The 143,927-nt window shown below is 40.1% G+C and overlaps 2 protein-coding genes across 9 annotated transcripts; both read right to left on the bottom strand.

Moving 5' to 3' along the window:
• Window positions 1-35,783: 35,783 nt before the first annotated feature.
• On the bottom strand, window positions 35,784-65,380 carry mkxa (mohawk homeobox a). Of its 3 annotated transcripts, XR_004896519.1 has the most exons (8): window positions 65,191-65,346; window positions 63,523-63,804; window positions 60,719-60,878; window positions 57,484-57,637; window positions 54,581-54,961; window positions 38,602-38,635; window positions 37,327-38,463; window positions 35,784-37,229 (listed from the first exon to the last, which is right to left on the bottom strand). XR_004896519.1 is itself a non-coding variant. In XM_031320260.2 (7 exons), the coding sequence occupies exons 2-7, from the start codon at window positions 63,696-63,698 to the stop codon at window positions 38,256-38,258; spliced, it is 1,113 nt and encodes a 370-aa protein (XP_031176120.1). In that variant the 5' UTR covers window positions 63,699-63,804; window positions 65,191-65,346; the 3' UTR covers window positions 35,784-38,255. The 3 variants fall into 3 exon arrangements, 2 of the variants coding, with proteins under 2 accessions (XP_031176120.1, XP_035854171.1); XM_031320260.2 differs by having other exon boundaries at window positions 35,784-38,463; XM_035998278.1 differs by lacking the exon at window positions 63,523-63,804 and having other exon boundaries at window positions 35,784-38,463; window positions 65,191-65,380.
• An 18,159-nt stretch (window positions 65,381-83,539) lies between these two features.
• armc4 (armadillo repeat containing 4) lies at window positions 83,540-142,078 on the bottom strand. 6 transcript variants are annotated; one of them, XM_031320273.2, is made up of 22 exons: window positions 141,945-142,078; window positions 140,725-140,972; window positions 140,243-140,400; window positions 139,646-139,853; window positions 139,328-139,434; window positions 138,626-138,762; window positions 136,092-136,208; window positions 131,848-132,065; window positions 131,137-131,283; window positions 129,044-129,190; window positions 127,763-127,916; window positions 110,159-110,305; window positions 109,569-109,778; window positions 108,262-108,495; window positions 107,109-107,219; window positions 103,720-103,874; window positions 96,655-96,835; window positions 96,489-96,550; window positions 93,961-94,075; window positions 89,829-90,017; window positions 89,343-89,564; window positions 83,683-83,799 (listed from the first exon to the last, which is right to left on the bottom strand). In XM_031320273.2, the coding sequence occupies exons 2-22, from the start codon at window positions 140,946-140,948 to the stop codon at window positions 83,683-83,685; spliced, it is 3,360 nt and encodes a 1,119-aa protein (XP_031176133.1). In that variant the 5' UTR covers window positions 140,949-140,972; window positions 141,945-142,078. The 6 variants fall into 6 exon arrangements, with proteins under 6 accessions (XP_031176149.1, XP_035854147.1, XP_035854146.1 ...); XM_031320281.2 differs by having other exon boundaries at window positions 140,725-140,966; XM_031320289.2 differs by lacking the exon at window positions 129,044-129,190 and having other exon boundaries at window positions 83,540-83,799.
• Between the last annotated feature and the right edge of the window lie 1,849 nt (window positions 142,079-143,927).

The following is a 143,927-nucleotide window of genomic DNA, read 5'->3' as shown; positions in this document are numbered from 1 at the left end:
CCAGTCAAAGGCTTGGATCATGTGTCTCTGTTTACCACAAAACTGCCTCTTTTCTTCAAAATATAATAGAGTTACCAACTGTCTGGAATGACGTTTTACTACTTTTATTGACTTGGACTTCAAACTTTTGGTGTGTTTTGAAGAGTGCATAAATCAAAGAGATTGGCACCAGCAAGCTTTCCACTGGGTGCCGAAGAAGAGGGAACCTCTTAAAATTGCACGCCTTTGTTGTAACGAGTTGCTTTAATGGAGTGCGACCTACTGGCACTCCCTCACTCAGACAGATAATATCAGTAATAACACTAGCACTACCATGGGTTTTCATATAGATCCCTTTGACTGGACCGAGACAAAGGAAAAGTGTTCAATATTAGACAGGGAAGTGAGTCATAAGGGTGTTTCCACTGAATTTGGAAAATCAAAGCAAAAGCTGTGTGCTCCACATTGCTGATGGATTTAACAGTAGTCCTATCTCTGTGTTTGTATCTGAGAAGCAGTTAAAAATGTACTGCACCCCTGACCTCTGACCATGTTTGTAGTGTTCAAGTGCTAGTGTGTGTTCAAAAAGATATTCTGGGAAATGTAGTTCTGAGAGTTTGATCTCGTAAAAGGGATGGTGAAAACGACATGGATTCAAGCATGTCTTATCACAAATGGATTTTTTTTTTTATCTCTTTTTAATTGCATGGGAAACTCTGCGTGCCATTTATTTGTTTGTTTGTCCAGTGAATGGCCTTCAGAGGCTATTTACTATAAACACTAATTCATATTTAGCTGGAAAAAAACAAACATTGCATACCATTTGAATATAATGGTATAATTAAACAAAAAGGAAGTAGGCTTTGACTTATTTAACTGGTAGAGCTGTCTTTTTCTGTCTTCAGAAATATGTTGAAACATGTATACCTTGTAAATTGTGTATTTTAGGAATTTGGTGGGAGAATTTCCTAAATGAATTGTAAAGCTGAATGTATACATATTTCACAAACCGCCCTATGTATTAAACTAAATAAAACTCAATTTTTTTTTAAGTGAAGTCATGTTGATGTTTTATGCTATTCCAAGCTCTAACTCAAAGAGCCAGAATGTATAATGATGAAGATGAAGCCTTCCAAGTCTTCAGCAGAGATGACCAATAGCTTTGCTGTCACGGTTGCCGTGCTGGAAATGTCACTGTTAGGTGATGGGTTTTTCACTTTGCGCCCTTCACATTCCTCTGTCCTCAGAATAAAGACTTGTGTTTAAACGGTGTCCGAAGAACCCCCAGAGCCCAGACGTGTGATCTATCTAAATCATCTTTTTGGCAGACTTCTCAGGAAACACCACCACAGCCATAACTCACTCTACCAGTGCTTTAACTGGGATGTGCATAATTCCTGGGTGATTATGAAAGGGTCGGGGTTGGCAACAAGAGCGAGTACTCTTCCCTTGTAGCATATCCTTCGTGTCCTGCCGCAGTCCAGGCAGCCGTCTGGAAATATGTCTCAGTCAAACAACAACGGAGGCATACAGCGTAATAATGCCTTCATGTGGTCCAACCATGTGCTGAGCTGTAGCGCTGCTGTTTCCCCATGACTACACTGGAAAAACAACAGCTACTCAACGGGCTGACGGATTCTATGTTTTCTGAGAATAATCTACAGAGTTGGTCGATTCACATTTCTTTTACAGCCACGTCATGTGAAGTAGGGCAGCGTGTGGTAGAGCCTCCTAAAAGCCTCCTTCAACTGAACAATGCTTCTTTTTTGGTGCACTGGAAATGTCAAAAGTGTAATTTGTTGCAGAATTGACTCTTCAATTATAGGCTGCAACTAGGTCATTTTTTGTCTAAAAAAAAAAAAATAGCAGAAAAGCCTCTTCAAATTGTTTGATTTCTGACAGTCCCAAACTTTTACATACTAATTTACAATCACATAAAACATAAAGGAAGGAAATCATCACATTTGAGAAGCTGGGAATTTTTCCTCGATCAGTTTAAATGATTTACCAGTTTTCAAATTGTTGAAGATGCTGTACAATTTTTGTTAAAGCCACCCCCACCCCTCCCCCGCGCAGATACTAGTAGCCAAGGAGGACATGATGGACTCTTCAGAAGAGGTAATTATCTTTACTCGAGTTTCTGCGCAAAAGTCACCGGACACCAATTTCTAAACATAGCCATACTGAGAAATACAGAGAGAGTTGTGTGGAGCTGATAGTCTTAATTAGCTTTGTAACAACTCATTTGGCAATGGCTTGAATGTAACGGACGTTCATTATTATAAAAAAAGTCATGCACTAAAGCTTTAAAGTGCTCATATTATGCTCATTTTCAGGTTCGTAATTGTATTTAGAAGTTGTACCAGAATAGGTTTCCATATTTTTGTTGTACTGCACATTGCTGCAGCTCCTCTTTTCACCCTGTGTGTTGAGCTCTCTGTTTTAGCTACAGAGTGAGGCATCCCTAATCTACAAAATAAATTGTATAGAACTACTTACATGTCCCTGTTCTGCAGGTATTCCACACAAAGTTGGAAGTGCACCCTCGTTTAAAAAAAGTCTCCCGGCTAATCCTGCCTTGTACTGACCGAAGTTGGAGAAACAGCTAGCTGATGTGGTATTAGCTAAAGTGGTTAGCACACACCAAATGTTTCGGCCGATGATGTAAAAAGCCCTGCCGATTTTGAACAGCTCACCCGGAGACTGAAGGCAGGATACATTCAGAAACCCGTATCTCACCCAAAACAGCATTGATGGTTTTTTTTCCAAGTTTGTATGCGTGTGGAAGCACCAGAGACACAAATAACACCCCAAATCCCAGAAAAAGTGTTTTTTTCATAATATGGGCACTTTAAACAATTAATTACCTACTCCTTTTCATAATTTTCTTGTTTTTCTTGACAAAGTTCTTTGTCTAAATCGGTGGGGGGTATTTTCTTGGCACACTTTGGACCCCTAAGTACCTATTGAGCATCGTTAAAATGCCACAGCCTACCTAAGTATTGTTGCTGACCCTGCCCATTACTTTATGACCACCGTCTACCCATCTTTTAATTGCTACTTCTAGTATTACGACGCGCCATTTCACAAAGCTCAAATCATCTCAAACTGGTTTCTTGAACATGACAATGAATTCACTGTACTCAAGTAGCCTCTACAGTCACCAGATCTCAATCCAGTGGAGCACCTTTGCAAAAATCGCATTTCATGTTGTTTTTTTGCTGTCCAGATTTCTAAATTCAATGTGGATATGCCAAAAAAACAGATTTGGACTCGCTGTCTGAAGACTTCAGACTAACCCTGGCTGCACAACAACAACCACAAAAACTGCAAGGGACTAAACTAACTAAACACTCTTTTGCACATCCAGACTTACATATCAAACTCGTCCTGCCCCAACTCAGAAGCCTCTGAGCAGCTCTGCAGGGGCAGCGTGATGGACTGCGTTCTGTCTTGCTGTCTGTGTCTGAGCATTCAGCCAGGCGCTAAGCTAACAGAGCAGATCTGGCTCTCATTAACAGAGTCTTGTCTGCCTGCTCCTCCTCTGCCTGTCGCAGCGGTGGGCCGTATGGATTAACGCTCTGACGAGCCCCTCAGGAGAGCAGTCATGCTGTCATGTGTAAAAATGTTACGAGACGTCGGGCATCGTTTCATAAGGTGTTGGGTTCCCAGACGTCACTCACTTTGTCATGCTCATAGCCGGTTTGCTATCAGGTAATTGTTTTGCCATGCTGGCTTAGAAAGAGCAAATAAGAGAGTGAGAGAATGATTGGAAAGATCATCCTCTGCCACAACCACCTGAATTGTATATTGTCGTGAGGAACTGATATGTTCCCCATAAGGTCAGCTCTGTGATAATGAGAATGTGATAGGTGTGGGTGACACTGAGGTACAGCAGGCCTTCTCAGAGTTCACTTTAACAGAGTTCTTGGGCCCTCAGCTTATAGGGTTGAACCTTTACAAACATGATCAAACCTCTCTTTCCTTTCTCTCCGGACGACCTTCCTTGTTCTGGGCAAAAGGACTCCGAGGCATCTGTAGGTCTGCAGGCTTTTACTGTTTACGTTCTGAGGTGAGGTAGAGGAAAAAGACCCCTTTGCTCCTGCTCTTTCCTTCCTCCAAAGTCAGCCAAAGCCAACCTCTGGCCTCTCTTAGGTTACCCTCTGAGCACCACAAGACTGTGAAGTAATGACCCGCATGCCCAGAACTGATGGCTCTGTCACTACAGGTGGAAACACTGATTATGTGAACCTTGTGTTTACAACTGTTGCACCAATTTACATTTAGACCCTTTGACATTTCATTAGGCAACAGGAGGACTCTGATCTGTTTTGAGCTGTGTGACCTGCAGTAGGCCTTTGGGTTACAGAGAAGTCAGTCAACAACCCTTCTCTTGACTCACAATGACAATCCTTGAACCTTCTTGTGTGGGCCTGGCTGATAAAATATTTTTATATTAAACAATAGTTCAGCGAAAGAGACTACCTGAATGGTCATAGTGTTAAATGTACGGAGTAAAAACATCTTAGGGAGGAAGTCCTATTAGGAATTCAAATGGATTCTGTCAACACATGGGCTTACATATATCCTCAGAAGCAGCGGGCCTGTATGTGTACCCATCAATCACACCAGACCCCCATAACTTAATAAGAACAGGCCCCGGGTAAGCAGGAAATCTCTATCCTTGTTTGGTGTGAACCTCTGGCCTCCGATCCATGTAAGTCAATTCAGCTAGTAATAGAGCTGAAATTGAGTTTCCTCATATTTGATACTCTGTCAATCTAATTTGAATCTAAATGATTGTATTGTAACCCACTCTTGTTATTTTCCAAAACACAGTGCCCTGTGTACAGGCCCTAAAGAAAGCAGGAGACAGGGACTCCTCACCCTAGAAGAGAAAACGGCTCTCACTGTGGGGGTTGCTTTCATCTTGGCCTCAGGCTACTGTGGAAATAAGCACAAGGGCCGCAAACAGACCGTCAGCTGGGGCACTGCTGCCCTGTAGAAACAAAATAGAAGGACGAGTAACTTCACTCATCATCCCACCAGCCATAACTCCCCTTGTTCACTGTGCTCCCATCCCGTGTGGCATGTCTCTGGCCACACGCCGCCTCTCCTTCTCCGATTCCGCGGCCCTGTCGTCATTCACTGTGTCAGGACGCCCGGCCGGATCTCACTCATGCTACCGCTACAACATGGAAGCAAATACCCATGTACTCAGGCCATCGGCTTCTATAATAAACTAATCACTTTGTATCAACATGGAATGGGTGTAAGCTTTCCACATGCCTCAAACACTTCCATGGACTAGACACATGCTTCTACTGCAGTGCTGTGCTCACAGTGAAAGAAAATCCATATTAATAAACTCCTTTTTGGGTGAGATGATTGGCATGTATAGAAACAAATTCATTATTTTGTATAAATAAGCTAGTCCCAGTGTTGTAATTGCGCTGCTTATTTTTCTTTGCCACGCTGATCTCAATTTTGGGGTTGGACCAGAGCATGTGTTGTAAACCATACAAGTCTAAAGACCCCAATTTCCCAGTCTTTGAAGAGACAAGGAGGTCTGGAAGGCCCTGGAAGATCTGCTGTTTCTTCATAGAAGCTGGTTTTTTTTTCACCATGCCAGACCTCAGCCTTTAGTTTAGGGATAGAGTTCAGAGGATGAACTTGTTGGCACTTTCTTTAGGTCTTGCAGGGTCTTGTAGCTTGAGGCCTTAACCTTATTACACGTCCACATCACTGTGTTTTTTTTCCTGACCATTTGCAGTCCTCGGATGTAACCTGAGTTTAGGTTTATTACTGCAAACCACAGGAAACTCTGGCTCTTTGACTGTATAGTGGACAATTGAATTTGAAAACACAAAGCCAACCTCTACCTCTCCCACTCTCCCAACAGCAAGCTAAAGTCAAATAAATCTCTCTCCAAGGAAATCATACCAAGGACACACAAACACAAGACACTTCACACGTGCGTGGATTTCATTTAATTCAGACAGTGTATCCACTATCCATTTTGTTGCAGGATTCCCTTTCAATCAGATTATGTGGAATAACAGAGGCGTGACAAGTGTTTTGTAATGCAAGAGTCATTTAGTGGGGTTCAAGCACAGGTACTTCTGTCTGTCTAATGGCCTAAAGAGGACAGGATCTCTGGTTACTCAAAACTACTTAAAGATCAAGAAATGAGGAAGCAGGACTTTAGGTGATTTGTCGTCCTTGTCAGCATAGCCCAAAGTGCACAGCAGTTCAGCTTTGTTGCCATGTGCTGAAGAGATGAAAAATGGCAAAATCACAAAGAAACTACAAATCTGGGCTGACTGATGAAAAAACTAAGAGCTTTTACAAACTTGAATTTTCCACAGGCATTTCAATCATGATAACATTTGTTGTATCCTTTATATAATTCTGCAGCTCAATGCTCAGCCCTACAAAGACATATGTATGAGAAGCCACCTAGGCCAAAATTTAATACATGACTTATACATACATACATACCGGTACTAAGCACTTGCACATATGTGCATACTTGAATTGTACATTGAGCACTTGCACATACAGCATACATATACTGTATACACGCATATACATACTGAAGTATACATGCATGCATACATAATGTGTATGAGGATAAAGGAGGGTCTGGCTAGTCCACACAGCATTCCAGGATGGGAGAAAAACATGCTCTGGTTTATTGGCATTTCTTTAAACCAATCACAATCGTCATGGGCGGCGCTAAGCGCCGGACAGAGCCACGGTGCCGCTGGAAAATAGAACTTGTTTTGGTGCAACGTGTAAGTTCAGAAGTTGTTTTAGTCGTGCAACAGAAAACTCAGATTGGACAGATAGTCTAGCTAGCTGTCTGGATTTACCCTGCAGAGATCTGAGGAGCAGTTAACCATAGTTCTCAGAAATCCTCCAGAGTTTAAAATTCCAACACAAAGAAAGAAGAAGGTACCGGACATCCAGCTGAAAAGAGTGAAATCCAACGGAATTTCCATCGGCAACGGAGCAATCCCGGAAGTGGAATGCTGTGGATATAGACTACCTCCATCATGATAGGGTTAGCTACTGCCTCATTTATGTGACATACCACACTGATTTACTGATGTCAGATAATCAAAATAGATTTTTATTAATCACAGGATTAATCACAGGTAGGAAAGGTAGGTATATTTAGCTGTAGTTAAGGCTATCTGAGGTCATCTCACCAGCTAGCTTAACAGAGTTCTTGGACAATGGTTCAGGACCCTCAGGCCTTGGTGTTGAACAAGTTCTCTTGTTTTAGTTGTCTGGTGAGTTTTTTACTACACATTTCTGGCATAATCATTTGTATATGGTAAAACAAATACCAAAAGATTCTGGTTGTAACTCAATTTGGACCTAATACGCAAATGTATTTATGGAGCGCTTTTCACAGATAAACATCACAAAGTGCTTTACATGAAACACACAATATTATACATATTAAAACACAGTATTAAAATTAAAGAGTAATACATACAAAATAAAGTGCAGACAGGTCAACCAAATGCCTGTTTAAAAAGATGGGTCTTTAACTGATTTTATAGGGGCAATGCTGTTCTTGGAATTTAGGTAAGAACTGTTTTTGATTGTTTGTTTCAGAGGTAGATGTCGGAGGAAACTGACACCTTCATGCCTCAGACTTGCTAACCAGATGTGCATGCATGTGGGCATTCCTTTATGCCCGCCTGCATGCGATGTCTTTGTGACGGTGTCTGTGTGTGAAAGTAGTGGGGTGTAATGGTATCTACAGTAAATGGGGCAGCTATTTTGTCTACACCTCACCCCCTCTAGTTGCAGCATGGCTCATGTTATTACCCTGCTGCGCTCCAGATTGTCTTAATGCCGAGCAGCACAGACTATAGAGCTTTCTCTTGCTTTACATCAGCTTTCACAAACACTGTGCCCAGAGTGGGCTTGTAATAAAAGACCAACCCCCACCTCCACCCCATTGCTGCCTTGTGCCCTCCTGGGGCTCTGGACAGATAATGTAACAGTGGTGTGTGGGTGTAGCATGATTCTGCTTCCCCACATTTCCAACCTTGGCCTCGCTCACAGGGCCCGGAGCGGCTCCCAAATTCACTTATGGTGCTGGAAGCCAGGGTTCGGCCTCCCAGCAGGCAGCAGTGCTGCGCTCAAATATTTATATCCATCCAATCAAGCAGCAGACAGTAGCACATATATATTTCAGTGAGGTCATGAGCTGCCATCAATTACCACCTCCACTGTGTGGAGATCAAGGACTAGCTCCTGTCTCCAGAATGGACCTGATTTAAAGGTGAAGACTAGTGCTGTCAAATGATTAAAATATTTAATCGCAATTAATCGCATTCATGTCATAGTTTAATCGCAATTAATCGCACATTTTTATCTATTCTAAATGTCCCTAGATTTCTTTTTGTCCAATTATTTTTTCTCATTATAATGCTCTTATCAACATGGAAAAGTGGATCGGCTTGCTTTGTGCTTTTGTTGCCTGGCTTTGACGAGGGGGCGGAGAAGTCGCATCAGCTGTGTGCTTGGCCATGAAGTGGTATTTCAGACTGGACGTGCTCAGTTCACAACGACAAAACACACAGATCACTTTGGTCTTGTCAATGGAACCATTTGGCAACTTTTTAAAAGTAAACTTTCCATTCAGAATCTTATTGGCATCCATTTCGGCGTCTCGCCATCCACTCAAAACTTAACGTTAGCCTACTGCTCTTTGGCCGGCTCGCAAGCTTTTGTTTCTGGTCTAGCTAGATCCGGTGTGGTGTTGTAGTTTTTCTAACGTTACTAGTTGTTGCAACAGCATGTGAAAAAAACTACAAAGTTTGCTATGCCAAAAAGAACGTTAATCTCGCGATAAAAAAATTGACGCCGTTAAAATGGGTTTGCGTTAACGCCGTTAATAACGCGTTTAACTGACAGCACTAGTGAAGACTGTTGAGAATGTTCCTCTGCTGTTGCTTTTCCTTTCTGGTCCGACGTTAACTCCGCTAGAGTTCCTGCTGTGCTCTAAAATGGAGAACTACACTTGTTCACTTTCTTGCAGAGTTTCTGTAGAATATATATATAGCTTAGCATAAAGACTGGGAAAATGGGGAAACAGCTAGCTTTGCTTTTGTCTAAAGGTTACACAGTTCGCCTGCCAGCACCTCTAAAGCTCACTAATTAACATGTTATATCTTTTTTTTTTAATCCGTGCAAAAACAACAGCCTGTGGTTTTAAGGGGGTTTTGTGCTAGGCTTGCTGTGTCTTCATTTCAATATTTACGCTAAGCTAAGCTAAGCGGCTGCTGGCTTTAGCCTTATATTTTTTTTTAAGCATATATGACAGCGTTGAAATGTAACGAAGTATTTGTACTTACTAGCAAGCAGAATTTTCACGTATCTGTACTTTACTTTGTTATTTATATTTCTGGAAACTTTTACTTTTACTCCACTACATTTCCCCTAAGCATCTTCGTTACTCGTTACTTGCAGGAAATGTTTTCGTACGTTCGAGTGAAAGATTCTTTCTCACAACAAAATCTAAATTCTGTTTCTGTTTTTCTCTTTGTTGATGTCAGACTTTGAATTTGATGTTTAAGAAGGTGTAAAACCCTGAATATTATGCTTCACTACAAGGAAGCAACAATAAAGTTCATAATAAAAGTTTTTTTTTTTTTTTACTTTAACTTATAGTTAAGTATATTTAATATCATAAACTTACTTTTGATACTGTACAGAAGTACAGTAAATATCACATACTTTAAGACTTTTTCTCAAGTAATATTCTAAAAGGTAACTAACTTAGTCAAGTCATTTTCTGGTCCGATTCTTGTTCTTTTCCTCAAGTATTGCTTTCAAGTACTTTATACAAGACTGCATATATGACCGTGTGGTATCAATCTTCTTATCTGTCAGCAAAAAAGCAAATAAGCTCCCCAAAAAGTTGGTACTAATCCTTTAAATCAGATATCTGATGCAATAGCTCATAACAATTTGACCTGAATCAGAAAGTCAGAGAAGAATTAGAAGACGGCACATGTGCTTGGTGTACTCCCTCTCATGTACTGTTGTTTCAGTACATGAGTTCTGACTGAACTGATTTGTCTCCTTAACTACAAACCAAATGGACCATTAGGCTTTCTTTCAGTTGCTATGTTTGGTCTCCATACTAACTCTGGCTCAGCCAAGCTGCCGCGGGTGCAAAAATTATGACAGTTGTCTCAGGTGAATAGTGCAATATTTTCTTTCTGTCATGGCAACACTGACAAGTTCTAAGTTGCATGTACTGTGATCTGCTACCACTGGAACAAAACACAACTCACATGTGAGGGAGAAATCAGACTTATGGACACTTTCGGCTGTAGTATGAATACAACCTAACTTGCCATCTCTGTGTGTCCCTCTGTTAGTAATGCTGATTCACAGAATAGCTTCTAACAGCCCTGAGAAGAAGCCCACAATGGTCACAGCCAGGTGACTCTGAATAAAAAGGATACTATATGTGACCATATATGTCCTCATGAGGTGTTCCCACAGCCATCTGCACCCAAAAATGGTATAAAGTGTGATGATTGAATTTAGAGGAAGAATTCAGAATGTTGCACAGTGTGTGCTCTGTAGTCAGTGAGAGGAGCATATTTTCCAAAGGCCTCGGGAGGTCTTGTGCGGTCCTTGCCAAATGGTGCTAAAGTCACGCAGTGGGCTATAAAGCGCTACTGTACACATTGCTGAGGGTCTTCTCCGCGGCAGATGAACCATGGCTGAAGATGAGGCTGCTGCGTCTCAAACAAGAGGAAGCAATGCAGAAGGTCCACTCTAAAAAAATTGGACTTCGAAGTGTGTGGTTTGGCCAGTGAGCATCAGATACGTCCAGGATTTGAGAGGAACTGATTAAATTGTCTATATAAGGTTGCTGCCAAAACATCCAATAAAAAAGCAACTCCAGAAACCTCAACAGGCTGAAGTCTGTGTAATGTCATTTTGAATGGTTTCTTCTGCTTGGTTCTCCATCCAATTAAAACCTGAAAAAGTGTTCGTTGTGATAAAAACTATAAAAGTATTAGTTTAGTTTATTATAGGATCCCCATTAGCTGTGCCCTTAAGCACAGCTACTCTTCCTGGGGTCCACATTTAAAATATATATATTAAACATTACAGTCCACATAGCTCCATACATGTATGAACATACATGAAACATTACTCAACATCTAAAACATACATGTAACATTACAGTCAACATCACTCAACACATTTAAAACATACATTAGTCTAAATGAAAAGATAAACAAAGATTCCCAAAATGCCTGGCAGTCTACAAATATGATGCTCCAAGATTGTTTTTTATTTAATCTTTACATATTCATCTCTTTAATAATTTAGTCAATAACAATGGTAAAGAATTCCATATATTTATCGATCTATAGATCACGGTACGCTTTAAGAAATTTGTATTTGCCCTGGGGAGTAAAAAACGGCCTTCTGTTGCCTGTCTGGTGGCCGGTTAGAAATGTAGCCATTAGCCTATGCGTCTTATTTTTCACGTACCTTTGAAGTCAGTTTTTTAACAGTCATTTCCTACATTGTTCATTTATTATAGACTTTATAATGGTCTTATATTTAGTTTCAGGTAGCATTAAAGAGGGGGCTTAAGAGGGTGAGAGCCAAAATTTCAATTCCAGATATTGTTGTCAAGGGAGAAAGATTTGCTTGGGTAACCCAACAATCTTAATTGTAAAAAAAAGATATCCTCCAAACAGTCTTAAAGGGGAACTATGCAGTTTCTTTATCTTAATTTAATTAATTTACTGAACAGCTTCGGAGTCATTGGAATGGTTATATGACTTTTTTTTTAGTTGAATGGTGGTCGTCTCGCTTCCCCCTAGCGCCTGTGAGCGGAAAAAACAACCTTGCAACTTTTTGGCTGACAAGCCGCACTGCACACATACCTGCCGCTACACGCCCCCATCCAGGAACCGCCCAGCTAGCTATAAGAACAAGGTAGCGATGTCATGGCTGAGCCGGCAAAAAAGAAAGCAGAAAGCTAGGAAAGCATTGTCGGAGGAACAGAGAAAGAGGAAACGGCAGACTGACCGAGAGAGGAGTCAGACACAAGTAAACATAGGAGCTGCCAAATATCTATTCTGAAGCTGTAGGGGGAGCTCTATAGAGAAACCTGCGAGCAAAATGTGAGAAAACAGCGAAGAAATGGCCAAAACTGTATAGCACCCCTTTAAAAAGTGTTTTTGAAACCTGCAGAGTCCACTACTAATAAGAGCATAGATAAACAACATACTGGTAGAGGCTGCTCAGAACATGAATATTGCAGCAAACAAATATTTTCTGTAGAAAGATACAGTGGAGTAATGGTGTCATGAGCAGAGAATGAGGTCACACTCTCTCTATGTGTGTGTTAAAATTTGAGTTTCTCTGTTCTTCATTTTGATAGCCGCATGCATGTTAGTTCACGTGGCCATGAAAAAATGTAGGTATTTCACCTATTGGAGACGGTTCTGTGAGAGCCGTGTAGAGACATTCTAATAATTTTAATTACAGCCCCTTTAAGTTGAAGTAGCAGTGTAACAATGCTAAATATTAAAATTCCTCCATTCAACATTTACTTAAGTAAAAGTACAAAGTTATTATCAGCAAAGTGTGCCGAAAAGTCCTAATCCTAGGTGCAATAATATATATATATATATATATATATATATATATATATATATATATATATATATATATATATATATATATATTCACTTCACTCCGAAGCTGTTCAGTAAATTCATTAAATTAAGATAAAGAAACTGCATAGTTCCCCTTTAAGACTGTTTGGAGGATATCTTTTTTTTCCTATTAAGATTGTTGGGTTACCCAAGCAAATCTTTCTCCCTTGACAACAATATCTGGAATTGAAATTTTGGCTCTCACCATCTTAAGCCCCCTCTTTAATGCTACCTGTAACTAAATATAAGACCATTATAAAGTCTATAATAAATGAACAATGTAGGAAATGACTGTTAAAAAACTGACTTCAGTGAAGTGAATGAAGTGAATGAAGTGAATGAATATATATATATATATTCACTTCACTCACTTCACTTTATACAAGGTATGTTTCCAGTGCAATATTGTTGTGCAATATGTTTTCTGTGTGCATCTCAGGACCAATAATATCAATAATATCTATTCACAAGTAGTTTTTATACAGTGTATATACAATTTTAACTTTCTTTATTTTTCAGCTGTTTTGTCTTTGTATTGTTCTTCTACTTTATATGCTGTATATATATTGACATGGCTTTATATTTTCATTGTATTTTTCTATTGTATTTCATCTTATATTTTTTGTTGTAAAACTGACTCTAAGAGCAACGCACCAAAATTCCAAAGCACCTGTACCTGTGCAAATGGCGATAACTATCTGTTCTATTCTGGTCCAACTAGAGCTAACTTTACTTACTTTATGTACTGTTGACTAGTTTATTCCACACCAATGCATTATATTGTATTTATTGATCATATGTTTAGTGTGTAAAATCCTAATTCACAAAGTAGCTCGTAACTGCGACTGTCAAGTGTGGTGGTGTAAAAAGTGCAATATTCCCCTCTCAAATGTATTGGTAAAAGTAAAGTGACATAACAAAATACCTCAAAATTGTTCACAAGTAGAATACTGGAGTAAATGTAGCCAACCAGAAATATGCTATACTAATAAAGCTGCCTTGCCATGACTTGAATACATTTTTTTAAGAGAATGATTTAATCCGGAGAGAGGGGGTTTGGTGTACATACAATAAAACATGCATCACAAATATGCTTTCTGTTACTTCCCCTTGTATATTTATCACCAAATCAGAAATGTCACAAAAAGGGTTTGACAGTAAACACACCGTCAGTATTAAACACTAACAGCTGACTCAGCTGGTGATCGATACCAGCTGCTTTCCATTATGGTTTACACACTGTGAAAACACAACACTATTCTGATTACAGATGGCTTAAAAATGTGACCAATAGTTCACTCCAACAGAATTTAAAAGTGTGGAAATTTGGTTCATAAAGATAAATACCTTATATGGAGGCAGCATAAATAAAGATGAGACAGTCCGATCATATTTCTAAAGTGTGGTATTTCAGTAGAGGCATAAATTGAGACAAATAATCACTCCTCCCAACATGAGCTGTTAGCTGTAATGTATGTGAAGAAAGATGAGGTGTTTGATGCAGCAGGGAGTCGAACCAACCCTCCTGAGTTATCTTTACCCAGCAGCCTTATACCCTCACTCTCTGGACATGATTAGATGGCTGATAAATGTCCGTCCACTAAAGCAAAATGGTTGCAGTGAGTAAAATCGTAACCTGACTTCATCAAACTGCGAATTACCCATGACGAGATCGTGAATCCAGACAGCACCACTCCGTGATTTTACGCATAACATGTGTATATATTTATCTGATGTGGGAGAGGGAAAAAAAAATAAAAAATAAAGAGTTCCATAACTAACATCTGGAGGAATGGGCTCCTGCGTTGGCCGAGTGTGCCCATTCGATTCCAGATTTATGGTAACATTACAGTTTTGGCTCCGGCTGTATGCTTGAGCAATGTGAGGCCTATTTATTTGCTGGCCTTCAAAACTGGCTGCCACACTCATGCCATGCTGCCTGCCAGGTCTAGAGCCACTCACTCTGTCTCTATGTTTCTCTGCCTCCGCCTCCCCGTATGTTTAAATATCACAATATGCTCTTATAAAATGTTTTTTTTTTTTTTTTTTAAAAGTGTGTGCGTACATCTGTGTTTAATACCTTTTTAATACCACTCTGACTGTTCTGTAATGCCATCCTTTTAAAATATGTCCTGGGAGTTTCACTAGGTTTGGACACCTGGAAGCTGCTTTGTGTGGGATTTTTCCATATGTCTATGAAGGAGAATGGACCCACCACCCTGTCCTTTTCACACACATACAGTATATATACACACACACACACACACACACACACACACACTCACACACATGACACAGGCAGACATGCGATTGAATCCCGCTCAGTCCATCACAATGTATCTTTGTGTTTCCAAACACAAAGTGTTAACGTGAGAGGACCTTCCAGTCTCTCTCCAGGCCTCGCTCGCTGCCAAACCGCATTCCTCCGGCAGCTGCCATTTCTTACATCTGCTGCATTGACGTGGTTTCACTTGACTGCAGTGAGGAATTTATTTAGCTTTTCTGTGATGAAATATTACACAGAGACACCAGGCCCTGCTCTCCTCTATGTCTTATTTGTGATCCCCCGGCTGTCATTATGTTATGAGTGCTTGTGGCTTCTGTTTAACTCTGCTGTCTACCCACTGCTGCTGCTGCTGCTGCTACAACTCATGACGGTTGGTGGAAATACTCTCTGCCCTCATAAGACTTCCAACAGCGTCCTGGTGTGGACATTGGCTCCAAAGTACTGTATAAAAGCAGATTGATCAGAGAGACCCCAAAAATGTAAACAGCCCACTTTAACCCCCAATATAAGCATTTATAGGTGGTTAAGTTAAGTAAGATTTATTCATACGGCAGTTTTAAATAAAATATTAGGATACATATTGATTTAAAACTACGATAATTAGACACAAAACTAAACAGGCAGGATAGTTACAGGCATAAGAACAACAAAACCAACAGATTGAACATAAGTTAAAGCTGCATTTATTTATATTTAAATACAAAAGGACTACATGTATTGTGAAAGTAGTTGTTTGATGACAGTGCTGGAGTGGGGTAAAAAATCAGCCCTGGACTTTTGAGACCCAGACCAGCCCACCACAATCGGCCGGACACCACCCGTCCCTGCACTCCCCTTCAAAACATGTACAATGCATACCGGCCCTTAGTCTTGCTTTGCCAAGGTCTGGCTAGTCCACAGCATTCTGGGATGGGAGAAAAACGTGCTCTGGTTTATCGACATTTCTTTAAACCAATCACAATCGTCTTGGGCGGCGCAAAGCTCCGCACGGAGCAACGGCCTTTCTAGCTTTTGGCGGGCCCTATGCAAGATGTTGTTTGGGGGCCCCTATTTTGTCAAACTACGACGGGGGGATTCAAACCTTTAAGATGATCCGTGGAGATGCATCAATCTGTTACACTTGAGGAGGAAAACAGGCTAGATTCGTAAAAACCTCTCAAATTCAAATTAAACATCTCAAGTTGATCCAAACAATTTAAACCTACAGAAAATGATAATAAAAAAGTTAACAATGAGGCTCCTCTACGTCAATAAATGCAACAGATGCAGGATTTTCCTCAAACAGGTTTATTTTAAAATGTTTAGAACAAAGAAGGCTACTTTCTAGTGGCTACAAATAAAGACAGGTAATTTAATTTTAAATATGCGGATGCATAGTCCGCCTAGGAAGAAAGGGCTCTGCCCGGAGCCACCATGCCACAGCAAAATAGCCTCGGGAAGGAACTTGTTTTGGTGGGTCGTGTGTACGTTCAAAAGTTGTTTTATTCGTGCAACAGAAAACTCAGATTGGACAGATAGTCTAGCTAGCTGTCTGGATTTACCCTGCAGAGAAAGGATGTGAATGGCCGATGTGAATGGCCTGTGTTCACATGAAAGGGCCAACCATATTGTCTCTTTATGGGCCGATCAAAAAATGCAGCACATGCAGCCCACACAAATAGACTGGTTTGATGAGCATGCTTGCCCAACTCTGCAGTTCCCCTCAGCCATAAGGAGTGCATTAGCTTCTTTAAGCTCATTGTTTTGGTTTTGTGGCCCACAACTTATAATTTACTTAATATTTTGGTTCAGTCTCACCACTCTCATCAGTGTCATTTGCAGTCACAGCAGGCAGCTGTTCTCTGTGAAAATTCCCTGATAATCCTACTGTACAGTACCTGCCCAGCGTCACACTGAGGACAAAGTTAACAAATAGTGATATTTTTCTCAGGAGTTGGTAGAGACCAAAACAAAGCTAACATTTAATTAAATACTGGATTTACATCATCAAGGGCTAGGAACACAACTCCAAATGAATCCTTATGTTGCTCCCTGTCTGCTGGGTGTGTAAATAGCCAGCCATTTGCTAACACGTTAGCCATATAAACTGATATGATATTTATTTGTTGCGTTTAGAGTTAGTTGCGCTGCCCCTAATTGACCAAGGCAAATGCAGGATTTAGTCAAACATGAATTACTATTGAATTAGATGATAACATAAGGTAAAAAATAGAACAGAGATAGGCCCTTGTGCTATCCATCCATTCATTATCTGTAACCGCTTATCCTTTACAGCAGTGATACTCAACCTACAGAGTGCCATTTTCTAAGTCACAAAAATACGGTGCCAGAGTGCATACAAAAGCATTAAAATAGAGCATGTTTATCAAATAAAAGTGCCCGGAAAAGAGCCCCCCCGGACAGCTGTACTATTTTCACTTGATTATTCACTTTGACAGAAATAAAGCATGTATTACCGGTAATAGTTTACACCACTTACATGTGCTTAAGGGGTTTTAATGGTTTAAAAGTGTATGAAAAAACAATGAAGAATGTGCTTATATGTGTGTACAAGCAGGTACATGATACTGATATAATCATGATACATAAGATGCAGTTGAAAGCTGCAAAAAAGCTAGTAAGTGGACCTTGAGTTGAGATTATTTTGTCACACACTCTAAATGATCTTCCATGCTCAAGTACTATGTAGGTAATGGTATAATTGCCTGTTATTGCCACTTATAAATACTCCATGGGAAGGTTAAAGTAAGACTCATTTCTTATGTAGAAATACAAGAATTTCTTCAACTTCAACTGGGCCTGAGGGATGACACCAGCCACCTCAATGAGACACTGTCTGCGCAAACTGCACTCTTTTCAAGATTCCACTTTCCTTAACAGCCCAAGCCATCAGGCTAAAACCAACATTTCAGTGCCTGGTTGAGGGCAAACCCAACACGGAATGGGCAGTTCTATCTACTTTGGAGGATGAACTTTGGAGGGCAAAGTGGCTCTGCTGGTGACACCACAGAATGCGAAAACAACAATCATGCAATCATGGCATACGGTGCTGCCATGAGGGTTATTTTGGACTTATGCTGCCTCAATTGCTGGCAACACCCAAAGTTCATTCACAGGAACTGAAATAAGACTGCAATGAGAGGTTTCCTCTGAGGCAAAAAAATAATACCTCTTTGGACTAATATGTTTTAAGCATTATGACTATGATGTCGTCTAGAACAGTTGATCCTCAGTTTTCCAATATGACCTATGCTATGCTAAGGCCTTGACTGGTGGTTCCCAAACATTCTGACTTAAAGCAACAGATTCTTCTGACTCCTCATCACAGGTTATAGCCCTAAGGCCGTCACACACCACATGATCGCCTGCGAATATTTTGCATCAAAACTATTCATTTTATCATAATTTGTGACAGTTTTCAATAAAAGTAAAATATATATATATATATATGTTGCTTTATCGCCGCACAATATTCGTGTTCTGTGTGAAAGTACTCACGACAAAAACAAATTAATCGCACAAATAAAACCATCCCAGGTGTGTAAAGTACTTTAGCAGAATTTGTAGAATTTGTGTTTGTAGGTCTTTTTAAAGGACTGTAAAAAGAAAAAAAAAAGAAAAACAGAGAGAAAGAAAGAAATTCACATTATTTTGTCATCATTTTTGCTCTTTATTGAAGAAATAAATATAATGAATGAGGGAGAGCAGAATGACGTGCAACCATGTGTCTTAACCACTCAGCCACCTGTACGCCCCAAATAAACATCTCTTTGATTAAATATTCTTAACTCAAGGTCCACTTACTTTGCATTTTCAGAGCTTTCGACCGTTTTCATTTTGTCTTTAATTAATATTTTGTCGTAACCATCTCGACTGTCACATAACCAAAGTTCTCAAAGTGCTTCCACTGAGCAAACCATGAGATGTGGTCGAACCCTAAGTGCTCCTTGAGTTGTAATTATTTCATTTTTTTTTCACACTCAAAACATATCTTTGTAACATAATAGTTTTATTTTTTATCCTTTTAATCATCTTGTGACCTCTTAGATTTGACCCCCAAGTTGAAAAACCACCACCTGGCTTAGACCAACAGCAATGTGTCAGGGTGTGACAAATTGAATATGTTGACCTACCATGGCAGGCTAGAGGCAAAACATTGTTTGATTGCCTACCAATCGGAAGGTTGGTGGTTCGATCCCTGGCCCTCCAGTCCCATGTTGAAGTGTCCTTGGGCAAGACACTGGACCCCGAATTGCTCCCGATGCTGCACCATCGGTGTGTGAATGTTTATCTGATGAGCAGGTGGAACCTTGTACGGCAGCCTCAGCCATCAGTGCCTGAGTGTGTGTGAATGGTTCCTGTACTATGTAAAAGCGCTTTAAGTAGTCGTTAAGACTAGAAAAGATTTACATTTAGTGCTGTAATTGGCGAATGTGACAAATTGGGGGGGGGAGCCAAGCATGCTCAGATCTGAGGTAGCATTTCAAATCTTAAGCATTGACTTTCCTTGGCCCACGTTGTGACCTAACATGAGATAAATGCGTTGGCTTTTATCTTTTTCTTTTTTTTTTTTTCTTTTTTTTTTTACCTCTTACCACCAGTCCTGGGACAGTGGATTTAAAAAAGCTTCCAGGCTGGCACATTTTACTTTTATGTATTATTAGTGTGCATTCTCCCTGATAAATAAACCTGAAATAATTAAAGCCAGCAATGTGTTCTTTGAGTTCCAAACAATGACTGTGAATGAGCTTATGTCTAACTGAGGAGTTAAAAACTTTCTCAGGGTAATTGCGAGCACTGAAATACCGACTATCATCAGGAGATTTCATGTGTATATGAAAATAGATATGTCATCTTAACTTTGTTTGCACCAACAGAAGAGAAAGTACCAGTTCCCACCCCACAGCTTGCATATCATTCTGATGTCCACAGGTTCTTCTGCTTCGTCTTGATCCTATGTTGGCAGCGTAAACTGGCTAAGGCCCATGGCTCCCCTGGAAGGGGTCTCATTGTTTGCAGCAGCTGTTTAGTCGGTCTGTCTCAAGAGCTCAGAGAATGGCCAATTACCAGGATTTAGGCTGTTAGGGAACAGCTGAGGTGTAGGCAGCTAAACCGCCTGTTTGTCCAGCTCTTTTACCCTGTGTGCGAGTGACTCTTGGATGGACAAGGGATGCAGGGAGGAAATTCACAGGCATTATCCTCCAATAAACAAACAGGGAGATCTGCTGCATGTGGCTGTGCATGGTGGGCCTGTTTGGATGTTGGAGGCAAATGGAAAAGGATTGGACTAACCTCTGAACAATACACTGAACCTGAAACCTGTTGTGTTGCAGGGCTCTGCGGTGAGCCTGTGACTGGGATTATGTCAGTTTACAGCAAGGAGGAAGAAATGTTTTGCGTGGTTGGAGTTTGTGTAAGCGCTGTCTCGCCGACAACATGGCGTGGCACGTGTACTAGCAACTGCGGCCGATGAAATCATGAAAACTTGACACCAGGTATCAACGTAGCGATTTCCTGCATTCCCTCACCCCCAAAGACCAATTCCTGTTCCATTTCATTAAAAGTGTGTCTCCCTTTCTGTGAGAGCAGTTTACTGTGGCAACTGAGTTTCAACTCAGTATTTCTTAACCATCTACGTCTATCCATTTCCCAATGTGCACAGGTCAGAACAATGTGCATGCCTCCACAGTCTGTTCTTATAAGAGCAATTGACCCTTTTTTGTTTAAAACTGGCATGTGTCACATTTTTCCACCCGTTTCAGACCCAGACTCTCACAAAACAAAATAGAGATGATGTCCACCTGAAATAACACCCGGCATGTCCCCATTTGGCCAAATGCAGCGTTTACTTGCGGTTCCGTGTAAGCACAGCTCTCTCCCTCTTCTTCCTGGTGGTTTCTGAAGAAGTTTATTATGAGAAATGAAGACAGGAAATATTTTTCAACTGCCATAGGTCAGCGCAACACAGAAGAGACTTAGAAAACGCCTCGCAACAGCGCTGGAAAACTATCTCCAGCAGTTGAAAAATGTTTTCAATACAATAATGGAATCAAGACCAATACGGAACATAGTGCTCATTTTAAAATAAATGATTTGATTTGAGGAAATGATAAATCAAGGAATAGACTATAAGTCATGTCTGACACAAAAATTGTAATCTAGAAGAAAAGCGTGGGGATCTAATTTTTACTTGATCAACAGGTTTTTTCCATTCTGAACATATGTATGAGAAAATATTTAAAAGAATATTAAATGTTTGCAGGAAATCCAGAAATCAGAACTAACACTGAAATAACACATTGTTTCCAGCGCATACCTCCTTCATTAAAGTAATTCATTTAGTCAGTAATCGGTGTAAGCACCGTGCAGTGTAATTCCACTTCAGAGTTAGCTAATGTTTCTTTGAATCATCCATTGCAAGTTCACAGTATCATGCAAACTCAAACAATCTACAGACGCGCCCTTTGGGAAAATATGTTAATTTCAGGGGTGTAATTTGTCTGCAAAGTAATAATGCTTTTCTGACCCTTTGTCTCTTTGTGTGATTAGCTCTGGTTCACACAGTGTCCATAATCTGAGCAGTGGCCTGCATGCAGCACCTCCTCAAACATCCATGACGTTACAGCTGATCCAAAACAGCCCCGGTCCCAAAATGATTGCAAGGCTGGACCAAGTTTTTAATCAGTCAATTCTTTCAGGAATCTAACAATTAGGCCCAGCAATTTTTCTAATATTTGTGTCCAAGGGCAGTAACTGGATGTAATGAACAAAAGCTCCTTGGAGCATCCTTCACAGCAAGGTAACTAATTACTTCAGCATGCCACAGGAGTCATATTTCCTCATCAAATGGGAAATGATTTTCAGGACGTCTGCGTTCTTGGATTTCATTCCGTGCGGTTTTTGCCCGCTGTCGGTGAAGTTGAGTTTCTGGCGGACTAAATGGCCAAGGTGAAGTCTGGAGTCTGTCAAGTCGTGGGCCGCGCCAAGCGAGAATCTCCACTTGTCCGTCTCCTGCGCCGAGATAACCGTGCAGTTCCACGACTCCTTTCAAATCTGTCAGCAGCACAAAGAGGAGGCATGGATAAAAAAATGAAGGGAGAAGCTATAGGCAGCATGGAATATCACTTAGTTTTTTCAATGGAAAATGTGTCTCAGTGAAGGTGGGGTTTGGCTGGTTCAGTGCAGTCAGGGAAGAGAGGTCAACAAATCTGATAGGATTATTTCAGGAAGTGTCCCGGGTGAGCCTTCTCACAGAGCCACGCCGAGGTCCAGAGGCAGCCCATCCACAGGAAAACCAGCGGGGCATCTCCACAGGCTGCGTCCTGATTGGTTCTGACTGACAATGGAATAGTACAGTGGCACTCATATGTTTATGAACCCATAAAAAGAGGAATAAAAAAATCATCTTTTGGAAATTGATCTTGATGCCTTAAATAAAAAAATGAGGAAAAATCCAACCTTTAAAGACACCAATTTTCTTTGTGAATGAATAATGTATCGTACATAAATAAATGTTCTTCCTTAAAATACAGGGAGCATAAGTAAGGACACCCCTATGTTAAATTCCCATAAAGACAGGCAGATTTTTATGTATGTAAATATTATAGTATGTACATATTTGTATGTCGAAAAAATCTTAAAAAGGTCATTGTATAGTATGTCGAAAAATGTCATGTTATTGTATGTCGAATTAAACATAAAAGGTCATAGTATAGCATGTCGAAAAAATCTTAAAAAAGTCATAGTGTACTATGACGAAAAAAGTAATATATATGAAAAAAGTCATAAAAAGGTCATAGTATAGTATGTCGAAAAAAGTCATGGTATGGTATGTCGAAAAACTCATAAAAAGGTCATTGTATACTATGTCAAAAAACGACATATTATTGTATGTCGAATTGAAATAAACGGCCATAGTATAGTATGTTGAAAAAAGTTTCCAAAAGATGATTTTTTTATTCCTCTTTTTAGTCAAATTTAGCATGGCTTCATAAACTTATGAGTGCCACTGTATGTCGAAAAAGAGTTAAAAAAAAAAGGCACAGTATAGTATGTCGAAAAAATCATAAAAAAGTCATAGTATAGTATGTCGAAAAAAGTAAATAAAAGTCATATTTTATGAAAAAAGTCATAGTATAGTATGTCGAACAAAGTGAAAAAAGTCAGTAAAGTATGTAGAAAAAAGTCATAGTGTAGTATGTCGAAAAAATCATATTAGGTCATAGTATAGTATGTCGAAAAAAGTCATAGTAAATCATGTCATTAAAAGTCATATTATAATAGGGTGTTGAAAAAATTCATAAAAAGTGTAATATCAAAAAAACTTAATAGTATAGTATGTCGAAAAAAGTCACAGTATAGTATGTTGAAAAAAGTCATAGCATGTCGAAAAACTCATAGTATAGCATGTTATATTGTATATATATGTATATATATACATATATATATATATGTATATATATATATGTTATATATATTATTGTATGTCGAATTAAACATAAAAAGGTCATAGTATAGCATGTCGAAAAAATCTTAAAAAAGTCATAGTGTACTATGACGAATAAAGTCATATATATGAAAAAACTCATAAAAAGGTCATAGTATAGTATGTTGAAAAACGTCATAGTATAGTATGTCGAAAAAAGTAAATAAAAGTCATATTTTATGAAAAAAGTCATAGTATAGTATGTCGAACAAAGTCATAGCGTAGTATGTCGGAAAAATCATATTAGGTCATAGTATAGTATGTCGAAAAAATTCATAGTAAATCATGTCAAAAAAGTCATTAAAAGTCAGATTATAATAGGGTGTTGACAAAATTCATAAAAAGTCATAGTATAGTATGTCGAAAAAAGTCAAATAAGGTAATTGTATAGTATGTTGAAAAAAGTGATATTATTGTATGTCGAATAAAACATAAAAGGTCATCAAAAATCTTAAAAAAGTCATAGATTATGACGAAAAAAGTCATATATATGAAAAAAATCATAAAAAAGTCACAGTATAGTATGTCGTAAAAAAGTCATATTATAGCATGTCAAAAAAAGTCATAGTATAGTATGTCGAAAAAAGTCGTAGTATAATATGTCGAAAAAATCATTAAAAGGTTAGTGTATAGTATGTCGTAAACAGTCATATTATAGTATGTCGAAAAAATCATAAAAAAGTCATAATATAGCCTGTCCAAAAAAGTCACAGTATAGTGTGTCGAAAAAAATCATAAAAAGTTCATTGTAGGATAGGATAGACTTTATCAATCCCGCGCTAGGGAAATTCCTTTGCTACAGCAGTTCAAATGAAGAAATGTACACACATCAGTATAACACAAATACACATTAAGTGGACATAGGCGAAAACATATACGTTAAGTATAAGAAATAGAAAAAATTGAATTAGTTATAATAATAATAGTAATAAATCAAACATATTTACACAATAAACATCCTTCTATCAACAGACAGTATATAAACACAGATGTACAGATGAGTAAGGTGCAGATGAATGGAAATGAAATATTGCACAGTTGGAGTTGACACAGAGTAATAAATAATAAAGCATAGTGCAGAATATTGTCCAGTGATGGCTCATATTCCAGAAACAGCTAGCAGTGCTACATTAGTATAGCATGTCGAAAAAGTCTTAGTAAAGTATGTCGAAAAAAGTCATAGTGTAGTATGTCGAACAAATCACATTAGGTCATAATATAGTATGTCGAAAACATTCATAATAAATCATGTAAAACAAAGTCATTAAAAGTCATAATATAATAGTCATTAAAAAAAAGTCATAGTATAGTATGTCGAAAAAAATCATAAAAAGGTCATTGTATAGTATTTTGAAAAAAAATAATATTATTATATGTCGAATTAAACATAAAAGGTCATAGTATAGTATTTCGAAAAAAGTCACAGGGTTAGTATGTTGAAAATAGTCATAGTAAAAGTCATAGTATAGTATATTGAAAAAATCATAAAAAATTCCTATGACTTTTTTATGATTATACTATGTTATACATTATATACTATGTTGAAAAAAGTAAAAAAAAGTCATATTATACTATGTTGAAAAAAGTCATAAAAAGGTCATAGTATAGTATGACGAAAATTATAAAAAAGTAATATTATTGTATGTCAAATTAAACATAAAAGGTCATAGTATAATATGTCAAAATAATTCATAGTAATCATGTCAAAAAAAGTCATATTATAATAGGATGTTGAAAAAAGTAAAAAAAAAAAAAAAAAGTCATAGTGTTGTATGTCAAAAAAAGTCATTGTATAGTATGTCGAAAATAATCATAAAGCAGTTATTATGTATGTATTGTATGTCGAATTAAACATAAAAGGTCATAGTATAGTATGTCGAAAAAATGTCAAAAACAGTCATGGTATAGTATGTTGAAAAAAGTAAAAAAGTCATATTATACTATGTTGAAAAAAGTCATAGTATAGTATGTCGTAAAAAAGTCAAATTATAGCATGTCGAAAAAAGTCATAGTATAGTATGTCGAAAAACGTCATAGTATAATATGTCGAAAGAAATTATAAAAAGGTCATAATATAGCATGTCCAAAAAAGTCAATAAAAACTCATAGTGTAGTCTGTCGAAAAAATCATAAAAAGGTCATAATATAGCATGTCCAAAAAAGTCATAGTATAACGTTGATAAAAGTAAAAAAAAGTCATAGTATAGTATGTCAACAAAAAAAGTCATACCATAGTCCATCCATCCATCCATCTTCGTCCGCTTATCCGGTAACGGGTCGCGGGGGTAGCAGCTCCAGCAGGGGACCCCAAACTTCCCTTTCCCGAGCCACATTAACCAACTCCGACTGGGGGATCCCGAGGCGTTCCCAGGCCAGGTTGGAGATATAATCCCTCCACCTAGTCCTGGGTCTTCCCCGAGGCCTCCTCCCAGCTGGACGTGCCTGGAACACCTCCCTAGGGAGGCGCCCAGGGGGCATCCTTACCAGATGCCCGAACCACCTCAACTGGCTCCTTTCGACGCGAAGAAGCAGCGGCTCTACTCCGAGCTCCTCACGGATGACTGAGCTTCTCACCCTATCTCTAAGGGAGACGCCAGCCACCCTCCTGAGGAAACCCATTTCGGCCGCTTGTACCCTGGATCTCGTTCTTTCGGTCATGACCCAGCCTTCATGACCATAGGTGAGGGTAGGAACGAAAACTGACCGGTAGATCGAGAGCTTTGCCTTCTGGCTCAGCTCTCTTTTCGTCACAACGGTGCGATAAATTGAATGTAATACCGCACCCGCTGCGCCGATTCTCCGACCAATCTCCCGCTCCATTGTCCCCTCACTCGCGAACAAGACCCCAAGGTACTTGAACTCCTTCACTTGGGGTAAGGACTCATTCCCTACCTGGAGAAGGCACTCCATCGGTTTCCTGCTGAGAACCATGTCCTCCGATTTAGAGGTGCTGATCCTCATCCCAGCCGCTTCACACTTGGCTGCGAACCGATCCAGTGAGTGCTGAAGGTCACAGGCCGATGATGCCATCAGGACCACATCATCCGCAAAAAGCAGCGATGAGATCCCCAGCTCACCGAACTGCAACCCCTCTCCACCCCGACTACGCCTCGATATCCTGTCCATAAATACTACAAACAGGATTGGTGACAAAGCGCAGCCCTGGCGGAGGCCAACCCTCACCTGAAACGAGTCCGACTTACTGCCGAGAACCCGGACCCGGTCATACGCCTTCTCCAGATCCACAAAACACATGTAGACCGGTTGGGCATACTCCCAGGCTCCCTCCAGGATCCTTGCAAGAGTAAAGATCTGGTCCGTTGTTCCACGACCAGGACGGAATCCGCATTGTTCCTCTTCAACCTGAGGTTCGACTATCGACCGAACCCTCCTTTCCAGCACCTTGGAGTAGACTTTACCGGGGAGGCTGAGAAGTGTGATACCATAGTATGTAGAAATAATCATAAAAAGTCATTGAATAGCATGTCAAAAAAAGTCATATTAATCCTATAATATGACTTTTTCCTAGTTCAAAAAACTCAGAAAGTCATACTATAGCATATCGAAAAAAGTCATACTACAGTATGTCGAAAAAAAGTCCAAGTATAGTATGTTGAAAAAAGTAATAGTGTAGTATGTCGAAAAAATCATAAAAAGGTCATAGTGTAGTATGTCGTAAAAAAGTCATATTATTGTATGTCGAAAAAAGTCATAGTATAGTATGCCATAAAAAATCATAGTATAGTATGTTGAAAAAATCATAAAAATTAATAATATAGCATGTCCAAAAAAGTCATAGTATAACGTTGATAAAAGTAAAAAAAGTCATAGTATAGTACGTCAACAAAAAAAGTAATTCTATAGTATGTAGAAATAATAAAAAAAGTCACTGAATAGCATGCCGAAAAAAGTCATATTATAGGATGTTAAAAAAACTCAAAAAGTCATAGTGTAGTATGTCTAAAAAAACCTAGTAAATCATGTCAAAAAAGGCATAAAAAGTCATATTATAATAGGGTGTCGAAAAAAGTAAAAAAAAAATCATAGTACAGTATATCGTAAAAAAGTGATATTATATTACGTCAAAAAAATCATAAAAAGGTCATAATATCAAAAAAGTCAATAAAAACTCATAGTAAAGTATGTCGAAAAAAGTCATAATATAGTATGTCGAAAAAAAGTCATAGTGTACTATGTCGAAAAAATCATATTAGGTCATAGTATAGTATGTCGTAAAAAAGTCATAACAGGGTCATAATATAGCGTGTCCAAAAAAGTCCTAGTATAGTATGTCAAAAAAAGTTAAAAAAAAAAAAGTCATAGTAAAGAATGTTGAAAAAAGTCATAGTATAGTGTCAAAAAAATCATATTAGGTCATAATATAGTAAGTCAAAAAAATTCACAGTAAATCATGTAAAGAAAAGTCATTAAAAGTCATATTATAGTTGGATGTTGAAAAAATTCATAAAAAGTCATAGTATATTATGTTAAAAAAGTAAAACAAAAGTCATAGTATAGTATGTTTAATTCGACATACAATAATATTACTTTTTTCGACATACTATACAATTACCTTTATATGATTTTTTTTCGACATACATACTATGACTTTTTTTGACATACTATAACTATAAATGTTTTTGGATGTGCTTTATTATGACCTTTTTATGATTTTTTCGACATACTATACTGTGACTTTTTTCAATGTACTATACAATGACCTTTTCTGTTTAATTCGATATACAATAATATGACTTTTTTCAACACCCTATTATATGACTTTTTATGACTTTTTTTGACATGATTAACTATGATTTCTTTCGACATACTACACTATGACCTAATATGATTTTTTCGACATACTACACTATGACTTTTTTTCGAAATACTTTTTGACATGCAATACTATGACTATTTTACTTTTTTTAACATCCTATAATATGACTTTTTTCGGCATGCTATTCAATGACTATTTTATGATTATTTCAACATAGTATAGAATGACTTTTTTTTTGACTTACTATACAATTACTTTTTTATGAGTATTTTGACATACTATACTATGACTTTTTTTAATTTTATCGACATAATACTATAACTTTTTTAGACATGCTATATTATGACCTTTTTATGATTTTTTTCAACATACTATATTATGACTTTTTTCAACATAGTATAATATTACTTTTTTTTACTTTTTTCGACATATCAAACTATGACTTTTTTATGATTTTTTTGACATGCTATACTATGACTTTTTTGACATACTATACTATGACCTTTTATGTTTAATTCGACAAACAATAATATGACGTTTTTCGACATACTATACAATGACCTTTTCATGATTTTTTCGACATACTATACTATGACTTTTTTCAACATACTATAGTATGACTTTTTAATGACATACTATAATATGACCTTTTTATGATTTATTCAACATACTATATTATGACTTTTTTCAACATACTTTACCATGACTTTTTTTACTTTGTTCGACATACTATACCAGGGGTGGCCAACCAGTTAGGTATAAAGAGCCACAAAAAAAAACTCACCATAGCAAAAAGCCACACAACACATGCACGTCCACACTACAACAGCAACAGTGTCTTCCAGATCTAATGACAGTCATAATACATAGCAGTTTTCATAGTTTTTTTTCTCACTTAGATTGACTCAGTGGGAAACCTGACAGTCTTTGTTATCCACAATCCTTTTCAGGTCTTGCTTGAACTCGGTTGTGGCCACTCGAAGCAACTCTCTCACTCATTTGTCACTAAAGGGGCTTTCAAACAATCGGATTCAGCAGTGAAAGGGTTAACGAGGAAGGTGATCTGTGGCCGCTGTTTTTCCTCAGGTTGCAGAATCTGTCCTCAAAACTCTGCTGCATTATTTTCCATTTTAAAATAATTGGCAGTATTGGCAGATGCATTCAAATGTGTTTTTTTTTTACTTATCTGAAATACTGTATGTTTCAGAAAAGTTAAAAACAACAATCAACCAATGACACAGCCCCCAGCCACACAGTAAGAGCCTCACAGGAGCAGGCAAAGAGCCGCATACGGCTCAAGAGCCACAGGTTCGCCACCCCTGTACTATACTATGAATTTTTTATGATTGTTTCGACATGCTGTACTACGACCTTTTATGTTTAGTTTGACATAGAATAACATGACTTTTTTCAACATACTATACAATGACCTTTTTATGATTTTTTTATTATACATGACATTTTTTGTCATATTATACTATGACCTTTTTTTTCTTTCTTTTTTTTATTTTTTCGACATACTATATTATGCCTTTTTTACTTTTTTCGACATACTACACTATGACTTTTTTCAACATACTATACTGTGACTTTTTCAACATACTATACTATGACCTTTTATGTTTAATTCGACATACAATAATATGACTTTTTTCGACAGGTCATCCTGCACATCTTCAACCTGAGCCTGATTCTGGAGCGAGTTCCAGTCCTATGGAAGTCTTCGTGTGTGGTCCCAGTACCTAAAACTGCGCATCCCAGGGAGCCCAACCACTTTAGACCGGTAGCCTTAACTTCTCACCTGATGAAGACCTTGGAGAGGATTGTAGTGCGACACCTGAGAACCCTGGTGAACTCAGAAGTGGACCCCCTACAGTTCGCTTACCAACCAGGTGGAGGATGCCATTATCTATCTATCACACAGATCACTGTCACACCTGAAGAACACTGGGAGCATTGTGAGGGTCATGTTTTTTGATTAATCCAGTGCTTTCAATACAATCCAACCATCACTGCTATGGGAGAAGCTATTGGGAGCTGGTGTTGACCCCCACCTATCGGCATGGACCATCAATTACCTCACTGAGAGACCACAGTATGTGAGGCTCCAGGACTGGGTGTCTGATGTGGTGATGAGCATTACAGGAACACCACAGGGTACCGTGCTCGCTCCTTTTCTCTTCACCCTGTATACAGCGGACTTCATGTACATCACAAGCAGCTGTCACATGCAGAAGTTCTCTGATGATACTGCCATTGTTGGGAGGGTATCAGAGGAGAATGATCAGGAATACCGGGAGGTCATCTGGAACTTTGGTGTGTGCAGGACTCTGTTAAATACATTCTATGACTCTGTGGTTGCATCTGCAATCTTTTATGCAGTAGCCTACTGGGGAGCTGGGAGCACAGAGAGGGACAGGAAGAGGCTAAACAGACTGGTGAAGAGGGCTAGCTCTGTTCTGGTCTGCCCTCTGGACACCATAGAGGAGGTGGGTGAGAGGAGGATGTTAACCAGGCTGGCATCAATCATGGGCAACACCTCTCACCCCCTACATGAGACTGTGAGTTCCCTGAGCAGCTCCTTCAGCAGCAGACTGCTGCACCCTCAGTGCAAGAAGGAGCGCTGCCGCAGGTCCTTCATTCCAGCAGCAGTCAGACTCTTTAATACAAGCACTGCTAGCTGTTTCTGCAATATGAGCCATCACTGGACAATATTCTGCACTACGCTTTATTATTTATTACTCTGTGTCACCTCCAACTGTGCAATATTTCATTTCTATTCATCTGTACATCTGTGTTTATATACTGTCTGTTTATAGAAGGATGTTTATTGTGTAAATATGTTTGATTTATTACTATTATTATTATTATTATTATAACTAATTCAATTTTTTCTATTTCTTATGATTAATGTATATTTTTCGCCTATGTCCACTTAATGTGTATTTGTGTTATACTGATGTGTGTACATTTCTTCATTTGAACTGCTGTAGCAAAGGAATTTCCCCAGCGCAGGATTAATAAAGTCTATCCTATCCTACAATGAACTTTTTATGACTTTTTTACGACATACTATACTATGACTTTTTTATGATTTTTTCGAGATACTATAATATGACTGTTTACGACATACTATACAATGACCTTTTAATGATTTTTTCGACATATTATACTACGACTTTTTTCGACATACTATACTATGACCTTTTTATGATTTTTTCGACATACTACACTATGACTATTTTCAACATAGTATAATACGACTTTTTTTTACTTTTTTCAACGTACTATAACATGACTGTTTTCGACATACTATACTATGCCTTTTTTTTTACTTTTATTCAACATACTATACTATGACTTCTTTCAAGAGTATAATGTGACTTTTTTTTAAACTTTTTTCAGTATACTATACTATGACTTTTTTTTAAAATTTTTTCAACATACTATACTGTGACTTGTTTGACATACTATACTATGACCTTTTATGTTTAATTCGACATACAATAATATGACTTTTTTCGACATACTATACTAAGACCTAATATTACCCAACCCAGCCACACTATACTATGAATTTTTTCTAAATACTTTACTATGACTTTTTTGACATACTATACCATGACTGTTATCGACATACTATTCTATGACTTTTTTATGTTTTTTTCGTTATACTATACTATGCCTTTTTTAAAACTTTTTTTCAACATACTATACTGTGACTTTTTTTCGACATACTATACTATGACCTTTTTATGATTTTTTTCAACATACTATATTATGACTTTTTTTTATTTTTTTGACATACTATACAATGACATTTTTATGGGTTTTTTTCAACACCCTATTATAATGACTTATTTTTTGACATGATTTACTATGAATTTTTTCGACATACTATACTATGACTTTTTTACTTTGTTCGACATACTATACTATGACTTTTTTATGATTTTTTCGACATGCTATACTATGAGTTTTTCGACATGCTATGACTTTTTTCAACATACTATACTGTGGCTTTTTTCGACATACTATGCAATGACCTTTTATGATTTTTTTCATATATATGACTTTTTTCGTCATACTATACTATTACGTTTTTATGATTTTTTCGACATACCATACCATGACTTTTTTCGACATACTATACTATGACCGTTTATTTCAATTCGACATACAATAATATGTTGTTTTTCAACATAGTATACAATGACCTTTTTATGACTTTTTCGGCATACCATACCATGACTTTTTTCGACATACTATACTATGACCTTTTTATGACTTTTTTCATATATATTACTTTTTTCGTCATAGTACACTATGACTTTTTTAAGATTTTTTCGAGATGCTATACTATGACCTTTTATGTTTAATTCGACATACAATAATATGACATTTTTCGACATACTATACAATGACCTTTTTAAGATTTTTTCAACATACTATACTATGACTTTTTTTAAACTTTTTTTCAACATACTATACTATGACTTTTTTTAAACTTTTTTTCAACATACTATACTATGACTTTTTTCGAAATATTATACTATGACTTTTTATGAATTTTTTCAACACCCTATTATAATATGACTTTTAATTACTTTTTTGACATGATTTACTATGAATTTTTTCGACATACTATACTATGACCTAATATGATTTTTTCGACATACTACACTATGACTTTTTTCTACATACTTTACTGACTTTTTTCACTTTGTTCGACATACTATACTATGACTTTTTTCATAAAATATGACTTTTATTTACTTTTTTCGACATACTATACTATGACTTTTTTCAACATACTATACTATGACTTTTTTCAACATACTATACTATGACTTTTTATGATTTTTTCGACATACTATACCATGACTTTTTTCGACATACTATACTATGACCTTTTTGTGAGTTTTTTTACGACTTTATTTGTCATAGTACACTATGACTTTTTTATGTTTTATTCGACATACAATAATATGACATTTTTCGACATACTATACAATGACTTTTTAAAAACTTTTTTTCAACATACTATACTATGACTTTTTTCGACATGCTATACTATGACCTTTTATGTTTTATTCGACATACAATAATATCACTTTTTTCAACATACTATACAATTACCTTTTTTTGACTTTTTTCAACATACTATACTATGACTTTTTATGAATTTTTTCAACACCCTATTGTAATATGACTTTTAATGACTTTTTTGACATGATTTACTATGACTTTTTTCAGCATACTATACTATGACGTAATATGATTTTTTCGACATACTACGCTATGAATTTTTTCTACATACTTTATGACCTTTTTATGATTTATTTGACATACTATACTATGACTTCTTTGTGATTTTTTTCTACATGCTATACTATGACTTACTGTGACTTTTTCGACAAAGTCAATAAAAAGTCAATATGATACAATAGCATAGTATGTCGAAAAAAATCATAAAAAGGTCATTGTATAGTATGTCGAAAAAAGTCACAGTATAGTATGTTGAAAAAAGTAATAGTATAGTATGTTGATAAAATCATAAAAAAAACTCATAGTATAGTATGTTGAAAAAACAAAAAAAGTCATATTATACTATGTTGAAAAACATCATAGTATAGTACGTCGAAAAAAAGTCATATGCATGGCGGAGCAACACTGGGCTGCATTTACAGTTTGTGGAATTGGCTGCTACCAGCTTGAGAACAGCTGCTCTCAGCATCTTTATTCCTGTCTCTCAAATCACTTCTTGCAATCTTGTTTTCTCCTTCACTATCTTTCCTCTTTCCCGACGTAAGATGGGTCAGCTCTGTGGCAGAGCTCAGGCTCAGGACGAGCGGTGGCATGGTAGAGCCATTAATATACAGGAAAGAGAAGGGAGACTGAGCCCTGAGAAAAGGGACACACCTAGGAAGTATGAGACATAAATTCAGCCTTCCCCTGGCCTCCCGAGATGCCTTCAGACTCAGACACTGCACAAAGGCTCAGTTGTCTATTGACGCTATCATACTTGATCTAAAATACCACAAGAGTTCAAATCATGTGTACAGACTTTCCTAGGTGTCCACATCACATCAGCGGATATAGAAAAGCCAAACTTTATTTTATTTTATTTTATTTAAAGCCATTTATATCTTGCTGCTGCCCTCTTGAACTCCTGGGAGACAGATTTTGATCTGATCCTGGGTCAAACAAATAAAGTGAAATGCCCAACATCCTTCTACAGTAAAGGTAGCAAAAATACACAGGAGATAGCGAACGCTGGGGCCCAAACCACTAATGTGTGGTGTGTGGTTGACGCAGATCACGGCTGTATACATTCAGCTCTTCCAATGGTTTGTCATGATTAGTTTGTTTAGCTCTTAAAAACCACCCCGCCTTGTGTGTCATAAACAAACATCTCCTATATTGTGATCAGTGTCGAGCGGTGGCCCATGGTTAGAATTAAGACTTTAGCCTGGTGACATCAACAAAAGAAAACTAAAACTGCCTCAACGGGCCAGAATTCATATTTGTCTTTTGCGATTTATTTCTTTCCCTCTTTTCAAATGATAAACACACTCGATACCCTACATATAATCTGAGGCTTTTTAGAGAAGATTAATGATTAAGTCAAATTTGTATCACTGCACCATTTGATATTTTTTATGTTAAAAATAAATCAAATAACTAAATGTATTGTGAAAGAGGTTGCCTTATAGTAATGGACCCAAAGATAATGATCTCCTGAAGCTGCAGTTTTCAGCTCTACAGTGTTTTAACATCCTATGCTAATTGTTTTGATGTACGGTATGAAAATGTACTGTTTTGGGGTTCAGTCTCACAACTCAGTGGCAGTAGTTTAGTCCATAGGGAGTTGGGACCATACGGACCGAAGTACGGAGTGTGGACTGGTAGCTGGAGAGGTGCCAGTTCACCTCCTGGGCACTGCCAAGGTGCTCTTGAGCAAGGCACCGAACACTGCTCGGGGCGCCTGTCAAGCAGTCGCAGCCCCCTCACTCTGACATCTCTCCATTTGTGCATGTATAGGTACTGAGCATGTGTGTGTATTTCAGGCCTGTGTGTAGTGTGTTCTAACAACAGAGTGAAAAAATTGTAATTTCCCCACTGGGGATCAATAAAAAGTATTAATTAAATGAATTAAATTATTCCAGCAGGCAGCAGTTTTCAGTGTAAAAGTTCAAGTGTACACTACCTTTTCCAGGACCAAACTGCAGACAAAGTTAGCAACTAGTTAACATAGTGGAGCATTAAACAGTTAAAGAGCCAGATATTTTTCTAAGTAGTTGATGGAGATGAAAACAGAGCAAAAGTGGAGTCAAGTGGACACAAACATGACTCCAAATAAATGCTAATATTGCTCCATATCTAACAGGTTAGCCATTTATAAGGTTATGATATGTCAAAGTTGTTTACAGCTTCCTTCACTGCCTCCATGCAGCCCATGCAATAAATAAATGAAGCAGGAAAATCTTGTGAAAATGAACATCAACAAATGAACAAACATGACATGTTTTTTATTCAGAGGTTTATTCATTCATTATTTGCTTTGACCAACTGTTGTTATAAAAGAAATTTTACATGAGAGCAACTCGGACAATACATGGAGATATGCATTTGGTCATTGGATTGAAAATCCAGTCTCTATCAAAACAAACAAAACAAAAATCTCAATTTATATAACTTAACAATAAAAAACAAACTATGGTCACCACTTTGTTTTTACAAAGTCTGCAATAATAATTTATAGGCTTTAATACATACCACTGCTTTCCATTTGTCAGCATGGTTGTGGAAGTAGGGCTTGTGCTGGAAAAAAAGGCATGTACAGTACCAAAGTCTTGGCCGTGGAAACCCCTTTTGTTAGAACTGGCGTCGTCGTTGTGGAGTGACTGTAGGTAAAGGGACAACAAAGGCTGCTCTGTTGTCTCTAAAGCCTCCTAACCTCGCTCTTTCTCTTCCCAGCGAGCGGGTATCATGTGAGGTGTGAGGGTTGTGGTCCAGAGGTTCAGAGGTGCGATTAGAAACACAAGGAGCGGGCCCGACACTGCCCCGCAGCTACCCTGCCTGGATCAGGTGTATAAAAAACACATGTGGGAGCCCACAACCCCCACTGCATAAGCAAATAGTGCCTGGGGATTGGCTAGTGCGATAGATTTCATTATACCTCCATAGGAACGCTAACAGGAATAACATAGGCTTGTACTTCATTTCTTTTACTGCTCGTCACCTTTATGTAAATACACCATCAATGGAGGCTGTGTGTTTTCTGACTGAAAACCAATAACTGTAAGTGCAACTTTCTTTCTTTTTACAGTTTGCACATTCAAGACATAAAAAAAGGTCAAAAAGTCACTTTGTGCAACTTCACTCCCTCTCAAAGTCTTTGACCATAAACGCAGTATGTGTTTGTCAAAGAAATAAAAAACTGCACAATGTATGAAGGAGTGTACATTTTGGCACACATAAACAGTACCTTAAAGGCATACATCAAATTAAAAAGTCAGCATAGAGAGACAACTTGAGTTTCTCCCGTAAGTCCAACTCGATTTCCCCCAGTTTGTGAACTTGGCATCGTTTGCCGCAAACGTTTATAACATATGCACCGTACATAAGTCCTTTCTAGAAAAGAGATTCTTTCCATTGGATGACAAAAGAAGCTCTTAATGCGGTACGGTTTAGTGAAACCAAGTACAAAGTTCTGATCAAAAACAAAACAGCCACACATATAGAGACAGACAATAAGAAATACTTTGAACACTTGCTTGGCCGACAAATAGATAATACTGAAAGTATTTTTGAAGTAAAAAAGAAAGCGAGAGTGGAAAGTCAATTTTTGAGTCCATCCTCTGGCTTCTTGTAAACAGCAATTTGAATGTAATGCTAAACAGCTGAGAGGGCTGAGGATCAAAAGATGGTGGTGGCTTTTTTTTTTTTTCATTCACTCCAGACCATCTTGTTCTGAGCACAAACATGTAAAAAAAAAAAAAAGGTAACAATGTGCACATAAAACACTGATAATGCAAAGCAAAAACATCCCTTTTAGGACATGGCATACTTCTGTTGGAACAGATAGGGCATACTTCTCCTTAAAGCATGCCTGTAGATCTACGTACTTCTGTCACTGCGTGGGTGAACGTGACTTCATTTGGGTCCAGCTGAGCGTTTGGGCACGTTTCAGCAACTAATAGCCCCGATAAGAAAGGAATCCTTCGCTGGGTAATGAAATCCAAGGCCGACATGTGGACAAGGCGGAGACTGCTTGTAGATCTGCTGCTCACGTTAGGGCAGCTTATCTACTGTACATATCCAACAGTTATTGTTGAGCTGCCGGCAACGAGAGGCTGACTGAGACAAAACAGCCTTCGGTTTACAGTCAAAATGAAGACTCCAGCCAAAATAAGCACAATGCCTTCAGGGAATTACTGCTGGGTGTATTCTAAGAGAGTGTGTATGTGTGTGTGTGCTATTTGAGTTCATCAGTGCCTCAGATGGTGAGCTCATTCAGTCCTTAAGGCACAGGCTGTTATGGTTTTCATTCACAAAACAAATCCCGAAGAGTGAGAGGCACCTCAGTATCCGTACTTTGCATTGACCAAAGTCGGGGAGTTATTTGTCTAAATAACAAAGGCACTTTTGGCAAAATACAAATTTCCGTAGCATAAAAAAAGGAAATAAAAAAATCTGACTCATCCAAAAATAAGTTAACGTTACAAAAGTGTCTTGTTTTAGGAAATACTGCAGTGAAACTCATCAACAGTTGTCTGTCAACCCAGCAAAGAAAATGATGGTCATGGCCTCGTTCACACTTTTTAAGACACCAATAACAACCAAACCTCCCCCCCCCCCCACACCTCCCCCACCCCCACCCTCCCTAAACAACAGTTCTCTTTTCACTGCTGCCAGAGTTTATATGGACTCTGGCGAGTTTGCTGAAACAGGAATGTTTGCTGGTTTGCATAAAGAGATGGGAGGACGATGTCAGGGCTAATATTTCTGCATTAGAGGCACTTTAACAGTCTTGATCTCTGCTATGTGGGAGGACTTCTGGATGATGCAGCTCGTGGTCCCGGAGGTGCTGTCCTTCCCTTGCGCCAAGTTGGTCAAGGCCATAGCGGCGTTGATCTCTCTCCAGTATGTCTCGTCTTTGCCCTTCACCCTCTCCTTTTGCGCAGTTCCGACGCCACCGCTGCCACTGATGTTCAGAGGAAAACGCAAACATGCACAGGAAAGAACAAAACAAAGAGCGGGGAGTTAGAGGTCAAGTTCAGCTTGTAATGAATGAAAATAGAGGATTTGATCTCGGCAGCAAGGTGAAAGAAAGTCCACTCACTTGTCACATTTACTTGAGCCATGGTCTGTGGTTTCTGAAAGTAGAAGAAGAAAATAAAAAGGTTAGCTTTGCAGAGTTCTGAGGGGTCAATGAGGATTTATTGAAATCTAGCTGAACGGACAGGCGCAGGAGGTGAGTGTGTGTGCGCGCGCATGGTTCTGTGTGAGGTCTGTACTGTAAGTGTACACCGTGTCCTGTGCAAACATGTGTTGCTCTGTTTTCTCTCTTTACTCAGATGCTGGACAAAAAGGACATTTTGCAAGAAGCCGTCAAGAAACAAGGTGACTAATAGGATCGAGTTGAAAGATGTTTCTTATGACTCATAAACTCCATTCCCTAATATTTTGTTCGAAAACAAATGGGCCCCGGCCAACGTAATTGAGTTGTCTGAGGAAATCAGATCGAAAATGACTGAGCGTAAAAGATTTGAGTGGGAATGAAAAGGCAGCAAGTGAGTCAGTGAGAGAAAGATGGATGTCTGCTCTCTCTTTTTCTCTTCAAATGGGAGCAATCTCTATCTCATATGTAAAACATTAGCGAGGAATAGTAGAGTCATTAAACAATGAAACCAAACTTTTCTTCAGGGCAACCAGTGTGTTTACTTCAGCATGCTACAGAGAGAAAGACCATGTGCGCGTGTGTGTGTGTGTGTGTGTGTGTGTGTGTGTGTGTGGGGAGGGGGGGGAGGTGTAATTTGCAAGTGTGTTTGCGCTGAACCTGTCTTCTGTCTTGGGTCTAGCTCTAGTTACGTTTTGCCCAGCAGTGAATATGATGATACAGGCTTGGTGTTTCATGAGGCATTAAAAGAGAGCAGAGCATCTGGATTTCCTAGCCGTGCAGCCTCCAGGCGCTCTCTTTAAGCAAACTAAAGAAACAGCTAAGGCCCTGTGAGCTTTTAAGAAGCTAAATCGTGACCAGGTATAGATGACTGGTCGACTTAAGAACATTTAAAAGAAGGCAAATTCTCCTAAAACGTCCATGTAGCCCAAAGGTACCAATGAGTTTGTCTTAACTAGGTCCTTCTTCACCCTCCCAGATGTCCCAGCAGGGACAATTAGTCTCTTGCACCCTCCATGCCACATTTCCCAGTAAAGCAAATGTCTAAACCTGAGCTGCCATTTTAACGAGCCCTTCCTTGCGCCACCGCAACACAACAGTCGAAGGGCGTTCCTGAGCGTTTTCTACTGCTAATGAAAATCTGCACCCTTCATTTTCGCTGGTATTTCATTCCCATGATTGTTATACTGGAAAAGGTTGCGCAGGGACACTGTGTTTGAGGTTTAGCATCGTCGCAGACAGCCACAGAGCTGGAGTGCCAAAACTCCAAACTCCTCCGGCGTCGGAGAAAACACACAAGATTTCACCGTTTTGCTTTGTCACCTCTAACCTCGCCAAAGCCCTTTATAGACTTTCCAAAGATCTGGATCCAGTGTTCAGGATTTTGCAAGCTGTCATAAGCGCCTAATTATTCCCAACACCATTACTCTGTTCCTCCTTTGTTTTCCTGAAGTTTTCCCATGTAGCGTGACCCACACTGACAGTACTGGGTTTGCAGGGCCCCGGGCTAATATGGGCCTGATTATGAAATTTCCTGTAGTTTTCCTGTTCGCTCTGTAATAGGTGTGTTCCACAGAGAGAGACGGACTTCACTCTCAGCTATTTCCTTCTGTTGATGATTCTTAGACAGGAGAGAAATGTGTGTGCATGTGTGAGAGGGAGATGAGGACATGATGACCCAGAAGTACAAACCACAAAATGAGATTTTAGGTTTTAGTGCGCCACAACTCCCTGCTGACCTTTCCCTCGTTCTTTATCTTACTTTATCAGCGAGTCCCTTTTCCTTCATTGATATTCCTCAGGTCTTTCTTTCTATGTCCTCCAGTCATTCAGCCCTTGCTGCAGCGATTTGCTGTACTACCCCATGATACAGGTACTCGGGGACTGACCATTCTCATGCAGCCCAGCCAAAACAAATGCAATGTTTCCCGTCTATGTTTATATAAGGGGTGACTGTGCTATGTCAAGAATAAGCACTTCTTCCATATTTCCAAAAACTGTTTTTGAAAGCTCTTAATGTTATCCATCTCTTCTTTATCTCCTATGTTTTCATACTCTCAATTTGTGTGTTTTAGCCTAAATTGTGGATATCAGATAGGACTGATCAGGACTTGAAGACTGTGAACTCAACTTTATTTACTGTATATAACCCCATTCCTGAAAGCATACAGCCCAATGTGCTTCACAGAACATAATTTCCTAAGCTTCCCTAGTCAGAGTCCCGAAGCAGTCCGAGGATTTGAGGACCGGGGGTGAGATCACTTGGAGACAGCTCTTCTTGCGGTTTTTCTAACCACCACTTCGGGCCAAGCGGCCTGTGAGTTCGGGGTCAAGCAGGAAGATGGTCTTGATCGCGGCTATCGTTTTAGTCTGAACAGAGGCAGTGTCAATGAAACTGGACAAGAGAACATCCTTCTCTTATCGGTCATCTGATAGTCTTTGATTGTTGCCAGTGCTCAGAAGCAGATTGGTCCTGAGTAATAATATGTACCATTCTGCATAATCACAGCTCTGCAATTACAGACCAATTACACTGTTTTCATGTGTTGATGATGTTCCCCCAAAATATATTAGCTTGGTGTTTACTGCTGCGGGGCTCACCATATTGATTGGTTTGTGACAGCAGCAAAAAGATCAATAGCAGCGACACCTAAGACAAACAACATGCAGAAGACAGTGTGTTGTGTGTTTTGAAGTCACTGTGGGCTGTGAAGTACAGCGTGCGTGAGTCTTTCCATCCACAGCTTTAAGTGTTTCCAGTGTGTGTGAGGCAGCCACCGTCCAGATGCTCCTTTCAGAACATACAAAACAATGTTTTCTGCGGCCACCCTGACTCCCAGGACCTCCCCTTAGACTAGGCTCCAGTCCCTGCCCATGGAAGCCCCCGACCCCAGGATCTGGAAATGCACCACTGCGTACAAAAACTCGATTTCCAAAGCTCTGTGCCTAAAACATTTAAAACTCAGATTTTTTAAAACAAGAGCAATGCCAAAGACTCAAGAAATCGGCAATAAATCATGGAGGACTTTTTATTACTTTATTCTTTTTTTCTTCTTGTTTTTTTTTCAATCTTTTTTTTTTTTTTTTTCTTTACTACTTTGCTACCGAACACTCAGTCCACATGCTGTTGCCTTTGGGCTCCACTGACAGTGGGGTTTCATGGACCGCCAAAGGGGAAAGCTAAGAAGTTTGATGGTTTCTGGCGTCATGGTGGAAGTCCAAAAATACTAGCTCACTTAACATCACCGCGGGGTAATGGAGGGAGAGCAAAAAGAGGGCAAACAAGAAAAAAAATTGACTAGTTTTAACACAACTTGGTGAAAATGAGAGAAAACAAGAACATCAGAAAGTGAATGAGGTTACACCTGTTAAGAAGATGAACTGAGGAGAGTGGTTGACTATCATCATTACCATCTGGTGCTGTTGTTAGCAACATACAACAATAAACAAGGCAGCCCCTGCTGCACCAACCAAGGGCTGGGCTGAATTAGGCAGACAAATAAACACACACACACACACACACACACACACACACGTTTTATATGACATTGACGTTTTAGGCTTTTAGTTGGTGGTCTTTTCCAAAGAGACTTAGAATAAGCGTCAAGTCTTAGGTTGCCAAAAATAAGTCTGCAATGGCTTTACAATGTTCCCATGACCATAAAACAAAAGAGTAATGTGTTTAAAAAAACCAGAGCAGATAAGAGGAAGGACAGGATTTTGAAGGAATAGTCTGACAGTTAAATGAGAAGATTGGTACCACTGTCATATGAGACTGGCATCGATCTTCTCATCTAACTGTCAGCGAGAAAGCAAATAAGCGTATATTCCAAAATGTGAATGTGAAAGTTTGTTTTGATAGTAGTTTGTGTGATTCATGTGTGCCATTTTTGTTGTTGTACCCACATGGTTCAACGCACTTATCGGAAGTTGTTTTGGATAAAAGCGTCAGCTAAATACATGTAATGTAAATGTAATGTTTGACAAGATTATCTCAACTCAAGGTCCACTTACTAGCTTTTTTCTGGAGCTCTACGACCGTATGAGCAACTACAGCCCCGAGAAGACCAAAGTTCCAAACTCAGACTCTATGTGCTGATGAAGACCATGACATCTAGAAAGAGGGCCTTGAGTTAAGATTATTTTGTCAAATCTTTAAAGAGGAATTTAAAATGTAAAGAAGAAAAGTTGGTACCAGTTTCTCATAAGGTACCCTTCATGAAGAGTTTGTAACTTATGGCTATACCGTATTAATGGTTAATAACTCATTTATTGTGCCTTATGGATCAGATGTAATCTATTCATAATGTAACTTCTGGGTTGCCAGGCTGTAGAAAAAAATCAGTTTTGCTGGTGAGTAAAGTTTGCAGTTCAAAATGTTAATGTCATTAATAATAAACTATTAAGTCTGCATTTACTCATGTTAGTAAATTTAAAAAGCATAATGAGTTTCTCACTTTCTAAAGAGTCATCGGAAAAAAACGTCATCAGCTAGATCAGCTAAAAAGATGAAAGCAAGAGAGCCTTGCAACTCAAAATTTGTTCTCAAAAATAACTTAAATAACTGATCTAGAAGGTATCAATAAAATATGTACTGACAATAGGGGTGTAAGAAAAAAAACGATACACTTGAGTATCGCGATATTTTATTTTGCAATACTGTATTGATTTTCAAAAATGCAATATCGGGTTTTTTTAAGTTTACGTGCAAAAATATTCATGTAAGACAGTGGTTCACCTTTATGTTGTGTTTAAACCCCCTACCACTAGATGGCTATGCTGAGACACACCACTAGTGTCCTTACCTAACAGTGTCTAACAGTGCCTGACTTTTTGCTAGAAGCTAACAATGTAGCTATGGCTGAACTTTGGCCTACATGTAGCATATAAACATTAGCTCACTGAGAACCTGTGAACCACAATCCCAAACTGGCAGTTTGATTTTTCTGTGTACTGAATTATTTACCTAAAGTAAACTTCTTTGACTTTTATGCACATCATGTCTTTTTTTAAATATTAGTTTTTCTAAAATGATACTTAAAAAAAATCCCAATATATCGCCTTAAGCACAGTATCTAAATATGTTGCAATATATTAAATCGTGACCCATGTATCGTGATATGTATCGTATCGCCAGATTCTTGCCAATACACAGCCCTACTTGACAATTAATAAAGCTATTATTTTAACTAATAACCCTTTAGAAAGGATGACTGATTAAAAGTGGAATCAAAAAGGTTTATGTTGCTGGGCAGAAAGTAAAATGTGTTTGCTTTGATCGGAATGAGAAGATTATTCCACCGCAGGAGAAAGACAGATAGTTGGAAACACACACATACACACACACATCCAAACTCAATTGTTGAAGTAAGGAAATGAGCTAAGCCGATTTCCTCTACAGCACCTGATGAGAACCAGAGTGGCGTTGCAGACTGGACAATCTGCTGGCCGCTGACCTGTACAACCACAGGTCGTTACGCGGCTCCTTTGATTTTTCAGGCAGCCAGTCGAGGTCTGATGAGTCATAGCTCTTCACTGGACAGAAAATGTTTCACCCTGCAGGCACACTTTACCTCCAGCAACGCCTATGTCATGACACTCAAATTACTGAATGTGCAGACATGTGACTGCATGGACCGCTTACTTTTAGCCAAGTGTTTTTGGTTCTGACCAAAATGGAAATGCCGAACGCTTCAGGCAACGTCTGTTGATGCTATCTTTGATTTGACACCAACCCAAGCCACAGAGTCACCGAGCAATCACTTACTGCTTTTGGGCTTCCAGGTCTATTTTTTTATATATATTTCTTTAATGATCTGTGCTTTTTATAATATCAAGAGGAGTCTGTAAATGAAGTTAGAGATGCCTTGGCACTCCACTGCCATGCGCTCTGCCAGTGCTACTTTCATATTACCTCTCCTAGTAGTTTCTCTCTGTCTCCTTCGGTCTCTGTGGGTGGTGAAGAAGTCTGAGTCTGAGGTTCCGAAAAACCAAACTGTCAATTCCACTCAGTTAGCCAAAGACATCATACACGGCGTGAATTTAATGCCTTCTCCTTTTGCCCTGACAACACTTTCATCACTTAAAAATATTGAATAATTAGCTCTTACACTATTAAATAGAACATACACACAGTGACAGAGCCAGACAGATACTGAACCGCTGCCAACAAATTACTCTCCCATCCGCTGCCTTTCTTTTTCTGTGTTGCTTTTTTTTCCCCATGTCTGCCCGGCAAATGACACACTGGTGTGTGTGTGTGTGTGTGTGTGTGTGTGTGTGTGTGTGTGTGTGTGTGTGTGTGTGTGTATGTGTGTGGCTGCGGTCGGGGCAGATAACCAAGATCCTGCAATGAGGATTACGCTTTGTGTCTTCTTGCTAGATGGAGAAATAATAACAGTGTTTCAGATGTTTAAGCACTGCCAGGTTGTCATTGTGTTTACGAGTGCCAGTAAACAGAGTGTAATCAGGGCCCCCATAAATCAGCCAAAATAAGAAGAGTGTCTCGACGAAGAAGTAAATACGTTGCCATGGCGAATGTGTGTGTGTGTGTGTGTGTGTGTGTGTGTGTGTGTGTGTGTGCGTGTGTGTGTGTTTGTGTGTGTGCTTGTGCGTGTGTGCGTGTGCGTGTGCGCGCACGTGGACTGCCAGGGTGTCATGGACAAACGGAACCAACTGGCTCATCACGAGCAGAGAGCCAGAATTAGGATTTGGCGTGACAACAGATGATCGCTTGAAAATGATCATCACAAAAGATTGAAAAAGACAGTGATAGCATCTGAGGATCAGTGGGCTCATACTTCAAATGCTGACTTCATGACAACAGGGACACATCTCTGGAGTGAAGACGCCGCTGATGATGAACAGATGAGCCTGTCCTCACTGCTTTGACACAACAGGTACAAAAGAGACAAAACAGGGCTGACTCTTCCCCGTCGAGCCATTCCATCACAGGTTTCCCCAGTAACATCCTCTGGGAAGTACAGTTGTTGTTTACGGCGCACAAAACACACACATTAGGGAAAACCACAAGTAAACATTATTCGGATTTGTAAGTGTTTTCATGTGCCCAAAAATATCCTTTTTTTTTGGGAGCTGGAGGCCAAATGATATGTTTGCGCTGCACTCACTGCATCATTATGTTGCAATTCTTCACAGTGGTAGGTTGAATTGCCCTCTCACACTCTTGGGGGATTTCTGTGAGTGAGTGTGTCCCATCTCCTCACTACGTCACACCTCTTCTCTCTTATAAAACCTCTCTCTGCTCTCCTCTATCCCGTGTTAACACAATGGCAGCCTATTATTCTAGACGCGGCTCGGCTTTGAAAATGGAAACAATTTGTGTTTTATTCAGACCGGGGCAGTGCGGCACGGTTTCCCTGACTAGGCAGGCAGCTGTGTTTTCTGAATATGATGACCCGATTGTGTGACTGTCTGTGCGTGTGCCTAAAAGCCTTGATGATTTAAAAACGATCAGGTTGAGAGGCCTCATTATTTCGCACTCTTCCAGTTCTATGTTAGGGAGTTGCGTATAAACAGTGTCTGTTCCGATGTTTGTCTGTTACCACTTCTCCGCAGGATGACGGCTAGAATGAACACTGTCTCAGTCTGGTGCTGTCTTCTTTTTGTTTGCCTCGCACCCAGCCTCTGTTTAGTGGTCGGAGGCCAATATCCCATCTTCCAGTGACAGAGGATTACCATTTGGGTTTTTTTTCTTCCTCTCTCTCTCTCTTTCTCTCTCTCGCGCTCCCCCTCTCTGTGTTTTTATCCACCTTTCCATTCGCATGAAGCTGCACCACAGCTTAATGCCAGGATTATACCTCACCTCTGCCAACTCCCAGTCTTTCCCACCATTGGACCAGCCACACCCTGCTGGACACTTTACAGCATTGATATACATCACTGAGGACTCCACATTGTGGAGACAAAGTGCAAAATGAATTAAGAGTATATTATGTGAAATAACACATAAGCATGCATTGACCAGGGTGGTAACATCTGTGCACATATGTATCGGGGTATGTGTAATATGTTTCTAATGCTACACTTGTTAGGGGGGGTTTAACTTATTGTATAATCCTTACCTTTTGTGCATTATCTGCAATATACGGTAAGTCGTCATTCTAAACTGGCTTTAAAGGGTCAGTTAACACAAATTTCACAACAACACATTTTTCAACATACCCCTAGCGATATGTTGCCACTCAGCTAGTTTAGATTACCGGCCTCTCACATTTCCTTCTCCACCCTAATATCCCAACACCCTTATAGGTAAGTCGAATTTCATTCATGGTGCTACTTACACAGAAAAAAACGTACTTGTCTTTTTGGAAACAATGTCCCTTAATCCTGTTACTAAGGGTGCCACAAGATTGTTTTACAGTACATTTCAATAGCGTTTCACTACATTTTTATGACATTTTCAATGTAAAGTAACAAGCAGCAAACAAATATGATAAATATGCCGGAATGTGTGCCTTTTTTGTCCTTGAACAACAAAATTCTAGCCAATTCACTGTGAACAAAATGGAAGAAATACATTTAACCATTTACCATACCTTTTTTTTCATTCATGGTTTATTTAAGTTCAAAATGAATCTGCAAATCTGCACATAAAACTACTGACTTTGATTTTTCAATATAATTGAGAATAATCCATTTGAATTTAAGATTTAAGAAGTTGGCAGACAGGTCTCTGGGTAATCCATCGTAATAGGGACACTGTTTTTGGAAAGACACCCTACTGTTGAGTATTACAAATAAACATTTAAAAATACTCAAATCATCTCGATTGCAGTGACAGAAGTTTCAGAGGTGGATATTCAAACAAAAATGATTTACATGGCCAGGCACCACTAGGGGTAAGTGCAAAAATATAAATAAAATGTGAAAAATATGAATGTGAACTTTACCCTCGCCTCAGCCTGACACCTAGTCAACTGTCCTCACTATGACAGATTTTCCTCTTCTCCCTATCTTTATGCACATGCACACTCTCATTTCTTCCGACCACCATCTCTGTGTCTCTTAGCCACCGCCACCATGCTGTCTTTATTCTCCTAACAGGCCACTGCTGGATAAACTCAACTCTAGATCTGGATGGAACAAGTGCCTCCCTCTCCCTCCTCTCATCCCTTTCACAATCATTCCTAAAGCCCAACCTGAACTCAGTAAGTCTTGGCAAAAGCTGCTGCCTTGGAACAACATTCCCAAGCCCCTCCTCTCTCTGTCTTCCCTTTTGCCTTTCCTATGAAACTGTGGAAAGAGCAAATCGTAGCCAGTCTATCCACATCTCTGGATTCCTAAGATGAGGAGTCCTCATCTATCACTGTCCGGGAGTGGCTCATTGTCACCAAGCAGCCTCGCGTTAAGCATTGTCTTTCCTGTTGCTTTATGGCCTACAGTAAATCACACCGTCGTTCATCAGTCAGCGAACGTGCCATTTGAGTCCTCAATCAGACACAACAGCCACCATCCCTCAACAACGCTGCTGTATAAATAATCACAGTTGGGTTTCTCTTGGGAGAGGAAACAAGAGAGACATTAATGGTAAAGTAAATCCAGTTAAGTGTCTTGTTATGTGTTATGTAATATGGAACAGCCATGATAGAAATCTCTTTTTATCGTGAACAACCATCACATCTTTCTACCTGTCTAACTCAAGACAAGAAATCTAAACCTTTTTTTTTCTTTTTTTTTCCACATTACGATTACTTTTCTTCCATTAACCTGGATGACTCCTGAGCTCCTTAAGTGCCAATGAACTCTCCAGGATTCAATAACTGTCTGGCACTCACTACGACCTAATTCTAAAAAGGCCCTTAGGATCTCAACTGCTGCCGTCAAACACTGCTGTTTTCATTGAATGTATTTCTAAGGAAACTGTGTGTTGAACAGCACATGACTTAGAAATAAGTCACTACAATGCTATAAAATAAAGGTGACTCTGACTTAGATGTTGGTCGATGCAAAATGCAAAACACAGTAACAGACCAAAATAAATAAAAGGCCATTTTGGAAGTTTGAACAAATTATATATTTAGCCATTGCAGATATTCATGTTCCCTTTGGATTTATTTCCATAACTTCGGAAATCCCTTAATTTCTCATCTAGTGCCATCATCAGGTCAAATTTAAAAAAAAATCTAATACTTCACTTTAACACCAAATACCTGCAAAACTAATGACTTAGCTGTACTTTGTGTTTGGTGCTAATTACAGTATCACATCAAAATGCAAACATGCTAAATAAAGATGAGGTGGACAAGGACATAGTAAAAAGTATACACCTGCTGTACCTGCTTAACATTAGCTTTTTGGCATTGACATTCAGAGCACATTAGCATGCATTAGCATTTAGCTAGTACTGCTGTAGTCTCACATCATGGCTGTAGACTCTTGTTAAATTATTGTGTAGCATGTAAACAATGGAGAGTAAACAGAAAAACAATAAAGCGGCCTTCTAAAACTACTTTTTAGCCATGCTAGCGGCATGGCAACCTGACGCGCCAGATGGTTTGTTACACAGAACCATATGAGCCGTCATTGAAAACTGTTTGGAAAAGGGCAGGCACTTTCAATAAAAAAAAAAATACCTGGTAGGTTATTGGATGAACCATCTGTCTATCACGTCCGCCATTGTTGTTTTGATCGAACAGTCACGGCTGTCACACACACCTAAACCTCGTCCGTAGCTGCCAGTAGCTCCTAACAGGACGCTGATTGATCCAGTGAGCTGGTAGTTCAGACACAAACGCATTACTTAAAGATAGACTTAAAGATTTGTGTGTGATATGTGATATGTGGTGTGATTCTCGTGTGATCTAGTAATATCGTGAGAATCCAGCTGCCGTGCAAGGTAAGCGGCATGGCACCACCATCATAACTTTGGCGATCCAGTGACTTTTTGTCTAGCGCCACCGAGAGGTTGACATTTGTGGTTTTGAGTGAAATGTCTCTACAACTATTAGATGGATTGCCATGAAATTTGGTGCACTAACTCATTCTCCCCCTTTGAATGAACTGTATAACTTTGGTGGTCCCCTGACTTTACATGTAGCGCCTTCATGGGATCAAAATGTTTCCAACATTACGACCAAATAGGCCTACCTGCTAAACTAATGACATTTCTAGCTATGTGTTATTTGTGTTAGAAAGAAATGCCAATAAACCAGACCATGTTTTCTCCCATCCGGGAATGTTGTGTGGACTAGCCAGACCCTCCTCCACAGCGCTGTGGAGGAAGGTCTGGCAAAGCGAAACTACTAGCTAGCTAACTGCAAAGTCAGCTTCCCCAGTACTGCGTTCAATTATACAATCAATTCAAAATGAAATGTAAAACAGCCCAGTAAACATGGCTGGGACATATTCAGCTTACTACAATATTAACACAAAGAGGAAACACACTTACATACCAAATGGCTTTTGTTAAAATGAAACAAGTTTACTTTAAATATCTGATATTTGCCTGTTCAGCACGTCTTCTCCTCTTCATAACATTGTGGCAAATAAGCTATGTCGCATGATTTAAGAACTAAAACATATATACCAAAACTATATTATAAAAGTTTGTATTGCTCTTTGACAACCAAAATACACAATACTGATGTATCGTCATACATCATCCTCGACATTGGGAGTTTACAAAGAGTAAGTGAAGGCAGCCGTGTCATGGCCTTGAAACAGTGTAAATAGAGCCTTACTACGGCCTTTCACCTAAAATAAAACAAGCATACTATATAATAACTAGGAATCACAAATCCAACTAAACTGAACTTCTATTTGTAGATGCAGAATAGGCTTTTTGTTTGTTGTTTGGATGAATCAATACAATTTATATAGGCCTATGATTAATAAATTAACAATTTTTCCCTCTTTTTTATAGACCAGAAAAAATATACAAGAGGCCAGTAAAACTCTACTCTAGGGGGGTCTGGGGTGCCAGTGGGGGGAAAATGTTATGGATACTATATTAGCATTTTCATTCTGAGCATTTTAGAATGCTGACAATAGCATTTAGCTCACAGAGCCACTAACATGGCTGTATACTCAGAAAAAATGCTCATTATCTTAATCTAATAGATGCACTTTTGAAAGAGGCACTGAAAAATCTAATTATTGGAAACGTCCTGGTGGCCCCTGACTTGCTTTCAACTATCAGTACTTTTCCACATCAATAGAAGAATTGGCAAGCATTCTACACTCACCATCAGACTCCTGTACTCAGCTGTAACCAGAGTCCATAAAGGAAAGAACCTGAGAAAATGTACCAGTGTCAACCTCGTGTAAAATGTCTGACGGAGATCTCTCAGTCTCCGTCCGCAAAAACGTTGGAAGTTATTTGGCGTATAATGATCTATATGATGTCGGACGGGGCGAAATCTGGTACGGAGCAAGAAGAAAAACATTGAGCCAAATTCCTGCCATTTAATATCCCATTAAAGGGTAATTTGGCATGAAACCCCTGGCATGTGTGATGGAATTCTACTGCTCCTTGTGTTCAATGAAATTCCCCACAGGCTTTAGACTGTAGGTGTGTGTGCATGTGGCTGTTTGTACTGGATCTGTGTGTATGTGCTTGTATGAGGACTGTGAATGGCACATGACTCTGTGTGTGTGTGTGTGTGTGTGTGTGTGTGTGTGTGTGTGTGTGTGTGTGTGTGCGTGTGTGCGTGAGAGTCCTTTCAAGCCAACAGAAGTGTAGTTTTCCACTGGGGTAAATCTACACTCTCCATCTCCTGCCACGTCTGACTGCCCTCTGTAGTCACAGATAACACTGTGGGCTCAGGCTGCGGCCACAACAGCCAACTGACCCATTACTGGACTTTTAGCCAATGGAATGATGGTTTGCTTTGACCAATCCCGATCATTTTACAGGCATGGATTCGTCAAAAGAATGTGCAAAGAGACACCGTTTGTGCTCTTTCTTTTAAGTTCAAATCCTTTTCCTCTGTACTGACTAAAAATGTCAGACGAGTCATTGATCTGTTTTATTCTGTCTTTTTTTCTCTGTTTAACTGATATAAGTACAGATTTAAGTGAACTTTGCTACTAAGGGAAACATTTCTCTCTTATTAAAATACAATGAAACTATTTGTAAAAGAGGAATGCGTTCACTACAAAAACTATCTGGAATGTGCAGCCACATGAGAAAAAAATCCACAGAGGAAATGATGCAAACCTGAGCTTAAAATTATTTCTCTCTGCCTCCCTCTTTCATTTGCTCGGTCTGTGTCGGCGAGATCAGATGTGGAATTACAATGTAATTTTCTCGACTTTTCTTTCGTTTCGTTTGTTCAACTGGGCGATTGGATCGGAGGGCCCCTGCAGGTGTTCGTTCCCATGAGTCAACACCGCCTCGGAGAACTTTCCATGTGTGGATTCAAAAGCTTCTCTTGTATGTAACAAAGTAACGCTTCTGTAAAAGTGCCAGAGCATGAGAAATCCAAGAGGGACACATCAGCGCCAAGAAATGATATTAACCATAGAGATAAAATAGTTAGTCTCTATTAAAAACAGCAGGCCAGCTAGGTGAATTAATCCTTTTTTGGGGGGGGATTTCTCTTATTAAAATCTGGTAGAGGGAGTTATAAGTCTCACTTGGTCTATCCATCTCTTTCTTTCTTTCTCCATCTGTGAGTCCCAGCAGGTGTTTCGATGTGAAAAAGCCTGACGTTCGTTCAGGTCACAGGGTTTCAAGTTCTTCGATCAGGAGGATTGCAACCGTCGCAGCCGTTGATGCATTTCATAGCACCCCCCACCCCCCTTTCATGCTCAGATAATATGAAACACATTTGTCCATAAGAGGAGCTTTAAATGAAACACAATAAAATCTGCTCTTCCCCGCACAAACCCCCGTCCTCCGTCACTCCATCACCTACACCTTCAAATCTGCCCCCTCGCGGTCCTGCCCACACTCAACAGAAAGTGAAAACATCACTATTGGTTGTGAAGTGCGCCTGAACAAAGCCCCAGTGTTCTCAACTGAAGAAGAACTTGGACAGATCTGACCTTGATCATTAGCAGCTCAGACGAGCTGCGAGCTGAAGCGTTGTTAAAGAGCTCGCTCTGTGATTTGCAAGGTCCTGACGCTACATTCACAGTAAGGGGAAGATCGGTGACATTACATCACTGTAAAACATTTTTTAGCTGGTTCGACTTAAAGACACAAGTTTCCCTGCTGCCTTGAAAATGTGAATTAACTGAACTCATCTTGAATAACTGTCTCAGTGTCGGCTCACGAGTTACTGAAAAGTCAAACAAAGACGAAATATGAACGTGCTCCAAGTAACTGTGTTCACAAACATATATATCAAGTTTCCATCATGTATCATTGTATTCAAATAAAAAAAAAAAAAAAGGGTCTTTTGAGTGAACACTTTCATTCTACTCAAAATTTTAAGTAACCAAAGTTCAACTGATGTTTACAAGTTCTGAAATTGTCTGAAAATAAAAATTCTAAGTTGAATAGTAAAACATATTTGCATTAAATTAATCATAAATGATTAGTTGATTCCACTTAATTCTTTCTTTTTTTTTAAGATCATTTTTGGGCTTTTTCCGCCTTTATTTGACAGGACAGCTAGGTGAGAAAGGGGAGAAAGAGGGGGGGGGGGAAACATGCAGGAAATCGTCACAGGTCAGATTCGGACCCTGGACCTCTGCGTCGAGGCGTAAACCTCCAAGTATACATGCGCCTGCTCTACCCACTGATCCAACCCAGCCACGATTCCACTTAATTCATATATGATTTACAGTGATTACATTTAATGTATTCCTGTCCACATCTACTCTACATTTCCTACAACATTTTGCAATTTGTACCACATCTTTTTTTTGTCATAGACTTTGAAGTTCACAATGTTGAGTCCAGCTTGAAAACTAACTCCTTTACAACAAAGAGTCCCAAAATAAAAGTGCTATAAATGATATATTTTAAAGGATTATTTCACTACAGTAGGTGTCAAAACCCAGAATCAGAACTTGATATTGTGCAAAAACACACATGCAGGCAAAAAGGGACAATAAAGCTGTAACTTTGACAAAACCAAAGAAACACTTCATCTGGCTTAATCTCACTCTGGAATGTGTTTTTCATTCGGCAGAAACATTAATGACAGAAAACTACTTTTTCTGACGAGTGCAATGTGAGGCCGAAGACAAGGACATCGACAGCAATAATCTAAACGACAACTGACCTATATCAAGAGATTCCACTTTGTTTTGCGTGGCCTAATTATTATTTTTATTATTACTTTTCTTTAAAGGTGATTTTCACTTTGTCTAAAAAAAAAAAAAAAAAAAAAAAAAGTATTTTTTTACGGATCACACACAAACAGTGTGCCGACACACAAAAACGCACGGCCCATTTGTCTTGCCCCTTCTCTCTCAGCAGGACCTCATGGCAGGATCAAAGGCATGCCAAACAGTAGTCTGAAAGTGAGCATGTTCCACATGGCCTTGTTGTGTCTGGCCTGCTAAAGCCTGGTCAGAGGAGCAGGCTGGGGGGAATTCCTTCTCTGCTCGGCTGGAGTGGGCGAGAGGCAGCCAGTGTTCTTGTGTGAGAGTGTAAAGAGACAGTACATGGGTTTCTCTGCTGTGGATATATGAACGTGTGAGTGTTTTGGACACACCGGGCCTCGCTTAAATCTAATAGAACAGCTTTTTTTTTAAAGACAGTAGTTATAGGAATCACATTCGGCAACACCAAACACGAAATGTAGAAAGGTAGAAGAAAACAGTGTGAGCAGGCAGCAGCAGTGTAATATACAGCGAGACAGACAGTTGGAAATAATGGACCAGCTGCAGGAATTAAAACAAAATGTGCAGATGGAGGGGACAAAAAAAAGAGCAAAAGTGCAGGATGTCGTGTGTGCAAGGGAGACTCTTAAAGGGAAAGAATGCAAGAAATGTGGCTCCTTACCAGCCCGATAAACAAAGTTCGCCTCAGCCTCAGAGGAGGACGGCGAGAGAAGCTCGTCATCGTACTCGTTGGAGCTGAAGGAGCCGGAGTGGTTCCTCTTGCGAGCGTCCATGACGGCGTTGGCCACCATGACGTGGCGCAGTGAGTCGTTCAGGTAGCGGTGCAGCAGGCTGCTCTTGTACTTGGGTGGAGACACATAGTCCTCGGCAAGTGAGGCGGCCGAGCTCAGTCCCGCTCCCATACCCATGGCCATGCCCATGCCCATGCCCATGCCCATGCCCATGCCCACCATGGAGGAGCCCTCCTTCTTGATCACGCTCTGGTACATGGGCTTGTTGAGCTCCTCGGGGCCGCTCTGTGTCCTCTGAGGGTTGTCCCCGTCTACGCCATCAAGTGGGAAAATCACAAGAAAATAATTAAGATGCAAGGCAGAAATACATTTCAAAAGCAAAGGGCATCTTTCCTAGCATTTTTACTCATTCACACTCATATTGCCTTGCATGTTTCTTCCTATTTTTTTCCTTCTGTGCCTTTTTTTCTCACCTGGAACTCAAAAACCTACATATACTGTTCGTATATCAACATTTTATGATATTAGATGTAATGAGCTATTCCTGGAAAACAAGATACATTTGATTTGTAAATATATGTCAAATCATGTGTAATTCTTTGTAGATGGGTGGATGCTTTTTCCTCTTGATAACTGTTAATAAAACTAATGTCTTATTGACTATATACATCCATTGTAGTTATATCTCAGCACCTGTATACTGTACAAACTCCATTCCAGTTTTAAAATGTTGATTATAGCATGCTGATTAACTGTACATGAGCTCACAATGATGACATGTACAGTTTATTAGTTATGTAATGCTTTAAAGCCAATGGAGGCCCATTCAGTGCCATTGTATTGCAATATATATTTTTATATATTATTATATATTATTTAATGTATTGCAAACTGTCAATCAGTTTTCAAATGTATATAACATCATACAAAAAACATGAAAATCAGCATCTGAGCACATAGCAATCACACGCATTATCTTCAGAAAATACTCTAGTTTAAATCTAACCGACTTCAGCAGGTTCATCCCCACTGACTCACAGTCTAGTTATTTTGAGCTAATCTTGAATCTAAATACCAGGGCAGGGAGATTTCAACCTGGCGCTCCTGCCCTACTGTTGGCATCGCCTCAAGAGCAGAAAGCCCAGCCGAGATTTAGGACGCATTACCAAAGCGTAACGGATGGTAGCCTATTTCCTCTCCATCAAGACCACATTGCCCCCTCTATTTCCCTGCAGAAATAAATAATTTCCAGGCCGCAGGGCCATAGAGATTGAATTAAAGCAAAGGTCTCTACCTGATGAAAGAAATGGAGGGGGGGGGGGGGGGGAGAGATAAAACACCATACTGAAAAACCAGATATCCTCTGGCAGGAGGGAAATCATGGAGAAGTTCACTCAAGATACTGTCCCTGCCAAGAATGTAATTTTGTAATTTGGGCTGGTTGGACTTTTGATTCAGTCTAAAATTATAGCTCCCACATATCAGAAACACATGGAGGTAGCATACTTGCTCTCATTCCCCTATGCAGTCTGAGGTAAGTACAGCAAGTGCCTCAGCATCTCCTCTGAAACCACACAAGCTATACTAAATCTAATCATTATAATCCCATAATAGTGTCCTTTAAACTCTAGGTCTGCCACCTTTTCCAATAAAACTTCCTTTTAAAACGCCTCCATGACAGTGTGTCCTCTCCAGATCCAAAACAAGCTGGACCATTTCAGGACAGTGAGAGGAATGTATGCCGAGTCAGAGGGGTCAGGTCTGGCCCCATAAATAGCCTCTGGAACAAAAGCATAAGCTTAAAAACATAATGGATGGCTTTTTAGCGCATGGGTCAGAAGTGAGAGCAGGCTGCGGGTAGCTTCATAACCATAATGTCACAGGGAGAAGAGTCAGGGAGATATACAAAGCCTCCGGTGGTACAGTGGCCTGTGGCGGACACAATGCAAACACCATGCACGCATTCCTCTTTCAGCCGCACGTTTGGCCTCTCCTTCTCAAAAAAATGTAATTAGAGATTACTGACACCACAGCGCTCTTCCTTTCTCTTCATTCTCTCACTGCGTGAGTATGTATGTTTTATATTTTTATTTTGTTTCCTGACCATGTTTTCAGTGCTTGTCAGTGAGTAGAAGAAGGTAGTTGCTGTAAATACACGGCTGACAGAGATTGCAGGCTGGGAGACAGAGGTTGGCTCAGCGGGGTGTCCTAATGACAGCGTGTCGCAGCCCGCCGGCCTCAGTGTCTCTCGGCTGGGTCACACACACTCCATTTATATACACCCAGAACATGGCTCTGCATAGCATCAGCCTACTTTAAGTTGTGCACAGAGGGATATGGCCTGGCCTTTGGCTTCTTTTCATGTGATAATGCTAGATTTGAATTTCGGGGGCACAACAAGTATGATGTAAGGAGTATATCTTGGTCACTCTGTACAAAGAGCTTATAATAGTATTATACAGTGCTTATAAAAGGAATAGCTATATTAAATCCTGCTAATCAAACTAATGAAATGATTCATATTCAGATGTAAACTGAAGGACATTAATGCAGCTTTGGCTTTCATCTAGAGCAAGTTTCGATAGAAGAGAACCGTAGAAGCCCAAACTTCCTCGGCCTTCATTAGGCAACCATAACTAAAGAGGTCAAGGGTCACAGAGAAAATCGGATAACTAACACTACTGTTGTGCCTAAAAGAAGATAATAGATAATGATAATATGTATTAATAATGAATGATAGTGAATAAATAATGAATTTTTAGTAGCCTCTTTTAACTTGGAATGGAACTTGGTAGAGAGAAGGAGTTGCTGCTAAGGTGCAGTCGAGCCGTACCGTCTGAGCAGCTGTCCTCGCTGCTGACGCTCAGCCTCTCCGCGTTGCCCTGGACATATTTGTTGTAGAGCTTGATCCTGAGCGCCCAGCTCAGGTCTGGCTGCCTCACCGTGTTCTTCAGTCGCCTCCTGGCATTAGCAAACCAGTTGGAGACCTGAGAGAGACAGAAATAGAAGGAAGTGGGAAGACACAGCTAATTGAAACATATGTTATTCTAAACACCTCCACATTCATAGTAAAACAAAGACTTGACTATGAAAATGTCTGCTCTCTGCCTGCCATCAGTCTCATTGACAAAAACCAAGAGAGGCCAAGGCAAAAGACAGAACCAGAGTCAGGTTGCAGAGCCGTTCTGAAACAGCTTTGAGAAACGTCCCAGACGCTCCAGAGAGACACCCCAGCATGCATCTTTTCTGTATCAACGCCATATAGAAACATTTAACACCCTCCAAATGCCGAACAGCCACGGAACGCAACGTTTCATTAACTAATGTTCCGACCGAGATGTACGTCCCCCGTGCTTATTCTGGACTCGCACAGCCTCCCTCCAATAATACATTTTTTCCAACACTGTCTTCAAGATGCAATAAAAAAGACACTTGAGCCGGCGCTCTTCCTTTCACTGGGAGGGGAGACCATTAGATGTTATACTAGAATAACTTTTCATGCTCAATAGACTTCAAGCAGCTTACGAAGGGGCTGGGACAGGGGCCTTATGCTAGAGTACTTATTTTTTTGATCCCCTCTTCCAGTATCGTGTTTCTTGTTAACTAAGACCATCCCACATCCCTTTGTCTCGAGCCCAGCGCTGTGGCACTCCAGGGGGAAGGCGGCATCTAGTACATGTGGCTTGGCTGGAGGGGAAGCGAGGTGAGACGAGGCAAGGCGTGGGACGGCTCGCTAATGAGGACTGGAGGCAAGATGGCTGTCAATGGGGTGAGGGAAGAGAGAAAGGATGGCACGCCTGCTCAGATGACACCCAAAGAGATTAAAAAAAAAAGGGGGGGGACGCGGCAGCCAAACTTTCTCTCTTTCACCCATGGCCTGTCTGTACTTTATGTACTGTAGAGGAGACGGCATGCAGGCACGCCGAGGGATTTCAACGGTGATGGAGAGATGGCACCGACGTATTAGCACAAACTTTTAAAAGAAATAATTTACAACGTCTAGATGGGGGGAAAAAAAGGAGCTGTTTTGCTAAAACATGACAGATTTAGTTGCTTTAAACACCTGGTGCCAGGTGGGTGTTTCCAGGGGGGAAAAGTACAGAAAGTGATGCGTTCTACATTACTGGCAGCGCTGGTTTGTTTGGAATAAACAATGGAAGAACTGGGTAGTTCTTGGGCTCCATGAATGGATAGGCAAAGAAAGAATGCCACCTTGGGCATGCAACTGACAATTTATTTCATATGTAATCATGTGTTGATTATTTTGTCCAATAATCTATTATTGTTTAGTCTATAAAATGTCACAAAGTTGTGAAAAACATCCAGCACGTTGCCAGAACTCAAGGTAATGTCTTGAAATGTCTGATCCTTAGTCCATAACCAAAAGATATTCCATTTTTATGTGATTTACATTTGCTTATTCTAATACTCTTACATTTGAGAAACTAGAAGCAGAATGTTAGACATTTTACTGGGTAAAATCACTGAAGTGATCAATCAATTTTCTGTCGCTCAAGTCCTAAACTGTGGAACGATACGACAGGCCTCTTCACTGTCTGTTTTTAAATCTCTTCTTAAAACCCACCTCTTCTCCTTGGCCTTTGACTCCTGACGTTGACATATTGATTTTATTGATTTTATTGATTTTATTGTTTTATTGTATGGCGGTCTTCTCATGTTTTATGTCTTTTAATTCGTTTTTTTTTGTATTTTACGCCTGTGTGAGTTATGTAGTTGTCTTTTATTTATTCTTCTGTACAGCACTTTGGTCAATTTTTGTTGTGCTCTATAAATAAAGTTTTGATTGATCAATTGACTGATATTCAATTAGTCGACTTTTCGTCCTAGCAAAACAAACTGTATCAATAGAGACTAAAAGGACAATGAAAATAACTTCAAAAGTAAAAATAAATAAATAAATAAAAAACTCACACATGTACTGACAGGAGAAGAAGAATCTCCTTCATGTTGGAAAATTTGATGAAAAAAAGGAAAAGTACCTGTCTGTCATCATCCTCATCCACTGACCTTTGACGCTGCTGCTGCTGGTATTTGGGTGTCAGCTTAAACGTATGCGTGTGTGAGGGTTTGGAGTGTGTGTGTTCGTAGCACAGCATCCCGGTGTCCAATAAAAAGCATTCCTCTGCACTCTGCTCGCCCTCACCAAAACAAACAGCTCCATCAGGCTCCCAAAATGAGAACCAGATTAAGCATCGTGGCCGGCGGCCCGAAAAAGCCGCCGCAGACTTTCTGAGGCCGTATCAGTGACCTTGTCAGCCAGATGATACTGTACACACACAGCCACAAGTGCCAGACTCAAAACACACTCATATTCACCACTGGGTTTTCCTCTCGGCGGTCAGTTTGTCAGCCTCTACAGTCAAGTTGTCCACTGTAGTCTTGTATTATCAGTAGAGGGTGCAATAGTATGAAGTATAAGAAACCTGTATTTATAACTACTTTTACTGCATTTATATACACCTATAGTGGATTAGTGATACCCAACCTGCGGGTCGGGGCCATCAAGGGGTCATAAGATAAATATGAGGATTTAAGAGACAAACCGAAGGAGAAGAAAGAAGAAAATACATTTCTGCTGCATAAAATGAGGTTTATTTTTTTTAAGATTTTTTTTCTCAAATTCTGAATTGTTTTACTTGTTCGTACCTCTAAAAAATACAATATAAGAAACTAAAATCACTTGTTGGCCATATGACGAGAGGGATCAAATAGAGGGGTCATGAGTCAAACTCCAAAATGTTTATTCACCGTTGAGTGAAATAAAAAACAATAAACAGAATTGCCAGAGTACCACAACTGCACGAGAGCTGTAAAATAATCAGCTCAAGATGCAAGAACACTTTCTATTCACAGTCTTCTTATTACAAATGCAAGTCAAAAAAACTGCTTCAAGACCTGATTAGACAGAAAATCAACCACAAAAATCTAATATTTACTTTTTTCCTCACTGATCACACTCATGGCCACATGAATATTCAGAAATACCTCACTTTTCTCTTTCTTTATCGCCTGACCAGCAAGTGATGAATACCAGAGAGTAGACTCACCTGGACCAGGGTCATTTGCGAGCCGAGGGCCAGCAGGATCTTCTCCGTCTTGGTGGGGTAGGGGTTGTCTCGGTGCTTGTAGAGCCACTGCTTGAGCGGTCGCGCCATGTCCTGCAGGGCCTGGCGCTTGTGCCGCACTTTACCGCCGCTGGGCCGACCCCTGCGGAGAAGCAGGTAGAATAATGTCAGCCAGATCCCACACTGTACATAGAAGTCAAACCTATTACAAGGTATTATATAACCTATAGTCCATGTTAGGGCGGAATGATTTGGGGGAAAAAAATCGAGATATTGCGATTACGCTTCGATATGTGATTTAAAAAAAGAAAGTTTATCTAAAGTTCAATATTCACTGTGTAACAGATAAACATCATCAGTCATGGATCATTATAACATGAGACACTAAAATGGCTCTATATTCTTATGCAAGGATGAGAACATAGATATGAATTGCCAGCAATAGGTGTTTTCATTTCATAAGCATGGAACATTGAACAGTCAAACACAGAACATTTATCACAAAAGCTATAGTTATAGTGATAAAAAAAACAATTCCAATAAAAAAATATCTACTTTCCTGTAAACTGAAATGTCTGATATGCCTCAGTTCAATAGCAGCATCTACATATAGCACCTTCTGGGATTATGTTAAATAAAGTAATAAAAAACAAATGAAAAACCCACTGAAAATAGTTACACCAAACATTCAGCTAAATATTCACATTGGATTTATCGCAGTCCTCACAATTAGCTAATCACATTCTTTCAAATCTCGACTCGATTTGAAAACGATTAATCGTTCAACCCTAGTCCATGTGAATTATAGGATTTTTTTTTTTTTTTTATCTAAACCTGGACTGTTTGTGTATTTGTGTCTAGCACATGTATTCTTTTCAAAATTATTTTTTTTTATTATAATCTACCAACAAATAAACATGCAGGATTAAGCCTTTCTTCATAGGTGTAAAATGATTTGACATTGCATTGCATTCATCATTAACATCATGTGGTCATTATATCAGGATAAAATGTCGGTAAACTGTCTAGATTTCAATTTTTCATTTCACGAATTAAAGTTAAAATCTGGTTTAAAGCCCTAAAAGAGAAACACAATTATGTTGTTTATTGAAGTGGACCAAACAATGTTGTGTAGCTGCAAGAGGAGTCCTGGGTGGACCGGCATGTTGTCTGAATTCGTTTGTCATGGCACATAAAGTGAACACTCTACAGTATGCAATTTTCTCACCCAAAGCATTGCAATTAAGATAAGAGAGGTTGGATTAAAAGAGAGAGAGAGAGAGAGAGAGAGAGAGAGAGGAGAGAGAGAGAGAGAGGAGAGAGAGAGAGAGAGAGAGAGAGAGAGAGGGGGGGAGACAGAAGAGAGAGAGAGGGAGAGAGAGACAGAGAGAATGAAGCAGACAGATGCAGAGAGAGAGAAATACACGGCCACTTGCAGTTTATTTTTCATTGCGTGTCCCACAAACCACGTTGCAATGAAACAAACAAAAACATTGTGCTCCGTCAACAGCCGGCTGTTGGTTTTCTGGTCTGTGAAGGATTCAGCCTCACCTTCGTTTCCAGGTTTTATGAACCTGTAGATGTCAGTATGGTGCTGTGCGCCGCTTCCCTCTTTATCTCACCAAAAAGCTCCACTGACTGCAGATGTAACATTTTTTAGTCCAACCGCAAGTCTGCCTGAGTTTGATGTTCTACAAATATTTTCCTTGTAATCTAGATCAGTATGAACATCCAAAAGGACATTTTACTCTGTGTTCTGAACTTTGGTTCAAACACAAGCACACACCTCTGTTTAATAATGTAATGTTCTTCCCTAGCACCGATGTTATCCTTGAGGTGACACCGTACAGTAACACAAGTTCTCCTATTATTTTTTATTATTGAAAGCTACTCCTTGAGGAGGCATCTGAAGGTCCCTGCTATCCCTCTGTTCTCTCTCTCTCTCTCTCTCTCTCTCAATAAGCATACCAATAATACATAACAATAATAATAGAATGACATGATGTTTTCTTACACCTGCTCCCAGATAGGTAAAATTTAAAAAAATATATATGTTGGAAAAAAAACACTTAGCCCCTATATGATTGACTAGACCACACAGAGAGTTGAATGGTGAATTTAATAATTGGAAACAGATGGAGACCTCTACAAGAAAGCTACCAAACGGCTGACCTAAATTATTCATTTTAAGATTAGCTGTGAACATCAGCACCTACATGAGGACCAGATTGGTAAACGGTAAATATTAATTACCTGATCCATCAGATCCTGTTGCATTAAGGCCACATGTAAAAAAAAAGAAAAAGTCAGACTGGATGATCACGTTTGTGTTTTAGTCTTGATATGTAAAGCTTAAGTAGTTACAGTTTTTGACCTTCCTTGTGGCTATTTAATACGCGCGTAAATTTCAGATTTGTGTACATATATATGCGCAATTCAAGCACATCGGCAGAAACGACTTTATCAATCCGAAATTGCATTAATAGTTAGCTATTATAACTCAAAGAGCCTCATGCATATACATAGATCACCAATGTAATTATATAGGAATTTGACGCCCGATCTGAGCTTGATATTCTATATCCTGTCTTAATTTTGCGCACAAGTTGGAGAGATAACCACAGAGCTCTGATAACAAAACCATTGTTGTTCACTCTCTCGGTGTGCTAATTTATGCTGAGTGAAATGACCGTGTAAATAGAGGTATTCCTCATCAGTAATCCCGGACTCCAGTTAATCCACATGTTAATAAAAGCCACACATGCTGACCAGCGGCGTTAACATACCCGCTCCGCCGGTGTCTGATGGCCTGGTTGTCTCTGATGGTCTGGTTGCTGGAGAGGAGGTCTGCATGTTGCCCGTCGATGACTTCTAGATAATTTCTGCTGCTCATTTCCACCTCTTTCGCCTTCTCCTCAAACAGGACCTGGCTGCTCAGCTTGTTAAACACAATGGTGTTCATCTTTGGCCAGATAGTTCCCCGATTTCTCTGATGCGCAAAAATGAAAAAGGAAAAAAAAAAAAAAAAAAAAACTCCTCGGATTTGTCACAGTGTGCCCGTGTCTCTCCTGTGGAACAAGTTTGGATATTTTACAAAAAAGAGTCTTTACTATACTTAACAAACTGTGATGTGGTCGTGAACTAAATAATGACATTTGGTCGGGGAAACAAATCCTTCAAAATCAGCAACACGTATCTCCAAATAAGCATTTAATATTTGCCCTGGAAACACACATTTCTCGGATAAATTACAATTTGACATCTTCACTGTGGTGTGTGTGATGTGATTAGCTTACCCTCCACTATTGCCTGCTCATATACACTGAATGAACCATGTAGACGGTCTTGAGCTGAGGCGGACCGTGCGTAAATGCGCTGTTGTGATGCGTCATTTTTAAGGTCGCTCTTTGTAAACATGCGCATGCTGCAATTCCAATTCATAGCAAGTGATTTCTGTAAAGCCTAAAGAATCCAAATAACTGCACTCCAGTCAGGTGTGCACTTGATGCTACAGATAGGCTATTTCTGGAAACGAGCAAAGAAAACAAGTGGAAAGTGCTTATAATTATTACCAGTGCAGACTGCAGGTCCAGTACAGCCTAACTACTATGGATCATTTTATTTTAATAATGCCGCACAGCAATAAACTACTTTTAACAAGAATGTCTTTTCTCCTACTCAGCTTCAACCCTGATTTTTCAAGTTTTACAAGTGAGAAAATGTCACTCAATTCTATTTAATACAGTTTGCATTTCGTTAAACAAACAACTGAGGATAACATATCATTTACAACAGTGAATCTACAGAACGGACTCGGTGGTTTAGGTTGTGAAAAACGTGATTTTAGTTTTTTTTTCTTTCTTTTTTTTTTTTTTTTTTTTTTAAAGTATTTTAGAATTTCAGTTTAAGCATCTTGAATATTTCTGCACGGTTGTTCCATGTCGCTATAAACCCTGAATGGTTTAGGTTGGTGCTCTCTCTTTTTAATAACCGAATCATTTAACAGCCTCCATGCTCCAGAAATGTGACATTTAGTTTTTCTCATCACTTTCAATTTGGATTTTAGCTCTATGCAGGTTGAATATTGAATATGTCATGGGTGGGGGACGCACCGTGATGTGATGCCATCAGCACCCTGCTGCCAAATGTGTAGCCTCCAGGACCATGCAGTGATGAAATAAACAAAAACATCATGCAGGGAGTGGATTTAGAATCCATATCTATATTAGATGTAGGCATTTATAAGACCTAAAGTCGTGAGAATAATGTCAGAATAAAGAGCAGTACTGTCCATTCAAAGTTGGGTAAACTGGCTTTAGGTGTGTTTATCCTTCACTAACGTTACATCCCTGGTTCAATAACCTGAGTACCATTTCAAAGCTGAGCCTATCGGCCCATACAGGCTACCTAAAACAGCCACCAGTGTGTCAGTGTGTCTCGGTCAGTTAGCCTACCTGTCCCGGGCCCCTCCTGCGTGTCTCTGCTGTGTAGAACAATAATCCCGTTTCCAGTCGCCCATTCCCTGCTCACATGTTCCCGTCCTGAGATCCTGAGCTCAATCCACACGGACCGCCGTCTCCTCCTCCGCTTTATCCAGCGGCCTGCTCCGCGCCGCCCGGGACTCTGAATATCTCACCCTGCTCATGTTTCCTAGTACACAGCCCGAGCCTGCGAACATACTGTTGATGGTCTACGCCGGTTCTGGGGCCGAGGCCAGCAGAGGGAAAGAGAGGGAGGGAGGCATCACGCTGCAAAAAGTAGCCTGTTTAAAATCATTGAATCCATGGTGGAGTCTGAAAATGTTACTTTTCTTGAAACAAACGTATCCACCTTACATGGGAAAATATCTCCTCCTCACCGTGCTAGCTGGCTTCAAGTATTTTCTTAAAATAAGTTAAAAGTTATATTAGTTGTATTATTATTTATTATTATTATATTAGTATAATAGTAATTTATCATGTTTTTTAGTGTCACAAGTCTTGGAACCACTTTCTAATAGGGCATCCTCAGTTTAATAATGTTAAGTTCTTAGGAACTAATTGTTTATTCACTAAAACTCATGTTTTATAGATCACATTAAAGAAACAGTTCAACATTTTGGAAAATTAACTCATTTGCTTTCTGGCAGAGGATCAGATGAGAAGATTGATTACACTCTTTTATCTAAACACTGACTACTGCCAGCAGCCAGCTAGCTTAGCTTAGCACGCAGACGAAACAAGGGGCAAACCGCTAGCCTGGCTTATCTCCAAATGATATTAAAATCCACCTACCAGCAGCTCACTAATTAACATGGTATAGTTTGTGTGTTTAATCTGTATAAAAAGTGTTTCTCCAGAGTCGCAGACTCCACCTTTAAAGGTGCTGTAGGTAGGATTGGGAAGATCCAGGATTTAGCCAAAAAAATTTGAACATCAACAACTTCTCAGTCCCTCCCCCCTTTCTGCTAAAGCCCAAAACATTCTCTTAAGCCCCTCCCCCCACAAGGGAGAATGAATGTGTGTGCATGAGCAGTGATTGACACGCAGTTAGACACCCCCCCCCCCCGGCCCTGATTGGTGCATCTGAACAGGGAGATGTGGATTTTTGCAAATCAAACTACAGGCTGTAGGTGGAGCCAGAGGAGCTGGATTTATTTAATGACCTGCTTCATGTAGTTCTACTGGAACATAGGGTCAGTTTCAGCAATTATGACAGAAAGGTAGTTTTATAAGGCTTACCTACTGCACCTTTAAAGGTCCCATGGCATGAAAATTTCACTTTATGAGGTTTTTTTAACATTAATACGAGTTCCACCAGCCTGCCTATGGTCCCCCAGTGGCTAGAAATGGTGATAGGTGTAAACCAAGCCCTGGGTATCCTGCTCTGCCTTTGAGAAAATGAAATCTCTGATGGGCTGATCTGGAATCTGCTCCTTATGAGGTCATAAGGAGGAAGGTTACCTCCCCTTTCTCTGCTTTGCCCGCCCAGAGAATTTGGCCCACCCATGAGAGAGAGAGAGACATCATGGTTTGCAAATGAGCAAAGTGGCAGTTGGTCAAGGCCACACCCCCACTCTCCACCTTGCCCCTCCCCCCTCCTCAATAGCATTTAAAGCTACAGACACAGAAATGGCACATACTAAGGAAAGCTCATTGTGGGACTGGCTCTAGTGGCTGTAATTCTGCACCAAGGCTGAATTTCGGGAAAGAGACTTCAGATACAGTATTAGGGGACCACTAAGGTCTATATAAAAGAGACTTCAGATACAGTATTAGAGGACCACTAAGGTCTATATAAAAGAGACTTCAGATACAGTATTAGGGGACCACTAAGGCCTATATAAAAGAGACTTCAGATACAGTATTAGAGGACCACTAAGGTCTATCTAAAAGAGACTTCAGATACAGTATTAGGGGACCACTAAGGTCTATATAAAAGAGACTTCAGATACAGTATCCTAATACTGGTCCCTAGACCACTAAGGTCTATATAAAAACATCCAAAAAGCAGCAGGTCATAGGACCTTTAACTTGTGTTAGTTTGTAATAATGCAGAACCTGCTTTAGTTGTAATAGTGCTTTAGTGGCGCAAATTCCCAAACAAATTAGCAATTAATCAAAAACCCATTCACATACAGTAAACTTAACTTTTGGGGTTGGTCGGGGTCTGGGGCCCCAAAGCCCTTCACCATTGGTAATCCAGCTGCCCAAGTATTCAATCATTTGTCAAAAAAATGTGACAAAAGTGAAACAATATTGGAACCAATTAGAATCTTTTTGCAGAATGTGTGACTTTGCATACAGAGAAAAGTATGAAATACTGAAACAAAGTCACTTGGTGGATGTGACATTTTTTGCAGCCACTGCACTGTGCAGGGAGACTGAGTTAAACCTATTACCAACTGTCTGCTGGCGTACTTTACAGCGCAGTAAACCTGTTTTTGATGCTTGTAAAGACTGTATCACGTTCCTTCACTGCAAGATCCTAAATGGACCTGTGTCAAATGTTTTAGTATTATTCTTACTATTACTACTTCTGCTGCTATGATAATTATTTTATCAGATTCACACCAAACGCAATTTAAGCTGCTTTTAGTAACATTCAGAAAAGAAGAGAGATCTTACTACATATAGCTATGCCACTGCTGATTACTCCTGATGCACCCTCTCATTGACTTCCATTAAAAAAGCTGTCACATTATGGGCTCATGAGTCATAGCTTCTGAGGTCCTCAGCTGTGTGTTCCCTTAGGGTTTATCCAAGGTAGTGATTCGAAGGATGTGACTAAGCAGCAAGAGCCATATGAAGGGTTAGGGATCTGTGTAATTATTGTTTATTTGTGCTTATTTTCATTTAACGGGGGTAGTTCACTTTTACTTACAGCTTGTGCAAACATGCTATGAATGACCCAGTCATGCACTCACTTTAATTAAGGTTGGGGTTTATTTGCACAGGTTATACACAATATGTAGGTTTTCCTTCTCGCCTGAAGTGAACTTGTTACCTCCTGTGACCTTGTCACTGTTATCTAAACCCGTGGGTCAGAACAACCGTCTCTATGGGAAAATACGGATTTGTCACGCCTCCTTAATCTTAATCCACCTCCCCCAAAGCCTACACAACGCTGTACAAAACGATTCAACAGGTACGAGCACGGCATTAATCGTGATGTCCTGCTTGGTAGGGGTTGGTGGCAGGTACTCTGCAGGCATTCCCTGTACACACAGCTCTGTTTCCTTTCTGACTGGAGGTCATGAATTACACTGGCATCTGCTTTCTTTGTCCTCTAATCTTTGTCACTCTTCTGGTCAATTGGATTTGACCAATAATGGTTTTTAAAGCCTGGCACCATTACCAATTTACCTATATTTTTAGTCTGAAGTTGCAGACAGCTGAGACGTTGTGCAGATATTGGCAATTGTTTGTGCTCAAATGATACAGGAGCTCAGAAATTCATTCTTGTAATGGTTCAAAAATAGACTTTCATGTGACACCTGACTCTCTCTTACAGCATACCTGTTAAATGGTATAGGGAACTCTGGGATTCGTCACTGCTTTTAAACGAGAAGTTAAATCTATAAATATACAAATGAATAAATGCTGAGCCTCCGTTATATCAATACACAAATAATTGACAATCTGATTTCTGGTTAAGGGGGCTCCCCACAAATTTTACACATCAAAGTCTGTTGACTCGTCATAAAGAGTAGCTACAATTCAGCATGTGAAAACAGTTATGCAATGTTGTCTGCGGCTCTGGAGGAGCTTTGTCAAGTAATCCCTGATGATGTCTTAGTGATGTCATCAGGATTATCTTATCTTGGGCTTGAAGCATAGACTGTAAAAATAATGGACGTAGCATCACCTAAAACAAGTTCAGTGCTATTTTATGAATGCAGGGCCATGGGTACGCTTTGCTAAGCCTCTGTCATGACTGACAGGTCAGCGTGAAGCCACGCCCTAAAGCATACCCTGCTTTATCTTTATGTTTACTGAGGTAGTCAAGTGAGGAGTACGGTCATTTTCTCATAGACTTTTACGTAATCAGACTTCTTTTTGCAACCAGTGGAGTCGCCCCCTGCTGGAAATGAGTTTGAATGCAGGTTTAAGACACTGAACAGGAATCAAAAGCCAGGTTACAAACTGGGAGTGTGGAGTTTGAAAGATGTGGTGTTTACCAGGCAGGGAGGGTCTAATGAAAGACGCTATCAAAATGCATCATGGTAAGTGAAGAATGCAGTGGTGTTTTTTTTTCAGATTGCTGGCTCAGATGTGTAGTTTGGTCCTTTACATAATCTGACACGCATTCATGTGTGCCTTGTCCTGAAACTAGGTAGCTTTTTCCACTGTGAAAATCCTCACCCTTATGTTCTGCTGCTGCCTCCAATATTTCTGCCTGGGCAATAGCAGCTGCAGCCTCCTTTTCAAGATGCTGAGCTTCCAAATTAACATCTAATCTAGCTTTGTCAACTTTAATAGCAATCTCCCTCTCTGCAAATTCAACACGTGCTCGTGCAGCCTCTGCCTTTGTTCTTGCTCGTGCAGCTGCAACACCCACTGATGATCGTGATGATCGTGATGAACAAGAACGCTGGGAACTATGAACTGATGCTCCATCTTGTGAGCCCCAAGTTTCCTTAGGGTCTTGGAAATACTTGTCATCCATGATAGTTATGTTTTGTTTACTCACTGCGATCTACTGCTGTAGCGTTGTTAAGCCAGCTGCGTATCCGTCTTTTCACTATGCTGCTCTCCTTGTGTGTGTACGTGTATACAATTCAGCAGTAAGTCAAACTCCATTCAAATGAATACGGGAGTCAGGATATAGCGTCCAAGCTCCTGGTGATTTATTTGGCGTCACCGTCATATACAGTATCAGTGTTTCCTCTATGTTGATTTTGTAGTGGCGGCCCACCATGGCAACATTTCCGCCACCACAGTATCAGAAATAGGGCTGTACAAAAAAATGTAGTAGCAATTGCCTTTTAAATTATCCTGCTGTTGTTGTTCGGACAGACCTGCCCCCACTGCTAAAAAAAGGAAACACTGAGTATGAATAGGAGTGAAACTGTAGAACATAAACAAAAATATACAATAAGTAAGATGCACAATCAAAGTATATACTGTAGTATAAACTCTAAAAAAAAGTAATATGCATCAGTTGTATAGTGATTTAAGTATACAGTATACATGGCATGAAGTTAAGCTGATAACTTGCTAACGTACATGTGGTTGAGCTTATGATTTACTAATTTACAGAAATTAGGCTTAGTGAAACATTCATCCCAAAAATAATGTCCAGATATTGTTCTATGGTCTATGCTAAACTAGTACTTACAGATGATGCTTTCGAAGGCATTAACAAAAGAAGGATTGCAGCAGATGAGATGTGAGCATAGACAGTATATAAGAATGGACCAACAGATCCCGTTGCTCCGGACGGAGACCAGTGAAAGATATTAGTAGCACTTTTCCGGTGATGGCTGAGCGTTACTGCGCAGCCTCCAACTGAGCTTGAAGACGTAAATGTGCCGTGAGCAACGTGTCTGAAAGTTGTAAGTCTTCTGGTAGCTGTGCCAAGAGAAATCTCAATCATTCCGAATATTGCGTAGGTATATGTAAGGAGATAACATAGGCACAGGCTAATTATTGATCACTAAAATGCTAGTTAACATTAGTAATTACACTTAAACAGCTAATGTGCGACGAAACTGCCTGCGCGCTTCTCCTGTACTATACGGTAATTTCGCTACTGTGCGACAGTAAGTCACGTGGTTGTGACACAATCGTTAGCCTATTTTTACAAAAACGTCTGCTACGGAGCCATAACGTGAGGTACAAGGTAATGGAGCCTTTTATACATTGTCGTGTTTCTTTAGAAATAAACAATGGACAAATAGAGTCTTTAAACGCTTCAGATGTAAAGTTATTCAATGTCAAAGTGACGTCAAAATGAATGGCAGTCAATGGAATGCTAACAGGAGGTGATGGCTTATTAGCATCAAAATGGCTCCATAGGAGGTTCGCGGTCCGAGGAGAAGCTTACCCCCTTGGATGCGAGTCAAAAATATGGCTGCATACTAAAAACTAAAATGGCCAACTTCCTGTTCTGGGTCAAAGTGCATTGCAAATTAAAAGAAATTTAAAGGGCTGATAGGGGGTTAATTCACTAAACCTGAAGGCAAAACACCAGTCTTTTATATCCTTCAAGTTATCAAAATAACTCAGAAAAGGTCCCCATACCTTATAAAACTTGGACTTACTTCCCTGCAGGGTGTATTTTATTTTGACCAATTTTAAATGAAACAATACATCTCTCAGCCATCTGGCGTGGCAACGAGGTCTAGAAGTGTTGTGAATGCAACCACATGCATATTGGATGACCAATTTGCATTAACAAGGCAGTAATGGAACGCAAATCAATAGTGATACCGTAAACTTAACTTAGAGATCCAAATATTGCCTCCCAGAAAGTGCGATGGCTGGGGCAAGCCCAAATTATAAGAAATGGAGTCGCTGGAGCCATCCTGCACCTCAGACAAGTGGGGTCAATGTTAGGATATATTCTTGCCAGTTTAGATTTAGAGGGGGGAGCGATGGACTATTTTAAACTACAGCATGGGGATGATTTATGCACTTGTTTTAAGAATGCAGTGCTTTTAGAGTGTGACTCCTACATGGGATTAAAGGGCTGGTCATAGCAGCGTGTATGTGTCATTATATGATATTATCAAATATGTGGTCCTAAAAGCTTGGTGATAGGGATTACTTGCAGGGCTAAGTGGTAAACCACTGTAGCTGGCAAGCTAACAGCTAACACACCATAAACCTGGAACTTGCTAGCACTAGTCAATCACAACAGCTTTCTATGCTTCTTTTTGATTTTTCTCTGTGCTGGGCCATTTACTCCCCCTGGCATTTTGTTCCCATGATTGCAAATCAATCAATCAATTCAATAAAAAGTTACCTAAGATGGAGAAACTAGCTCACTAAGCTAGCGTTCTTGCTTACTATCAGTCAGCAAGTTTGTTAGCCTAATCCCTTTCAGGACACAGTATCTTGAAGTGACGTATTTGTCCCATTGACTCCTGTCTCATTACCTAAAAAAACCTTTCCTGTTTTGTGCAGCACCTACTCTGGCAGAAGAGTGTTAAATAAAAATGGATGGTGAAACACAGCTTAGCAACGATGGCTTTGTCCATTCGGGACTCTCCGGTTCTCTGTTCCCTTAAAGGTCATGCACTGTCAAGATGGTGTCAAAGTTGAACACAACACAAAACATTTGTGTGTATTTACCTTGCCCTTGTAAATGAGTCTGCCGATTGCTGTGATACAATTGCAATGAACTGATCTGCGAAATTAAATTTCACCATTTTAAATGCTGATGTGACCGGGCCATAAAGTCAGGATATTTTGGCCTTTGCCAATTTTCACCATTGTTTTATAATCTGTCATTTGCTTTTCCCCAATCATTGTATTAGTGTTATTAGTGGAGTACCCCTTAACAAAGGCCTAATTTCCAATCCATATATTGATTTATATCAGTGATACTGATTTATATACATATATATTACACTCTTTATCCCAGCATCTAGAGCTTTGTTTTCATACAATGCTGTGAAGGAAACCTTAGTTTATTGTCACCCTTCCTTCTCCATCCAAATCGATTTAATATAAATGCTATACGTCAGTGTAATTTTTGGAACATTTAGCTCTGTTCTTGCATCTAATCACTGCATCTAATTGTATATAAATATGCTAGTCACACTATATTGTTTTATTTCACAACTACTGGAGTTTATTTGTATGTGGGTTTGGTCTGGCCTGCCAGAGGGGGGATTAGTAAAAGTTTTATTTCATTGCACATACACATAACATTTGTTTTCTCCAATTTAACTCTGATCCATTTACAGAAAACACACCACTTACAGAGCAATTCAAATGTTTTTGCTTTTTATTAAACAAAATATTGTAGTAAATAGGCAGCAGAAGATCAACACTGGACAGCCTCAAATGGAAGACTTGTGTCTTTTTTGAGGCAGTCAATGCAAAACTGAAAAGCATTCGTTATACATCATGGATCCAGCAGGCAACACCCTGTTTTTGCCTTGGGGTACTTCATCATTCAATGTGTATTAAAGGATCTGGCTATGAAAGGTGGCCATTACTTAAAATCAGTGTTAGCTCAATGTCAACACCTTACGCCATTACAATCCAAATTGTTTTTTAAAACCCCAGTCTCTGCACCATAATCTGCCCCTCATTTAAGATGATGTTTTCACTCCAGACTTGGACACAATTTCGCCGTGTAAACCAAGTTGGAATTACATACTGTAGCGCACGGACTACTTGTAAAGCCACAGACATATTTGTTCAATAGTTTGCCAGCTATGGTGGAAAATGTGACTGAGGAGAAAATTTGCAAGTTGTTTAAAATGACCCAATTACTGTTACTGAGAGGTTTTAAACATTTAGGACACTAATCAGCCTGTTGAAACGTGTGCTGTCTGTCCATGTCTGCTAAAAGTAATCAAGAGTCAAAACCAAGTGCCATTAGAAGTCACTGAAACTGCTCCTTGAAATTACAGTGGGGAATAATTGCAACTTGGAACACCCAATGCTCTTCTAACCATCCCATCCTCTGTTGTCTCTCTAAATATGGCTTTCCAAGAATACACAAATGGCTACTAGATAGGCACATACTACTTCAGGGTGGAGATGCCAGTTCAGTATCCAGTGTACATGGAAGTGATGGATACATCTGTCAGAGAACATGCTTTCATTGTGAACCGGACCCTCTGATTTTGTTGCACTGGCAATCCAAGTTGAATTAAGTCAGACAAAGCGTGCTTTTTGTGCGCCTAAGCCTTGCCAGAACTACTCACTCATGGTAGAATAACAAAGAGGCACATTTGCCTTTGCCATTTATAATGCCAGTGTAAAAACTTCAGATGTTTTAGTTATTCGAGTGTCATCGCCTCTATAATTCTGGTCAGGCTATCTTTGGTTGTTGAGTATCCAGGTATTTTTCTTTGAGAGCAGACAGTTGCAAAACCTTGAACTATTTGGAAGTGCTTGGGCAAACTGACAGAAAGCAGTGAGCTAGACTGGAACACAGTGTTATTTATGCATCGCGCGGAGGGAAAGGACATTTATTAATGTCAGAGTTAAAACAGGATGTAAAAAACATTGGAGTTGAGGGGTCAAATGGAAGAGAATGCCACATAAAAAGGATACAACACCACCGCACCGAAGCAGAAAAATGCATTTTGAACATTTGCCTAATTGACCACTTTTACAAATATTACTCTTAATTCTGTCAAGAAACATAAGCCGGCAGCGTCTACCACAGTTTTATACTTTGTGCTCATGCCTCAAAGTGTGCAATCAGTTACAGATTATAGGATGTTCTATAATGCCTTGCTGATGATTTGTTGATTTGGTGCTATTCCCCATCAGTTGCATGTCTTCCCCTTAGGTCCAGACTTGTGATAGCTTGATGAAAAGACTGTGATGAAAATTCTGGGATAATATAATTTTTGGGGGGGTGCCATACAGAGCTCTCAGGTTGGTTCATGATCCAGCAAGGGAAACCTGGCTGGGCGTATGGTTCACAGCTGTGCAGCTGGGAGCATGTGCCAACTCATCACTGTCTGCTGTGTGAGGAACTTGGCATTTTTGAGCATCTTATCTAGACATTATCCTTTGTCTGCAGAATAATATAACTGCCTGTTGGCTATCAGTACCCTCTCACTTCCAGTTTGATGTAACTGCAAGGTCCAGAAAGGCTGTAGGTCATGCAAAAACCTTTGTGAACACAAAGCTGAAAAGTACTCTGAACATCACATGTCATATTAAAAAGAAAGCTGCAAAAAGTAAGAAAGACAGCAAATCAGCATACAAAAAATAACTGCAAGCATGTTGTTGCTTTAACAAGATGCAGTTACCTTTTGAGTCCAATCAGTGTGATTGTATTAAAGCTAGAGTCATACCTTCCAAGTTTCATCAAATCAGCAGTGATGTCTAAGATTTCACAATTTCCTCAATTTCAAGGTCAGGTACAGAAAAAAAAGCTATGATCTGTTAATGTGGTTGACAGGCATATCCTAACCCCCCCCCACCCCATCCTTATGAGTTACACTGACTTCAACAAACAGATCCGGTGAGTAAAGAGTTTCATTACAAATGCTTAGAAGTTGAGGGCCGTAACAGTTCAGGATGAGCCAGGATGACTAATCTAACAGAAATTCTTCACGGAGACTCCTCCAATCTGCTCTGCCTGGAGTATTAATGGCAGAAAAATGTCAGCGTTTTGATAAGAATGAAAGTTGGGTTGGTTATTGAAGGCACACAGTCTTTAAGGCCTTGTCAAACCATAATATGGCACTGCGAAGTTTATCCCTGCGTCTTTACAATGTATAATATGTGGTTCTAGAAGCTAGAAGGTGACATAGTGACTTCTCATAGGGCTGGTAAACTACTGTAGCTGGTGAGCTAACTGCTAATACAATAGCCAGCCTGGCTAGTGCAAATGAGTCACAATAAGTCTCCAAGCTTTTTGCTCCATCGTTGTAGCCTACACCATTTTATTCGATAATGTGTAAACTGTCAGCTAGCTAGTTAGCTCTTTCTCTAACTGGCTACTAAGTTCACACTAAAAATGATGCCTCTTTCAAGTTAAATTTATACTCTCACAGTGTAGGTGTAAAACTGGAAGGTGCAAAACGGTAGCCTGGTTGACACCAGACCCTTCTCAGTTGTAACTGAGAGTGGGTCTGGGAAAGGTTCATTGACAGTTCATTTCCAAAGGGGCGTCACCAACGGACGCCGCTCAAATGCCTCTGGGCGCATTGGATAGTCCAACCAATCCGACCAACGATCCGGGTGATGCTGCTCTTCGGTAGCCGTCATGTTGAATGTAAACAAAAAGCTGCTCGCTGCTCGCCGTCGCTGCACTATCGTCGTCACGTAAAGCCCGCCTCAACGGTTGTGATTGGTGTAAAGCCCGCCTCAACGGTTGTGATTGGTGCCTCGATTTCGGGGACATTGGAAATGGGTTTGAATGGTCTCTTCGCCAGACTGACGTGCAGAGCAAATCTCAAATTTGCCGGAAGTTCATCAGGGTTTACCCAGGCTAGCAAAACGGCTGTTTAGTTATGATAGCTTCTTCCATTTTAGTCTCTTCGGCTTCTCTGTTTCCTCAGAGGTCAGCACTGTCAAGATGGTTTGCTAAATGGCACAGATTCATATGTCAAAGTTAACCAAAGTTTAACATACAGCAAAAAATTCATGCAGCTTTACTTTGTCCATGCAAGCAAATAACTGATAATTTTCAATTGGAATGAACTGATTTCGCTGCGAAATTTAGCCATTTTAAATGCTTGTTCAATTCAATAAATGTTATTGGTCACATGGAATCGTAAGTGGTACAATTCCAGTGATATGTAATGCCATCAGCTCCTTCAACTTGTGCATGATTCATCATAAAGCAGAATGTGTGGCAGGGTAGGGTCTACTGAGAACCTGACAATAATAAAGCGAGCGTAGTTCCTTCCTTGCTTCTTCCCAAAGTCCACTATCATCTCTTTAGTGTTGCTGACATTCATGAGTAGGTTGTTGTCCTGACACCAGCGGGAAAGGTCCTTTATTTCTTTCAGGTAGGCCTTTTCATTGTTTTCGGTGATCAGGCCCACCACAGCTGTGTCATCAGAAAAATCCACTTTTTCATCAAACATAAATATGTGTCCCTGGTCCAGAGACCTCCAAAGTGTAAGAAAAGACAATCCTCTCTCTTTTTCTCCTGCATCTTGTATATAAAACGAGTGGGTCAGATTTAATGACCTGGCCTACGTCCGCCTTCTCAAAGTAGGTGACCATTCCCTCCACCTGATTGGGGGGCACGGGGAAGTTAGCTAATTTACCCTATACCTAAGAGTCACTGATCCAGAGTAGACAGGGTATTGATCTGCTAGGTCCGGACACAAAAAGTACAATATCATCCGCATAAAGCATAAGTAGATGCACCACCCCTTCTATCATAACACCTGGGAAATGAGTCTGCTTTTCTTTTTCTCTTTCCTCTGATGAAGATGTGAGTGATGAGGAGGTCAATGAGAAGCTGCCATCTCTTTTCCCCCAGCTATTGGCCATAACAAAAAAGAACATAATTTTCATTTCCTAAACAATACTTCATAGTACAGTATGTTGCTGCATCACAAATAACTATTTTTTTTACATAAGACACATAACATGTATCTATACAATTGAAAAGTGCTGCAAATGTTAAAATCCTTAGTTAGCAGTGAGGCAAAACTGAGAGGTATCTTACTCGTGAAGTGCTGTAAAGTTTGCTTTTAAATTGATCCATACAATGTGCAATGATAGTATTATTATTTGTGAGACCTCTATAGAGACATTACTCTTGCAGCCTTGTAATCTGACCGAGACGCTGTGGTATTTGCCCACACATTTCCATGTTTATTTATTGTCATACCAGCTTGTTATTTACACTTTATGGAAGGGAATGTCAGGATTCACTAGTGCAGTGAATTGCCCATTTTACAAAAAAAAAAAAAAGTCTTCAAAAACCACTGAGAAATGCACAGGGATCACAGGACAGCACTTTCACCTTCTGAGGAGTACAAAATTGGGAGATCTTGTGAACTACTGAAAGAAGGAAACAGATGCAGAGAGGCAGCAAACAGCATGTGAGCCTGACATGCAAGGCTTACTCCAACAGACCTGGTGGTGTAAGCATGCTGTAATGATATAAAAGCTAATTTACAGATTGACAACAGAAGCTGTGTTCACCCCCTCGTCCTCGGCTACCAGAAAGCTTTGCTCTCTGTTTGGATGGAGCTCTGAGAGGCCGCTGTGTATACGAATGTTTTTAATGGCAACATTGCAAGCAAACCACTCGGCTGCCGCTGCTGTTCAACAGTTTGGGATTTTATATTAAAAACGATCCTTAGACACTGAAGGGGACATAAAGCCACTTCTAATATTTGGAAAGAGCTTTTACTGTTTATTAGTTTCTTTTATGAAATATTGCTGCAGAACGCTTGAGGAGATGTGGGATCTTTAAAAAACTTCAAAAGAGCTGTTCCATTTAAAAACAATTGAGCTAGTATCACTATACACCGCACACTTTCTAAAGGACTGCATGACTATAAAAAAAATAAGCGATATATATTTATTACTCTGTCCACCCAAAATGTGGACAGACAATTTTCATGACTGTTGAAAGGTCCACACATAAGTATTGTGTAATGTGTAATAAAGTTTTCGAATGTGGTTGCATCCATCACCCTGACCTATGGGAAACCTCTGCTGGAGTCTGGACAGACAGGGTGAAGGTCAGGCCACCGGTGGGACATACCAATTGAGATACAGGGGTGTGGCAGAAGCCCACACTTTCCTTCAAAACAGGAGTAACAACATCAGGGATTTCCCTCCACTATTTCCATCCTTCAGTGATGAGAAGCATCTTGAATGGTGACCAGAAAGGCCAAAGCAGGACGTAATTGCTGCCTATGCAGAGGCGTGGAGGCATAACCTCTTATTTCTCGTGAATAATGTCCCTGTGTCGGATGGACAGCCAAAGAAAGTGGCAGTTTCTGTTCTCGGAGGGTTTGTGGCTCAGCTAATACACGCAATTGTGGCTTCATGACCAATGGGCCTGAGGGCCAGGCTCCTGAAACCAACTTCCCTTAGCTCTGCAAGGTTTACTAAGAGGTTCAGAGAGGGTATTAAAGCAGTTTCCTTACAAGTGTTGTAAATATTGCAAATCAAGGCTCATCAAGTTCAGAATACATGATAGGAAGCCAATGTGCAGAGTTCTACAGAAGGTTTCTTGTTTACATTACATTTGCAAAATCAGGTTACTGCTGCAGAAAGCCAATAGTAACCCTGAATGACTAAAACACAATGGAATTGCACATCTCATGACATGTAGTTTGTTAAAGGAATAGTTTAACATTTGGGGAAATACATGTATTTGCTTTCTTTCCAAGAGAGAAAGAGAGAGAGAGAGAGAGAGAGAGAGAGATGATAAAATCCGTATCAATCATGTTTGTGCATTAAAGAAACATTGCAGAATTAAATTTAGCACAAAAAGTAAGGAAATTTGTGTTTGGTAGATTATTTCTCTGTGGTAACAATGCTTTTTGGCAATAAATCTTATGCCGTTGGAAAGCCCGTTTAGTTCCCTTTCAAATGGTGCCCCATTTGTAAGGAACATGGGTTTGTGGGATGAGCAACAGCGCTGAGTATGTGGGTTGCATCCATGAAAAATTTGCCAAATCTTCTCTGCCAATGCCAAACAGGTTATTTTGATGTTGCTATTGACACTTGAGATGAGATTCTGCAACTTGTGGCAATCCCATGTCTCCACAGTCTGGGACTGAACTCTATCCTCCCAGATGACAACACTCGCCCCCACAGGGCGGGGTTTATCAGAGACTACCTCCAGAATGTGGGAGTGGAGAGGATGGAATGGCCTGCCAGCAGTCCTGACCTCAATCCCATTGAACACTTGTGGGATCAGCTTGGGCTTGCTGTTCGTGCCAGAGTGACCAACACAACCACGTTGGCTGACTTGCGACAAATGCTGGTTAAAGAATGGGATGTCATCCCACAGCAGTGTGTGACCAGGCTGGTGACCAGCATGAGGAGGAGGTGTCAGGCTGTTGTGGCTGTGTATGGTTCTTCCACACGCTACTGAGGCTCCTGTTTGTGAAATGAATAAATTGTTAAATTGTCAATATCTCTTGTTTCTTCAAACTTCAATCATCCAATCCACCAAACGAGTCAATGGCAGAAAAAACTGTTTGGCATTGGCAGAGAAGATTTGGCAAATTTTTCATGGGCGCAACCCACATACTCAGCGCTGCTGCTCATCCCACAAATGCATGTTCCTTACAAATGGGGCACCATTTGAAATGGAACTAAACAGGCTTTCCAACAGTATAAGATGTATTGCCAAAAAGCATTGTTACCACAGAGAAATAATCTACCAAACACAAATTTCCTTACTTTTTGTGCTAAATTTAGATTTTTTTGCGATTTGGTATACCTACAGTATCAGAGTGCAATTTAATTATACACTGTATATGGTTGCATTACTTATGATCAAAAACTACAGTCTACAACTTTGCTTACACAGCTAACATCAAGCAAGTGCAACAACACAAGACATAGCAAGCCAGCTAATATTACTAACTAATCCAACAGCAAGATGGTCAGCCTTTAATTTCGCCAACGACTAAAAGTCAGTACGAGATTTACCTTTGCTTGGTTACTCTCTCCGCTTTTCTCTTCTTAGCTTCCACCGTGTCCTCTTCGGTCTCTTCGCCTTTCCCATTTGGCACGACACCGTTGCTCCATGCCAGAATTTTCCCCAACCTGGGGCCTGAAAATGTCCTCCTCCCTGCGGCCCAAAGCTCCTGTGTTAGCAGTGTAGACATCAACACCCCCTGGTGCTCAGCGCTCCCAGTCCTGCCAGCACGGCTAACTGAGCTAACTAGCTGACGGCAGCTACAGTTAACACCAGTTTAGTTTAGTGGTTAGCCTGAGCACTAACCACTGTAGCAACAAGTACAGCTTTCTCTCCATCAAGAAACTCCGTAAATCACCAAGAGTCGAGGCAGAGCAGCCAGAGGAAATCAGAGGGAAACCAGAAAACATTTTAGTCCTAAAATATGTTCTAGTTTCACCAAAATCAGTGGAAGTGCGGTAAAGTTAGTTAGAGAACAGGCGTACTGGCGCAGAGTGGGAATGACAGAAGCACCACTCTCACTTACAAGTTAGTGTAGCATCAACATGATTTTAAAGCTGTTATTTTAAGGTAATATAGTTACATAATGTTGCTAGAAGTATGGAGTATACGTATGGAGCTGGAGCAGCGATGTGGTTAGCCTAGCTTAGCATAAAGACTGGAAGCAGGGGAAAACAGCTAGCCTGGCTGTGTACAAATGCCTTCCAGCCTCTGAAGTTGTTTAATTAGCATGTTGTTTCTTGTTTAACATGTCAACATTTTTTTTAATCAATACAAGTTGTGATTTTAGGGAAAGTTGCATTCTAAAATGAATTCTTGTCAGGCGCAGAGAAGTATTGGTTGGATGAAGACATTTTTTTTTTTTTTAAAGAAATCTAACAATAAATCGAGGAACCTCTGTGTGTGTGTGTGTGTATTTGTGTGTGTGTCTTTCAAACAATATTGCATGTGCAAAAGCCAGATGTCACTCTTTTCGGCTGGATGTTCGTTACTTTACGCTTTCTTTGTGTTGTAATTTTAAACTCCGGTCGATGTATGAGGACTATGGTTAACTGCTCCTCAGATCTCTGCAGGGTAAATCCAGACAGCTAGCTAGACTATCTGTCCAATCTGAGTTTTCTGTTGCATGACTAAAATAACCTTTGAATAATCAAAACAAGTTCCTTCCCGAAGCTATTTTGCAGCTGCACCGTGGCTCCGTCCGGCGCTTAGCACCGCCCAAGACGATTGTGAATCGCCAATAAACCAGAGCATGTTTTTCTCCCATCCCGGAATGCTGTGTGGACTAGCCAGACCCTCCTCCACAGCACCGCGGAGGAGGGTCTGGCAATGCGAGACTACACGCACTACACTGTTGTACAAGCCTCTGTACAGCAGCGGCGGTGGTGCAGTGTTGCCAACTTAGCGACTTTGTAGCTAAATTTAGCGACTTTTTAGAGCCCTTTGGCAACTTTTTTTTCTAAAAAAGCGACTAGCGACAAATCCAGCAACTTTCTGTAGAAGAGAGACGCCAGTATTGTCCGGCGAGCACATGGTCTTTGTCACTTCTGACTGAGGAGCAGCAGCAAGCTCCTCAGTCAGAAGTGACAGAGAGAGGTGACTGTGGCAACCGCAACAAAAATGGGCCAGCGCCTTGCACGCCAGCTCTGCCAGCTGACACTGGGCATGTTGCAGAGATGATGAAGCTTGCTGCATGGAATTAAAGAGCCATTAATCACTGTGAGTTAATTTGCTCTGAGTGGTTTGGAGACAGTGGCTTCCTTCAGCTCCTTTTTTTTAAGGAAGTTGCTTCTTCAGAGTAATAAGTTCACTCATCTACTCTCCTCCATCCGCTTTTCCATTGACCCCCGCTAACAGCTGGTAGTGTTTAAACTTCAAAGAGTGATGACGATTTTCAACCACATATTTTCAATGTTTTGCTAATTTTCTATTTTAGCACGTGGCTGGTATTAATGATGAAAGTCCCATGAGATTTTGTGCTTCTGCAGCTTCTGTGGTTGAGTGCTGAGCATCTAAGCTAACTGGGATCAGGACAGTTGGGATCAGAGAGACAGAGACTGACAGACATGGTGGAGGCCAACAGTCTTTTACTAAAACCTGCTGTGCAAAAGGCTGTCAGGCCTGACGTGGCCTGTTTATAATAAACAGGAACAGAAGACAAAAGAATCAGACGAGACCGGATCAGCTGCAGTGAGCTGCACACGCACCATTACTTTGGAAGCTGTCTAAAATATGCACAGTATAGAAAAATAAATAACCTTTTAAAAAGATATTCAGCAACAAAAACAACAACAAAAAATAACTACTTTTGTAAAAGCAGAGCAATATGCTGCATTGTCCCTAAAATCCTTCATTCGATTGTTTTATAGTTGGTGCTGACTAAGTGCTTTGGTACAGAGATAATTTCAACTAGCAAAATATCTACAACATTTTGCTTTTACTGAAAAAATAATGAGCTTGTTTGTAAAATATATTTCATTATTTATAATAAATACCCCTACAAAATGTGAAATTACAGTAAATAAGTTGTGAGTAATGTGGAAAAAACCTTTAAATTCATTCTTCTACATAATATCTGTGGACAGACCACTATTATATACCTAATTGTAGATATTTCTTGTTCTGTGTTCATATAATACGTATTTATACAGAACATCCACGATGGTGCTACATAACCAACAGCAAGTTATTCTGTTTGTCTAAATGTCTCATTGCAAGTACGGAAGTGTACAGACTGTATAACAGGAGGTTGAGCAACTCAAGTAGATGTGGATCTTGTTTAGATACTGTGGTCTTGTGTGGATTACTTAAGGAATTGGAACTGCAGAGAACGGCGAGTGCTTCACGCTGAACAACGTATGGGGTATTTGGCGTACGATCAAACATAAAGAAGAGTTTATTTTTATCATCACAGTCAGAGAGCGAGTAGAGGGCTTCCTAAAATGTTTGTATGAACTCCTGATGAGGTAGTTGATGTAAACATGGAGCTCGGGATAAAAGTTGGTCGCTAGAACGGAAGCAGGAGTGCAAATAAACACAACTCATCAATCAAGATAAAACATTTTATTTGAAATCTTTCCCAGATCATTTGATTCAACATATTTTGAAACACTTACATCTGTAACACTTTTTTCATACATTTTATTTGAAGCTATTTTCAAACACATTTGAAAAAAACCTGAATAAAAGCGTCAACGAAATAATAGGGCATTCCTATTAGCCAGGGCCAGGAGTCGGACGTTGCGCACGCAGCCAGCAGCAGCTTCCTGGAGCGTCTCATCATCAGAGCCCATGAAGTGGATGAGGGGCTGCGGGAGTACAAAGGACAGAGGTTACAGTTGGCAGCAGGGACAGATTGCCAAAGAATCATTATTTTACAAGAGTGTACTAAAACACCTTACATCCCACATCTAGTGGGCAAATAGGTAGCTTGCTGCACATGTTGCCATGTCGCTGCACACTACCACCAGCATGGCCTGCAAAGACACACAGTGGCTGTGCGACGACAGTATCAAGCTGCATGTGTCCCTCTGTGTGTGTGTGTGTGTGTGTGTGTGTCCCCGCTTTACCCTTCCAAACCATGCCTCAGCAAAGGGGTTACAGCTGCGAGCGCACATGCCTCTCTGTAAGTTTGTTCAGATGAAAGTCGTGCAGGGCAGGCTCGACATTAAAAACCTGAGCATGAACCACACCACTTGTAAGCCTTTCCGCCGCTCCAAAGGTCAGATTATATCCGACTATTAGTGGCTTGTGTAATAGATCTTGTTAGATCTTATTGCAGTGCACTCTACAGAAATATATAGCTTTGGAAGTTTTATTTTTTGGTTATATAAAACTGAACATTTAAAAGATTTCCATTTGTTCAAAGAGTTGTGTATTGTGCAGAAATAAGCAAAAAGGAACACACCAGATATGTGAAATACCACTGAGTGGCATGTGTTTTGAAAGGGTGAGCTTTTTCCCCCTATTTTATATGCAGCAAAATCACTACATTATGTTTGTGGGCAGCTGTGGGGGTTGCGTCAAAATAAAAGTAAAGCATAAATACTACTGGTGCAATGGATGAATCTAAATTTGTTCAATGTGTGCTCCTTGGTAAAATCACAATGGTGTGCCACTGAGGTTTCCTAAGCCACACTTGCAATTATTTTGGATCGTCTTGTTTATATCCATAATGAACCAACGGCAACATGACATCCCTCAACTAAGCACTTAAGAGCTCCCTGCTCCTAAACATAATGAAGCTTCGATAAATACAGTAACTGCTGAGACGTCTGAGGCACTTTTAAGCCCCATATATCAAGGCCTTGTTCTCCACTGAATGATTTTTTTTTTAAGATAATGCTGCAGCAGGCTTTACAAGTGGTGTTTGAACACCATTGGGACGGTTTCCCTGGTTTCAGTCCAGCAATGTCACATCCCTGTTGATCCTGAGGAACACAGAGGACAATATCTAGACTGTCGCTGTCAAAGGAAATGATCCAAGAACTAAAGTCCCTTTAAAATCTACCTCTAGCCACTGATTCCAATTTAGTTTTAGGCAGCAGAATGATTCTAAAAGCGTCTGGCTAATCTCAATTTTCTCAATGTTTCTCCCTGTTTGTCTCCCTCTTATTCACAACTCTTGCATCCTGTTCAGCACTGACTCCACATATCAACATAGGAAGTGATGGGATTCCTTTATTGGTTTCACTCAAATGAAATGTCACTCTCAACTCGGATCATTTCCAATAAATTTTGTGTGTAGAATTAGCCTAATCTTGGTGCAAACTTGAGACTGTTTTCCTCTCTGTAAACATTGTGTTCATAATACCTCTCAGAGCAGAGCTGAGGCTGACCCTGACCCCTCTCCATGTTACATACAAACTTAAAAAAGCAGCACCGCACATTTGTGTGGTTAGCAAACCAAAGAAGCCAAAGAAGCAGAGGAAAGACATTCCCAGGCTTTTCAGCGCAAAGATAAACAGTGAAAGGAAAACAGATGAAAGATGAGGTGAGCCAGCTTGTGGGCTGTGAACCTACAGTATAAGTCCAGTTAAAAACAGAAAAATAATATCCTTCCTCCTGATTATAATCATATCATTTTGTGGGGGAAAAAAAGCCATACAGCAGTCCATGATGATCGAGAAGTATATGTGAAACATTTGCCCTCTGATTTTATATGATTTGCATCCAAAACACCTCCAAAAGCAAGCTTACATCCACAGGCTCCAGAAAACATGCTGCTCACTAAACAAGTCTCTTTTGTGAAAAGAGAGGATGCCTGAGAAGTGCACCAGAGGCAGCGTTATTTTGCCAAACTCATAGCATGTTATTCAGACGTCGCCAAATAAGGTCTCTCGAAGCGCACAACTAGGCTAAGATAAGCGTCTCTCTCTTTGCTGCCTTTTTCTCTAACTTGCTCCTTTCCTCCCAGCTGGGTTCTCTAGGAATATAATATGCCACTTGTTAGATATTGCCTGACTGTGGTAACATGAACACTTGCCCCACGTTTGAAAACTGAATCGTGAGTTTTTGAGGTTTTTGCACTTCAGAGAGCTCCAGTGAGTCCTGACCTCCAAGAAAGTAGCTGGGGAACACGCCCCCCCCGGAGCAGGCGTGCAGTCTGGGAGGGCTGCACATATTGTTGCATGTGAACACACACACCTTATCGCACATGGAGGTGTCATGGTGTTAAGTGCGCTCTGTTGGACCACTTCTGCCTGCAGGAGTTCAGGTTTAAATTTCCCTGTGCCAGGTCTGAGAGCCATTATGGCTCCATCAACCCCCCCCCACCTCCATCCCAGCATTCCCATGTTTTAGACTCCCCTGTGGAGGCAACCAGCACAAACAGACAGCAGTGTTTAGCTGGGCTAAGGGGAAGTTGGTGAGGGAAGTCAAGGTAAACAACATTCCCTCCAGCCTCCAGTGAGCCAGAGACTGTTACGCTGCTTTTTCTGTCTCTCTAAAGAGGAAGAGGAAAAGGAGGGAGGCCTGCTTTCAAATCAATGACTTTTAGGAGAAAGTTTCAGTCTGAGCCTGTGCAAGCTAAAGAACATGGCTTGGCATTTCTGGTCCAGGCGTGGGGGAGAGAGGCTGAAGTTGCTCTAAAACATTACACTTCATGGATCTCAAATACATGGTAGTCATAACAGATCAGGCAGTGCACCGCGCCTGTATCATCTGCTCACCACACCCACAACCTGAAGTTATATAGTTAGAAAACTGAAGAAGTAAACCTGTGATGCTCTGTTTGCTTTTTATTCCTTTCCCCCCCCACACACACACACACACACACACACACACACAGCCCCACTGTGCACTTTCAATCAAGTCTGACCGAGAACATTTTTTATAACAAACACTAACTGTGCCGTGGCAGAAGTGTGCTCATGGCAACAAAAGTGCAAAAGTTTTTCTCTTAAAATACATACCAGGATCTGGCAAAAGCTACGCTCTGGAATACCTTCAGTTGAAAATTACCAATAATTACCATTCGCATTTTGTAATTTTCAACAATTTACTTCACAAAGCTGTTCTTATGAAAGAGCCTCTTTAAAACAAATAGCTGGCTAAAGCTGTCTACAAGGATTTATGGTTTCAACAAACAATCCCCAGTCTTTTTGGAAGCGATGTAAAGCGCAGGGGGAAGGCATGTTGATTTTGTACATGACACAAAATGAAGCACATCCGTATAAAACTGTGAGATACCATGAGTGGATGTCAAATCAAACGGCGAGGGTGATTCATCTCTCAGGCTAGAATTCTCTTTTACCCGGTATGTATTTCATGTGAGAGCGAGCACTTGAATCCCTTTTCTTAAACAAGGTCCGATCTGAGAACCCAGCAGGAAAATATGCTGACAGAAAATTTAGGCAACTAAAGACAATATGAATGACAGCAGGTTGTGTTTTATTTAACGAGGTATAATACTCATAGTATTTGCATTAAATATTTTAATTGATTCTGGAGTCTGGACCAAATGTGAAGGCTTTGGAAGGGGTAAAAGACAAAGACAGGCCACTAATGTGTTTTCCAGTGTGAAATACTTTCTTTTCGATGCCTTATTTCCCCTGTGAATCTAAAGGGCCGGGCCATTCACCATTAAGTGTGCTAGAAAGAAAATCAAACTTTCTAAACCAACTTTGGAGTAAGAGAGACCTGTGCTCGTATACTACACGTGGATAAACATGTTTTGAGAGCTTCTCAGTGGCAAAGAAAAAGCTCTTTGAAATATGGTTGCAATAATAAAATAGGCAGTCCAGAATTTTACACAGGGCCGTAAATTAGACACAGGGCGCTGTATCAATCCTCGATAAACCCTCTCCAACCTATTCACAACTATTGGGGATGTTGTTTTAACACATTCTCCCTACCTGTATATCATGAAGCAGAACATTACAGAGCACACTGAATCGAGGAGATTGACAAGCTCTCCCACTGTAATGTTTCCTCCAGGGTCAGGCAGGTAGGTATCAGCCTCCCTCCCAGACTGAACAATGAGGCTGCCTGTGTTGTGTTGTGGTTTCATGTCGGAGATTAGGAACAAATGCAATTCTGGTGAAGTCACGTGGCTTTTGGTTATTAAGCTCTTTAAAAGTCCAAAAATACATTATGGAGTAGTGTTGCAACTCTTAACTGGTACATTAATAAGGGCAAACACAGAGACAGATTAAAAAGGGTGGTATGTCTTGCATTTGCACACTAGCCCATACACAAAAACTCACACTAGAATTTTAAATATAGACACACACACACACACACACACACACACAGAGCTAAAAAGAGGGCATGTCCAGTTTTCGTCGTGGCTCAAACTACAAAAAGCATTCAGCTTTGCAAATTGGACATAACTTTTTTGGAACACCCAATGTTCCGTCCAGCTACCAATTATGGCTGGTGTTGAACCACATACACTGTAACAGCAGATCAAGCTAAAGTACACCATTTAATGAACATGGGAAGAAAAATATCTGGCTGCAATGGCATAACCACTTCATAATTTCTATTGCAGTTGTTATTTAGGGAGGGGGGGGGGACAGCTTTAACTCACTGTGGCAACAAAAAGATTTCTCATGTGAAAGTCCTCCTATGTGAAACATGATTGAATTAGAGAACAAGATAGCAATGTTTTCCCAAAATGCTAAAATATGGGTACATGATCATCTGTGACAAGACATCAATTACAGCGTAATCTTAACATAAAATCTCTACATCACTGTCAGAGACCAACATAAACAGTCTCTAGAGCTCAGCATGGAAACAGCCCGACGGGCTCAAATGTTAGACAAAACAATGCTTGTTTCTTTTTGGAAGAGCCTTACACAACTCAATGATGAAGAAAGCAGGCGGATGTAGCTGTACAGAGTCAAAAAAACAACCTTTGAACAGCTCTGACCCCACTTCTTGGCCTGAGCCATATCACTGCTGCATTCTACCCTGATGTCCAGAAACAGCCCTTAGCAACAGTTACCCCCAGCTACAGCCCTTTGACTTGAGCTGTAATGGCATCTAGGGTCTACCGGAGAAATGGCAATGCGCACACACTGAGCTGTTTGCTTTTCTGAATTCCCATGACGGCTAGAAAGTGGAGTCATATTTCCGCCACCGAATAAAACCCACTTTGTTTCTGCTCCATTGGTCAAAGGCTCTGAAAATAGTCACAGCTTTTCAAAGTTTATTACTCAGTGTTTTTCACACATCGCTAAAACAAGAGTGATGGGAGGCCAAGCACATTTTCCTCAATGTAATTATGCCAGATTTAGTCTCAAAAGCACCAAATAAACTAAATAAATAACTACTTTGAAAATTAGCTACAACAAAAATTGAAGTAAGGAGTCATAAATCCAGCTTCAGCAGCACTACCACTGACCTTGACCACCCCTTTCTCGTGCATGGCGATGCAATTATTGGGGTTCTTGGACAGCTGGTACAGGGCCATAGCTGTGCTCTGGTGGACTGCCTTGTCTTTTGACTTGAGGTAACGCACCAGGGGGGCCACGGCCCCAGCATCACCGAAAGATGCCCTGTTGCTGCCCCACATGCAGCAGTGGCCAATGGCCTCAGCCAGGTGGCGACGGAGCCTGTCATCAGTCTGTGGAGAGGAGAACAGGATGCTATTGGTCCCCAGAGACCAGTCTTTACAATGTACAGAATAACAAGATCTACTACAGCTCTGCAAGAGACTCTTGGCAAAAATCTAACTATGTTCTTTTCATTAGCTGGGTTTTATGCTCCATATAGTAGGAAAAGGTCAACTAAAATCTATTGTCAAGACAGTTATGAATATTGACAATAACTGCAGTGTTGTTGAATAGTAAAACATTGTTGTTTGTCTCCAGCAGTGAAGTGTTCTTACCATGTTAGTCAACTTGGCCAGCAATGGGACTACCCCGTGATCAGTAAGGACTGCCAGATTCTCCTTGTCTTTGGCTATTTTGGCGATGGCGGCGCAAATGCTTGCCAGCACCTCGTTGTTTGTTGACTTCAGCAAATTAACAATCAGTTCCAATCCACCGACGAGGGAGCGCACCATTTCCCCTGCATCCTATAGTCAAAGAGTCTGGTATTAGCTGGTGCTCTGTCAAAATGAACACGGAGGATAATGAAGAGGAAGAAAGTGTAATGAGTGAGGAAAGAGGAGAGGCAGCCAGGGGCATTTGAGCAAGGCAGATAAAACAAAGGACACTAAACAAGTACAAAAAGAATTTTCATCAGGCAACAATCAAAGTCCCATCAGTGCAAACCAACCAATAGAACTATCTTTATCTGTGTAAAACAGATGCTTTCAAAAAATAACAACTCCCTCTTCTACAGTAGAACTGTGTTGTGGATCTGGGTGAACAAGCAACGAGTTTGACATCTTTGTCAACCTCTCCTACTGTCACCCTAACATGTCATAATGAAGATGACACATAGAATCTAGAGCTTAGAGGTGACGTTTAAAACTTTTGCCACAGACTGACACACACAGTGTAGACTCAATGCTTCATGATTTGAGTTCATGGCACCAGCTAGTACCACAGGACTCTTAGCCACTTATGGGGCAATGTCTACCAAACCAACAGGCTGGTAGAGAGTGCTGAGAGAACCACAGCGGAATAGCTGGCAGAGACACTGGCTTCAGTATGGCTTGGCACATCAGGCCGCTGTTTAAAATCATAACTCACCGTATCGCCAGCCATGGAAGAATACATCAAGGTGGCCGAGTCTGTAATGTTGAGTGCTTTGAAAATAGAACAGAAATCAAAAGCATACAATTATGGATGCAAATCACAGAGCATGCTTAATTTGAGTCCATTTCACTGTCAATCTACATGTCCAGAGCTGATGTATGGCTCAGCACAACACCGTAAAGTACAGTAATCACATAATTTATTATGTGCACCGCACTGTATGGTTGTTCTTCATTTTATAAATGAAAGGATTTCATTAAATTCAGAACTGACGAAAAGCAGTGGATGTTTTAGTGTACCGCTACTTTGGGAGAGCTGGATGCACTGTCGTGTTTTCTCTAACAGAGAGCTCACATCTGAGATCAGGCCAGGGTGCGGTGTATGGGCCCTGTGATGCTGTGCCAGAGGATGAGCCATGTGTGCAGTGCAGGGTAGGGAGGGGGGGTGCCGGGGCCAGGAGCTGACCCCCCGACACACAGGAAGCCCTTCCTCAGGAATACTAATGGCGGCTGGACAGGAGTCCCTGCGACAGAGGAAGCTCTCTCAAGCCACCAGCTGCTATAGACTAGCCAGAATCTCTTTCATGGCCTGGCTGGGCCCCCAGATCTGAAAACCGCAACATTATGAGGCTGCATACGGAAAGGCCTTTCTCGCTGTCCTCTCTCTCTCCTCCTCTTACCCAGGGTGAAATGAAATAGAAAACACATTATCTGCTGTGCGTGATCTCAAGCTGAGGGGAGCAAGCCAAGCTCAGAATGGCAGAAGCGTGCCCTGAACCCTTCTCTGAAGCAATCAGGCTTCTATAACATACATGGCTATAATGTAAAGGAAAAATAAATCAAGCATCTAAATGTGCCTCTGCGTCCAGGCAGATTAATGATACACCCCATTACGTGTGACTAGGAGGTTTCTACTTCCTTGATTGGACAAAAAAGATAATTGAGTGAATCACTACTAAGTCTTTACAGCAATTATATGGCGTGTGAGTCTGAAGTTGTGGACCTGTGGGCATAGAGCACAGCTTCTGTCTGTGTCTGTGGAGGGGCAGCAGTACTGTATGGAGCATCCAGCAGATGCATTTATACCATGGCTCTCTCATAAATCCACTATGGAACTGCTAACAGAAACCACATGGGGTTTTTATCTAAATAACGACTGCACCAAAACCTCTGTATCAGGTTCCTCAACTCGATGGGCTGAGAGCACTATTTAGCTCTTGTCATTGCCCCTATCCCTGAAAAATCACCTAAAAAGCATGTTCACGAATTTCCCTCAAAATTGGCACACTGACATCCAGACAAACATTGTCAAACTTTGTTAGTGCTCAATAGTGGGTGCCCCATCCCCCTCTCCCTCCATATGGTTGCCATGCATAATTTCCGCTACACTTCTGGGCCAGAGAAATTCCAACCAGAAGAAAAGGGCTTCACCCCTAAGACACCTGTCTGGGCCCAATATATCTGTTTAAACTTAACCAGATTGTCCCACTGACAAGGTGTTTACCTTAATCACAGCGATAATCTAATAGAACAACATTACGTTTGTAGTTGGAAATGATATAAGTGCACAGGGGATCAAAGACCTGTCAATGTGTAACTGAAATTAGAGTTGACTGATAACACTGCCGAGTAGGACTAGGTCTGTGAAGATGGCATAAAGGAGTTCATGTTTTAAAACAGTATTCCACTGATTTAGCATTGTACTCCTTAGAGCTGTCAATCTTCCCTTATAATACCTTTCAAATTCCATTTGTTAGTGTTTTTTATATTCATAAATGCCCAAATTCTGAAAAGGTTATATCACTTTGTGAGTTTGTGTAAGTTAATTAGTTAGTAACACATTTTATTAGCCTGTCTGCACCTCAGTTTATTACAGGACAATACAACAGTTACCATGGACAAAATACATGAAACCGCAATTGTCCCCATTTTTTCTTTCATAGATAATATTTTAATAGTATATTGAGCGCTGTACTGGAAATGTCCCAGATTTTCATTTCAGAAATCTGGTCACCTTTAGCAGTGGCTAAGGTACCTTGGAGCCTCTAGCCTCAAGCAGAGATGAGGAGTGGGCTACAGAGGCCTGGTAAGCTCACTTCTTTCTGAATCCACATTTCAAGATATTTTTCATTTTCAAACTTGTAGTCTTAAGCCCCCAACCGACACTGACATTTATCAGACTTCACACAGCCACTTCTGGAGACACAAAATATGTATGTATGTATGTATACACATACATATATATATATATATATATATATATACACACACAAATATATATATATATATATATATATATATATATACTAGAGATGTTCCGATACCGATACCAGTATCGGCTCCGATACTGCCTAAAACGCTGGTATCGGTATCGGGAAGTACTGGAGTTTATGCACCGATCCAATACCACGTAATAAAGCCCTAAAGAAAATCTACGTTAAAGTAGTTTATTTATGTTCTTTTTTGTTATAACTGACTGTCAAATTGCATAATAAAAGAAAGTTCTGTGGCGTTCATTGTTTGTGTTTCACAAAGAGTTTAACCTGAGCCAGACTGACAACAAAGATAGAAATAATATCACATCCATACAGGGATAGTAGTATACAGTTGTTAAAACACAATAAAATATATGACACACTGGTATCGGATCTGTACTCGGTATCGGCCGAGAAAATGTGCCGTGTTCATGGACCTCCAACTTTTTATTTTATTCTATGCGTAGTTATATCTAAAATTCTATAGGTAGTATTCATGGCCATGTTGTGGGTTTCTTTGCAAGGCATTGGGCAGTGTTTTCATTAGAAAAGTGGGTTCACACAAACTGTCTGGTACCCTATATACCCTATGTGTGGATTGTGTGTCTCTGTAACTAGTAGCATGTTGAGGGAAGATATTCAGCTGGGACATCAGAAGCCATGTCACAGGATATTACCTTACTCTTTCTCCCTGCTGGCTTCCCATTTCACCAATCCCAGTGTGCCAAGGAGGCTTCTCTGCTTCATATTAGCCCAAGGTTCATGTAAGCCCTCTCTGACACAGATCTGCCCTTGCTAACCTCCCAGCAGCAGCAGGTTAGAGGGAGAGCTTAGGAGACAAGCGTGGTGATATAAGCAGGCTTCTGTTTTGTGAGTGGGATAACCATTCATTCTGAAATGACACGAACTCTGCAGACCTCTTCGCTTTAGAGGCAATCTATGTGCCTTTTGTGTGCTTCACTCACACAGACACAGGACAGAGGCAGAAGACAAGCGTACCTCAGTGTACTGTACCTTTGCATTCTTAATGCAGAAGACAAGTGTACTTCACTGTACTGTACCTTTGCATTCTTAATGCATGGACAAAGAGCCCATGCAGCACTGGACTGAACATCTGCACTGGGGTTTTTCAATAAGGACCATACCAGGCGGACTCCATCAAGCTGGTCAATGATTCTGTAAGTAGAGAGAGACAGAAAGTAGTGTGAGAAGGGAGAAAAAAAGAGAAAGGAATAGACAAAGACAGAATGAGCAAGACCAAATTTCATTTCATTTCATTTAGATCTTTCATTAAGCATAATTTTCTGCTTGAACGATTTAAGAGTGTAACTTGTTTGATCATCTTTGTTTCTCAGAGCTCTGGCTGTATCAGCGAGGCCAGCAGCAGGCTCAACACAACTACAGCTAAGTATGAACAAAGTGCTGATCGATTTCAGCATTGGCTTTTAATCACAACTTCTTTTTCTCAGTTCCTCTCCAGGCCTGAAACCCACCCACTGTCTGCTCACTCAAATCAGTCTCTGTGGAAAAGCTCAGCGTTTTCTAGGGCCAGAGGTTGGCGCACATACATCTGTGTATAGTACTTCATACATTGATTTATAAATAGAAACTGAGACAAACTTACACTTTATGTTGGTGGCTTGTTTTTCAACCAAAGCCAAAAAGAGGACCTCTTTCCAAATCAAACAGAGCCAGAGACAGGTCGCTCTATATTTCATAGGATCTGAATGAAGTTTACTTAGGCATGAACTGTATTTCATGTCGTATACATGACTGTAGTCAAAACTGCAGTCAGGGTCTGGGAACCCAAAGAATTACGCCACAGTGCACCCGTTGTCTAGTATAAATAACATGTAACGTGTTCCCCATGTGTGCTTCCACCAACAAGGCCGACATTGAATGCTGTCATAATTACTTAAACACTCTCTAATCACAGTATCTCCGTGACTGGCAACGAGCGAACACTCATCAGGGACGTCCCCTGCGCCATCTGTCTTCCGTTTGCACATAAATCAGTCTACAGGGATCATAACATCAGATTCCAGTCTGCAGGGCCTCTTAAATCCAGACCAAAAACAAAAGTGAAGCGTCATATCATCCGCCAAAACAGCTCTGTCTTTCCATGAAACAGGTATGAAACAGATTAGCAATGAAGTTGCAGCTGACAGTGATGGATTAGAGGAGGAGACCACAAACCCTCGAGGCATTAAACAACGTGTGTTCACTCTTGTAGCTACACAGGATTCATTGGAGGAAGTGCTATGTCATTAACCACACACTGCCTACTGGTTGAGAATGAAAACAAACATATGAGTATTTCATGGAAAACTTGAAAGTGATCGGTGTTTGTTTTGGGCTTTCAGTAGTTATGGATGACCTGCGTCAGAATCATGATGAGAGAATGATTGCACTGATCAACAGAAGGTGGTATTAGAGAAAACGTTTCTGTTGGTAAAATGAAGTCATGTTAACTGACAAGAATGTTGTAGCTAAAAGTGTGGTATCATGCATACATCATCATCATATTTGTCAGCTAGCCAAATACCATCTAATTACTGGGAATCTGAAAAACGTGTTGGGTTGGAGCAGGAAACAATCAAATGTGAGTTATGATCATTGCTCAGCAAACTACTGTACACATACGTGTCTCAAAATAAGCCATCACCACAAAACATACACAACATACATGCGGCCATTGAAATAAGAACTTTCTGTTTACAGCTAAGTGTGAAGGCTGAAAAATTACAAGGTCTTGCCAAAATATACATAACGTGAGAAAACATTGAGAACATGATGAACCAACGTAAAACACTTCTCCTCTTGTGTGAAGTTTACCACAGTTAGTGGCTTTTTTACATGCTCCAGTTTTTATTGAAGCCCTTGTTTTTTTCCTCCAAACAAATGTAATAGGCTCATATGGTAGCCTTAACAGCTAACTAACAATGTAAACTCAGACTTTGAGTTGTATTTATGTCCAGTGCTAATTAAGAAGGGTCTTGTAGTCCATAACAGCCTTGTAAAAGCAATGAGACACAGATGGAAGCTCCACAATGTTCTGCAGTATTGAGGGTGAGGTTAAATGAACACAGAACAAAGACTGCTCTGGACTGTGGTTCACTGCTCTTTCCCAGCCATGTAGTCATGGACAGGGTAGGGCTTTAGGTATGTTCGCCTGACCAGCTCAAGTCCTGACAGTGACCACAAAGATATGGTAAAGCACTGGGAATTACACCACAACCATATTTAACACAGCAGGTACAATAAACAAAGCTTTTTAAATTTGTCATTAAGCTAGGGATTAAAGAGAAAAGTACCTGCATGATTACAAATTAAAAGAAAAATGTATTTAAGCATCAGCCCATGACAGGTTAATGATACTATTTGGATACTGGAATTGGTGTCATTCCCTTGTCAAAACATATGACATAAATACACGACCAAGAATATGTTTTTGGAAGTAATTTAGTAATGATAGTGAGCAAGCCACTAATGACATTTTAAGAGACACCTCACAAGGAGCTGTTTGCCTTGTGTAAACTTTACAAAGACCATGTTAGCTGGTTGGATGCCCTGGAAGAGATAGACTTACGCCATGTTATCCATATCTGTAGCACAGGCTCCAACTGCCTTGGTTACATTCACAAGCAGCGCCTGGTAAAATAACACAAATAAAAAGTACATGCGTGAATCAATATACTGTAGGAGCATGGTTTTAAAAAAAAAACTTGTATGCAGCAAAAGAAAAATGAACTTGCCTGGTTTGTTCCAGTGAGTAGGTTAACTAGCGACTTGATGCCTCCACACTTGCGGATGTTGGCCTTGTTAGCAGGTATCAGGGCAAATTCTCCCAGGGCTCCCACTACATTAACCAGAACTTCTTCAGGCTGATCAGACAGCAGGCGAACCAGGGTCTCCAGGGCTTTGTACTCCTGAAACCTTTCAAGGGTGGAGAAGAGGGGCAGGCATCATATTAACTAACCGTTTTACATTGTTTTGCTATATTTATAACATTAACTGATAGAGATCAATGAACAAGAAAAATGACAAAAGGTCTATAGCCATGCTTTTAGCTCTAAGAGGCCGTGCATAGGGACAGTCGTGTTTTGAGGTAATGGCTAACGTCAGCATGCTAACATGCTCACAATGACCGTGCTAACGTGCAGGTGCACCCACCTTTAAATTTCACATAGATCAATGACCTTTTGGTAGGCAGATTTATCATGTCAAGACTTTAAAAAAGGCCTCTTGGAGCCATACCCTAAACCCAAAAGGAAGTCGGCCATTTTAAATTTACTGTGACTAGCTTACAAACAGACCAACAGACTGACAATATTGCCATCCCTAGAGCCACACCATTTGTTCGGCTAAAAATGCTATTTGTCTAAAGCCTCTTTCAGACATAGTTTCCGGCAAATTACTGGGATAACCTTTGAGTCACCACTAGTGACATGCATTACATTCGTGAACATTTCCATCTTGTGTATTTTCACACATGCATTGGCAATGTTGGAATAGATTGGGTAAGCCGGGACAGTCCAGCACATGGCAGTAATGCAACACTTAAGGATGCCAACCGCCATAAAACTCAACAGAAGAAGAAGCTTTACGCAGTGGGAGACATCTCTTGGTATTTTCAGGAAATTGGTGGGCGAAGAGCTGTTTTTGTCAGGTGCGTATGTTCTTGTAATGTATTTATTATTCAAGAAGTTTGCAAGACAAGTAATCTAAAACAAGATTGAAATATGTCATCAGCACAAACTATTCCAGAAGCACGGGCGTAAACCTTTTCATGCTTGTTCTTGCAATGTCACTGCTTTCATTCACAACGCAGTTGTACCGGCATTTTCCTTGAAATGGTCTCTTAAAGAACTTGTGACAGTATTTCTTGCGCTGTGTTGTGTCTAGCCTCTTTAGCCTGCCCTTGTGTTGCCAGTCCTCGTTGTCTTGTTACCCAATCAGTGTTTATCTCCTTATTCCACTTCCCTGCCCACTCCAGCTGGACCTTGTCTTGTGGTCTTGTGTTTAGCTCCTTGTGTATTTAGTCTGTGTGCTCCCTTTGTCTGGTGTCAGTTCATCATAGTATTTGGTGTGACAAAATGTGATATTGCGATATTGATTATGAATATTGTGATATCGATGTTACAGAAGTTAAGGGAAAATGCATTAAAATAGATTCATAACAAATAAAACAAGTTTTCTTACAACACAAGGTTTATTTCAACTGACGGTCATATTGGCCTGGTAAAACTCAAATAAATAAATAACGACCATGTCTACAGAACAGGACATGTTTTACTGGTTGTACAGTATAAAAACAATAAATAAAGAGCATGTCTACAGAACAGGACATTTTAGAAACAATAAAAATAAATATGAAAAAATATTGCATACTTATCGCAACATTTTCGATGTAATATTGCGCAACGTGATATCGCGATAACGATATTGAGTCGATATATCATGCACCCCTAGTGTCACGACGTTCTGCCTGTTTTCTAGTGCTGTTTCCTAGTGTTCCTGGTTTTTTCCCTGTTTTTTTATTTTTATTTATTGCCTTCTTACTTGGACTATAAGTTTATTTTAGTCATTAAATCATTGGAACTCGTCCTGCTACCTCCTCATCTCCTCTTGTGCATTTGGGTCCAAACGTGCAACTTCCTGAAAAACGTGACAAGGTCTTGAGATGGTAAATTGCTGCTGCCCTGCCTTTATTCTCACATGCCCCCATGTAGGAAATGTTCCTGAACATTTCAGGTATATGGCATGTGTGAAAGGGCCTTGAGTGACAACTAGCAGTTACAGTGCCCTCAGCCACATAGGCACAGATCTCTTACTGTAACCCAGCAGTACAGGCAGTTTTCCCACGGCTGATCACAGTTGTCCCTTGTACGTATTTTGCATAACTAAAGCTTTGCTGTGGCTTGGAAACTCTCACCCCCTCTTTTCCTGTGATTTTGCCTTGTTTGCCAATGCTATAGAGTGGTAAACTACAGTAAACGTTTAAAAGGGATATAATGTGGTTGCTAAAAACCTCAACAAACCTCTGATGTACAGTTAAGTTCAACGACGTTTTTATTCACAGTTACGGTTACTGGCATCATGGTCTGTAAGCTATTGTAGATGGCCAAGGTCATTTGGTTTTGGTCAGGGTCCACCGACACACAGCCTATTCTTGCAAGTGAAAACACTGCTAATGAACAGAGGAGCTGCCAAAGTTAACTTCAGTAAAATTCACCATCAAGAAAAACAATGGTTTTCCTATGCCATCACTGAAGTGTCATCTGCAGTTGACTACAGTAGAATTATCTTGTAATCACAGACATGACTTTTGATAAATGAACAGTAAGTCATGCCTATTTTTGTGAAACCAATCCCAGCCAAAGTAATTACGTGATGGCAAGAGTAGCATTACACATGGCTGCCTGAAGCGGCTTCTACTGCAAACACTGGGCTCCACACAAGAGGAAGCTTATTAGAGCCTGTCAGAAGACACAGGAACCACAGTGGGGCTTCTGTGCAGCAGATTTTTATGATTGATTCTGTGCCATTTCATTTTCTCATTGTTCTACACTAGTCAAGCTTAAATGCTGCCTTTTGCTAGTGTTTTAAGGAAGGCGCAAGTGCAAGTAAGATGTTTTGGGGACTGGGAGATGCTTAGCAATGACCATGAAAAGAGAGAGAGACAGTTGCTTGTTCAACCTAAAATTGAACAGACAGATCTATTTAATTTGAAAGAAACAACAGAGCAGTGACTAACTTTGGTGAGTACAGAACCTTTGTGAGGGAAGAAGAAGTATCATTTGGAGGGGCAATTATGGTGTGCTCATCATAGGGCTGGAACAGAGGTAAGATGGTGGGGTAGTCAGTAATTGGAAGTGAACCACACAATCTTGACCCCAAACATTACTGCGCTGGCAAATATAGTCTGAGACTTGGCAGTTGTGACTTTCCATTGCAAAGTTATTCCCTCACTCTTTTGTTAAGGCTTTTTACAGCAGTGTTGTGTGTCCATAACACCTCAGTATACAGGCTCAAGGGACCACATATCGATTTGTCCATAAATCTGCACAAAATAATGTTTCAGTGTTTCCATCAGGACTTTAACAAAGGCATCATAGTACTCTTGTATTCATAGTACATATAAGCTTGGCCCAGGTATAGCCCTCTCTGTAATAGTCCTACGAAAAACATACACTTATGTGGTCTTTAAACAAACACACTTAAGTTATAAATGTAATTATATTTCGGGGCATCAATCATCTCTCATTTTGATGCATCATTAATCAGGAAAATGGCTAACACATGCTACTACTTGTCTTAAGTGGAGGTCCCCCCGACCTCTATACTGTCCAGACCACACAAATCATCACTCACATAAAAGAAAAAAATCATGTTTGCAATAGGCCACAAGGTCTGTTTCATTTGATCATTTACTTAGTGAAAGAAAAGAGAAAAACACTGCCTCTTATTATTGCTGTAGCAAAATATATTCTAAAATGATTTTCATTTCAGTACACCACTCACCTATGATTCAATCTGAAATAAGTGCATGCCCCTAAAACCCTGTTACCATTAGCAGCCTTTCCTTTTTGACAGTAATGACTTGGTCACTATATTCCAGGCTTTTGCAAGACATAGACATTTTAAGTGATTTAAATAAGCCTGAGAGAGTGTGAATAAACAGATCCACTTACACATTGAAGTGTGCATTAAAAACAGTTGCTGTGCATCATCCTGGTTTCTTAAGGGGGTGGGCAAAGTTCAACCTTCACTCACACCCAACTGCCCACATCGAAAAACAAAATAAAACACAACACACACAGGCAGTGGCGCTATATGTGGCGCAGCACCATGGGGGCGCCGTGAGCGCTGAGCGAGCAGGTACGAGCGTACGAGTAGTGAGTTGTCGTCTATAGAAAAAGATGGATAAAGAAAAAAAACTGTCGGGGGTTAAAATTGAAAAAGAAAGAGGGAAAAAGAGATGGCATGTCAAGGGATGGACATCAGTTAAATAAGTGGATGGTGAAAGGCAACAGGTAGGATTTAAATTGTGACGTCTGTGCTTGGAGGCTTGCAAATATTAATGTTAACAGACAAAAAAAAAAAAAATAATAATAATAATGTTAACAGACTAGCTAGCATTTGCGAACACTGAGAATGTAGCAGCCAAATGGGGGTTTACCATGGAATCATGCATAGATTTGCTACCAAACTCGGAGGCTTGCAAATATTCATGTTAACAGACTGTTCTCAGACTAGCTAGTGTTTGCTAACAGTATCAGCTAAAGTGGGGTTTACGGCTAGCTTAATGCAAACCAGTGTTGCTGAAAGTTACATTTAGATTTTGGTTAAACCCTATGGTACCAATCTCATGCATGACATATCTCAATCTCAATTTCAGTTTGACAATATGTCTTAGTGGAGAAGAACACAGGCAAGGAGTGAATGAGACAGACATGAGGTCGGCGATGGCATCAAGTAGAGATGAGACCAGTGATGACATCAGGTAGGAGTTCTATTAGTTAGACCACACACAACTAAATGTCCAGTTCAAGCTCCGAGTCCTCCTCACTTTCGTTTCATTTTGCACTCTAACGTTAGTGTTGCTTACAGATGAAGTCTGGTGACTTCTAATGCCAAATCGAAATAATTTAACACGTTTTGTTATATGCTATTAGGCTAATCTTGCCATTGCGAATGAAAAATGCATTTCTGTATCAAAACCCGGCGCATGTGGGAAATATAACAATTAGTCTATGTCTGACAACGGGGACGTAGTAAACAAATCAGAACGCAAGTGGGGGGCGCCAAAATTGTTGCTGCATACCCCTCTGACACTGGGTAGTTGCGCCCCTGCACACAGGAAAGAAACCACAAAATGAGAACTCTATTCATATTATTGCGCTCTTACTAAGATACCTTTATGACGTGTTAAATTTAGAGTTAAGGAAACCAAAGTGTGTTTTTTAGTGTTTGTAAATGAAGTGTCATTAAATGTGGTTTACATGTGATTAATGGTATCATTATAATTATTTCTATTATTGTTATTATCAGTAGTAATATAAGTATTTTACATAGCAACAGTGTGACAAGTCATTACATATGGCAGAGAGCCTGAACTAAGCTGCCACATTAAGCATGGCCAGTGTAGTTAACTTATTTTAGCATTACGCCATGCTGCAGTCAATCCCAATCCGTGCCAATTTTGTTGTTTTTAAAAGAAAATGTATGTTAATTAATATGAAAAATCTTGATTTTGTACCATGAAAACAGAACTGTTTGTCTAAGGAGTAATAGCCATGCCAGTATCTTTAATCATTCAATGAGAATAATCATTTAAATAAATAATATTTCCCCAAATGGTTTTCTATCATGACGTCAGTTAAATAGTCAGTGATCTGATCTGATCCATCTTGCTTTACAGGAATGTTACTGTCATGCTTCTGTTCCTGTGAAGGAATCCTCTCTTAACTCGATGCGGCAGGAGACACTGAGTTCCAGTTGAAGGACTTAACTTAGAATTTAAATGTAGGATATCATTCTGTCAGTTTTGATATATGAAGTGAAGAAAGATCAGTGTGATTGCTACTGCTCCTTTTTCTTATTTTTAGAATGTCACTGCAATTTGAACTATATAGCATTTCTCAGTCAGAAGTAAGGTATATTCACATAATCTCACCTCAGCAAAAAGCCTTAAACTTCAAAAATACTCTTTATCATAAAAAATATTAAAAGACAATGTCTTATCAGTTTATTGGCTACACTGCAGAAAATAGGTTTTGAATTGATTAATATGTTACCAAGGTATTGAATTACTGCATGTGGGTTATATATTATGTCCCCGGCCTCACACTGTATAAGAAAATAAATACATCTAAATCATTCTTTCAAGGGAGCGCTAGTGGAAATGTATGGGGCTGCCAGGGCATGGTCTCTGGGCATTATTTATTTTAGAGGGAAAATTACTAATTCATCTGACACTAAAGTACAAGTCAAAAACCATTCCAGAAATGTCACTGCTGAAGGAATCAGGCTAAATGACACTTAAACAAACCACTGCCTTACATGACAAATGATTAAGGACTCTGTCAGCCTGCGTCTGGATATTAGAAAATCAGCATTTCAAGGCTGATTCTTTCCGTATGCCTACGTTTGGGTCAATAACAGGCCTTGACTAACACATCACTGAAGTCTATAAAATCAGCACATTGACTTGAGCTTTTGTTAACGGTGGAAAAGACTGAATTCTAGCAGCAAACACTCACATAAAAGATCAGAGCTAATAGAACCCTTACAAAAACTTTACATTTTATACAATGAGTTACTTCAACTAGAAACAATGGTAAAGGAAAGGGAGATATGACAACAGCATATGAGTGGAAAAAGTGACAAAGCTAGTCGTGAATGAATAAGAGCCCTCCATAAAATTAAGATATGTGATGATGGCATGACGGCCATAATGCACGCAAGTCGGTTGAACCCCTTATTGGTGTTCTGTTTTCACATACTTCAACACTGCTGTTAACCACATTATCTTAGGAAACATCTTTTCCAAAAGTTATGGGCACATGTGGGTGAAACGCATTTTTGTTATTAACACCCTTTTACACTGATGCTTATTAGATTGTTGTTCCTATGATTTATCAAAGTCATAATAATCTGTTGCTATTAATTGCAAACACATACTCATACATCCCAAAAGATATGGCTGCAATGCGTTTCTGTATCCCTGGTATGTTAAGTGTGTGTGTTAATGTGTGTGTGAGAGGATATGTGTGTTAATGAGAGGTAATAAGGGGAGACCCTGAGTCCCGGCATACTTAGCCACATTCTCCATACTGATGGAACACTTCCAGATGGCTCCGGTGGCAGCGGCCAGGAGCTGCTTGTTGTCCGACTTGCTCAACAGTAAAACCAGCGGCTGCAGACCGCTGTACTTACGCACCAGGTCACGAGTTTGTTTGTCCTCTGCACACTGCAAAGCAAAAGAGAGCGTCAAGATCTACATGAAGTCCTCTAGAGACAAGGTCTAAGAAAAACTATCTCTATGTCCTTTTCTCCAATTCTGTGGATTTTTTCTTGTGATAAACAATATTTATTTTTTTAACAGCATACAAAACATAACATTTGCAACATACACCCCATCTCGTCATCACCACCCACCCAGACAAAAATCAAGAAAAGATGACACAGTAACTACAATATTGAAGACCATTACAAAAAATAGTAAAAAAAAAAATAGACAATAAACCATAGACCAAATAAACACATTTATAAATAACAACACCATAAGCCCATCATACACGTCTCTCCCCAGCACAAAGCTTCCTAGGAGCCCTCCAGAAAACTCAGGTACTTTCCCCATTTTCTAGTATTCCTCCAATCTGGCAAACCATTTATATGACAGTTTTTCAAACGCCGCCACCCTTGCTGTCTCACAAGCCCACTCCTGTACTGATGGCACTCCGTCATTCTTCTAACCTCTTAAAATAATCTGTCTGGCTATCATTAAACTAGTTTGGACCCAGCTTCTTATGTGCTTATCCATCCCATTTAGGACTGACCCATCTCCCAGAACAAATAATCTTGGGCTGAATGGAACCTGGTTCCCTGCAATCCGACATAGGTTATCCCGGTCCAAAAAACCCTGGACCTTATCACAAGACCATAGGACATGAAGTACTTGGCCGTCCTCTATCTTACATTTCCAACAATTTGGTGTGTCTTTCAGACCAATTCTAAACAATCTGGAGGGAGTCCAATAGAAGCAATGCATAATCTTGAACTGAATGAGGTGCACCCTCACATTGTGTGACAATGACAGGGGAACCTCCAGAGGAAGAGATTGGATAAGGTTATTCAGCTTGGGAACACAAATCATTTTTATAACACTGACCTTCCCTGCTATTGAGATATTGAGAGTTGCCCATCTATTAACATCACAAGAGATTTTATTAAATAATGGTTCCAAATTAACTTTAACTAGGTCTTTTAACTGGGGAGGGAATAAGATACCCAGATATATGATACCTTTCTATGGCCACTGAAATGCACCTGATTGGAAGGCTGTTACGGGGCACTGAGCTATTAAAGGTAACGCTTCTGACTTGGACAAATTACCCCATAACCTGAAAATTTCGAGTAAGAGTCAATCATCCCAAGTAGAGCCCGAGTAGGGTATTGATCTGCTAGGTTCGGACACAAAAAGTAATATCTCATCCGCATTAAGCATACCTAGCAAGCCTTCCATAACACCTGGAAAGTTAGTCTTCCCCCTTATGGCTGCTGCCAAAGGCTCTATGGCTAAACAAAACAACAAATGAGAAAGAGGTGAGCCCTGTCTTGTTCCCCTTCCAGGAGCAAAATACTCAGAAATTAACTTGTTAGTTTGCACCGTAGCCTCTGGGTGATTATGCAGCACCTTAATTCACTTTATAAAATGCTGCCAACCCCATACATTTCCAAAATCTTTAACATATAACCCCATTCAACCATGTCAAATGCCTTTTCGACATCAAGGAAAATAGCAGCTATTGGGGATTGTCTATCAGCTACAGACCATAAAATATTGTTGAGACGCCTGATATTATCTGACGAGCTCCGCCTGCGAATAAACCCCACATGATCAGGATGAACTAGAGAATTAATAACCTTATTTAATCTATTTGCCAATTTTTTTGAAATAATCTTAACGTCTAACTGCATTAGGGAAATTGGGCGTTAATTCTCACAGTCTCCTGGGTCTTTTCTTAGGAACCAAAGTTATCAAAGCCTAAATGTTGGTGGCAGTGTGCCCTTCTCCAGTGCCTCTCTATATTCCTCTAACAGAAGTGGAGCCAGTTTAGTTACAAAACTCACAGGCAGGGCCCCCATTACCTTTTTAATTTCCTCTATAGTCAAATCCGCCTTTAGAGTTCTCTTTGCTCTTCGGTCAGTTTGGGAAGCCCTAATGGCTCTATGAAGGAACACATTTCTTCATCAGTAGAGGTAGATAATATCTACAGTTGCTATAAAAACATCTCCAGAATTGGATCTAACTGCAGAAATAGTGGAAGCTGATTCCCTCTGTATTATGTATCGAGTAATTTTCCTGCTTTGTCTACTGGTTCAAAATAATTTTGTCTTGCCCTGAATAAATTGAATTCAACCTTCGGAGATAGAATATTATTATAATGGTATTTTAATTAAGTCTCCTGTGACATTCTTCGCTTAATCTCCCTTTCGGTGTGTTTGATTTTACTTTCTAGTTCTAACAGTGCTTTAGCACTATTCCTCTTACGAAATGAAGCATGTTGTATAACCCGCCCCAGGATCACAGCCGTTAAGGCCTTCCATGCCAACCCTGAAGACAACACTGAGGGCCAATTGATCGCCAAGTAATCTTTTAGCTCAGACCTAAGCCATTCTATATTTTCTGGCTCCTGTTAAAGGGAGGAGTTAAGGCGCCACCTATAAGAGCACCTTCTCTCACTTTGAGGCAGCAGGTCTAGACACACCCACGCATGGTCAGAGATTATGATATTTCTTATCAAAAATCCTATAGCAGAGGGAGCCAGTGATTTGGACATTTAACAAAAGTATATATAGAATATGTCTTGTGCACTGACAAAAAAATGTATAGTCTCTCCCAGCTGGGTTCATAATTATCCAAATATCAACCAAGCCTAAAATCTTAGACATCCTCTGTAATGTGAGAGAGGCTCTGGGGGCCCTGCGGCTGCAACCCCACTGTAGTCCAGAACTGGATCCATCATCAAATTAAAATAGCCCCCTAGAACAATATTGTGGTTCCCTACAGTTTGTAATTTCTTTTCCAAATCTATAAAAAAAAAATGCCTGATCATCTACATTAGGTGCATATATGTTAGCCTGCCAGAATTAGTTCTTGCCCTTGTATTTCATGTCGTTAGAGCAGCAGCACCATTTTGACTCCTTTCTGCCACGTCTCCACCACGGAGCATGTGCAGCTTAATATCTCCACTGGCCGCTAACTTTTGGATTTCCACATTTTCGGCATCCATAATGTTTCTCGTCCTGGCTGAGCACAAATATCTCTGGTCAGTATCTTCGAAAGGATAAAAACAGCAGTGCACTAAGCGGAGCTTGCCCTTCGCCCAACTAGTCCGCCATTAGGTAACGTGACACCTCTGGTGTTGATTTTTTCATAGACTATGCATACGACAAGCGCAGAAGTGTGGAAAACAGGTACCTTGAAGATTGCACTGGCACAGTGCATTTGTAACTCATCATTGTCACTGCTTAGGTTTTTGACCAAATCCTTGATCATGCCGAACATCTGAATGGCAATCCTGTAGCTTTCCTGTAGTGACACAATTAAAAGACCACATGAACTAACTGACAAGCACTAACAATTATGTCACATATACTGCTACTATATATTTTATGTTTCCAGTATTTTTCTTTCATATAGCAAGTATACTTTTATCATTATTTTCCACCCTTAAATATTTCATAATTTTGTATATTTTTATGTTAAACATATTTTTACATCTCTTTTATTCTGTATGCACTATTTTTGGTAATCTGTAGACCCTGCTGCAATCTCATTATGATAGTTTAAATGATAGGGTTGATAGGATCAATTCATTGTTGCTTTGGGTCTTTCATTAAATGAGTAAACTATACAATTGTTTGAATATCAACAGCCTTATCCTTTAATAAAATCATTTTACATTATTTACCCTATTTATTTATCAATGCATTGTATTTTTAATGTCTTATAGAATCAGACTTGTAGGTTTTATTACACAGAGCATGGCTTGACAACTTATGCCACATTAAAGGGCAACTATTATATAGCATTTTCAAGATTGTACTTGCATTTTATGTTTGTACTTTAACATGTTTACATGTTTTAATGTTAAAAAAAATCCTGCCCATGGCTGCTGCACCTGTATTTACCCTCTGTATGAGCGCTTTGTAGGAGCGCCTGTCTCTTTAAGCCCCCCTCCCGACAAAACCCAGTCTGCTCTGATTGCCCAGCGTGTTTCCTGGAATCTCCGGAGCCTCCGCTCCATGTTTCACTAGTTGAAGCTGGAGCTACTGCAATGGAGTATATAGCAGGACTTTGTACTGCGATTAACCACCAATAAAGGCTCATAAGCCAAATATTACCGGACATGTCCCAGCAGTAAAGGGACTGGAATTTGGGGAGAAATGACCAGCATTGGCCAACATTACAGCTATGTCGCGTTAGCATGTAGCTACTTAATAAAGGCATTTAAACCAAATACTACATGAACAGAAAATGTTTCAGGAGTAAAGTGACCCAGAATTGGGAATAATTTAACCACAATTAACCACACCTTTAAAGACAATATACAGTATGTGGCCTCTCTCACCTCTGAGGCACACTCCTGCAGGGTGCCCACCACAGGAATAAGCATGTTCTCATGTGGAGACTTGAGCAGGCGTCCCAGCAGAGGGATACCCCCAGCCTTACGGATGGCCTCCTTGTTCTTGGTACTCTTGCTGCAGCTCCACAGTGCCAGAGCACCACAGCGAGCCACTTCTACATCCTTCTCCTGGTTTGCAGTCAGATCGGCTAAATTAGGGACACAGTCCAGCAGCTTTACCTGAGCAGAGAGACGAGGGACCCAGACTTACATGTGGATAAAAACAAACATGAAACTGTGTGCAAATAAGCAGCCAGACCCCACATGTTTAAGCAGAAAACTTCCATGCACACATTTACACAAACTCAGTGAACCTGTCATAAATTCAAGGACTCTGAAAAGTTTGCTTGCAGGATTGGAGTGATAATGGATGGTTCCAGATGGGAAAAGCAAGTTGTTGGCTGTGATTAAGGGTGTAATTAAAATTCTATTACCACTGGGTCTGCAAGGATGAAAAAGCCAGAGATGCTAGGAGTGGAAAACTGTCAGGATAGATGTTGATGTTAGGCCTGAAAAGCCCAGTGTGACAGTTTATGGCCATCATTCAGTGTTCTAATCCATAGTTCCTGGCCAGGGAGACAGAGCACGCAAAGCTATTACACACAGCACAGTTCAAAGGTGGTCTCATAGCATAGCGTGAAATTAATCTGCCTCCGTGAGTGACTTGCACATGAGAACATCCGATTTGGGGCTGAGTAAAATATACAAGGAATGGAGGCTTTAATCACAGGTCCCTTTGTCAACAAACATGAATGCAGGTCAGAGGATGTAGGGGACATTCTATCTGTTTTACCACAGCCCCCACTCTGCTGGTTTCAAAGACTGGGTGAAAAAGGATGGATGGGCCGCTATCTGGCAATCACATACAGTGTGAAACAGGCATGAATGGGTAATTGATTTGCTGTGCAGTAAAACGTAGTTCAGTAAACTCTGGATATGTGTTTTACACTTTAAAGAAAATAGTAATGGTAATACTGTATGTGGATAACATCGCAATAAGGCACCATCCTGTTTTTCCAAAGGTTCCAAGGTGTCTGCGGTTTAGTACAAAAAAGTTTGTACTAAATCACAAACTAACTGGCACAGACATAAACAGACTTTAAATTAATAGAATATCTGCCCCCATAGGACATAACATTTTTTCATTGACATTAATACAGAAATATCAGATTCTGGTCTGCAGTTTTCTCACCTGATGCTCTTCACATGGGCATTACAAACCTGAAGTTACATTGTTCTGTGCTTACGCTCACCAGTTTTTTGATACCGCCATACTGCCTGACGGTTGTCCTTGCTCTGCGGAATCTGGCCACGTTAGCGACGGTCTTAGCAGCTAAGGCCTTGAGGTCCTTGACTGGTGAGTCCAGTATCTTTACAATGCTCTGCAGGCCTCCCATGTCAACAATGGTTCGACGAATTTGCACATTGTGACTTATCTTTCTCAGGATTTTCAGAGATCCAATCTAAAAACGCACAAGATAAACGTTCATACTTAGACAGATCTTTTAAAACTGATCACTGTTTTATGGAAAAGAAACGGTTGTGGCTATTCCAACATGAGGTCTCCATCTGTACTAAGAGTACATACAGCAATATCTAGTAGCCAAACATTTACCCACATTTCTACTAAAAATAGACAGGACAAAAAGCCGTAATAAAATCAGGTTAAAAAGAACCAAGAGTCATTAGGGCACACTAGAGAATAATTGCTACCCCGTGTCTTTAAAGACATGCTCTCTACCCAGCACTGGTGCTTCTCTAACTGAAACACAGGCTGGCACACACGGCCGGCAAGGTTTATGCCTACAGGCCATCCAGGTCCAGCTTTGGCACAGCTACTCACTTTGCATTTGACTTCATCTGTATCCAGCAAGTTAATGAGGACTTCAAGGCCACCTACGTCCCGGATGGCCAGTTGGCACGTCTCCTGCATCAAATTAAAGTCCATCATGGCGCACAGAGTGAGCACAGTGGCCGTCTGGTCGCCTCCCTGAAATAATAATGCCAAACATGAATGAATAAAAAAATGAGACAAAAAGGAAGAGAGGGGGGAGAAAATTACATTAAGCAACATTAAGCAGACATTTGGAAAAGCGAGGCGGATACAAACCTCCCTCCATTCCCCCACAGTGCTACTCCCTCTGTTGTTTCCCCCATAATACCACTCCTGCTGGGGTTGTTTTGTTTAAACCACAGCCTGGTAAGTGTTTGGCTTTGTGTTGGTAAACACTGATGGAAATAAATGATCTGCTAACAGAGCACTGAGCTCTGACAACAGCGCCAAGCCCAGAAAGCATTAGAAATGGCCCCTAAGATAAAAAAAGAACACGATTAGCGCTGAAAACCTGAAACTAATGATGAGTTAGCATTTCAATTAGAATATGTTTTGACAGTTGCTATATACACACACATATCATTTTAGACCTGGGGCCTTCAGGAAGGAGGTTTAACAAACTCTGAGTCTAATCCTGATCTCTGAGTTGATTTACCCTGAGATGGGAAACTTTTGATGGGAAAAGTTGTCGGCTCCAGAACAGCTGATTCGAGTTGGTTCAATCAAGTATGAGTAAGAGTATGTTCACTCAGAGCTAAGCGCGTGCACCACCACAATAAAAAGGCAGCATGAATGGAGCCATGATACTACAATTCACCATGGCAACAACCACAAACAAACTGGTCGGCGGAAATACTCATGCGCACATACAGCGAGTTTGAATTTATATTTTGTTAAAAAAAAAGCAACACAGCGGCTGCTGTAATATAGCGAGGATTGGTGTGGGAGAAAATTGCTGCTCGAGTCAATGCGTAAGCTCTAATATAGTGTATTAATTTCATATTTAATCACAGGTAACCTATAATATTACTGGTGAAAACTGGAATGGCAGTAGGCAACACCTATAATTTCATTTAGGTGCAACCCTGCAGAAAAAGTAAACTACTACTAATCCCATTCTGAGCCTGCAGCACGATGTCATTAACAGAATTATGATTTACAATCGTTTATTTCTTTTTAATGTCTCTTACTGGTTTGCGTCCAAAATTCTACACAAACGTTTCAAAAACGTTTCAGAGCGAGTCACACTCTTCTGACGGCGCTTTGCTATACACAGGGTTCATACGCATTTTAACCAATACTTTTGACTTTTTCATGACTTTTCCATGACTATGTTTTCCTGAAAATGTCAGTCGACATTATACAATAAGAATAAACCCTTAGAGGTTTAACCATAAAATGAATGACGATTTATGTTGTTCATAGTGGGATTTGTAATATCGCGCCCCGAATAGAACGCTGAGGTTAAGACGACGTGAAATACAGAAAACTGATTAAGTTTTATTACCACTCAAAATGTTGACTATAAACATAAAGAATACGCAGATTTAAAAGTGGGCATGTCTGGTCAAACCTTGCTGCACACTTTTTAAAATCAAATGTTTTGCTTTTTAAGACCTTTTAAGGACCTCGACAGAGAAAATGTCCACCGCAAAACAAATGCACATTAGGGTTGAGCTTTGTGTTTGAAATCAACTTGACAAAATTAATAGGGATATTTTTAGAACTCTATACAACAATCATCATAAATTAATCGAATTAATGGCAAATGCAATGAACTGTTACACTTTACATTAGATAAAACCGTTAAAACAGTTTTAATTTCAAATTTTAATTACAATTTTCTTGGAATTGTTAAGGCTGTTCTGGTTGTTCTCACACTCAGTGTAGGCTATAGTTAATTCTTCACATTCAGACACATGGGGGCTACACGTTACAGTATATCTACCATTCAACAACTTAAACAGTCAATTCAATTATTAACTCCAGCTATGCGGTCACTAAATTAAAAGTCTGCTCCTCTACTTCACGTATAATAGCTTATTGGCCGTTGTGGGTCCGTACTAAATGACGAATGAAATCCGTGACTCTATTTTACTTTTTTCTCCTAAATTTAGTGTCCAAATACTTGTTGTCTTTTTTCAGATTCCCATCACAATGCATAAATCCACATAATGTCCTAGCTGTGGATGGATGTTGACAGCATTATAGCACTTAAAATACCAGTCTTAGGGTTGGTGCTTTGAGATGGCATGCAGCAATGGTGTTTTTATATTTCCACATTTATTCTATATGCATATATATTATTCATATGCAGTTGCATAACAAACCTTGTTGACATGCAATGGTTTTGATCATGAGAAGGGGGGGAAAAAATCGCTAGTCAGATAAAACTGAAGCTCATGGCCCGGATATTCAACAGTTAGAACAGTTAGCTGCTATAATACTAGACCTGCTACATGGCTTTGATATGTGACACTGAAAAATCCAGTCCAAAATCTCCTGGCAAGTGAACAATCAAATATTATTTATTTTTTGCATTAGTTTGAATGTGCAACAGATATAATTCTCATCAAGTGAATTCAAGGACGTCTCTACTGTTCCAAGCTTCATGAGCAATTTTAAGATGGCAGGACCATCCTAAACAGATTATTTCAACCAAACATAAAAATGTAGCATGTCCTACTATCAGCTACCCATATGAGTAGAAAATAACCCATCACTTCATAGAAGGCCGGGCAGTAATCTGTTTCATGCAGCTGTTGGAGGGGCCGGCTCATCAGTGTAGGCCTTAGCAGAGTCTCAAGTGGTGTTTGATCATATCTCCCCCACAAACCAATGCTCTGACACAGCAGGATAACAGCCACATGTGTTCTCCATATCATGATGCTAGCCTAAATTTGAACCATTTGCCACATTAACAGCAGTGGATCTACAGCTTCCTTTGTCTCCTTCATTCTCACTCTTCAAAGGATTCGGCAGGCGAGGTTCATACCTTGTAAAAACAACAAAAAAGCTATGTTTAGGAGTGATAGCTGGGCGAACAGGAACAGATCATGTGCTTTCATTTTTGTTAGCTTTGGTCTTGAAGTATTGTCGACATTCTTTAAAACATTGACAACATCTGACAATCTTTTATGGTGAAAGATCTTCGACTCTCTGCGCATGATGGGGACAGATGAAAGTGAAAACAATTCAACCACTATTGGACTGGCTTGGCATTTCAATAATCAAAATGCAATATCAAGTTAAAGGGGAACTATGCCTTTTTTCAAAATTCATAAATGTTTTCCTATGGTTACAGAAAACCTAGTGGCCCAATTTAAAGAAAGTTAGTGAAAAGGTGTAGCATGGGCCAAAAAAGAACCCATCAAATTTTGGAGCAGATCTGAATCAAGGGCGGATACACAAACTATTTTTTGCTCTCATTAAAATTGCGAGATAAGACACAAATCTCATGGGAGCTGGCGGTTTTAACATTTTGCTGCGGGTGGGAGCCATGGATGTATAAAAAACGAAAAAATTAACTGTGGGTCCCAGGATTTAGCCAACACTAACCAGACGTTTTTTAAACTTTTAGTTAGTGTAGTGTCTGTTTTAGCAGCTTTTGCCCCCTTCAACTTTGCATAACTTCATCTGAATTTATTTGTTTTAAAAGCGAGTCTAGCCCTCTCCAGTGCTGTAGTACCACTCTCCGCCTGAACTGCTACTGACACAGACACAGACACTGCAGGTGGGAGCGAGAGATTAAGCCCGTGCAGGGCTCTAGGGCATGGCCTTGGTGGAGGTCTGTGCTCTCGAAGTGCCCTTCTTGTTGTCTATGGACCAGTTCCAGACTTTATACTTGATGACATAACAAGTTTGAGAATGACTTCTCTGGTTTCTGGCTTTGAGAGAGAGAGAGAGTAGCTCATGTTCACAAATATTGATTGAACTTTCCTAGGCCATGTTGGGTATTAGGAAACAAAACTAGTGATGTGTTTAATTTAGTCCTTCAAAAATCTAAATTAAATCTCGGTAACACTTTCTATGAACCCTGTCTCTATAATGCATTATAAACACAGTTGCGCGTTATAATCTGCTTATAAAACTCTATAAGTATAGTTATAAGCACTTGTGAATAATAATAATGGTTTATAACAATAATCATAACACGACTTATAAGGTCAAGTATAATAATACTAATATTATAATTGCTCATCACTCACTCATTTTTTCCAGGATCATAGTGTATTATAATTCTAATCATTTTAATACATTATAATGATTTTATAATGTATAATAATTACTGCTATAAAGTATTATAATGTGATTATAAGTTACTCTAAGTGGTCATTGGGCACTTTAAATAAAGTGAAAAACATATATTTAAATCTATGCAAGAAGAACCCAGAAAACCTTGTAAAATGTATTTATATGTTTAACTGGTCAGAAATTGAGTACTCCCACTTTTTGGTGAAGAACAACTGAATGGTGGACATTTCACTAATGTAATATAAAGACTCAATTTACTCAAATTATAGATAATACCTGAAACCATTTCTACTTCACCTGTGAAGTGAGCTTGTCACTCACTGACATTATTTTTTGCAAGGATCATAGTGTATTTCTCATGGTTGTAATACATTGTAGCCTAATATTTAAAATCAATTTGGTGGAACTGAGTGCCAGAAAATGGTTGAAATAGCCTATGTATTTATGTGTGTTGCTTTGTTTATCTGAATGGATGGAGAGGAATCAGCCACTCACAGAGTAGTCTATATCGACGACGTTTCATTTCTATGATTGTTCAGGTGCCTCCGGAAATTTTTCCCCTTGTCCCTTATTTCCGTCACCTTCCGCTTTCGTTGTATTGGTAATCTAAACGGCGGTCGATTTATGAGGACTATGGTTAACTGCTCCTTAGATCTCTGCAGGGTAAATCCAGACAGCTAGCTGGATCTGTCCAATCTGAGTTTTCTGCTGCACAACTTAAACAACTTTTGAAAGAGCATGTTAAACCAAAGTTCCTTCCCGAGGCTATTTTGCAGAGGCACAGTTGCTCCGTCCGGCACTTAGCGCCACCCAAGACGATTGTGATTGGTTTAAAGAAATGCCAATAAACCAGAGCATGTTTTTTATCATTCGGGAATGTTGTGTGGACTAGCCAGACCCTCCTTTGCAGCGCTGTGGAGGAAGGTCTGGCAATGCGAGACTACTCAGATACGTTGGTCAAGTCCCGCCTCTAGCTGTATTTGATTGACAGATCATGACTCACCTTTATGATTGCATGAGAGGACATGTGCTTGTAAGACAGCAACCGGAGCAAAGAAAACAGATTGTTTGCAGCAAAAAGTTGACAGCATTAAAAAGAGAGATGGTAAAACGCAAATTATTAAAGGCAGAAGGAAACGAAAGTGGAAGCAATCAGAATTTTGGAAAGTCACGTTTTTCTCTTCCATCTATGGCTGTATGATGCTAATGTTGGTAGTTGTGTGTGGTGCAACAGATTGCCCCTGCATGTAAGAGCAGGGGTCGGAGCCTTCCTCTCTCTCGGGTATACCCAGTATAGGGACTTTATTGCGCCGTCTTCTGCCCTCCAAGTCCTCAACTTTATTATTTAGGGTTTTGTTGTCTTTTCAAGTTTTTTTCGAGCCTTTTTGTAGCGTGTTAATCTTGTCCTCTGCCGTGGATATGCGCCGCTCAGCCTCAGCAATGCAGCCACTGCATTCTTTAATGTCGGTTTGAACATTTTTAATTGCTGTCAGTACACAATTAATCTCAGCGTGAAAAATCTTATTTGAACGACTGTATAGACTTCATGATGTCCATTGTCGAGGGGTTGTCCAACAACTTCAGCGCTGCCTTGGGATTATTTAAGTAGTATTTGTTCCAGGATTAACAACAGCACGAGGAGCACAGCCGCTCACTACGCCGTCGTAACCAGAAGTCCAGTACTATGATACTTGACCTTATAAGTCATTATAAAATGGTTTATAATGTTATGATTATAGTTATAAAGCATTATGATTATTCATGAGTGCTTATAACTATACTTATAGTGCGTTATAAGACGATTATAACACATAACTGTGTTTATAATAATAATACATTTAATTTGTATAGCGCTTTTCAAGGACTCAAAGTCGCTTTACAGGGCAAGGTAGAAAACAAAAACAAAACAAAACAAAACAAGATTCAGGCACAGATGAAAAGGGAGGGGGGCGTGGGGCTACGGATAGGGACAGGTGAAGAGATGGGTCTTGAGGCGGGACTGAAAGATGGTGAGGGACTCAGAGGTGCGGATCTCTTGGGGAAGGAAGTTCCAGAGCCTGGGAGCTGCCCTGGAGAAGGCTCTGTCCTCAAAACTGGGGAGGATGGACTTGTGGATGGAGAGGAGACCGGCTGAGGTGGATCTGAGGGACCGTGAGGGTTGGAAGGGGGAGAGGAGGTCAGTGAGGTATGAGGGGGCCAGATGGTGGAGGGCTTTGTAGGTGAGGACCAGGATTTTGTAGGTGATCTTGTGGGAGATGGGAAGCCAGTGGAGTTGTTTTAGGACTGGAGTGATGTGGTGCCAGGATTTGGTGCGGGTGACAAGTCGTGCGGCTGCGTTCTGGACCAGTTGGAGTCGGTTGATGTAGGTAGAGCTGATGCCAAGGAGAAGTGAGTTGCAGTAGTCCAGGAGACGAAGGCGTGAATGATTCTTTCAGCAGCGGGTGGTGTGAGAGAGGGTCTGATTTTGGCGATGTTGCGGAGGTGAAAGAAGGAGGTTTTAATGACATGGCGGACGTGGGGCTCAAGGGAGAGGGTGGAATCAAAGATCACGCCAAGGTTGCGGGCCTGGGGAGATGGGAAGACAATGGTGCCGTCGATGGTGAGAGTGGGGTTACTGATTTTGCTGAGTGTGGATTTGGAGCCTATGAGGAGGAATTCTGTTTTATCGCTGTTGAGTTTGAGGAAGTTGTGTTACAGGTTTTAATAGCTGACAGACAGGAGTTGATGTGGGAGAGGGGAGGATTGTGGGGGGATTTGGTGCTGAGGTAGATCTGGGTGTCATCGGCGTAACAGTGGAAATCCAGGTTGAAGTGGTGGAGTATCTGACCAAGGGTGAGGATGTAGAGGATGAAGCGGAGGGGGCAGAGTACGGAGCCTTAGGGAACGCCTTGAGTGACTGTGGCTGTGGCAGAGGTGTGGTTATGGAGCGAGATGAAGTGGGATCTGTTGGAAAGGTAGGAATGAGTGTGGAGTGCAGTACCTTCGATACCGAGGTCTTTGAGCCTGGTGAGCAGGATGTTATGGCTCATGGTATCGAAGGCTGCACCCAGGTCGAGGAGGATAAGGATGTTGAGGGAACCGGTGTCAGCAGAGGTGAGGGGGTCATTGAGGACTTTGAGGAGAGCGGTTTCTGTGCTGTGGAGGCGGCGAAAACCAGATTGGAGGGGAGGCAGGACTTCAGGAGGGGAGTAGGGAGGGGGTCAAGGGAGCAGGTAGTAGGTTTGGAAGAGCTGATGAGTTTGGAGATTTAAGGAGGGGTGACTGGGTCAAACTGGGAGAGGAGGCAGTGTGGAGGAGGGGTCGGGAGGTCAGGAGAGATGGGGAGAAGAGGGGCTGTGGTAGGTGGTGGAGTAGATACTGGGAGGTCAGATACAGGGGATAGAGATTGATAAATGATGTTGATTTTGTCAGCGAAAAAGTGGAGGAATGAGTTGCAGAGATCCGGAGTAGAGGTAGGGAGGGTGTTGGTCCGAGGCTTGAGGAGGTTGTTCACTGTGGAGAAGAGGGTTCTGGGGTTTCGGCAGGGGTCAGTGAAGATGGTGGAGAGGTAGGCAGACTTGGCAGCAATGAGGGTGTCTTTGTAGGCAATGAGGTGGAGTTTATAGGCTTCATGATGGACTGTGAGAGATGATTTCTTTGTCAGACGTTCAAGTTGACGGCCAGTTTGTTTCATTTTCCGGAGTGCAGGTGTGTACCAGGGTGAAGAGGTGTTAAAAGTGACGGTTTTTGTTTTGAGGGGGGCCAGAGTGTTGAGGGAGGTAGACAAGGTTGAGTCCAGGTGGAGAGTGGTGGAGAGTAGCTCAGAGAGATGGTGGGGATCGATTGATTTAAGGTTGCGGAAGGTGATTTCTCTGAGGCGGGGGCGTGGGGTTGGAGAAGTGATGGTGAACTGTATCAGTTTGTGATCAGAGAAGGGAAAGAGGCATGGATGGAGGTCGAGCACCGGTTGATTTGTGGAGCAGACCAGATCGAGGATGTGTCCTTTATCATGGGTGGGGAATGTGACATGTTGGGTGAGAGTGATGCATTATAGAGACAGGCTTCATAGAAAGATTTACCGAAATGTTTACCGGTCTGCCTTATAAACCCAAGTGAGCTTCCACCGTTGAAGACATTTGCTTACAGTAGTAATGAATGTCTTGATGAATTTCACCCAGTGGAAAACAAGACTGAGAGTCTACAGCCATGCTAGCAGCTCTGTGAGGCTCTTCTTAGGCATACAGTAGCAATGCTTTGAGCTAAATGCTATCATTTACATGCTCACAGCTACAATGCTAAAATCCTGGTGTTTAGCAGATATTATTCACTAGGTTCATGATCTTAGTTTAGCCTGTTAGCATGCTAACATTAGCTAATTAGCACTACACACAAAGTACAACTAGGCTGATGGGGATGTTATTAGTTTCGCAGGTAAATTGACATTGACCTGCTGATGGGGCTAAGATTAAAAGTTAGGGGATCAATAAAGTCAGTATGATTCATCCTGTGGGGGACATGAATGTCCGAATTTCTACCAAATTCGAAAGCAATCTATCTAATAGTTGCCGAGACATTTCACTCTGAATCAAAAATGCCAACCTCATGGTCTCATAATTTCCCCCTGGGATTATTAAAGTATTTCTGATTCTGATTCTGATTCTGATGGTGGCGTTAGAGGAAGTCAGTCACCAAAGTCATTAGGGCTCATCCTCTGGATGGTTGCCTACACAGGGTGTGCCATGAATGACTGTACAAAATCGTGTGCCAATCCATCCAGAAGATGTCAAGCTTTTCCTTGAAAAAATTAAACAGGAAAAGTCAGAGAATCACCAAAGTTATTCGAATGTATCCTCTAGAGCACATTTTGCAGCAATCCATCCAGTAGTTGTAAAATAAGATATTTTGTTCTGCACCACAAATTTCAACCTCATAGTGGGGAATGAGAAAAAGTTAGGGGATCACCAAAGTATACGCACGTCTGCACAAAATTGAATGGCAATCAATCCAAAACTAATTTAGATTGAGATATTTCTCTATAACATTGTGAAATGTTAACATTATTTAGGGTGAAGCTTCAAATAAGCCCAGTAGGTTTTCTGCCTGTCCCTGCAATGTATATTATTTATTATCTTTGCTTTGCTTGTGTATTTTTAAATGTGCAAATAAACTTAAAGTAAGACATGTAAGTCTGGAACAAAGACGTTGCCTTCCATAGAGCCACACAGCACGTGTGGATAAAAAAAATACATATAACTCATAATGCAAAACAATAACAAGTGACAGAAAATCAATATCTACAGTAATGACAGGGTATATGTCAAAAGTATCCCTAAATAGTAATCATTATGCAACTACAGTCAATAACAATACTACTTTAAATGCTTATCGCCTTGTCTGACAGACTTACATAATTAGAAATATTAGAAGACATTAAGCAGTATGAGGGATCAAATTCCATTCATCCAGCCACTTAAAGATGCTTTACGCATTTTGTCTCTTCCTTTACTGCAGGTGTCTCAGTCTGAGCTACTAAATAGCTGATGCCTTCACACTACTGAATGGCGGTCTTATTCTTGTGTGGTTCCTCTGGAGCAGCAGACTGGATTCTGCAGACACAGACTGGCCTGCATGAGCCACTATAAATCACAGCACTAAGCATGTGGGAGCAGGAATGGGGTGAATAGGGCTGTCAATGATACCCTGTTGATTTCAGGACCTTTTCTCAATTTCTTAATGTTTTGTTGTAGATATTTTGTGCATGAGTGTGTGGCTTGGACTGTATGCCAGCAGAGGTAAACATGCATACTGAGTATAAGTACACAGATACATAAGAGTGTATGTCTGCAATGCTGGACTGGTGACAGGTAGATTCAAGCCACTGCCAGCGCTTCATAGAGCTCAGTGTAGTAAGAGAGAAGTAGCGGCTCTTGGCAGAGGTCGACTCATAGAAGATGCATGAGGTTTTATACTTCTCTGCAGTCTACAGCAGACTTAGAGGGAAGGCTACTAATGACAAGAACAAACCCAATCTCCTGCTCTATTATGGGAAAGGTACTGCAGGGATAGAATTAATGAGTACTGGTTGTTTCTTGCTTTATATTTGACATAGTATCTCCTATAACATAAAACTTGATCACTTAATAGGCCTTTATGTCATAAAATGAGTGCAGTGCACGCTGAGCAAATGTCTAGTCGGGTCTTTGAATTGAAAAGTTGTTTAACTCATGAGAATGAAATGATGCAATTATTCTTGTAAGTAAATTCCCCAGATTAGACATGTTGTAAATACATTACAGGCTCGAAAATTAAATGTTTTGAGTGTTGCAGTTATTAAAACAAGCATCAAAAAGGCGTAACTACTTAGAATATAATTAGCTACAAATTCACTTCTGTTGGGAAAATGAGCTAATACTGGCTCTTGTACAATGGAGACAGGATACGTTTTAGTGTAGCAATTAGTAGAATGGTTCTCATGAGAGAAGAGCAGGGCAGTAGTACTGTTACTGTCCACCAGAGGGGGAGCAGCCTTAATGAGGGATGAACACAATACCATGTGTGTCAAGGTCCCTGCTCAGTTTGTTAATCTACAGTACTTTTACATTTAAAGTAAACTTATAGTAATAGAAACAGAAATGATGAAACAATGAGGAAAGGTTGCAGCAATAGAGGCACTTTTTAAAAGCAGTCAGGTGAATTATTTCATTGTGACTGTTCAGAAAAGATGAGAAAAAGCATCAGCTCAGTAAAAAAAAGAAATTATGAATATTCTAAAAAGTAAATTGTGAAGATTTTTACAACATGCAATATTGGAATGTTTATTAGTTAACTAGTAACATACTGCGTATCAGACACAATATTTACATTTGTGAGAATAAAATTGTTTATGTTTAGAAAGCCACAAGCCAACCTAACTGATGGCAGCTGGAGAATATTTTAATAATTTAAACTAAGACAAAATACTCACATGACATTTTGTGGCTTAGTTGCTTAACTTACCATGTGAAGTTATTCAGTCCTATTAGCAAAGTCATTTCCATTATTTACAGAATACAGCCTATAAAAAATATACGCTTAAATATAGTATAATAAACATGTTTGCTTATAATGTAGCACTGATGCATTACAGACTGGGAGAAGGATGGTGAATTATGTTAATACTCATTTTCCATGTCACTGTGTTGCAGACATACATACACTGCACAAACACACACATATATACCCATGCTTGCTAGACACAGACTGAAATCTGCATGCTGGATTTTGTGAGAGAACATGTAACCATGTACATTTTTCAGGTACAAACCTCCAGTCATACAAGTATAAAAACAAACACATCGGAACCCTAGGCAAATATTTCTACATAAATAGTATTAAAACACAAAACAGAACATCCAATGTATCACTTTATGAAAGTGTTAAACTTCCTAGAGTACAAACGGCTGTCTATAGTGCAAGGGAAAGGGGGGGAAAAAAAGATCTCCTAAAATAAAACAGATATTTAACTTGGCTCATGGTAAGTTTCAGCGTCTGATGGTAATGATATTATAAAATGACTACTGGACAAACCCCATAAATAACTGTGCTGTGTGGTTTCCAGACAGATAAAAAGCTGGGGCACATTGGTTACTGCAGTGCTGCATCTTGTTGAAGCAGGAACGCTCACACAAACCTAAAGCTCATGCCACAATCCCACTGAAAAGTACAAAATATACAAACCAGTGAGGTTTTTTTTTTATCTGGATTTGCCTCTTTCATATCATTTACATCTTCTTTTTTTCCTTTCTGGAACTAGTAGAAGCCTGCTTTCAGAGTGGGAATTTCCTTCCATTATGTTCTGTTTTGCTAAGCTAAAAATATCTACAAAGAGTTGAATTTACAGCACTGTTTTCTATGAAAGATTTACTCAGTTGCACTGTGAACTATCTATGTAAGCCCTGGAAGGCAAGGTGAAAAAAATTTTTTTTCGGTCATCGTCGGCCAAAACCTTGGTTTAACCTGTACGTACAAGTTAAACTTCGGTTTTGGCCACGAATGGTATCTCCTACGTAGGAGAAACTATCTCGTACGTACATCTTCAACTTTTACTTCTTTATTAAGCTGTTTTCAGAGCGTTACAGCCGTGCTGAAGCCCAAAAGGACTTTGGTTAAAAAGTGTAGATATATAGCACGTGGCTACTTAATATTCACTCGCATGTAGTCCAATGACATCATTCACATGAATATTAAGTAGCCACGTGTTCCGCTGGAAGAGAGAAAAAAGATGCTGAGTTTAACCAATGATTTCACGATTAATTCTTATTGTTTTTAGTTGAATACTTAAAAAAAGTTATTAGCCCATCTGGCAACGTGTGATGCCTTGTTTGAAAATGCATAAAGCATTTGTTATGTTGTCGTTTATATTGTATTCAAATTTTTGTTTAAATTGTGTGTGTGTAGATGAAAGCAATGAGCCAGATGGTGTACAAGTGTGGTGTTTAGTGTACACCGTATTTCAATGTGTATCAAGTGAACCAGAGGTCTCACATAATATGAAAAATATTATTAGTTAATATTATTGTTCATACAATGACGTCACTTCCTGTTTTTGCAGAAAAACGCATGCTCTGACATTATTCCGCTTGCTTCCACTGGGAAGCATCTTAGAGGCAATGCCGAAGGTTCCATCTTTTTGACAGTGAACATGTTAAAGATAATATACCAGTAAGGATTTTGATAAAAAAGTATGTTTAATAAGTTATTTAAAAAATGTGTTTACTTACAACTGTATACAAGCTAACAGCAATGTTAGTAGTCATGGTAACAGCTAACTACTGTGCAAGAAAGCAATGCATATGTTGACAATTTTGTACAATGTGATGTTTACTTAAGGACAGAGACTGTATATATCTTGTATTGTCTTTATTACAGTTTTAACCAGCATGTTATTGAGGAAGTGTGACAGTAAATGGTCAATCGTACAATGACTTTGTCTTCATTGGCAGCGGTTTAACTTTGTGTTTAATCAGAGTTTCGACTAACTGCATGAGAAGCAGTGTATAATAAATGGTTATGGCTGTTGTTTATCTTTGAGAATGAGCAGCATTATTTTTTTGTTTATTTCTCACTCAGCTCTTACGGTGTTCGTGAATACGATAACCTTTACTGTGTGTAAGTTGTCTTTTTAATTGAATGTAATTAACAAGAAGATAAGGTATTATTATTATTCTAACTGTCTATTATGTTACTGTTATGTGATATTTTGAAGTGGTGAGTTTACAGCTCACAGAAACTTAATGCAATTGTCCGCGACTTTCGTTGGATATCTACTGTAGCTAGCATACGTTAGGAGTAGTTAGCACACACTGGCTTGTTTAATCTAAAATTTCTATGAAATGAAATAAATTTTGCATTTAGCAGCACAGATTATGTTTATTACACAGAAACTTCCAGAAAAGTAATGTAAAGTGCTACTGAGGAATATATTACAAGTTTAATGGTAGTATCCTGGTAATAAATTGGAAACAAAATAGACTTCCTTTTACAGTCCAGTTTCAACTTGTTTAATGAGTAAATATATTTATGTTTTTCACAGTTATTTTGTGGAACCTTGACTGCACAAACAAAGGGAGTAATCTATTGCAAGTTATATGGTAATATCCTGGTAATAACCTGGAAACAAACAAGACTTTCTTTTACAGTCCAGTTTCAGTTTTGGATTGAGTAAATTGTGAACCCATCTACAAGAACATACCCAGTGAAGATGCTCTATCATGACTACCCAATAGGGGTGGAACGGTAGACAGAAGTCACGGTTCGGTTCATACCTCGGTTCAGACATCACGGTTCGATTCGGTACAATGGAGGGAAAAGCAAAACAAAAATGCAGAAGGCAAATTTTTTTATTGTGCATGTCTCAGGCTGTCCACTGAGCTAGCTGTAACAGCTTGAAGTGTATAAAGTAAGATGTAAACAGTAAACAATAAGTACCCTGCATCATCTCCAGACTCCATCTGTAACTTGTAAACAAAATAAGACAATCAGCTAGTAGTGTGATATGGGAGACAAGCACTGCTCTCATATGTGAATGCACAGAGCAGGGGTGTTAAAAGAGCAGCTTCGGTTACACAGAGCAGTTGACGAGTTTTGGTGTTAGCTTCACACGCTAACGGTGAAGCTAACAGCTAATGGCGGAGCTAACAGCTAATAGCGGAGCTAACAGCGAATAGCGGAGCTAAGAGCTAACGGCGGAGCTAACAGCTAATACCGGAGCAAACAGGGAAGCAAACGGGCCTGGAGGCCATTTGTGGTCGAGGCGAGAAGGGATGCAGCTACGTCCGTGTTTGGTTGTATATGGAAGGGACTGGTTTGCTTCGTGTGGACTCACTGGACCGACTGACTCAACATGTAGGCGGAGCTCAGGAGCTTCAGAGCTAAGGGCAGGGCTACAGATTAGGTGTCCCTAAAGAACCGCGTGTATAACAGTAGTTCCGCATTACATTAATTAATTTGCACGCAAGTTTTATTTATTTTTATACTGTGTATTCTCCGTGTAAATTCATGTACCGAACCGATACGCCCGTACCGTTTCGGTTCAATACGAATACATGTACCGTTCCACCCCTACTGCCCAAGAGATAAACTGTCCACCCAGTGGGTGTTACCAGTTCAGTACTGATGTCATTTTCTAGGGTGAATCAAATACAGCTTATATAGCCATGAACAATAACTTTATAAAACTAAATAATTAATTTAAAAGTACTATCTAAATTCATAGAAAGTACACAATAAAATGTGGGCTGTTACAAAATAAACCCTGGATAACTAAATTGGTACCTTTTATTGCTGGGTAATTGAGGGGATATTTCTAAAGATTAGATGCCTATTTTCTTAGGAAGTACACAATTTTATCTGAGTTATTACCATCCTAAACCGGTCAGAACTATATGGTAGTTTCTTGAATTGATGAGTAATACTTGAGGTTTTACCTCGTACTTCAGCTGTAGTTTCTCTATGCTTATTAGCAGTGGTAGTTACCTTATAATGTAATATTATTACTATGTAAAAACCAGGTAAATACTTGGTAATTAGGGGACTGTAAAAGGAAGGGTTGCCATATATTCAGCTGTGATAAGGTTGTGTTTAAAGCTCCTTTTGTATGAAAACATGCAACTGATTAGGATACAGACATTAAAAGACTATTTTCTTGCACCCCAGTGACAAGAAGCAGAGCACACAGAGCAAAAGTCTGTTGTGCTGCTGCGCGCAATCTCCACTTCATTACAATCCTCTTGTCAAAATGTTTTGTTCTGCCACAAACGCAACCCTTGCCTTGGTTGAACCCGCCGCGGCTTGCTGGTCTGGTGCGTGGGATTCGGTGACTGCCGGGGGAGGACAGATCATGCTCCGTCTGTGGGCTGCGCACTGTATCACAGGTGTCCTCCTGTGTCGGGCGGTGCCACAGTGGCCCAGCGATCAGGGTTACAATATTATGTTTATCCACTACAAATATTTATGTTAACAAGGACATAGTCAGTGCTGTTTTCTCAGCGTTAAGCTGCTATGTGAGAGATGCAGTTACGCAGGCGTTTAGGGGTGATTACCTACTCCGCAGGAGGTGGCGGTACACAGTATGGTACTCATGTGGACAAAAATCAGAGGTGCCGGTAGTCAGTAGGCTACTGGTGAGTTCCGGCGCTCCTAGGCCTAAAAGTGCAATAAAATCTCGGTGAGTAGCAAGTCAATACTTTGGCTACATCTGTTCAACAGGCAAAAACATAAAGAACCAATATTTCAGTCTGCTTTCATCCGCTGCCATTACACAGCACAAATTACAAATTGCTACAAACAAGCTGAAACGAAAGTTGTCTGAAATGTAGTCTAACTGTTTCTGTTTAACTGTTACTAAGCAAATTCTTGTAAACTCAGCAGCTAGCTCAGGCAACCAGCATCTTTTTTCTCTCAACCAGCGGAACACTTGGCTACTTAATATTCACGTGAATGACAGCATCAGCCTACATGCGAGTGAATATAATATAGCCATGTGCTATATATCCACACTTTTTAACCCAAGTCGGCGCTATACGCAGTTCCATTGTGTTTTACAGTAGACATTTGTTGTTAAATAAGAAGGTAAAACCTTTTGTTCATGCTGCATTTGGCCAAACTTTCAATACCCTTTGTATCATGCCCTAAGGGCTTCAGCATGGCTGCCTCGCCTTCAAAACTGTTTAATAAAGAAGTAAAAGTTTAAGTCGTACATACAAGATAGTTTCACTATTCGGCGATGCCCGAAAAAACTTTTTGTGTGTGTATGTTCTCTCATTCCTGGCAATATATGTGTATGTGCATAATTTTAAGGGTGAATGCTAAGTCTTTATGATTATGTATGTTTATCTATGTGAATCTATTCTTCTATCTGTGTGTACACGTCCATGTGCGTGTGTGTGAGGGTATAAGTGCATGATCAGAGATCAGTAATCATAGGTCGGGTTTTGTTTTAGCCAGTGTTTCACATTAAAGCCACAGAACACAAATCTGTTTGTAATATCAAGAAATCCCATACTCTATGAAAATATGTAATGTAGACTAGACTATCATTACACATTGAAATAACTTTGAAGCAGCATTTAAGGTATTTTTACTGTCAAAATAGAGAAAACGCAGTCTGTTTTAATATAATCTGTCTGAATGATACTGTCCAGATAAACAGATAATAGGGACCGCTGAGGGAGGTAGGGTAATTTCTGAAGTCAAGTGGTCGGAGGTATTCCCAGCCAGTCTGGGTCATTGGCGTTTCTATCCCCTTTTCTTTTCCTTCCATGTTTTGACACATTAATATTCACCATATGCCCTGTCAGACCTATCACAGGCGCGCTTCATTTTATGCTTCTGCGGTGTGGGCAAACAGTGCCAGCTCTTTACCCTGTGCCTTGGCTCACACGTGCAACCAAACAGGCCTGTGTCAGGAACCAGGAATCCACGAGCGGAGCCAACAACTTCAATAAGCATCTTCCTACGAAGTGCAGCTTAAAATATATATATTTTATTTAATCTGACATCCTCTTGATACAGTATGACTGAGGCAAAACAGACAGTGGGATTATTTGATTGAAAAATGACCTTTCATGACACTGGCTATCCTAAATTCTCCTGCACCTCCATGACTTAATATTATTTTCCATGCATTGCAATTCTGAAGAGGTTTTTGAAATGTGAATACTGATTCAGGACAGCATCAAAATTCTTGAACACATGACAGGAAAAGAGCATGGACTTTATTGTTTCCTGTCAGTTGTGGCCTGCTTCAGCCTGCGGTAGTACAGCTCTCTGTACAAATCGCTATTTTGGGTTGAAATTCATGAGAGGAAGGAAACAGTGGTGTGCAAGGTAACATTCCCATACCTTGAGGTACTTGACCAGTTTCTGGATCTGCCAGTATTCAGAAGGCAGGTCTGTGTTACTCTCTGGACGGCGCTCTGGCTGCTCCTCCTCCTCCTCACTCTCAGATGAACTCTCACTGAAAGCTTCCACTGGCATGGATCCTGCTGGGGTCTTACTGAACAAAAAAAGAGCAGATATAACACTAAGCTTCTGACCCCAGATAACAATCTACAAAAGGTGTGGGATAGTGTAACAACTAGACAATCCATAGCCAGACAAAGGGATGGAATAGAATATCATGAAATCTCTTTTTCCGGTGTTTTAAATGGAAAAAACAGCATGGTCATCCCACACAAGGAGACCCATTAAGGATTTTGAAATTCAAGTGTCAAGTTTGAACTTCCTCAGAATCTAAGCAGTAGGAAAATAAAGATTGGAATAATGTCATGGGAGAACTGGAGTCGTCATCATCATACACGCTATTGATGCAAACAGAAATGCAGATGGCTTTTTAAAGTTTCTCGATAACTGTATCATGAAAATTGGGCACTGTGGAGCAATGAAATCTGGTACATATTCAAATGGGGCCCCTGAGGGACAGTTCCCATGTACATACAAATAGCATTTCCAGGGGAGCGTATTATCAACAGGAGCCAGTCTATATGAGGGAGTATTTTCCAGGACACAACATGATCAACACCGAATCTTCACAAAGCTGCCAGGCCTACACACTGTCCTGGGAGGTGTGCAGTCATGGCTCGATGGTGTTTTAAGCCACTAACGTCTCCTTCCAGGCAGCGCTGCGACCGTTGACTTCAAGGCACCTAACCCTAACCTTAACCCTAACCATAACCATTGCCTAACCCTAGTGCCTTCCAGGCAGCGCTGCCTGGAAGGAGACGTTGGGGGCTTAAAACACAGATAACCGCAGTCATGACTGTGACTGAATGAATGCACCCTGGGCTCTTTATTGCATATACTGTACACTAACTGATGAACACCAAAGAATGCTATCAGTGAACAATGGCTAGTGTCATTTTAAGATGATAGAAGTCTGTATACATTGGCAGATGCAAATATGGGGACAGCTGAGGAGATGTAGCTGCCAACAGCTGGAGGAAGAAATAACTTTTGCTAATATATTTGCAGGTTAGACTTTCCAGAACAAATTTCACCACTGGTAAAAGAGCATTTAGCTCTTTATCCTCATCAGTTCCTAAATCTTGTATAGATTACTCGCACTGCAGAAAAAGAAATAGTCCTTCTTCTTCTGACAAAAGAGAACTAATTAGGGACACTTACATTTTCTGGGAGGAAAGGCGTCCAGGTAAAGAGGACACAGAGAATTCTGCCTTCATCTTGCTCTTGGCTCCTGATCCCAGCTTTCTCTTCTGTATTTCACCAGACTTCTCTCCAGAGCTCTTACTGGGTTTCTTTTCCTCAGCTTTACTATAATGATGTGAAATAAGAGTCATTATGCCTGCTTTTATTTCAAAAAAAGGTTATTTTCCTAACATAATCATAATTTAATGATTCGAGACAAGGGTGTCCCAACATGAGCAGATACTGGCTCGTACACTGGAAGTAAGTTATTCGTGGTAGCAGGGGAAAGCTGGGGGAAAGGCAATATTAGGCAATATTATCAGAGAAACACTCCATAAACGTTCACTGTTTTGTAGATGATACCCAATTATTAGAGTCTCCAAAAGTAGAATGGGAGCCAGAGCCTTCAGCTATCAAGCCCATCTCCTGTGGAACCAGCTCCCAGTTTTGGTCAGGGAGGTAGACACCGTCTCCACATTTAGGAGAAAAGCCTACAATGCTTCACATTTCTCTCTCCCAAGCTAATCAGCTGCATTGTCATCAGCTGAATGTGGGTTGTTACCGTTTCAGTAAAACCAACCAGATTTTGCCACAGTCTCCGTGAGCTATCGCGTTGTTGCATTCAAACTTTAAATCTGTCTACTCTTTGCTGCTGTCAGTTGTCATGGCAAAATCGATGTGACCCTCCTCCCATTAACCTCCAGTTCCCATCATTCCCAGTGCCCAGGGTTTCTCAATCAGAAGCCCCCGCTTCACGTCACATCCATTCAGATCTTCAGGCTTCCTTTATCCCTTCATCACCTCCACCAGTGTCTCGACTCCATCAGGGGGATATTTCTATATATCCACGGCCTCTATACCTCTTATAATTTAACATTGCGATAGAGTCTAATCGCCAAAGACTCTAACATATCAACCTATCATGCACCATGTTCCTTTAACTTATTTTTACTCTTAAATGAAGTCTCTCTCTCTCTCCCTCTCCCTCTCCTCCTCCTCCTCCTCCTCCCCCCCCGCCCTCCCCCGTCGCTATGTGCAATTTCTGTTGGGGTCTCTGTAAATTATAGTGTGGTCTAGACCTATTCTGAAAAGTTGGGCTTTTATTGTAAAGGGTAGACCCGGAAGAAGTGAGGCGGTAGCATTATGCACTGCCGGTGTCAACCTAGGAGTTAAAAAAAGTGTGCTGGCCGTCTTGGTTCACACGGGTTAAGATTACGGAGCCTCCTAGATTGATTTGGTTTTATTATGCTTGGCTACAGTAGTTAGCATGCATTAGCTTGGAGGGCTTACTTGACTTGTTTACTTTTCGACTTTACGTCTTTGTCACCCTGAACGTCTCACCGAAGGATAGTGCACAGTGGCCTCCATGTTTACTTCCGTATGTCAGTGTGCTGCGTGTAACGTCTTTAGCGCATGCGGGCCACCTCATTAGCAAGACAGCCGGACGTACAGTGCATGTGTGAGACAGCCGGACGGACTATTACTGTCCACCAGAGGGGGAGCAGCCTTAATGAGGGCTGAACACAATACCATGTGTGTCAAGGTCCCCGCTCAGCTTGTTAATCTATAGTACTTTTACATCAGTAGTAATAGAAAGACAATTCTGAAGCATTGGGGAAAGGTTGCACTAAAGGTGACACTTTTTAAAAGCAGTTTGGTGAATTATGTCATTGTGACTGTTCAGAAAGATGAGAAAAAAAGATAGAAATTATGAATATTGTAAAGTGTAAATTATGAAAATGTTTACAAACACTCAATATTGGAATGTCACTTAACTAGTAACATATTTTGTATCAGATGCAATATTTACATCTGTGAGAATATGAAAATTGTTTTGTTTAGAAAGCCACAGGCCGACCTAACTGATGGCAGCTGGAGAATATTTTGTCTGCTACAGCCGGAGGAAGAAAAAACTTCAGTACAGTGGCTAATATATTTGCAAGTTACACTTTCCACTACAAATTTCACACTATCAGTTCCTAAATCTTGTAAAGACCCACTCCCTTTTCAGAAAAAGAAATAGGGCTAGATAGATAGATTCTGACAAAGGAGAACTGATTTGGGACACTTACATTTTCTGGGAGGAAAGGCGTCCGGGGAAAGAGGACACAGAGAATTCTGCTTTCATTTTGCTCTTGGCTCCTGGTCCCAGGTTTTCCTGTATTTCACCAGACTTCTCCTCTCCAGAGCTCTTACTGGGTTTGTTTTCCTCAGCTTTACTATAATGATGTGGAATAAGAGTCATTATGCCTGCTTCTATTTTGAAAATGATTATTTTTCTTACATAATCATTATTTAACAATTCAAGACAAGTGTTCAGCTGGCATTTTTTTTTCAGCAAAGCCAGATACTTTTATCTTGAGCCAGTTTCTCTCTTTCTTCAAATGGGTATAGTTATCACAAGGTACAGCTGCAACAGCTCAGCCCTTGCTAGATCTATTTATCAATCAAAGACCATATGTGACAAAGCTTTTGGGGATTTTTTCCCCTAACATTTCTGTCTGTAATTGGGCAGAAAGGGTTTCCACACTGTGAACGTATCCATTAACTCAGATCATTGTGTATTAAGGAATATTTTCACTTGCCCTAAAATGTATAACCCATATAACCATATCTTTATGTGTCACAGCTGGCAGACTCACTGAGGACGAAGGCTTGGCATCACTGTCATGTAAACCTCCCCCCCCCCCCCCCCCCACAACAAGAGGGATTCCCACTATGCACAGTACGTGGTAGCTTGAAGATATTTCAGGACACATCTTATGTAAGGAATCACCACATACCCACATGGAGACATGAGACCAAGATTCTTCCATCTCGGACATGGTTCATATTTATTCTCGCCGCCTGCCTTGTTCGGCGTATGCTGTTGCCTCGCCTTCTCATGCACATTCTTTTCCTGTTGCTCGTAAGACCTCTGGGGTTGGCCTTGTTCCTCCACATCAACCAATTCCACATGCTGGATCTTTTGTGTTGATGGAAGTTCTTGAACTGCAAAATCCTGTTGGTAAGTGGAAAAAGACAGACTGGAGAGTGAGGAGAAAGACCTCTTTCAATTCACAGCACAATTGTGACATATACAATACATTTTGTTTGGAAAACTGTGTGTACTGTTTTTTTTTATGATGCTTATTAAAACGAAATAGTGATTCTGATGTTCACCTTTGCTTCTTGTGAAGCTAAACCATATTTTCCACCTATCACGACGGCTCTTTCTTCATTATTTGATGAGACACATTACATGTTAATGTCTGACAAAGTGTTGGCTATTGCACTCCGAGAAGAGGTATATAAAAACGACAGAGCAGTATCTGTGACACATGAAAAACATAAAATTCACATAAAAGCCCTTTCTCAACAATAAGCAGACCTGCATAACAATTCGGTCTTCATAAAAGGCACTGGAATAAAATAACACTTTCCCAATGCTTTACACAGAAGAGGTTCCCCTCTGTTAATTGGCTGAACAATATCAAAAAGTTTATTGTTTCTGTACATTTCTCCACCTAAAACCTTGCAGCTTGGCACAGACAAAGTAACGCCTTTGTGTCACTGTTATTCAAGTTTTGAAGGTCTTTATACCAAACTTTACAACCTATATACCAATGCCAATAAGACACATATGAATGGTTTTCAGGCAGGAGAATTTTTAATCACAGACACCTGCTGTGCAGGATTAGTTCAGACTGTCATTGGTTGTTAGGGGCTCAACATTTTTAAGGGCAGGGAAAAAGAATTAACATCTATTCCTACGGCTTGTATTCACGCACAAGCTGGAGCCAAGCATGCTCAATTACTTTTCCAAAGACTTGTTTTTCATAAAACACAAAGTGACCTGCTTTTGGAAACACACAAGTCAATTCACCCAACCACAGACCCACAGTCTGACTTTATTAGGCTAACCAACCTTCTTTAATTCTATTATATGTGAAATGGACAAAGTACATGCGCCACATACACAGAAGGGAACACTTGACATTCATGACATGCCACAGTAAAAAAAACTATTACAGGTGCCTTTCTGCATCTGAAAAGACTACAGGCCTGGAGACACATGCTGTGTTAAGCAGGACTGACGCCTGTAATTCTAAATAAATAAAAAAAATTCTGTCATTAGAACTTTACTTATTTCTTGATCTGACTGCTAAAACCTAAACTCCAACTATTTACATGTGTTTGGGGTAGACTTGTATCTAATTACTTGATTCATACTGATGGAAAATCAGCGGGGCAGCAAATCTGAAGCCAATGGCCATCAAACATCTGTCAGTGGCAAGATTCAAACCGTCTCTACTGACTGATTATGACAGTGAGGCAGTCTATATTAATTTCAGGATGTGAATAACGAAAACAAATCTACAACCCAGGGAGTTTTTGCTCTTCAGTGAGTGTCTTGTGCATGCAAATACACCACATGTCCAATTTCCAATCATGCTGTGATGTCAAAACGAATCCACAACACTGAACAGAGAAGGCGAGTCTGCTTCCTCCCTGTGTTGCAGCCCTGGTCTCCTTTGGCTGCCTCTGCTCGTTTGATTGAGGCTGTCTAATCTAATAGAACTGTTAAAAAAAGACCTGCTTCCTCACTTTGGAAAGGAGCAGATATGTTTGGAGATTAGGTGTTGTTATCGTTGGCTATCGCCTTCCAAGTTTGAGCTCTCTGCAATGCAATCAGGGAACTGAGCCGGAGCTATGCGAGATTGTGTTTCTGACGAACACTGCTGTTATTGCTCTCTCAAATTAAAACTGGAATGGATCATATCCACAAGAATGACTGCAATAACTTAATATCTCAGACATAGGATGCATAATGCACCACTTGATTGCTGTCGTCAGCAATCAATCAACTACATTTCAAAGCAATGCATTTTGAAGTTGACCCCATCATATGAATAGCCCAATACTGTAGAGGCAGAGAGCAGTAAGCAGTGAGGGTGAAACAAACGTTTCAGGACATGGTGAGGCACATATCAAAGGAGTTAAAGAATCCAGAAGAAAAAGACCTTGACAATGATTTGTGCCTCCACAAACGGGTTCACAGCAATTTTTACTGCGGCTGTCCATCATTTTTAGATTGTTCAGACTCAAAGCATCACTCTTCACACAGGACTCGTAAAACATAAAAGCCTGAATGTCTTTTTTGACACGCTTCAGGCTGGCACTATTCATTGGTTTATTAAAGTCCTCACAAACCCCATTCCAGCCTACTCTATGAACCAATAACAACTTCACAGATCTAATGGAAGCACTATTTTATTATTATTAAGTCATGTTTTCATTCAATTGCCAAGCAAATTCAAAGCAAACTTTTGAAACGTCGCAAAAAAGAAATGCGCATTAGGCGCGTTTCGATCAACTGGTTTTGGAGTGAATAATTGGCTAGTTTCGTCACAAGGTTTACATTTCATAATATGATACCATGATAATGGGGCTAAATAAAAAGTCAGGTCAACAAAGTTATTGCAATTCCTCCTACGTGGAACGTGAATGTTTGTACCAGATTTTGTCCAATCCACCATACAGTGTCACCGGATATGTGAAAACTTGCTGGTGGCGTTAGAGAAAAAGTCGGGAAATCACAAAGTCATTAGGCTTTATCCTCTGGGGACCATGAATGTATGCTAAAAAATGCCAGGCAATCCATCCAATCGTTCTTGAGATATTGCAGTCTAGATATTCATAGATAGAAAGTTTTCACATTAATGGCTGTTAAAGGTACTCTAAGCGATGTCACGCGTTTTTTAGGCTACAACATGTTTTGTCACATACAGCAAACATCTCCTCACTATCTGCTAGCTGCCTGTCCCCTAAACACACTGTAAAAAAACACGGTCTCTGTAGACAGCCTAGGGTCCACACACGCCAACAAACACAAAGTGGTCCAACCTGGACCATGCAAACATACACAAACCATGTTCCAGTGTTCAGCCAATAACGGACAAGAAGGATTTGCGTGGGGAGGGGGGGGGGGGGGTTAGTGCGCTGAAGCACAGAAGGGAGGGGACGGGATGAGGAGGAGGGAGGAGCGAGCTAGTCTTCGTTTTGTTTGAAAATACTTTGAACGTCAACAAAAAGTAACGTCACCCAACACCGCTTAGAGCACCTTTAAAGACAACTTACACTAATGTACAGCAGTAACTGTACAAAACAATCCTAGCATGGAAAATCCCATGGGACAATTCAATAAGCAGGCACTTCACATGTAATATAGTTCTGAGAAATCGTTTTGAAAATGCATTTGGGAAAAATGCATCTCTGTAAATGCTTAGACAGTGGTACTTTTGAGTCTTTCTTTGATAGCGAGATTTGCATTTACACATTCTGAATCAAATATACACTTTATTTTACTAAGATTGAGATTATAGCTACAAAACAAAACAAATCTAAATAATAATTCTTTTATAGATACAAGATCGATACAAAGCAGGCAGTGAGTAGTAAGTGGTCTTTAAATGTTTTGATGATGCCCAATTTTCAAAAAAAACATCAGTGTAAGGAAAAAAAAAGATCATATTTTTAAATGATTAACAGATTGTTGGGTGCAGCTGGAATCTATTATTGAAGCAATCTGTTATGTGGTCAAATTACTAATTCAGGAAATAGCACTACTGAATAGATCACGCATATTTCAAAGTCTGGAAATGAGCCTGTGTGTGTGTCTGTCTGTCCGTCTGTCTGTCTGTCATGGCTGTGTGTGTTGAGAGGGTGGGTGGTGGGTGGGATGTAGCTGTGCTGTTTTGATGTTGGAACACGGAGGAGGTCGGTTTCAGGAATTTTTCAACACAGTGACAACCAGACACTAGCTCACTTGCGTGGAACAGCACAGACACTGATTACACAATCCTAACTCTGTTTACGCATATGAGTCACACAGCATCAGGGATCAAATCAGAGGTTTAGGGAGAAGGACCTTGTTCACGGGACAAAGAGGTATTTCAACACCCACACATCCTTCAAAAGTCAGGGCTAGAAAAAAGGAGGTCTTAATGTGTTGATGATAATTGCATCTGCCTGTAATCTACTGTACCTGCTTGTTTATGTTTTCAGCAAAATGTGGAGATCTGCTCTTCAAAAGTGTTACCAGGTCTTTGTACATATCACTTGTTCGCTCATAGCCACTCTCCTCCTCCTCCTGTTTTATGCCCTGTGAAAACAAAGTGAAAAACAGCTTCATTAATTCTAAAAACCACAATTATAATGTGACCCACATGTCAGCTGGAATAGCTGAGGTTAGAAGGCTCAGAGTATCTCCAGGCAGCCTCAAAGAGGAAGTGTAAAACCATGTAAACCGCTAAATTAGGTTTAAGACACTACTGCTCTTTGAGGTTTTATTTGCATCAATGTCACCCATTCAGTTTAAGGTTGTAGTTTTTCGCCTTGGTCGAACCATTTCCAGGTGAAGAAACAGCGGCAGGAAACCTATGGCTTGTCAGCAATGTCATTGAAAGAGTGAAAGGTGCTGCAGCATGCAAAATCCTCTCTTAGAAATGATTGCAAACACATTCAGAAAGATTCCTGGAATTTGGTAAGTATTTGGAAGCTTTCTATGCAACAGTAGACTAAGGCTACATTTACATTGCTATGTTTTGGTTTTTAAGCGAAGGTTTTGATCCAAAAGCGATCTCCGTGCACATTTTTAGCTCCAGTAGAAGTACTAATCTCCATTTAAACTAACACGCCCAAATCGCATATCTCATGAACATTCGCATGTACTGGGCATGTGTGTGCCGGGGTAAACAGGAGGCAGCATGTATACTCCACCCGTTGCCAGTAGTTGCTCAGAGACCAAGACGCCATGACCCAATCGGGCAGCCAAACATTGGCGTCCGTGTTGGTGTTGCCAAAGGTCTGTGTTTGCGGCAGTTGAGACTGTAACACAACCCCAGAGATTCCAAACCAAGAGAGGGTTAGAAGTGTTTTGAAATTTCTCCAGTTTAGGGGCTCGGAAACGCAAGAGCAGTGTGAATGCAAGGTGTAAACGTAGCAAAAGACATTAATTTTTGAACCAAAACGTAGCAATGTAAATGTAGCCTTAGGGACTTTTCGGTGGACACTTAAAAGTCAGATGTGATTTTGTTTTGACCAGACCAGACAAATGTGGCATATATTGATGAGAAATAATCTAATTTAAAAATTTTAGTTATTGTTTGTTATTATTTGTTATTTGTTTGTTTGTCAACTGATCATAAGAGAACAACATAGGCATGTTTTATTCATGATATAAACATGACTTATGATAAGAATCTTTTAACAGCAACAAAAAATATTAGATTTTGCTGTTGTCTAGTGATAGTCAATGTATTGCAAACTTGTATTGTGATCTGCTCTTAATGACTGCACATGCCAGAGTCTCAAGATGTTGGATGAAGCATATCACTGTGCTCTAGCTTTTATTACTGGGTGTAGCTATCTTGTAGACCACTGTACTTTGTTTAAACACCCCTTCCAGCTGGAATAATGTACGGAGGGACTTACAAATGTCAGAAGATATTACTCTTGGTGAACTTGAGTTAGCTTTAAAGGATCTGGAAAATAACACTGTTGGTCAATGTCTTTGCTACTAAATGTATTGTTTATAATTTTACGTTACTAGTTTTGGAAATTCATTACTGTTTATGTATCTGTAACTGCATATTGTCTATACTCCTTTGTAGCATGTGATGGTTGTCTTAGTTTGTTTATGTTGTTTGATTTATTGCTGTAACCATGTTTTCATGACCTCTTGGCCAGGTCTCTCTTGAAAAAGAGATTTGAATCTCAACAAACCTCAACAAAGGAAAAATTAAAAATAATGTTTAAGTCAATCAAATAGAGAATGACAGCTGCTTCAAAACATGTGTTTTTAATTTTGGTGGATATTGGATATTGTTTACATTAGGATCACGGATCATGTGTTTTCAAACTTCTCATAATTACAGAGATTAACATGAGATTACTATACTATAGGAGCATTTTACTGTTCGATACTGAATATTATGCTGGTTGTCTAACTTTACAGCTGTGTGGTTTAGTCAGTAATGTATCTAGCTGATATAATGGCCTGAGAGACAGCTGTAGTGGTGGCATGTATATATTGTTTCCCTGCTTTCCCTGGAATACATGCTGGGATAAACAGTATATGAGGTATAGAAGTTGATATTATAGATTGTTCATAAATAATTGAGATCATTTAACTGAACTGACAACTGTGTGCTGTGCTGTTGCTATGAGGTTGGTATTGTAAAAGTGGTTGGGGAGGAGGATACACACAGTAACACACATTAGGATACACACAGTAACACACATTTGGTAAGGTATATATCTTACACTCAAGATTTATGATTCAAGAACAGTATTAAAGGAACTTGGAAATCTTAAAAATCACGGTAGCACTACATACCAAACATACAGAGGTGAATTTTCTGCCACTTAACTGACTGTACAATGATGAACTGGCCTATCAGAAAATATTTTCCAGAAGGTAACCTCCCTGAACATTTCCTCAAACAGAAAAAAGGAACCAATATTATGTTGAATGTTGCAGCTGATGTAGTCCACAGTGCTTTATCTTTCTAGCCTTACCCCATTGAGAAAAACTCCAGCAGAGCTGCAGGTGATGTAGAGGGTCTCAGTGTCACAAGGTTCAATCACAAGGTAACAAATCTCACCATGCACCTGTCTCCACAGAGGGGAGCGGCAGCCATTTGAATATATATAATCTAAAAAGAAAAAAGGGAGAGGGGGGGGAGTTGGCAGTTATAATAGTATCGCAGCCTGCGAGCAACAACAACGTTGTCTCCAAAGTAGGAAGGAAAACAGCGGAGCAAAAGAGAAATCATCAGAAATGCCTGGGCTGCTAAAGAGGATGACATAGTACTCCAAGGAATACAGGTCTGAGACATGAGCCTAGGGTAGAGATATAGTTTCACTTGCAATATAAATCATCCACTAAAAACAGAGCCATTTAGTGAGGCTATCATATTTTAAGGTTGGTTGGGAGAGTATTTCCATAGACTGATAATTCAACATGAGAAATGGGGACTGGTTTTACGACTCAGTGTTCACATGCTTTGTTATGATCAGTACCCTACATAGAAGCAAAAAACTGACTAACTGACTAACACCTTGGTTAGCTGGAATCATAGAAAACTGAAACAGATATAATGACTTCCATGTCTTTTGTAGGGGCAGAGAACAGCCTTCTTATTCTTTGGAACATCCAGCATTAGTGTTAATAGCAATTGCTTTCCTTGCAACCCAGTGAAATGTGGAGATAATTCAAACCTGATGTGTATCGAACCAACTTCAACACCCTCTTTTCCCCTTCACTGCAGAACTTTTTCAACAACTCCACTTCATTCTTCACTGCGGTGGGGTCCAGACTGACTTGTCTGTAATGAAAATGTAGAAAAACAAAACAAACATTCAATTTATCTCATTCATTCATGGGTTCCTTTTCTAAACCCCACTGCCTATTCCAATCAAAAACAACCACATGTCACAGTGAAACTGGTTAGGTCTGAGTGAATAAGGATAGCCGTGAAGGATGGATAGATAATCAGAACGGATGCTGAGAGTGCTGGAGATAGAAGAAGCACCTACCCGGCTATCTCTTTGAGGCACTTGCTGAGGAGCTGGTTATCCATATTTTGAAGCAAGAGGAACAGCTTGACCTTAACCTCCGGGTTCTTGCCTTGATCTTTCTCTTTCACTTTGTCTACCAGACTTAGTACATCCGTATGGGCATCTTCTTTCTCCAGGGTGCTGACAAAGCTGGGACCAAGAATCTTAACCACTGGGTCTCTATTTTCTGAACAATGAAAGACGTTAGCCTTCACGAATCTTCAGATTCAGATGCTGATCACAAATTAATTTTGAATTTACAATACCGCAGGCCTCATGTGCACTGTATTTTTTCCACACATTTCTTTTCACAAACTACTTCAACATTCTCTCTGGAAATTCATCATATACTCTTCTGTCAGACAAATATATATTACCTTACTTGTCTCTATTTGGCAGCACTCCTAAAGTAAATACATATCCTGTATAGAATTACCAATGGTAGCATAATTGGATGGTTGTAGAGAATAACTAGGGCAAACAAATCAAGTCTGTGGGTTATGGAGGTATGCTGGTGGCTGGACTACTTAGGATGCAAATTAGATTCAAATCTCATCCTGTGGTCATCATGCTTACCTTCTAGACATGCTTGAACCTCCTCCAGCTTCTTATCATCTGCCAGATGAACTAGTTTAGAGAGCTGGCTGAAGCTGCGTACATAAACAGTAGGAGGGGAGAGCTGCAACAATGGATGCCCTTCACAGTCTTTCTCATGGGACTGTACATCTGAATCACTGAGGAGAATTTATTTTTTAATACTTCAGTGTTATCCACATTATACATTTTTTTGTATTAGACAATAAATGGCAACACATTTAAGGAAGATCAGAGTCTGTATTTTTTTTTTTTTTTTACTTCTCCGCCTAGACCAGAACTTCTGATGAAATAAAACTGAATGTACTCTAACTGAAGCTGAAAAACAAATTAATTGTAGCCTACTGCTTTAAATGTAGCCATGGTAAAATGCATTTGGACACTATGGTGCCAGCATATCCTGCACAGACACGTAATACTGAAAGCAATGGCCAACAAGCTGCCTGCCTTGTGATTAAACCAACCTGATGTCATAGTCTGTTTTGAAATCAGATGCCACTAAAGTGGTACTCCAATGGAGGGGGTCCTCGAACACATTCTCTGCCTCCTGTGGGTGTTGGGAGCTGAATTGCTCTACAAAGTGCAGGATTTCTTTCAACAAGAACACATTCATTGGCGTTAACTCAAGTTTGCCAGTACCAGAGGTGGCCGTGGTCCACTGGGCTGCCCTCGTCAGTGATAACCCCATAGCACCGGCTGGGATATTCTGAAATTAAAAATAAAAACAACACAATCTTAAACAGTGTGTGGCTTAATATGGGTTCATATAATGCTTCATTTTACCCAAATTTTATTTTATTTATTACATTTTATCAACTTTGGGCTTTCTGTCATATCCATCCAACATCATAACTTTTATTTTTTTTAATTTGAACCTCTTCAAGGCCCCCTGGGGGTCTCCGGACCCCACTTTGAGAACCACTGGTTCAGAAAGTAAACGCTGCTGAAGTCATAAGAAGTGTATCTTCAAAATACTTTTTAAAAAAGCCATTTAAGGTTTAGAAATATCTAAATCTAAATGATATAGCCCAAGGGCCTTACCTAATGTCACTCAAACAAATTCTTACAAAACTATAAGCTCACCCTTTTTTATCTTTCAGGTAACGTTACTTTTGTCAGACTACAAATTGTACTGGATATCTAGCTAGCTAGCTAGCTAATGTTCTCAAGCAATTCTAGCACACCTCTTTGTTGAGAGGTGGATATATATTTTACCGAGCATTTAAAGCGTCAATATAACATAACTATGTAGAATAGTGCATGAGTTAGCTAGCTATATATATATATATATATATATATATATATATATATATATATATATATATATATATATATATATATATAGCTAGCTAGCTATATATGGTGCTCAATAATATCTAACGTTATGGGTTAACAATTAACAGTATTTTTTGTAACTTTAACATTTTATAGTTAACGTTAACTTCATGCTGAATATTTGTAGCGTGAACTTACTTGCTAGCGAAGTTCTTCGCGCCTACGCTATAGTTTAACGTTAATGTTAACGTTACGCGTTTGTGCCGTTATCAACGCTGATATAACGTAACGTTAAGTCTTTAGCTAATTTTCCGCTTTTCCTCGTCAATAAAAACACACGTTAACGTTAATGGTACATGTTTCTACAATTATTTGTTACGTCGACAAATGTACTTAAAAGCAAACTTACCGTATGTATATGTGTATGTGTGTATATGTGAAGTTCTTTCTCTGTTTCAAACTTTTACCGACAGTTTGGTATCAACGGTGTCCATGGAAACCACACGCTTCCTCAGCCATATCATCGATGCAGAGCAAAAGGAGCCAAACCGCCCCCGTTGGTTGCTATGATACAGCCAAATACAACGGAACGCGAGTTGGGTTAGAAAACACCAAACCCAAACTTTGAAATATCAAAATGTAACCGTTAATATAATGCATCCACAGAAGCTCTGTGGTCCACAGGGGGGTAATAGACGTTCTCTTAATACATCCATGGTAATAGACCTTTTTCACGGCAGACATGTTGACATGTCATAGTAGGAAAAGCACAGGTGTATTCAGAATCATTACTGATGGCTGCATTCCTCATATATATTAGGAGAGGCCCTGGTATTGTGCATGCTGACTCACTGAAATAGCTTACTGGGACACTTCAGCTGTGCTTTTCCTACTATGACAAGTCAAAAATGTCTGCTGTGAAAAAGGTCCATAACCCCACAGGGGATAACTTAACATAACCACAGTGCAATGCAATGCAACGCAACACAAACTCTGCCATTACTATATTGTTCTGTTTTTCTTCTTTAGGCAAGGCAAGGCAAGGCAGCTTTATTTGTATAGTACATTTCAGCAACAGGGCAATTCAAAGTGATTTACATAAAACATTAAAAAGCAGTTAAAAATAAAAACATAAAAACAGATAAAATACGAGAATAATAGTTACAGTGCAGTATAAGAAATGAACAATTATTTAGACGGTTTGGAATTAATATATTGATTCAAAGATTTTTTTTGTCTCATACAATATGCACAGTCAAATGCAGGGTGGCATAGTCTTGAGGCTAAAAGGGCAAGTGAGCAATACAGGATAATAATAACAAGCTTAATAATTCAAAATAAGACTAGAGTAAGAGTTAAAAAAAGATAACATATAATAAATATATGTGCAACACTCTTTTCTTATTTTCAAGTCTACCACCAGTGATCAGCATCTACAACCTTTATAAGTGTGCATTTCTTTTCTATATTAAATATGTTTCCTAACAGCAAATGCAATTTACCTGTGTGAAGTCTAACTTTGGATATGCAAGTGTTGTGATTTGCATAGTCAGAGACTATAAAATGTCAAGACAAATGTTATTATACAAAAATCCCTGTGTGCTTTCCTTTTAGAGTGTCCACATGGCCGCATATTTGAGAGCCTATTTCCTCTCACAGTACTGGTTTGGCAGTGTCATGCAGACAAACATTGGCTAGTGAAAATAGTCTATTTGGGGGACACTCTCTGTTTAGGCACTGCATATAAATTCACTCAGTTCAAAGTTAATAAGCCAATCAACACAGGCATGTTACGCCTTATTCTTGAAATGGGGATGCAAAGGTAAATACAATATTTTCAAGTGCATGGAAAATACAGACATTGTACTTTTGAATGTGTAAATAGGCTACCTCTGTTCTCTATTTTACATTTTTAAATTAGCACAATATTTTCTCAAATATCAACTTAAAGTGGATGAGGACAACAACTATAATGAGAATGATTACATACAACAAAGGCAGTGTTCAAGAAAATCCTACTTTGCACTCTTTACTATACACACTCACTCAAAAAGTGATATGAGACAGAAACATAAAGCTATCTCAAGGCATGACCCCAAAAACATGATTCATAAATGTGGTGCAGACCTGTTTTCATTCAATGTGATTAAACTCCTTCCCTCTTAAAGAACAAATGTGTGTCCTTAATGTTTGGCAGCTGCCCATCCATGATGTCCCGAGGTTGACTGAGAGAAATGGTATCCCATGTGCCAATGAAACCACTGATTTCCTCTGGTACTTGCATTGTCTGGCACACTGTCTGCCAGGAGCACCAATGGTACAGAGACCTATCCCTTTCAGCCTGCCGTGCATCGCGGCACAGCAGGTGGAACTACTTTGTCTCCTAAACCGT

This window comes from Sander lucioperca, chromosome 23 (genome assembly GCF_008315115.2).
Source record: "Sander lucioperca isolate FBNREF2018 chromosome 23, SLUC_FBN_1.2, whole genome shotgun sequence".
In the NCBI taxonomy this organism is placed as follows: domain Eukaryota; kingdom Metazoa; phylum Chordata; class Actinopteri; order Perciformes; family Percidae; genus Sander; species Sander lucioperca.
The sequence above is the reverse complement of the archived record's forward strand: the minus strand, read 5'-3'. Positions and strand labels throughout refer to the sequence as shown.

Excerpts from the sequence above, each read along its gene's own strand:
- armc4 (XM_031320273.2), bottom strand. The coding sequence starts at position 140,948 with ATGGGGTTATCACTGACGAGGGCAGCCCAGTGGACCACGGCCACCTCT. Across the intron at positions 139,854-140,242 it reads GGTTCAAGCATGTCTAGAAG|AAAATAGAGACCCAGTGGTT; the intron begins GTAAGCATGATG and ends TTCATTGTTCAG. Across the intron at positions 96,836-103,719 it reads AGTATGGAGAATGTGGCTAA|GTTTCAGGAGTACAAAGCCC; the intron begins GTATGCCGGGAC and ends CACCCTTGAAAG.
- mkxa (XM_031320260.2), bottom strand. The coding sequence starts at position 63,698 with ATGAACACCATTGTGTTTAACAAGCTGAGCAGCCAGGTCCTGTTTGAG. Across the intron at positions 57,638-60,718 it reads CGCAAATGACCCTGGTCCAG|GTCTCCAACTGGTTTGCTAA; the intron begins GTGAGTCTACTC and ends TGTCTCTCTCAG. Across the intron at positions 38,464-38,601 it reads GGCTCAAGTAAATGTGACAA|TGGCAGCGGTGGCGTCGGAA; the intron begins GTGAGTGGACTT and ends TCTGAACATCAG.